We start from the raw sequence: 124,142 nt of genomic DNA on the forward strand, positions 1-124,142 counted from the left end.
TTTTTCTTAGTCTTCTTAACCCAGATAGGGCACAGAAAGCTCTTAGATTTTGATGTCAAGTTAACAAAGAACTTAAGCATGTATGAAAAAGATTAGGCTGAGTATAAAATGACCACGTGAACAGTAACATAAATGTCTTTGTATAAATAAAATGTTATGCACTAGAAAAAAATCTAAAAGTGAAAATGTTATTTCAATAAGGATAAAAACCACAGTGACTGGAACATTCAGGGAAGCATTCAAATTAAAATAATAACTTAGAAAAGACTGAAAATAGTCTCATAATTATTGTCTTGTTCCTGGCGGGAAACAAGTATATTTAAGATTTATATTTCTCAAACTGTTGCATCATAGAATCAAGGTACTTGATGCTAGATTTTTGCTTGAAAAATATCTCCAGTGTATAGAAGAATAAGGGCTTAAATGCAATTCCAAGTGAATTAGGAAAGCCTTGGCATGCTATTTGTTTGAGGAACACCAGCAGTATAAGCTAGAAGTGGGCAATCAGAGCAATAGCAAAAAGTGATCCAAAGGAGATGCAATGTTTATCTCTCATAGAAAAAGAAAGAGGAAAAAGCAATTTTGATGCACAATAGAGAAAGGAGAGTTTTGAAAAGCTTCCTGAAAAGTAAACTCACTCTTTCATTCCTGTAACTTCATCAACTGGATGAGAGCCTGATACCTGTAGAGGGAGAATGTCCTGCTCCCTCTGGTGCTGCCAAGCGTGGGGAATTTGGTGGCCTCTTACCTTAATATCAGGTCACAGACAAAGGTAATGAAGGCAGTGCAGATATATGTGATGGGAGAAAGTAATGAAGGCAGCAATACATGTTACTGCATCAGGGATGGATACCTGCAAAGCAGCTTTGGAGAAGCCAGAGCAAGCTGGTGCCAGTGGATATTGATTTGGGGATAGGATATCTCAAGGGCAGGGTTTGTTGTGTGGGAACTGCAATGGGATAGAAAATGCATTGTCCAGCCCTGACAAAATGGGCTTAGCTAGAGAGGTCAGCATATTTTAACAAGCTTTTGCTACTTGATATGACTCTCTGTGGTGCTACCTCCTGTAGTCCTTTAATTGTGTGTCATACTAATTTCCCTTTCTAAAATAAATGACGGTCTTACTGAGATGCCCTCTCTAGCTGAGCAGGCCATCTGTTACCCCAGGACTGACATCTCACGCTGTCCACACCTTCCATACTTACACATCCACAGACTCACCTGGACCACAGCGAGTCACACAAGACTTATATGAGAACTTACACAGAAGTGGTCGTTGTCCACAAGACCTTGATTACTTGGGCTCTGTCACAGGGCTCTCAGAACCAGCCACTGCACTGAAGGGAAATTTGTTGAAAGTGCACAAGAGACTCAGACAGCAAAGTCCTCTTTGTTGCAGTTTGTCCTGCTTAGCTGAGTGAAAATTTTCACACTTAGAAAATAAACTGCTTAGGTACCTGGTGTCTTAATGCGAAGCCATGTCTCTAAGGTCCAGAACTTTCAGGTGGCTAACAGGAGTTAAAAATGGACCTGATAAACATATGGAAGACCTGGGCCTTAGTTAGAGAAATGGCTTTCTAAGAAGACAGGTAATTGCTTTTGTATTAACTTGTAAAACTGACAGCACATCATCTCCATCATTGTTACTGAGCTACAGGTAGAGAAAGTTTCTTGAAAATATTGGAGAACTGAGCAATATGATTCAATGAGGTCTTAGGCTTCCACAATCATAGACTTAGTCAAGGCATGGAAAAAACCCTACTTTTGGCCAGTTTGTCCATGTTTCTTAGAACAGAAAGAATGCAACGGCAATGGAACAGAAAACAAAGGCTGGTAACTGTAGGAGAAGGGAATACAGGTGACCTTGCCCCTGATAAGTAACAGCTGTGTTAATTACCCAATTCAGCCTCTCCCCTTATGAGTCACAGCTGTATCCGATAAAGAGAAGTGTGATAAAGGGGAGTGGGTGAGCTGGTGAGGGGAGAATCATGAAAAAGAAGGATCCGAGAGAGACAGAGAGAGAGAGACAGAGAGAGAGAGACAAGAAGTCTTGGCTCAGATGGTACAAGAGAATGTTCATGAGGAGTGCAGCAGATTAATCTCTCTTGGCTTTACAGAGGGGATAAAGTGTCTTAAGATGGGCTTCCAAAGTACAAGCTCACAGTTTTTCCTGCTGTCAGTGTTACAATGCTACAGCCCCCAGAGCATGTGGAGGTTTGGGTGAGGTGTTTCAAAAGCAAGGCTGGATATCCCTGTGCCCCCAGAGCATAGGAGGCACAAAGCTCCTGCTGCAAGAGCTGGATGACTGTGTCAAGGTTTTCTGGCCATCCCCCTGCAGGCAGCTGCTTTGTCTGCTTACAGATATTCAAAAGAAAGTATTTTTATACAAAGTAAACAGGACTGTATTTCTTGATGGGCTCTGAGGGAAAGTGTATTGTTTCTGTTATTGACCAGGAGCTGCAGCTCTGGGGCAGGACTGGGCCGTGCTGGGCTCTACACCTGTTGGGAGGGGAGTTTCTACCCAGCCTGGACAATGAAAAAATGAGTGGCTTCAGGTGGAGGAGGACAAGGAAGCAGCAGACAACTTCATGCATTATAGTCTGACCATATCAGTGATTTTTCTTACACTCCCTATCCAGAGAATAAAAAATGGAGGATTTGGATGACATTTAAACCCGCAGTTAAACCATGCACTCACATACTCAGCCTGTATTTCCTCAGGAGTTGTCACTGTAGCATCCTGATTAATTTAATTTATCATCCTTAAAGTGTAAATAAAGGTAGTACAGCAAGTATAATATAACATGACAGAAGTAGGAAACAGGGCAAAATAGATCATATTAATCCCAGCTCATGTGATCCTTCTGCACCATGAGTCATATGGACAGTAATGATTCATTAATTGTGAGAGAGATGGCCAGCAGACACGTTCTTGTCATGACAGTCCCTTTGTTTGGACAAGGAGTTTTGGGAACAGATATCATTACTGGGTAAAATCACAGTTAGCTAGAAATGTTAATTTTGTAGGAATTGAGGCCTTCTTCCACTAAAATCAATGCAGGAATGTTCCTATTTTCATGGTAGTAATGAGCAATTTAGCAACGTTGTGTTGGAATTAATGTGGTTTTGGTACTCCTTAACAGATGCCCATCCTCTCCTTCTCTGTGTCTGGAGACTTACCTGTAGTGGTGTGGGTTTTTTTCTTTGTTTTATCAGTTTTCTGTATGTATTTGTTCTTTGTTTTATACTGTATTTTATAAGTTATAATGGCTTGTTCCATGTACCTCTATGTTTAACCCTTTATGGTTTACCCTGGTTATTGTTTTTAATCAGTCATCATTTATGTGACACCTGGGTCCAGTCCATCACCTCGAGGCCTCACCCTGGGTCTAGAAGGTTCCAGTGAGGGTGTTGAGTGATTGGGCAGGGTCCCAGTTGTCCCCTCCCTTGCATTATTGATTTGTTATAATATTTGTCATTTATGTACAGGGTCACTCCCTTCACCCCTCGGATTGGTTCCATGCTGTACCCTACCCCCTGCTCCTCCCTGGTTTATAAGGTGCTGTACAGAGAGGATCTCCGCTCTCATGGGCAGTCTCTCTGGGTGTGAAAGTCCTGCCTGGGCTTAATAAACTCCAGCTGAAGTTCCCCATAAGAGTCCTTCCTTTATTCCTCATCACTGTTCATGCTTCTGTGGGGCAAGGACCCACAGGATCGGGGGTGTATCCCAGGATACAGAACTGTACCTTCACTACAGCTCCGGTGTCAGGGCTGGCCAGGACACGGGACACGGGTCCCGAGAGACACACCGGACCACTGCACTTACCCCAGCTCACCCTGTAGTCCAGGTCTCCCTCCAATAGGTCAGCCAAAGGCAACTGTGAGAAGTGAGACTGGTGTGGGAAGGTGTCCTGGGTTGCAGTGTAGGATGTACACAAAGTATTTATTCTATCACCATCTTCATGAACTGTTAAACAAGTGGGGCAGTGCTCTACTGTTCCCAAGCCCCTGTGTCTTCTGGGGTGTCTTCTGCTAATGGCCCATCAATGCCTGGCCCATGAGTCACAGGTAACTCCCCCCAGGAGTTATCTCTGTTTAATGGGCCATCAAGGACCCACTTCACAACTCATTTCATTGTGAGATGCTCTGCCCAGGGGGAGGAGCCAAGCATTCTCACCTGGATATAATCTGGGATTTGGGACAGTGCAAGCAGCCCTTACCTGCTGGATTCCCACAGGACTAGAGCTACCAGACCTTTCTATAGGATCACTGCTTCAGGAAGAGCACCTCACCTGGACTGCTTCCACCATCCTGCTCAGGTTGTATTCTGACTCTGTCAGTGATCCTTTGTGTTATTGCATTTATTTTATTTTATTTTTACCTTTTTACCTTTCTTCTTATTAAATTGTATTTCTGACTTGGAGCCTCTCATTTGTTTTGCTTTCAAACCACGACAGAAGGTTAAGTTTGTCTGACTGGAAACCATAACCAAACCACTGGGCACATAGAAGCACCTTGCAAATCAAACCAGATTGATCACTGCTGCTGCAAATTGAAATAACCACTCAGGCAGGCACAGGAGCAAATGTTAACCACAGCTGTCAGTGGTGATTTGATGCTGCCAAGGCTCTGTTGATCAGATTTTGGCCTCCTGTGATATCTGTGGGTTGGCTTCACTTGCTTGAATCTGCAAATATTGTGAAATGGAGCCTATTGTGCTTCCTTCCTCCTTTTTCTCTGCCTTTTCTTCAGTGCCTTTTCCTGGCATGGCTACCTATGTGAAGGTAATTGTTTTATAAAATAGTTATTTTATAAAGTATGTTATAAAATAAACAAGCACTTTATGTATTATGTATATATACATAAATATGAACTCTATAAATATATATTCCAGTACAGTCCTGTGGCAGCCTTCCATTACTTACAGAGGACCTAAAAGAAATATGTGGAGGTAGGTACTCTTTATCAGGGAGTGCAGTGACAGGACAAAGGAGAACAGCATAGATAGTAGCAGGAAACTCTTTACTGTGAGGTTGGTGAGGCACTGGCACTGCCCAGAGGAGTTGTAGCTGCCACATCCCTGGTGGTGTTCAAGACCAGGCTGGATGGGGCTCTGAGCAACCTGGTCTAGTGAAAGGTGTCCCTCCCCATGCAGAGGGGTTGGAACTGGATGAATTTTAGGGTCCCTTCCAACCCTAACCATTCTGTGATTCTACAGAAATTACTATGGACTTGGCAAATTTAACCCCTTGTTTCCCAGCCCCTACCTCTCCTCCTTGCCCAGTGCTGTTTGTGGGGTCTCTATTGTGTTTTTTTCCTGGCTATTGTTAATGTAGTTGTCCAGGTTTCTTCTATCCATGGCAAGATGTAAACCTGTCAAAATGTAAGTGCTTTGAATCAGTATGAAAATACACTATATATGGATTTTAAGGCATTTCCTTTGACACATATACATAAATATTGACAATTCAGAGTGGATAAGGTGGTCATCTCACAGAACAGACTGAGACACCACTTCTGTCTTGGAGAAGGAGGTATCATCTTCCTAGAGCTCATTCTTTGGTTAAAAACAAACAAAAAAATCACACCTCAAACCTCACATTTTGTCTTTCTTGTCACTGTGCTTTTTCTTAAACCACTGTCAGGAATATGTTTTGGTTTTACTGGTAAGGATAAGTAATATAATAAATCCTGATGTATGATACAGCAGAGTTTTCTTTATTTTAGATTTACATACAATCAATAACAAATGTTAGTATCTGGTCTAAGTTAGAATTTTCAGGAATGGGTGTTAACCAGCATGTGCTGACATATGACCAGCCCTCTCAGTGTGACTGCATTCACCCCAGCAAAAGAATTTTCCTCTTGGAAATAACAGGCTTTGAAATAAACTAAATAGGAAGCACAGGCCTGAGAATGTGGGCAAAGGTGGTGTGCTCAGGAACCAACTCCAGGAGCTCTGTGCTGTGGAAAGATCTCAAAATGGTCCAAATGAGTGCTTTTGAACATATAAGCAGCAAAATTTACTTTTGGAAGAGGTACCTGTTAGAAAATATGTATGGATCTTTTCCTTTCTCCTCTTTCCCTTTCTCTTATTTTTTGGAAGAAAAAAAAAAAAAAAAAAAAAAAAAAAAAAAAAAAAAAAAAGCAGCCCAAACCAACCCAACACCCGGAGTTTTTTAAAGTATCAGATATGAAGTTTTAAGTTGTACTCCCTGCACACTCTTAAGAAATAGCTTTCAAGTTCTGGAAATTAGAAAACAACTTGACTTCTCATAATGAAGCTTTTATGCCTGCCTTTCAGATTTAGAAATTGCCCTCCATGTGTCTGGGATTTGTGGGTTACAGCTGGATGGCTGCTGTTCGAGAGGACAAACAATCTCTTACAAATCCCCCCCCAAACCCTAGAGAGTGTAGTGCTGCCTGTCAGTCACCTGCAATTTCCTTTGTTGGCAATCTAAAAAGATAACAGCAGAGCAGCCTCAGCCCAGCAACTGTTCCCAAGCAAAGCACCCTGAGAAAGCTGGGCGATGGGAGGAGGTTTGTTGTGACTAATGCAAACTGAGTCCTTGCAAGGGGATGGCAGCGCCTGGGGGCCCTTCGCCTCCTGTTGTTTCACGGGAGGCTGTGGAAAGCAGCCTGGGTCAGGAGGAGCTCTCAGTATTCCCTCTCTGGAAGAGAAAATGTGTGCTGGCACTAATGAGCATGGAAAAATTCTGTGATAGAGTTCCTGCATATTTCAAAGGCATAAATCAGAGTTGAAAATAATGTTTTCTATATTTTTTTAATTTTTTCTTTTTGAAATTAAGGCAGTTAAATAACAAATGTGCAGACAGAAGAGATTTGTATTCAGACATACAGGGAGCTTTAAGTGACAGTGCTTGCTAGAAGGGACTGAAATAGGGGAAACTTCCCTCTTGTTGCATGTGTTGTGTTTTTTAAGGTGGTTATTTATTTATCACCCACTGCCGTATTTCCCTAGATTTTCCTCTGACTCACCCTTGATATCCCTTCTGACACATTTTTTCTCTCTTTATATTGTTTCTCAAAAAGAACCTGTAATGCCATAAGCAGACCATTACCAATTGTATTACCTTCTTCTGAATTAACCACCTCTTCATCAGATGCTGCCCACAGTTTTCAGGCTCTTTGTCCTGCTTTGTTTTGAGAGCCTGAGATTGCCAGCTGGGAAGAGAAGACAGAGCTTTCCCTTTGCTTTCTCCCCTGCCCACTCCTTCTTCTCGGGTTGTCAGATGTGATTATGCTGTCCCAAGGAGGAGGATCCTTGCTCTGGCACTGTGAGAACCCACAGACCGGGAGGTGGGGGGAAGCAGGATCACCAGGACTTGAGCACGAGCAATAAAGTAGCCAGGTTTTACACACCCAGAGCCCTGGCCAGGCTCACAGTTTAATCTGTAAATGATGGTGGTAAAAGGATGATAATAACAATAATATGGCACTGTAGGTGATGCCATTCCTGCTGCGAGTGGTCAGGAAGCTGGCGGCGCTTCTTGAAGGCAAGATGACCTCAGGTTCCCTTCTGCATCAGGATGCTTTGGTGGCAGTGCAAAGCTGACCTTTCATGAGCCTGCCAGCATAACTTAAAGAAAAAAAGGATGTGTGAGCTTAAGGAAGAAGAGGAGGAAGTGGCAGAGAATATTTTACCCTCCTTTTAAAAAAGCTTTGCAGGAATAATTATGAATGAGAACAGTTGATAAAAACATGGTACACAGGTGGTTTTTTTCATCAGTGGGAATACTATAGGGTAATGAAAGGTCTCTGTTGTGTTTCTATAACAGATTGGTAACAAACGTGCAAGTACCTAGAAAAATCTTTTATGACGTCTGTATAGGAAACCCACCATCAATTAAAGTCCCAGAATGAAGGACATCAAATCCTTGTGGAAAAGGGGGAACTGGAGTTCAAACAATTTCCTATTGTGTAGAAAGCAGGTGGATGGGGAAAGGTAAGTGGGCACATCACATTATTGCCAGGTCAGATTTAGTGACTAGATGGAAAATATGATGTCCTGGCTGTAACTGGGGTGTTTGACACTGCCTGGGGCTTGGCATTAATTGGGAGCAGCCTGTGAAAAGGGGCATTGGAGAAGACTGAGATATGAAGCCCCAGGTCCTTGTGCCACTGTTCTGCCAGGGAACTTGGGTTGCTGCTGCTTTTGCATTTGCCACTAGTTCTGCTCAAGAATACACCTGTTAATGACGGGGTCTGGGAGTTCAGGCCATGCCAAAATGGATCTTAAATCAAGAAATATGAATTTAGTAATCTAAATGCATTTATTTGAATGCAAATAAAAAGCCAATATAAACTAAATCTGCAGCCAAAATGGTAGCTGTTTGGAAAATGTTATACAAAACTAACATCAACTACCCAATAAATCAAATCAGCATCTCTTCATAACCACAATTTCTTTAAAAAATAGTCTAGTTTTAAAAAGAGTTTTTTCACAAATGTTGGTAAATTTGGTGAAAGAGGGAGGTATTCAGTGGTTTTGGAGACAGATCTGCATGGATAGAGCAAAATGTAAGTTTAGTGTGTAGTGATGATTTACATCCTTTGTCATGTTCTATCTTTGCTGTTCAGAAGTCTCTGCTGCTTTGCATGAAGTGAGCAACCCCAAACCCCACAGGCCTTAATCTCTGCAAGAGAAACTGAGTTGATGATTTGGAAAGCCTGAAGTGACAGAAAAATGGAATAATAATACATGATTAGAGGTTGGCTAGTCTAGGAGACAAATGTACAGGTGGAACAGCCTAGGTTAGAATGATTTGTGTATGTAAAAAGATGACTTCTTTAGACATCTTAGAAAAATCATTCATCAATTACAATTACTAAACAGGTCTAGCTAATGCTTGTCTTTGTTTTAAAATTACTTACTATGTTGGTTGACCACATTGAAAGCAGGACTTTATAAATCATTGAAATAAAAATTTGTAGATTAAAGGGTTTTGTCTTTAGAGAAAGTATATAGCTGATTAGTTCATTGATTAAAACACAGAAATAGCAATACCTATTTTATGTAGGTGTTTTTAAAAGTCTTTTTCTGTTAAATGGCTGCGGAGACAAGCAGTGCTATTCAGAAACGTGGATCTGAAATTGTCAGTGGGAAAGTTGGTTAGGAGAAAAAAAGAGAGAGAGCCTAAAATCTTCAGATACAGAGAAGATCTGGCAACACTGCCATGGTACTGCTGCTATGGCAGACTCATCATCTCTGTGATGAATCACTAGTTTCCTATATATTCTTTCTAGAAAAATTTCACTGTGTGTTTTTAAATCATATATACTGGAGTTTTTGGTGCTTTTTTAAAAGATATGTAATCTGGAATTTGTTAAAGTATTTAGCAGGTATGTATTAAAACTGTTTTGGTAAGATTGTATACAATTCAAATGCTAAAAATAAAAGTAATTCAAGTTGATCAAATTATAGAATTATTGTTACCATACTGTAAATGTCACTGTGACAGAGCAACAAATTTCAAAATTCTGAGCTGTAGACATCTGTTAGTTTCTCAACTGCTACCATTATTTTGCTGCAGTGAATATGATTCTCCTTTTTCTGTACCATTTTTAGGTTGTTTTTGTGCCATATGGGCATCTTTTGATATTTGGAAAAAACTTAAAATAGAGTTACTTTGCACAGAACTTGATATTGAATGTATTCTTTGTTCTCCCTTTATTTCTAATTTGCATGGAGTGTGATCCATGTATGCAGAAAAGGGGAGAGAAAATGGGCACTGCTTTGTCTATTCTATATAAGGCACTGGCTTCTGTTGTACCTTGTACCCTTATGAAATAGTTTAGGATCTCCCTCCAATTGTTTGAAAACAGCAATTCCAAAAAATAGTTAAGAATTTCTGCAACTCTGGCAGTAGGGTGAGCAGGAATTTATCCAAGCTGTACTGCCCTGAGGAGTGTTCCTCCTGCTCTTGGCATCTCCAGTGCCCAGCAGCACACCAGCACTGGGTTAAATATTACTTCTCTCATGCTGGGAAGTGATGAGTACAAAAAGCTCCTCTTTCCTGACTGATAGAAAATATTAGGACAAGATGCTGCAAGCCAGATCCTGGGCTGGTATTAGTTGCCACATAGACACCAGCTCAGCTCTTCCTTCTTGTCCTCGTCAATTAGCTTTTCTTGCAGAAATATCCTACCATAAGGACAAATGGCTGCTTGATTCTCTGCTGAGAGAATGGGTGAAGGAGAGAAGGGTTTTGACCCCCAAGGTGTTCTCTGTGCACCTACTCAGTTCAGTGTCAGCCCATGTGAATGAGAGGCATCAAATTTTGGGGACCTGCTGGTCCCCCAGCTCTTTTGAGGAGGTCAAGCCAGTGGCCTGGTGGACATGGATGCTGGGGACTTTTCCTGCCAGGGCTGGAGGAGAGGGGTAGACTCTTGCACACAGATGTGCCTGGAACCCGCTCTGGCCTCACATTCCCTGGTCACAGCTTTCCTGCCTGCTCTGTGCCTCTCCCATGTCACACAGGTCAGGCTCATGGCTGGGTTCTTGTGATTGTTGGGCCGAGTCAAACCTTCTGATAACTGTTAAATTACAGTGTTTACTTTTTAAAAGAGTGGTAACATTCAGAAGTGACTGAAAGGCCAATTTTTCTTCTCTTCTAAAGAGGTTTTTAATTTTCTTCTCAACCCTATAGTGTTCAATTCTCAGAAACACATTTTTTCCTATATTCTAAATCTAACTAGAGAGCATTGGCTTATTTTTTCACACAGAAATGTGCTTATTATAATGTTAATTTAACACACTCAGTTCATCAATGATTTCCAGTTCTGTGGTTCATATGATGGAATCAAAACTCCACTGGAGCAAGTGAACTGCAAAGTGTAGCCTGCTTCCTACAACATATATCTCCAGGCATTAGGATTGTCCTCATACTGAAACAAAAATATATGCAAAACCCTACTATGAACAGGGGAGAAGCCAAGCATGTTTTTGCTCAACTGACAAGCTTGGGAAGTCAAGAGACAACTTAATTGATTCATCGACTGGATGAAGTCTTAAGTTACATGAATGACAAAACCATCATTTATTTTTTTATAAAACACATGGCACTTCTTGTGGCAGAGGCAGCATGTAGTAATTAGGGGTTGGGTTTTCTTGCTTTCACAGCTCAAGAGCTCCAATTCCAACTGACACAGCATAAATGAAGTGTACTTTCTCATAATGTAACTTTAGAAATCCTTTGCATCTTACATGTCACTTTATATTTTTCATGGGTTATAAGGAAGGGTTGGTGAAGAATGGCTGTCTTACCTCAGACAAAAAAAAATAAAAATTCTTACTCCTCCTCTCCATCTCAGCTTTTTTCCTTAGAGTTGTTTTTCTTCTTTGCTTGGTTTCCTCTGTGGTTGACAGGCAGGATGCTGGTGAACAGACCAGGTATGTTCCCAGCAGAGGTATCAGGCGGCAGCTGAAGCTCAGGAATGGGTTATTCCAGGAGTGATGCCTCCTGAGCTCCCTTGTGCTGGATTCCTATGTGTTGCCTTGACAAACAAGACTCCCAGGCTGCAGGAAAACCCAGGAAACAAGGGACTGGGAAAGTAGTGAGATGGTGATTGGAGTAGTGATGTCTCCTCTCAGTTCTGTCACTGACCTTCTGGCAGTTGCTGCAGAGTTCTGTCCCTCATGTGGGTTTACTTGTCTCTAGTGCTGCTTCTGACAGCTCAAGCAGTACAACAGCAGAGCTGAGTCTTCAGAGAATGAAACCCACAGGTTTCTCCTTATCTACATTAAACCTATCTGCTCAGTACTATCTCTATTCTAGGGGTGAATAGAAAGCCTAGACCTTTATTCTGCCTGTCTTCTGATTTATTCTCTACAAGGGCCTGTATGTAGGTCTATAGTGTTTAGTTTTGTATCCCTTTGAAATTTCCCAGTGTTGACTTCAGGCTCCATAGAGTAAACACTACTGAAAATAAACCATTCAGACCCCTTGGCAACAGTCTTTGAGCTCTCTGTGGACAGCAAGTTAAAAAACCCACATATGCTCAGTGAGATCTTGGGCTTGGTAATGTTATGAGCCCTGCGGTAAAGGAAATTCCAACGTTTTTCTCTTTAAATCTTGTCATAAATACAGGGAGAGCTGTCTCATGTCTCTGCAAACTCTGTATACTGCTGATAATATCTAAACAGAAGTATTTGCTAGTTCATGCACATAAGTGAGACAGATTAGGAAAGCATTTTTTTTGTGAACAGGAAAAATCCTGAAATTTTGAGCAACACCCCCATCTGCTTTCTGGCCGTATGCTCTTCTCAGTTTCAAAATTTCACCAGTTGTAGTGGGTTGACCATGGCTAGACAGCACGTGCCCACCACAGCCACTCTTTCACTCCCCTCCTCAACTGGGCAGAGGAGAAGAAAATAAAAATGTCAAGATCAGAACAGGGAGAGATCACTCAACAACCACTGAAATGGAAAAAACACTCAACATGTGGAAATTAATTTAATTTATTGCCAATGAAATCAAAGTAGGAAACTGAGAAATAAAACCAAATCTTAAAACACTTTTGACCCCTTCTCACAGGCTTAACTTTTCTCACAAAACCTCTACAGTCTCTGCCCCAGTGTTGCAGGGGGTTGGGGAATGGAGGTTACAGGCACAATTTATCCCACGTTGTCTCTGCCTTTCTTCAAGGAGGACTCCTCATACTCTCCCTCTGCTACGATGTATTGTTCCTCCCAAAGGAGACAGTCCTCCACCAATTTCTGCAGCATGAGTCCTTCCTGAGCAGTGACAAGTCTCACTGGCAAAACTATTTCCGAGTGGACTGCTCTCTTCCTGGGGCCACGGGTCCTGCCAGGAGCCTGCTCCACAGTGGGCTCCCCACAGGGTCACAGCCTCCTCTTGGGCATCCACCTGCTCCAGTGTGGAATGTTTCACAAGCTGCAGGAGGATCTCTGCTCACTGTGGTCCTCCCTGGGCTGCAGGGGCAGGGCTGCTTCACTATGGCCATCACCACTGGCTGCAGAGCAATCCCAGCTCTGGTGCCTGGAGCACCTCCTGCCCCTCCTGCACTGGCCTTGGTGTCTGCAGAGCTGCTGCTCCTCTCACACGTTCTCACTCCTCTCTTCTCTGGCTGCAAATGCTTCTGTGCAATAGCTTTTTCCTCACCTTCAGTTTGTACCCCAGTGGTGCTAACACAGCTGCTGGTGGGCTCAAGCTTGGCTGGCAGCAGATCTGTCCTGGAGCCAGCTGGCCTTGGCTCTGTCAGATACCAGGAAAGCTTCTGGCAGCTTTTTACAGCAGCCACCCCTGTGGCTCCCCCCCCATCAAAACCTTACCATGGAAACCCAATATACCAGTTACCATGGATTTGGGAAATTGATAGGCAGACCAAAGAGAGCACCACGACTTTAGCAGTTTATTTTTAAGGAATTTGTGAGAATTGGGATGCTGAGATTATGTACACAAACAGTTTAAACAGTGAAGGCTACTAACCAGTGGAACATCACTAGGATCTTAGTATACTCTTATATTTACAAGAAAATGGAGACAATAACAGTGATAATTTTTGCAAAAGATACAAAACCATCCAGAATATTCTAAAAGAATTGATTGCAAAGAGCCACAGTGAGATCTCCAGACCTCACAGTAATGTGTCAAGAAAGGCAAATGATATTCAGTGCTGACAAGGGCAAAACATGCACATGGGGAAAAGGAAGTTCAATTATATCCATGCATCAAACTTGCATAATCTACTAGAAAGAGATTTTTGGGACGCTGCTGTGATCTTGCAGAATGTCAGCTCAGGACTCAGTGGTGATGCAAAAGATACAGAGATTATCAAGGCTCTTGGAAGCACTATCCAGAGACAGGTTTGTTTTCATTACTATTATTGCCAAGCCGCAGAACTCTGTTTTATAGTGCTGGGGATGCAAATAAAGTGCAGGACATTCGTGCATTCTGAAGCTCATGAGCTCTGAAGCGAGAAAACCAAAATAAAGTCCTTTGAAATGTTATTAGAAATCTGATTTTGTAAGCATATTGACTCTGAAATCTCCAGATTAAATACAAATTTAGTTCAATGCTTGGGGAAATTGTGTTACAGGAAATAATGTCTCTTTTTGGGATAAAGAAGTAGTGTCTGAACTGCATCATAATCTTTCTCAAGACAGATTGCAGTCCTCTTTAAAAAAAAAAAAAAAAAGGAAAAGGGGGAATTTAAACACTTGAGCCCAGTTGTAAAAAAAAAAAATTTGTTTTTGCTGGTCTTACTGACATCCATGGGAGTTCTACTTCAGTCTCAAAATCAATAAAACAGTGGGATAAAGGAATAAATACAGTATTTGGTATTTTTAGTTATTGGTAAGAAGTTATGAAAAATGAGCATAATGCATAAAGAAGCAAAAGCTGAACTCAGGGTATCCTCCTAGTTGTTTATGTCAGAGTTGGTCTGACAGCAAAATATGAACTGAGACACTGTTCCCACCTTTTTTAAAGAAACCTATTAAGTGTTCCTTAAGCTGATTAAACTGGTTTCCTTTTAGATGTACAGCTTGTGAGCTAAAAGTCTGTATTTACATTATAGAGTTGCCAGCCCTAGACATTAAAAATGCATGAATCAGAACATTTAGATGATGGTATTTTGAAATAGACTACAGTCCTGGTTCTCTTTTTTTTTCTGGATTTTGAACTTAAAAATACCATACTTTCTGTCTTTTTTTTTTTTTTTTTTTTTGTAACCGCAGAAGAGCAACACCTTATTTTTATTTTTAAATTATTATTATTATTATTATAGACATATATATATTTAAGTAAAGTGCAATTAAGGGGCTTCAGGAGTTAAGTCTCATTGCCTGGTCCTAGCAGATATGAATATCTGTGAATATGAAATATCCCAAGACTTGCAGTAGGAAAATGAGATCTGACAGCTGGATGGTTGACATATAGGTAGTGTAAAAAGGAAGCAGGAGTCCAAAGGCTGATGTGGGGTTTGACAGCTGGACTTCTCCAGACATCTCCAGGCAAGGCTCAGGCAGCTCCCAATGACAAGGTGTTCTGCTACAAACTTCTAAAAGTTCATATTTAAGTCCAGAAAAATGTGTCTACAATAGTGATTAAAGATGAGGTTTTGTGTCCTCAAGTACCAATCCCTTCACTATCGTTACCAGTGACAGGGCTTGAGGAAAGGGCATGAAGCTGAGCTGGGGGAGGATTGGATATCAGGAAAAAGGTTTTTCACCAGGGAGTGGTTGGGCACTGGAACAGGCTCCTCAGGAAAGTGGTCAAGCACCAAGCCTGACAGAGTTCAATGAGTGCTTAGACAATGCTCTCAGGAACATGGTCTGACTCTTGAAGTGGTGTCCTCCTGTGCTCCTGTGTGGGGCCTGGAGTTGGACTCCATGATCCTGATGGGTCCCTTCCAACTCAGCATATTTTGTGATTCTGTGATTCTAAATGCTGTAGTTCTTTCAACTTCCGCAGTCAGGAGAAAACCATGGTTTACATTTCACTGAGGATGGACATTTTTAGAGAGATTAGGTTCATATAAGTACAAACGTCCATCCAGAGAATGTTTCACTGCACCCAGAAAAACAGATGGTATGGGGCTGGTTTAGATTTGTGCTGGAAACAGTGTTGATAACAAAAGGATGCTTTTGTTATTGCTGAGCAGAGCTTACACAGAGCCAAGGCCTTTTCTGTTCCTCACCCCATCCCACCAGGAAGGAGGCTTGGAGTGCACAAGGAGCTGGGAGAAGGCACAGCCAGAACAGCTGATCCTAAAGGACCAAAGGGATCTTCCAGACCATATGGCATCATGCTCAGCATATAGAGATGGGGGAAGAAGGAAGGGAAGAGCGATATGGAGAGTGATGGCATTTGTCTTCCCAAGTCACCATTATAAGTGATGGAGCTCTGCTTTCCTGGAGGTGGTTGAACACCTGCCTGCCTGTGGGAAGACATAAATTAATTCCTTGTTTTTCTTTGCTTGTGTGCGAGGCTTTTGCTTGACCTATTAAACTGTCTTCATCTCAGCCCACAAGATGTTTTCTACTTTTACTCTACTGATCCTCTCCCTGATCCCACTGGTGGGGGTGTGAACAAGCGGCAGTGTGAGGTTTAGTTGCTGGCTGGGGTTAAACAACAATGCAACTTTTTAACAACATTTAAACACATTTAAACAACGTGCCATGTTTTGTGGGAAGCACATGCCTATGATTCAGGGGTACAAAAAGTCTCCCCACTGGGCATGCAGCAGTACCCAATTATGAGATGGATTTATTCAGATTTCTGCCTCTGTTTGTCTATCCCTTACATTTACCACTAAAATACACCCACTTCCAGATAGTAATGCATCAACAGATTGAAAGCTCACAGCATCCTACATAACAATCTTTGTCAGAAAGTACCAAATATCACATTAAGTCAAAACTTCTGCAAGAATAACACTACTGTTACGTACAGAAAAATTTTGGCTAACATAACATGTGTATTCTCCATTTTTGGGAGCAGCGTCATGAGATCTATATTGATGACAACTGCCAGACCCCTGCTCGGAGTGATTGAGATTTTTTATTTTCAGCATCTGTTCCCCTTTCTTCCTAAGAAAGTAATTCCTAAGCAGTACTTTCATTCAAAGTAAGACATGCAGATCTGAAATATTTTATTAAGTAGCTTGAATTTTTGCATTATATAGGAGGAATATAGAAAGTTCAGAAATTCAGAAGTTGAACACCTTGGAGGAAAGCGAAATTCTCAAATCACAAGCCCAGAATAAATCTAGATCAATGGTTTGCAAGATTTCTTTAGGAGAGGCTCTGTCACAAGGTACAGAAGAGGTAGGACAAGTGACATTTTAGTAAGAACCTCCTGCTCACTGGATTTGCTGAAAAGCATCATCATAAGACAGAGCTTTAAACCCATCTGTAGCACAGCCCTGCTTAAGAGTATGTATTTAAACAATCATTCATCTTGGACTGGTCATGAGTTTTCTGAAACTTTCTCTGCTTGAGTGCTCATTCCACTGAATTTAAAGCAATCTCATCTGAAATGTGTGAACATTAATGAATTTAGACATTACAAACATTTTTTTTTCCCACGTGGACTCTCTGCACAGCCTGCCAAATGAAGTAGGGGAGTTTCCATCCCTGGGGAGGTTTGGGACCAGGCTGAGCAGACACCCTGGGAGCAGTGTAGGTGCTGCTGGTGCAGTGTGGTTGTAGCTGCAAAAAAAAGGGCATGAACCTCCTGAGCTCACTCCAAGAGATCCTTCACAAACTGGTTTTCTGTGAGGCACCCTGATGGCAGCACTTTGATGAGCTTAGAGATAGTAGCTTTCAGCTGAACCTGTCCTGGGTTCCCAGCACTAATCTCCACGTTTGTAAGTGGGAGCTGAGGGTAAGGCACCTGTGCTGGCTGGAAGTCTAATTATGTTCCAACCTAGAGTGATTTGCAGGAGAGTTCAAACTACAAAACTCATAATTCTTTGTGACAATACCATCTGCCATGGGTGAGCCATATAATCAGGGAGAGTTCACTTAGGACCCAGTTATTTCTATGGCTAGAATTAAAATTTTGTATTTTATTCATATAGCTGCTCTTTTATTTATTTCAGGCCAATACACACAGGTTCTAAAATAGTTAAATGTGTAGAGAGATTATTTTGAGATGATACTGAAGAGCTTTCTACCTGATTGATACCTGACACTCATTTAGGAGGAGATCAAATAGATGGTAACTTAAATGTAAATATATGCTTGATGAAATGGTAAGAAATTTATAAGAGTTTTTAAATTCCTCTGGTCTTAGGGTGTCAATTACTGTCCATACAATCAAGAGGAATGATTTTGTAAGTCTTGAAGGGACTGAAAATGTATGCAGCTGTTGGAAAGTGGTTCTTTGCAATTCTATTGGAAAGTGGTTCTTTGCAATTTTTGCTTTTATGACAAACAATTTGCTAAATATTATATTTAAAATGGGCTGATATCCTTTCTGTCTTCTACTAGCAGCATGAGCTATGTGCTTCCTTCCTGCTGAATACATATATGTAATGGTTTTTGCATATCTCATTTTAAATTGTGTCAGAACCATATAAGTCATAGACACCAGAAAAGAGCCTGTATTTTAACACTTGTAGTTGGCAGGACTACTCAAACTTATTCAGGTATACTTAAAAAATCCAGAATGTAGAAAACATAATTTGGTCTTAGAATGATAAACTTGGCCTTTTTTTTTTTTTTTTTTTTTTTTTTTTTTTTTTTTTTTTTTTTTTTTGTTAATGATAAACCCAGTCCAAGTATTTACAGTGCTAAATAGTCTCTGAAGCTTTTATTGATAATTTGAAGATCTCTTAGGATTCAGTTTTTATAGCTAAATGCAGACTGGCTATGAGAAGAAGAGACCATGTCCAATCACATCATCCAGATCAGCTGATGATCCAATTTCTCATCTCAGTAATGGGGATGCTGCTTCTCTGAAGTCTTTAATAACCTTGAGATGAAAAATTGGCTTAACAAAACTGCCTGTGGTTTGTTCATTTTCCTGAACAGTGCTACACTGTGCCTTACCCTCAGGATGCCTTGAAGTTAACAAAGAGTATCAATGAAGTTATGATAATTGAAATAGTGATTTAAATTCACTAATTATTCCCAGTACTAGTTTGCTGAATATATGCAAGCCAGAATGCAACCAGACAGTGCCAATTATTTTTTTCCTTCCTACTGTAGCTGTCTTGATGCTGATGTAACTCTGTGCAGTGATGACTCTGAACAAGCAGAATCAACAAGGAGTGAGAAGCTATAGCTCTGGTATGGAAATTGTGTCATCCTGCAAGGCCTCAGTTAGAAGATAATCTTCATGTTCCTTCTGTGTCCACAGAAGAGCTGAATTCAAATCAAACAAGTCTTCAAATGGAAGCAGAGTGTTTCTGAGCTGGATGTTCGTGGTACAGCACCCTCACGGGGAACCCAGGAAGCTGCAGGCAGGGGATCCACCTGGATCTGGCCTGGGATTTGGGATCCCTGCAATCCAGGGATCTGGGGCCGTCTGGCTCCAGACAGAAGCTCCTGTAGGGTGTTTTGTGTATGCTAAGTATATTTTTTTCAGACAGATAAATCTAATGGCAAAAATATCCTCCTGACTCCATTATTTCTAACAAGGGAAGCTGTGCTTCCAGATCCCTCAATGGGACCCCTGAGTGCAGTGATTTCAGGACACCAAAGAGCTAGGACACTAATTTCAGTCTGTAATCTTTCCGGTAGAAGAACTTCTTGGGTTTGGGAACAATGGTGCCCATTTGCTGAGCTCACTAGATGTACACCCTGCCCTCTCCCTGTCTCACAGCTCCATCTGTTTCCCTGATTTCCTGCTTGTGTGCTCTTCTGGGCTGGCCCTTAGGCTGCCCCAGCCACCCCACTGGGGACAGCTCCTTCAGATGTGTTTTCTGCAGCTCAAAAGCCTTGCTTTGCAGTCTGGGGCTCTTTCCTGACAGCTGCCCATCCTTCTTGATCTTGAGGCATTTTTACAAGTAGAGTGGACTGGCAGTCTGGTAACAAAATCACAGATCCTTTGTTTCTCATCTGGAAAGCTGAGAGTAAAATTACTAAAGTATTTTTTTTTTTTTTTAATTTAAAGTAAAGTTAAATCTAAAGTAAAATTACACTGGAAAGAAAAAAAAAAACCTGCATCTTCTAATAGATCTTAAGAGGTGACAATGAAGAAACATGTGTTATTTACTTGTCAGCTCTACAAGTGAAATATACACTGTACAAAATAAAAGCATTGAGTCGGTCCCCTCTTGTCCCATCCTAGAGAACTTGCCTCTACTACTACTCTGCACATATGGCTGCTTAACAGGGTCTCCAACAGTGACAAAATTGTCATTGAGGTCTCTCCATTGTCAACTATAAAACCTCCTCAGCACTCTGTACCTGAAAATCCATTGTGTCTGCACCAACTTAGCAAGCACCCAGGTTTTGTTGCTAGTGTTTAATAACTTAATTGTGGTGCTGGTTGTGAGAATGTAGCCTGTCATATTTCAAAGGAACTGCACCCTTTTATAAGTTATACATTTTCTAGCAATCATTAGTTTGCATATGTATTTGTCCTGTTCAAATAAATAAATAAAAGTAACTATAAAACTAAATCAAACTAATAAAACTAACTATACTCCAAAAATATCAATGGGAGTTAGGGTACAAAACAATGTGGATTTCTATATTTCAGTATCCATCCTTCTCTTTTTAAAATTTATTTTAGGGCACAAGGCGAAAAAATTACTGTTGTTTAGCTGGTTGGTAACAGCTGGTGATACTTTATTTCAGTCTTATCATTATTAACATAGTAGATAGTCACCATAATAACATTCATCAATAAATTCATTAAATGTTCCCATCTAATATGCTTCAACTGGAATTTCATTGTAATTTAGCACAACTGAAATGTTCATTTGAGACAAAGTACTGTTAATACCTGAGTTAAACAAAATACTTCTCTTTATGCCTGAGCTCTGGGATATTATTTGCGCTGTTGCTTTAAAGCAGAATGTCCTGAACTAAAGATTCAAAAATGCTGCAGAACTTCAAAGGGTTCATAATGCTCAAGTAATCCAACAAGTATTAACAGTCTCTCCTCCCTAAAAAGAGAATAATTACGTAACTAATTAATTTGCCATAGTAGATAATCTGCTGACATTTACACTAAGCACTCCTATTGGGGTTGAAATAAATATTAAGTTGCACGTAAAACTATAAATAGAAAGAATTCTGATGCCAGGCAGTTTCAAAATACTGTGGAAAATAGATGAGCACTGACTAGATGAAATAAACTTGAAAGTCTCAGTACCATGACCATGGAAGTGCACACTGATGTGTGAATGGAACCATGGAGCAGACACCCCCAGTGCCCTCTGGCCATGCTGGCAGGGAGCTCTGGTCAGGATGTCCCATGAGTGACTAAAGTGAAGAGTCTGAAGTTTGGTGTTGATAGCTTTTTTGAGTCTCAGCTGGAGGGAGTCTCAGCATGAAATCTCCATTTAAAGGCTGAAGCACAGCTGTGTGTGTGATGGGTTCTCCCCTTGACTGCCATGGATGGCAGGGCCAACCCCTCGTAGGATGGAGGCAGAGTAGTTGTGGTGTGAGACCTTTTGGGCAGGGATTTCATGCAGTTTTGGTTGCTGTCACAGCTGCTGATCTTATCTGGCCTCTGACACTGCTGGCTAAAGCTGCCCCTTGAGCCCCCTTTCCTCCATGGAGGTTATGGAACCCTTTGGTTCCATTGCTTGGATGGCCTTGTCCTGTTACTCTGCTCTGAGTGCTGGAAGCACTCAAGGAATCTCTTGGCTCAGCTTCAGGGCAGGTATCAGGGCTCACAAAGTGATTTAAAGTGCCAAGGATGGAAGCTGCAGGCAGAGACTGTTCCTGAGTTTGGGATATGCTGCACAAACTCCAGTGCTTTGAGATGCTGGTGCACTATTGCACCTTGAGTAGCAATTACTGCAGGTCTGGCACAGGGCACCCAAAAGCTCACATCTCCCTCTTTTCAGAGAAGTGCAGGTCCCTTTGCAAATGTGTCTCAAATTTGTTAGCAGAAGGGCTTCAGTTTCTACGCCGAGGATGAACATCCCAAAATTTACCACAGTGTATGGGCTTCTCAGTACAAGAAAGACAAGGAGCTACTGGAGGGGGTCCAGCAGAGACCAAAAGGAAGCTGGAGCATCTCTCATGAGGAGAGACTGCAGGAGCTGGGCCTGCTTAGTCTGGAGAAGACTGAGAGGGGATCTCATCAATACGTAGCTGGGTGAGAAGAGGATGGTGTCAGTCCTTTTCAGGGCTGCCCAGTGACAGACTGAGGAGCAATGGCCATAAAATAAAACACAACAAATTCTACCTCAACATGAGGGAGAATGTCTTTACACTGAGGGTGCCTGGGCACTGGAACAGGCTGCTCAGGGAGGTTATGGAGTCTCCCTGTCTGAAGACATTCAAAACCCACCTGGACAAGTTTCTGTGTTACCTGTTTTAGGTAAGGCTGCCTTGGCAGAGGGGTTGGACTAGAAGACTTCTAGAGATCCTTTCCAACCCTAAAAATTCTGTGAAATGCCCAGTCTTGGGTTCTGCAAAGCTTTACTTAATTTTTGCTGAATGTTTAGAAGGAGATTTATTAAGGATCTATTTTACAAAAGTGGTAAATAAAATTTAAATAAAAGATAGATTAGTTTTATTTCATTGTTTCATCTTGATTGAGAAGAAGCTGAAGATTGTCCTGCAAATGTCCCTTCCTCCTGAAAAGACAGCATTCCTGCATCTGGATGAATGTTTAGTTATTTACTTGTAACAGTAACTCTATAATTAAATGCTAATTACATCCTAAATGCAATTAAATTAATGTAATGAATGATCACCTATCTTTTTATTAGATTCCAAGTAATTATTATGTGCTTGTGATATTCTGATGTTGTTTACATGGTATAAAAGCTGCCTAAATTTCCTATTCTTCCTGGTGAAAACAGTAAATTGTCAGTGAGAGAAGGTAAATCACCCAATGTGTTGGTCTGCCTGAACTTTTCCAGTGGGTGGAAAAGTCATGCAATTTTAAGTCATACAATCCTGACAAGATTTGTGTACAAATGAAGCCAAAGAGAAACAATGTGCAACATCTCTCTGTCCTTAAACAAACAGTAAATAAACAGACATTTAAGTAAATGTCAGAGATTTACTGGTGAGCCAGAGGGAGAAGAAGGAAAGGCTAAGGTTAAGACTACCATTTGTAAATTTTAAATCACAATTTAGACCTTTGAAATCCCCAGGGCTAAATGGTGTGAATGTTCACTATCGAACCCTTCTGCTGCCTCTCTTTGCAGCTGTGACAGCACAGCACAGCACATTTTACACTCATGTCCTGACTGAAATTTGCTTCCCAATATTAAAAAGGGAAATCAGTGTAAACTTTTACATATTTATAATTAAAACAAAGGTAAATCAGCAACCCAAATTGTAACATTTTAAAGACCAAAGGGCTAAATTGTGAGAATCCCTGAGGAGCATGAAAAAATTCAGGTGAGGCAGGCAAACCTTAGCATGTCAGGAGGAAATAGTTAGCTCATGTTTCTGGCCTGGCTTTTCTACTTGCATCATTCATCTAAAGTAGCCAGGCAAAATTCTTTCAAGACCAAGTAATTTTTCTTGTAAGAAAGCAAATCATCTTGTAAGAGCTCCTCCCCAGCTATACAGTAACTTTGCTAATTGTCATTGAATTTTCTACAGTTTATGAAAGATACAGATTAATCACCATTATTACTGAATTAGTATATTAACTTTCTATCTTATGTGACTTGAGTAATACAAGAAAGGCAGGTTAAAATGCTCTCTCTACTGTAGATGTGCCATGAGTAGCACCTGTGGCTTCCAGGAACAGTGTCTTCTTTAAACCACACAGATTACTAAGGATTCAAAGGTTGTTCTGGAGCAACGTGTGACAGACTGCTCTATCAGATCTGATCTGTGCTTGACTTCAATTACCTCTGCTGTGATAAGTATTAAAGTTAGTTGGAGTAGCATTAAAAAAAAAACAACAAAAAAACCCCAAAACACAAAAGGGAAAAATTAAGGGTGGCAGAGAGCAGGGCTTACCCTGTTCCTAGTTAAAGCAGGTCTATAAACAACAGTAGTAGCTCAGGTCTGCAAAATTCATTCAGCTTTTTCATAAATTCTGGAAATAACAGAGTTATTTTCACATTTTCTTACCTTGACTTTTCCCAGATTTTCCCAGTGTCTCCACAGCAAGCATTCCAGATCCATTCCAAGTCTCCACTGCTGTTATTATTTGGAGTAATATCCCATATGCAATCCTACTCTAGTTAAACATCTTAATATATTACAAATATATCTGTACCCATCCCCTTGGAATATCTGATGCCCTCTGAAACAGGTTCCTGTTTAGTCTCTTGATACAATAGAGAGGTCTAGAAGAATAGGAAATAAAACACTGCCTGCAAACGCATGTCATGCCAGCTATTTCATGCCAAATGTTGTTCTCAAGCACCTGGCAAGTACAATTCATTTATTTTCCAAATGTCAGTGGCCAGCCAGCTCCTCAGGACATTCCCTCCCAACACAGGGACACTTGATAGGCACAATCGGGCAGTTTTGGCTGCCAGCCTTATTCCTGAGCCACGTGCACCAACTGTAAGGACGGAAGTGCCTCTTGTTTCTGTTTTTGTCTTGCAAGTGGCAACTTTTTATGCTCTCCTTCCAATTTATTTTACTCTACCACCAGTATTTTCACAGTAGTTCAACAGGGCTTTGACAGAGGCATATCTGGGATACTGAAAATACCCCATAGGTGCCTAGATGCAACAACTGGTTCCTGCTGTGACATTCAAACCATTAATGGCATGCTGCAAGCACCGAGCTCTGGGGGGCTGTAGGAGCCAGGCATGTGCACAGGTCTCCTGTGGCACCATCATTCACCACTGCCCTCTCCAGGACACAGGGAGTGCTCCAGACCCACTGCTGCTGCTGGGGCAGCTTGGGGTGTCAGGAGGCCTCTGCCTCAGCTTATCCAGCTTTCCAGCCCTAGGTCACATCACCAGCCCTCTGCCCTAAGGCTCGTATCTACAGCTGGCTGGCAGCTGGAATGCCGTCCAAGGAGGGAACTGAAAGAAGCCTTGTGCCCACACAGAGGGTGTCCTCAGCGGGGTGTTTGTGTGCAGCCTGTCTCGCCGGCCTTTGAGACGCAGGCTTGGGCCCTGTGTACATAATACCACTGTACACAAATGGGCTTTGAGCTTCTCTGACTCATAAATATGACCAAAAAGCACTTTTCATTTCCATCCAAAGTAAATTCAAGTGATGCTTCTTCCTATGCCTGAAAACAGTGTTTTCAGTCTCTCTCATTTAGTGTGAAGAATGTGAGATGTGTGAACACAGGGTTTTGAAATGTCAGCCAATTAGCTACTAGTCATAAGGTGAATTGAAAATATTTTTCTTTCTGCTTTTTTTCTTCACAAGATGACATCTCACCTATGTGAACACTTAGCAGCCCCTATTTCTGGCAGCCAGTGCCTGTGATTGACGTTTTTTATGCCAATCACTAAAAACCTGTAATTTATGCAACCAAAGAAATTGCCCTGATGCTTAAAATAATTTTAAAAGAAGTTTGTACAAGTGGCCAGAAACATTAATGATAGACTTTACAGCTGTCCATATGCTCTATGCATCCTGTATTTTTTACATATCTTGCAGCAATGGACTACAGAAGTGTTCAGTCTCCAGGGTACAGGATGAAGTTCACAGTTCGCTGCCTTCAGGTTGCTTGACGGGGAGAAATGACCAATTATTGGCAGAGAACAGTAGAACTGCTGTTTCTTGTTGCCTGAGAAGGATGGACACCAGACAACAAGAAGTGCATGTACGTGTGTGTGCAAAAATCCCAACAAACTCCAACCACCTGCCACCTGACCCCACCTTCCATGAAAGAAGTGGGGCTTGGATGAAGCTCTAAATCCTCAAAGGTGTGCAGGTGCTCACACAGCCTTCTGAGGACCTGGCATAAACTGATTAGCCCTCAGGTAAATCAGAGGAGATGGAGTGAAATCTGGCTTACTAGAATGGCTCTGTCGCTAAAAGTTGTCCTTGATCCTACATTTGTTCACCTTTAGGAAAAAGCCCATCTTTCCTCTCAGAGTGGTCGGGCAGCAGACAGGCCAAAAGGTGTGTGGTCAGGAGTCAATGCTGACACTTCAGAGGAATGTTATTTGTTTGGAAGGAGGGCTGCATTACTGATTGTGCCTTTCATTGGTTATGTTCTCACCCTGTTCCTGGTGACATTTGCATGTAGTATGGAATAGCACTCTGGACACAATTAAACCCCAATGCAAGTGCTAGCTCTGTCAAGGAGGAGGGGACAGCAGCACCTGATTACCAGCACATATGGCCACTGGTGTCAATGGTGCATTATAGTTTACTCTCTCACTGAGTCATCCCCCCTTGAGGAAGTTGCATGAAAATAACATTTAACAAGGGTGATAAAGACTGTAGAGATAAAAGAGAGTGAAGAATCTGTTAGCAATATTTCTGTAGCAAGCAGATGACTGAATATATTTCCAAATGTTACGTAATTTGTGTGACTCACAACGCCACAGTCTATAGAGCATATGCAACATTTGGTACAGCAGCGAATCACTGTAAATACCAACAACATTTCTGTAATCTGAGATGTTCAGAGACATGACCTGCAAATTTGCATTAAGGTTCTTTTCAAATAGGGAGCTAGTATGATTATGCAGTAGGGTTAAATTTTTTGTTTGGTCGGTTTATCACATCTTTATGAACAGCAGGAAACTCCCATTATATAAAGTATTCTTCTTGGAGAAATTTTACACAAGGAGTTAATAAAATGCACTGCTACCATGCTACCACTGCTACCAGTCTGCATAACTGACTCTTCTCAGTGGAACTCAAGCCAGCCTGCTGTAACAGCAAGCTGTTGTTTTTTTGCAGATTTTGGACACAGATGTTTCCCTGAACATTTAATTATTAAAAGGAGGCCTCCTGATAACTTCCATTATTCCCACAATTTAAAAATTATATCACAGTCCACTGACTATCTTCAGCTGAGAAAATGACCAAGACAGACACCTGTGGTGCTGCTGAACACCTGATGATTTCTTGGTGTTGCTTTATGTCTTTGTCTCCCAAGCTGTCTTTGCTGTGCTTCAATGTGCTGGACTTGCAGGACTGCCTAAGGCTTCCCAGCCCACTTCTTATCTGTATTCCTTCCTGCATTGCAACCCTGCATTTGTGGGCTTTGCCCATTTATTCTCTTTGCTCTTGTGTGCCTTCTGTCAACCTTGACACTTCTTCACTCTCTATGGCTCACGTTTTCTTGTTCCTCCCATCTGCCTTGTCCAAACATCTGCCTACTTTATTCCTGCAGTACACTTTCATTTAAGTTTCTTCTGTAAGTAAAGAAGAACTCATTCTCTTGTCTCTGAGTTCCTTCCCACCACACCTCTGTCTAATTTTCATATTCCATAATAAATATCATAGAATCACAGAAAATAGGCCATTAATGGACATTCAGCCATCTTTCAATCTGTAATCTTGTTCAGAGTAAACATTAAATATTCTCATTCCTGTGGTAATCTAATTCAAAGATATTCTTACAATTAGAGAATTTTTCTTAATGCCTAACTTGGATCCCAATTTTCATGCAATTTAAGTCCATCTGTTTTTTTCTTAATCCCCGTGGGCTTGGAAAGCAGCTTTCTAGAGCAGCTGTTTGAGCGCTGAGCATGGTGACTTTTCAGTCTTCTATCCCAATCATACTCCTATCTAACAAATGCCACTTTCTTCTGGGTCCAATATTGTCCATCTCCTTAGTATTTCCCCCTATAAGCAATCTCTTCCTCTCCCTTTTAACTCATAAAGGTTAAAGGTTCCTCATAGCTTCTCCTTTCCCTTTTCTTCCTTTCCCCCATGCTTTCCTCTTTCTTCTGCTTTTGATTTTAAAGTGTCTGTACCTCCTTGTCCCTAAAGATTCATTTCCAGTCTTTTTGACAATGCCTGTTCTGCTGTATATCATTGGTGCATGTGGAGGCTTGTTGCAGCCTATGCCAGGAATGTGTTGTCTTGGAATGGCAGGAATGCATGGAAGCCATCCGCTGTGATGTAAACGTCTTTCAAATAACTTCTCTATGCAGAATGTCTTTTTTAATCCTAGCCCTGTGAAATGCTGCTGGTGCTCTTCTGTCTTCACTGTTTCCATGGTAGCCGATCCCATCCTTCAGTGACTTTCTCATCAGTGGCCTAAACAAAATCTAGAACTGAGCTGTCATAATTAAATGGAAGGCAGTTTACAATATTTTTGAAGACTTGGTGGTATTACGTGATAAAAGTATTTTGCAGCTAAAACTGGGTAAGTAATTAAGCACTATTACTTTGAATGATGATACTTTCTGAGGTATTCTGCGGAACATGTCCTGAATATAGAAAAATTGCTATGTTAAATAAAGTTAATGACACTGTTCCAAAAGTACAGAGTGTAATGGTTTAATTAACCCAGAGTTACAGCAGCCTGATTTTAAGTAACTCCATCTCCCTCCAGTCCCTTCCTTAACAGCACTCCTGGTTCAAGTATTTCACTTATATGCCTTTGGAATCAGATCCAGATTTGGATTCTGACTGAAATCCCAAAATCAGAGCCTGTAGCTCCAATGACTGATTCAAAACACAGATCTAAACGCATTCGACCTTTGGCATATTTTGTAGGCCAGATTTAACATTTTCATAGACTGCAATTTTCAATATAATATCTGACTTCCCCCTTATCCCCTTCCCAAAATGTCTCTGAATATTAACCATGTGATGTTCACAAGTTTAGGAAATTTTTAAATTTAGATTGTTAGGTGTAGATAAAGAAATGTAAATAGAGGTAGCCATTCTCAAAACTCTTGGTCAGTACCTGTGTTTTGTGGTCTAATACAGTGTCTCTGTTAAGCTGCTATCCAGTGAACCAGACTGTAAAGTTGAGAAAGACACGTCTCTTTCTTAAATTAATATATGATCTCAAAGGAATTCAGGTACTGTCATGAATTAACACACCTATTATTGTGAAAGATAGCATCTGAAATTCTACTCTTTGACTGTATTCTGTATTTCTTCCAGTTTGGAGAAAACAACATTAAAAAAACAGAATTCAAAGCCCATGGCTTAAAGCCTACGATTCATCTATCATTTATTGCTCTTTACTTAATTAGTACTGAAGGCAATTACGAATGTAAAATCTAGTCCTTGTCTAAATGTATGTGACCCAGCTTCCACAGAGCTGCCTCATTAATCAGTTTAAGACGTTGAGGAAGACATACGTAAGCTCAGGCAGGAGAACAACCCCAGATTTCCAACACAGGATGCATTTTATTCTGGCTAACAATCCACATGTATCTATATTAGGCTCAGAATTCATCTTACTGCACCATCCCAGTAAATCACAATCCTTAAACTCCTTGCTCTTCTGATTTGAGAATCAACTTCAGCTGCATGGCCAATCTTTTTCCCAATCTTAGTGCTGGAATTTGTAGAGGAGTTCCTAACCCAGCTGATATCGGATTTTTTTTCCCTAATAATGTCAGCATTACCTTGGTTTCTAGGAATTCTGAAGAGCCATCAGAAATCTCTTTGTATGGCATCGCTTTCAGTATTTTTCTTTTCAGTTCCCACACACTGTATTTAAATCACTGTCCTGACACTGGAGACAATGAGAGTAGATTTGAAATTATAATACAGTTGCATAAACCAGCATTGATAGTATGTGCAGAGAATGGACCCAATGAAACCTGTGATATGACACATGCAGTTTGCTGTGGGGCAAACTGCAGGAGAGACAGGCTCCACAGCCACAGACAGCTAAAAACACTGAACAAGGGGCCCACAGAAAACACAAGCTTCTGGAGGGAGCACCTGAAGTCTTGGGGTAATGTCCACATGCAGGACAAAACTGATTAAGTTGAATTTGTCAGAACTGGGAGGTGGGTGCATGTTACAGTTCTGGTTGTGAAGGACACAAGATAATTAGAAAAACAGTGATGGTACAGCAAAGGTACCATCAAACCCACTTTTGCCAGCGGTAAGGGAAATTCTGGTTCTTTTTCATTACTGAGAAAAATTCAAAACCCTCTTGCAGAAATGACATTCAACACACTGCCACTTTGCACCTAGAATCTCCTAGATAACCAGTCCCAAGGGATTGTGAAAAGCATTAGTTGAAGCAAGCACGTACTGACAGGATGAAATTTAGATTATCCAGTTAAAAAAAGCTGTTCCTTGTTCTCCCCACCATCCCCTCTTTGTGGCAAATAAAAGGAAGAAGGACAAGAGATTGTTATCAAATTCTCCTACCAGCTTTGTTTTTGCTATTGGTTTTAGGGGGGTGAGGGATTTGTTCTGCTGTTACAGTCATGGTCAAAACATAAACTGTTTGGATAAACTGGCTTCTTTCCTTCTAGTTTATAGCCATAGACATTATAAACCTGGTTTTCTTAAAGATGTTGAGCATGGAAATTCTATTTACCTCCTACAAGGGTGGGAAGTGTAACATCTCTTAGTTTGCAGTTTCTGTGTGGAGTAAAAAAAACGGAGACGGATACTGTAGATGGCTCAGCTATAGCATGCTGGCATACACAGCTTCTTGCTCAGACTTAAAATAATTTCTATTTTTGGCTGTTTCTGTGAATATTAAATGAGAGAATGAGAAGACTACTTCATTTGAAAGGCTTATTTAATCTCCCTCCTCTTAATTTGCTTTGTTTACTGAATTATATTTCCATAGGCGAATGGCCTGTAGAACCTTCTCCTCTGACTAAACAGTTCAAATGAGCTATGAGTAAAACCATTCAGATCCAATTCACAACCATGTTTTATTAATAACAACTAAGAATGTTAGTAAGGCTCAGCATGTGCTGAATTCTCCAGGCTTTTATTCTTCCATCTATGTTATTGTCAGAATCTTTTCATACTGTGTGTCTTAACAGAGAATTTAATAAATATGTAATCACAGAACATCATTAGAAGTTATGTAAATAACTATTTCAAGGTTTTAAATTTAACTCTCATAAAGTGATATTTACTTCTTTTAAAGTTACCACTAGGCTGTATTTATGATTTTTTTAATGTATGTCTGTACCTGAAAGGCAAGTTGTAGCCATATGTCTCAAAATTTCTGCTTTTAAAGTGAACTCCACTTTTGGAAAGTAAATGCTAACAATTCCTTACTCTTCATGTTCCTTATTGCTTTTCTGGTGGAAAGGCAAACTTATATTTATATTTATATTTATATTTATATTTATATTTATATACACACACATGTGTATATATATATATATATATATATATACATACACACTAAGTAAAGAAAGGCCTTAAAAGCTATGACAGATGATTCTCTTTTTCTCTGAAGCCTACGGCACCTCACCTTTGTTCCCGTGCTGCCTGTGCACACTGTACATATGGTTTAACCGGATAAATGGAGCTGTCCAAGAAACCAGGCCTGAGATTCCAGGCTGAGAGAGCTCACTGCTTACTGGCACCTGTGGGCAAACACAAAACTGTGCCAGGAGAAACTACTGTGCCTGAGAAAAGCTTGCCTTGCTGGAAGTGGGGTGAAATTTTTCGTGCTGGAGCAGATCTTGAAGCATTAGGTTGTACTGTGTGTCCATGGGGTTTTTTTCCTTTAGGCACAGCAGACACATGGCCACGTAGCACCATTTGTAATATAAGCCACTGGTAAAAACATCTCAGATGGGAAACAACTTGAAAATTATGAGACTTTTTAAATAAAACTTTTTTATTCAATTTCTGTGCATGTCTTTTTCTTGTTGCTGTTCACGTTTTTATATGCCTGAGTGTATTATCACATCCATACACCCTAAGAAATATTCCATGGACACTTTATTTCATTTCTGAACATATACAAGGTGGATCAAAAATGTCAGAGAAGAATCATCTCACTGAAGTTGACTTTAAAACATTTGGTATTGAAGTTATTTCTGTTGATTTTTCTTGAGAATGCATTTTTCTCTCCTTAAAGAGCCAAAGATTTTCTTTAGGGAGCAGGTATTGTGTAGAAAATAAAAATTCTTAAAGGTAAGCTTCATGCTCATAGAATTATTCTAAAGAACAAGACAGTAATGACTACTTCCTAAAAATATATTTCCATTACACAGGAACTACTAATAAAAATTGCTCTCCTCTTCAAATAAACATTAGGATTTCAGTACAGTTGGCTACTAATATGAACTGGAATCACAGAAAATGAAATTTTCATTTGATTGAATAGTTCAGCAAATATGGTGGTTTTAAGACAGTTGTAATGGCAAATTTTCTCTGTGTAAATATTGGCTCACAAACTTCATGCTAATTTTGAACCTATGAAGATCCCAAGGAGCAGTGAAGCCCAAAAAATTAATTCCCCTACAAGAGCAGCTGTTAATGGACCAGTCACTCACCAATTAAAACAAAATTGATCACACCATCTTGTATTGGGAGTGTAATTTAAGATTCTAAATTTATAAACACACAAAATCCTGTATTGGAAGATAAAAGAAGACACAAAGGAAAGCTTGACTTTTTTTTTTTTTTTTTTTTTTTTTTAATTTATTTTTGTTTCCCAGAATCAATTTTGTTGAAAACAGTAACTCACAATTATTTCAAAGGGACTAGAATTTCACCCGTTTTCCTGCTTCACTCCTGTTTATTTGATTAGTTAGAAAAAACTGCTTCCAAAGAGTGAACAAAGTAATTCATAAACAGGAAAAAGTAGTCTGAAACTCTATTAATAACCAACTTATTTTTATTAGAGCAAATACAGTTGTGAAAACTGTACATTGTACATTTTGGGTCAAGAATTATAAATAGAGGAACTCATAGATAAAGAGTTAATTCTTCGACAGCAAGAAACTTTAAATAGACAAAATGACATTTTAAAGTACATTGGCAGGCTTAATTGTGCTGTCCAAAATGTAGTGTACAGTATAACAACCAATTATAAATAGCCTTTCATGTAAAATACAACTGTGCACATTTTAGAAAAATACCAACAATTTGTTTGAGCTTTGTTTTAAAAAAGCTTATAAATCATACATATTTATAAATGGTACTAACATGCTTACTTAAATTTATAAACATTTTTCATAAGCTTTGTTACCCATTATTTCCAGAGCATAAAGTATTTTAAATAAACATTTAATAGGAATTAAATATGTCAGTTACAAAATTACCTCTCCATGTAAGGAGACAGGGGGTGATTTAACAGTGGGATGGAACATTTCATCCATTAATTCAAGGCTTACACAGTAACTTTTAAAATTTTGTTCTTATTTAAAAATTATTTTCCTAAATTTAAAACACAATTTAAACTTTTTTTTTTTTTCATTTTTAAAAATAAATATACAAGTTTTATTTTCATTTGCTCTCTTTCTGCTTTCTTCTTTATCCACACTGGTCAAAACACAGGATTCTCAACATACTTCTGTAAAAAACACCACGGTGTTACTGCCCTGCTCGGAGCTGCTTCGCTGCACAATATTCAGTCCATACCTACGGTACTTTACTACGCTGCACCAAAAAATAGCTAATGTATTTTGTAAGAATGTTGCCCATTAAACCATGCAAAAACTTAGAAAGTTTACAAACAGGTTCAAAAACTATACTGTATGAAAGGTTTTCTAACAGAGGTAAAATAAACCGTAATACAAGCCCTTTGCTTTTTGCAGCTTTAAATTAAAATGTTTGCTTGCCAAATGATCACACCACATATCTTCAATAAATAAGCATGCATTTGATTAATATAGGGTACAATAATTACAGTATAATGGCACATAAAAAGAAATGTGATCACATCGTTTGAACAAAGGGCTATGAAACTACTTAAGACAAACTTTCCAAATGAAAAATTTTGAGGCTTTTTTAATGCTGAGGTAAAATTATAAATGGACTTTAAAGACACTGAAGGCATCAAATCGATAAACAATCATTCAACATTTTAAAATGCTCTACCTGAATGTATTCAACACAAATCTAGCATTTTAAAGTTATGATTAATTATGAGCATTAGCTAGCTTTACTGTCATTGGCATTAATGTGCACCCAGACAAAACTTTATTTTAATTGCTGTCAAAATACCTCAGTGTTGCAACATAATAATTCAAATCACCAATTACCACAGCACCAGAATTAAGAGAAAAAGAAAAAAAAAGTCAACATGCAAGCCCTGTATCTCACCTTTCTTGGCTTATTTTGATATTCTATCTCCTGTTTAGAATGTGCTTATACCAATGTAAGATTCTCTTTTTTTATTATTATGAAAAATTTTGCTTGGTATTGGTGTAAGTATTTCAGCATTTTAAGGAAGATAGCAGTATCTTTAAGTTTTGCAGTAATGGTGCATTATTTATTGAACCTTAATGCAAAATGACTCTCCAGGTTTAAGAAAATGAATTTAAGAATTTTATCCCTGGACTAGGAAAATCTTTTTGATTTTCTGCTTCTGCTGCTAGGCAGAACTGGTAGCTTTCTTCAGGTTGGACTAAACACTACTTATGGCTATACATCAAATTTCATAAACAACAAATGAACAGAATCATGCACAGGCAAATGAAATTCGATCTCCCAGAACACTGCAGGAGATGTTAAAAGCAGCAGGTAATGGAATAAGACTGGTGACTGATGTTGCTAACTATTTCTTCTAATGAGATAGGAGTGAACGCTGGAATCACTTCCACAGCAACAGAATCCTCTGACCACATTCCTCTGGCAGTCGTTTTCCCATCTCCCCACTAAAAACATCAGACGGTAAAATAGTAAGGCAGCTGTTAACTTCCATCAACAAAAAGTGCAGCTCCGTGCATTTCCAGTTTAGTTACACTCTGCTGGAACAGATGGAGAAGCCAACGCACTTCACTGGCGGGGCTGCTTCAGCAGATTATTTTGTTTGTTTTCCAACATGGCTGCTTGCTTCAGCTTTCAGAGGACCCCAAAGCCACGAGCCACCAGCAGAGAAACTGATCTGGGCCCCTGGCTGAATTTTCCAAGTTTCATCTCTCTTGCGTCCCATCCTAATTCCAAGCCTCCTTCCCTGTGTCTGAGTATGACAGGTGCCATTTAAAAGGCTGATGACACAACTGCAGAGAACTGTGGGCTAACACCACTAGTTGTCATGACTTCACTGAAGGGTCAAAACAGTTACAATATTAAATAACTATGTTGAATCACATTCAGGCATAGCTAAAATTAAAGTGGGGAACATTAAAAGTATGTGAAGAAATTAAATCTTTATCATTTAAGGTGGGGTGGATATGGTGATTTTATATGAAAGCTTTCTTACCTTTCCTAATTCCAATCAAGTTAGAAAATGGACAAAAAGAATGGCTAAACCAATATTCAACAGCATTACCAGGGCGATCATGACTGAGTTAGGGCCCTGAAAATAAAACAAGGATACCAGAATTAATACAACCCCCCACATATGCACAGCAATGAACGAGACCAAACTTCACAATTTCTATAGGTTTTGACCTTGCTCTGAGGGAAACAGACCCTGCTGTTGAAACAAAGCCACTACCCTTGACATTCAGGTGAGATAAGTATCATCTGTGTGAAAATGAGTTGGATAAATACAGGTGAGAGTATATTACTCCACTGTTCTTAATCACACTGAGATTAAGCCACCTGACATATAAAAGTGCATCAACAAATGAAAACAAACACATCAACACAAAAACAATGTCAACTTAAAATAAAGCAAAATAAAGAATGTAAACTACTTTAGGGAAGCCAGGGTGCTGCTCTTCATTCTTACAGTTCCAACCCATTTCAAAACAGACATAACAAAGATGCTTTATGAAAAGAATACACTTTCTGATAACCCAAACAGACAGAAAATTTACTTACCGTTGCACTAACAAACCTGTTTCCACTACAAATTAGAATGCATTTTACAGTTGCAAAATTAAACTTCTTTTGATTTACTCAGACACTTATCTTAAAGACCTATGTACTGAAGAAATGAAACATCAAAAAACTCCTTCCATTCCTAGCTAGAGCTAAAATTGGTTAGAGAATTTAAATCATTACACAATTTCAATATTTCTGTGTAGCCAGAGAACATTTTTTAATTCTTTTTAGCAATTTCTGATATTTTTTTAAAAGATTGATGCTTTCTAATAATTTTTTCAACTTGAAAAAATGTCCAAAGAGATGAAAATTCTCAGTTCTCTTCCCCCCTTAATATATTTGGTTTATTACAACATAATTTTAGAAAAAATTTTATACTCTTTACAGTTGCACTTGTGTAGATCTTCTGATCTACACAAGAATCACTGGCTTGCACAGAAGGTATATATTGAGTGAGAAATGATACCGTGTTTTCACTTTTCACGAGGCATGCCTTGGAGAAGTTCATTATGCTTCATGACAACATAAGGCTAACATCAGCTATGTAATTTCTGGAATGCTAAGGTGTAAGAACTTGTTATTAGTAATTTGCTGCAACACTGTAACTGGGAAGCTACGGAATAGTACTTGTGTCATTATTACAGCACATGCTCTCCTGAAACAGTCTCATTAAACACCTTCATCAGAACACACCTTTACACAGTAATTAAGATGGCAGGCCAGATGTGGGCTGCTAAGTTTTTGACTAAGTCACAAAATACGTTATGCTGGGTATTGTTTAAATCTCTGTTGAGTCTAAACCTCATCAGCACCTCTACCCATAACAGCCATCAAGTTCCCTTTGCACCAACTCAGAGGTGTTCAGGTTCAAACAATGATTATCAGAATGCAAATTAAATGATGCCATGGGGGTAATGGTGTTGGCAGTAGTACCCACATTTTGCTTAAAGGTGGAATGTCTAAAATATTCACTAGGAAATTGAAGACCAAGTTTAATGACACCTTAGTCAAAGTGATTTTGAATACTAAGCTCCCACTTGCCAGTGGTATGTTTCAACCATCAGGTCACAGAACAGAAGCCGAACCATGTTCCTTCCTCCTTAGTGGAAGTGACTCATCATGTGCCAAAGCATACGAGACACTCAGGGACAGAGAACAGGCACAAAAGAGAAGCATAGCTCCAGATATGGTTACCACAGCCCTGTGAGCAGCCTTGCTCTCTGCAGAAGTGTGATTTGATTACACTGTTAACTTCCACTCAGATGTGGGTTCAGCATCTTTCTTTCTGGTGTTAGGCACTGGAACAGGTTGCCTAGAGAAGCTGTGGATGCCCCATGAGTGGACATGTTGGATGGGGTTTTGAGCAACCTGGTCTAGTGGAAGTGCCTCTGCCCATGGCATGGGGGTTGGAACCAGATGGTCTCTAAATGTCCCTTCCAACCCAAACACTCTATGGTTCCATAATCCTATGATTCTAATAGGGACTGCCCATATGATTCTCATCCAGTCAATGGTTCCTTTATAGGCTGGAATCCCACCTGCAGGTTTTACAGTTATACTGCACTGTATATTTATACTGCACCAAGAATTGCAAGGAACTGCGAAGATCATTTCCAAGTACCAATAAAATTTTTCGGGATTTGGCCATCTAATATTTTGCATATTTGAAAAGAACATCTATGAAAATCACACTGATTTATTGCAAGTGAAAAAAATTTGGAACCTAGTGTCTTCAAAGGAGCCAAGAACTTCTTCATTACCTGAAATACATCATTGAACAGCCTCCTGATAGCTGCAAGATAGATTTTTCCTGACTGCCAAATTGTGACTGCAGCTCTAATGGCAGCTTGGTAGCACTGATGCACAGTCTCAGATAATTAAGTTTGTTGGAGGTGAAGGGGACTTCTCTTTGGATGCATCTGTCAGTCAGGTTAGGTATAACAATCTCATCACAGTAACATTAGATAAATCAGGTTAAAAACCCAGGGCCTATGCTCTGAATCAAGAAGTCTCATCTACAAAGACAGAAGCAAGCGACACTTAAGAACTGGGCTGTTGAGTTCACATGAAGATCACAGAGAAATATATTATCTCTTTATGATAATGAAATATCATAAATATCTCTTTATACAAAGAAGTAAATCTCATATTCTCATATTTGCTCATATAAGCTCATATTTGGCCTGCTATGCACATTGTGTTTTACCTTTTGATAACTGTACCTTTCAGCCCACAGCAGGAATTCCTGATACACTAAAAAAATATCAAACAACATTTATGGAGCACACAGTTATTATGCAATGAACTACCACCTGTTTTGTAGACACCTATGAAATAAGCATTTAATGCTTTAAGACAAATACCACAAGTAAGGCTTTAGTGTCCTGCAAGGGCTTAAAATAGCAAAAGCCAAAATTAGTTTGAGCAGTCCTAGAGTGACTAGAACAGGTGCACTAAAGAAGCTGCAGTAGAAAAACTTCAGTCCTGCTTAAATTTACCCTTCTAGCTTCTTGCAAGTTAGACATTTATGTAGTTCAAAATACAGCCATATGATTAGTTTTCACTTGGGGAAGAAAGAAAATTATTTTCCTAAAATGTAGTGCCAGGAAATAGAAGACTAGGCTTGTAATTCCATTGCATTAGGAATGTCTATTAAATTTATCCTGAGGTTCCTGCTCAGAGTTTTTTTTTTTAGGATCCAGCAAATACTGATCTATTTTTCAAACATCATGGTATTTACAGCCCTTACTAAATGGATGTTAGGTGAACAAAAAGATGAGAATTGAACAAAAAGATGGGAGTAGAATCACTGTGCAACATTCAGGTAAAAAACAGGCTAAACACTGTGTGTTTAAAAACTTTTACCTCCCAAGTGAAAAAAAAATAAATTACAATTTAGTAAAACACTTGTGCCTGGGCTTGTTATCTGTCCTAGGGAAGCACATGGATACATATCAGACAAAAAACAGTGTAGTCATGAATGCACATCACAATAGTGTGAAATTCAATCAAATTCAAGAGAATTTCCACTCAAATCCAAGAGAATTTCCAATCAGCTCATATTCAAGGTGGGACAGCAGCATGGAAGCTGAAACTGGGGCTAGAGGCTGCTAATGACCAGTTAGAAACAACGGTAGTGGTTTGTGGTCAAGTGTCCCTGTGAACACTTCACACAGTGATAAATGTAAAGTAATGTGAAGGAGCCGCATTCTCAGTGAAAAAGGGGTGATTTATCTCTCATAAATGACAGGTGACTTTGTCATTGTGCTTTATGCAGGATTTCACCTTGATAAATTTGACTCCTTATGAGTTCTGGAATGATTTCCAACTTTGATTTTTGAACATCAGGGAGTAAGTACACAGAGAAACACACTTGTATGTGTGGCATAAGAAGTATGTGCTGATATTTTTGAAGTATAACGCCAGGAATGGGGATATTTAGAGAATCAAGACTGTTCCTATAATTAACTTATTGCACAGATGATACTCAAAGACATTCTTAAGGATGGAACATTCACAGAAAATATGAAACATGAATTTGATAACTAAAACAGCTGCTACAAGCTTTGCTGCAAATAAAGTAGTTTTAAGTTCTTAATACAAATTAAAGCTGATGTTTCATTCAGGTATGAGAAATGGCTTTGATTTAGACACATAGAAGGAAGAATTGAAAATCTTCCCTTCTGTGTCTGTGTTCTAAATGCATTATCACTGGAAACCTGGAAAAAGCACAACTTTATACAGCACTTTCAGACAATCTAACAAAAGTGCTCAATAAATGTTAATAGATTCATTTTTTTTGCATTCCAAATTCATGTTTTATCATTCTCTTTTCACGAGTGAGAGTTCTTTTCTCTTTATATTCCTTAACAAATATATTTTAGAACTTTTATGGAGGATATAAGGCAAACTTACTTTCAAATCATTACAAAACCATTTCTCAGAATGATTAAAAAGCAATTGCAGTTTCTTATTGAAATAAAATAATTCCCCAATGCAACTCTAGAATGCTGAAGTCTCTCAACATTCAGAAGCATCTGGGATAAGAAGTACACTAATTAGGAAAAAGGAGAATGGATTTAAACTAGAAGAGATTAAGTTTAGATTAAGTATTATGAAGAAATAAAAACCTGGGCACTGGTTCAGGTTGCCCAGAGAAGCTGTGGATGCCTCATTCCTGAAAATGTGCAAGACCAGCCTGGACAGGGCTATGGGCAACCTGGTCTACTGGAAGGTGTCCTCATCAATGGCAAGAGAGTTGAAACTAGATGATTTTTTAAGGTCCCTTCCAACCCAAAATATTCTACTATGATTCTATGAATCTGGCTTCTCCTCAATAACTGTGCTTTCTTAGCTTAGTCACAGCTTAATTGCAACTCATAGCTGAGCTCAGTCCAGGAGCACTGCAGAACAGGCTACTGTTTTTCTGAAGCTGAAAGGTGATCCTGAAAATTAAAAATCTCCAGCAAAGTTAACAGTTATTCTGTACTGTTTCTCCCTCAGACTGCCAGGCCAGTAGGCTTCTATTTTTTGCTTTAACTAGTTTAGCATTTTTACTCTCAGCACTTTGAAGAAATAAGCATGGAGGAAATTTAGTCTATAATGGCAAATTTACAGATACATATAGAAGACTAGAATCTTTGAAAAACACCCACATCCATCTACATACATCTTAAGATAATGTTACAGCAAAAATGAATTCCTAAAATCTACCTTCCTTCCTTCCATATTAGAATGCTGGTACTAAGACTGGAATGCTCCAAATGAACTAGAGGGACCTAGAGTACAGTTCCCAGATATCACAGCAGCATCAGTGAACAAACAGTAACTAATTCACAATAACTCATCATTTTTACACCTTCTGTGATAACAGGTTCATGGTCCTTATCCTGATTATTCTAGAAGGTAAATAAACTGCTGCTCAGGTACCCTACTTGTTAAGATGAAGCCTTCCTCAGCTCCAAAATATTATTTGGAATGAAGGAAAAATAAGGATCATTTCTAGTGACTTATTTTCACCAAAGCTAAAAACCAATTCCAATTCAGCCTAAAATTTGTACATGCTCATTCAACATTTACAAGCCTGTCAGCTTTGTATTACCCTACATAGGAGTAATATCTGTGAGATTTGAAAGGTTAAAGGGCTGATATCAGCTGTAATACAGATTTGCAGATTAGAAAACCTCTGTGAACATCTACTCTGATCTGCACAAAACAGAATAAAAGCTTCCTGCAGTACTAGAGAATATCATCTTGGCAAAATGCTCATTATCAAACTACTCAGTGAGGGCTCCAAAACCCTGGCATCTAAAAACTGATGGCACATTTAATTAAGATCATTATAATCAACTTAAAACAAGACTTTTATCTGAATCTTTCTAGCTGTTGGATCTTCTTACACATTTGCTCGTTAGCCTGGCAAACTGCTCTATAAAGCACACTTACAGAAAGTGATTTCGTACATCAGGGGTTTTATATCTTGAATCTTTCATTGTAAGATATGTTTTAATTATTCTTGCAGCTCTTTGTGTGACTTCCCCTCAAGTTTTTTTTTCATTTTAAATCCCTGATTTAGGGACACTATTTTATCCCAGAAATGGTTGCACCCATGCCAAAAGCAGACAGAACAGATTCCCATGTACTCTTGCTTAATCTTTTCTGTTGATAAATCTAAGGATTATATCAACATTTCTGAACAACAGCAGCAGACTGGGAGCTCATGTTCAGTTGCCTCTCTTGCTCCTGATCCACAACCTTTTCCAGTTCTGATCATGCATGGCCAGACTCTATAAATTTTCAGCATAAACAAAAAGCATGAGCTTATATTTGCCTTTATTATAGACCACTCTCCTGGTCTCTGTGTCTTCTAAAAACCTCATGGACAATATTCTCATGTCCTCTTGTATGTCATTAACAAGAATGTGATTAGAATAACAGAATTCATGTAAGAACGACCTCACCAGAATAATGTCAAATAACTGATGATTTTATAACTACTTTTCGAGAACTATCAGTCAGTTTTAAAAAATTCTTTAAATGTGACATTTAGCCTTTGCTTTACTCTGCTTTCCTTGTCAGAATACATGACCTTGTAAAAGCAAATCAAGTGACCTTCTTGACTGAGATTATGATTCCTCTATCACACCTGAAGATGGTCAAACTTGTTTATAAAGACCCCTTAGAATTCATGTTGGTTGGAAATTACTCCCCTTCTTTATTCCTAAATTCTTTATTAATGAAGTATGGTGTCAATTATTCAAGTGTTTTGCCTGCAATCAGTACTAGGCTATCTCATCTCTTTAAATTGGTCATTCTGTTTATCCTATCAATAATGACACACTGTTTTGTAGAGTACCACCAAAAATGACTCAAAGAAACAATGCTTATAAAAGAGAAACATTATGACAATTATCTAGAACTCTTCATTCACTAAAGGTTAACTTAAGGATGTAAAAACTAATGCTTTCCTGAGTTTCTCTTGGCCCAAAAAATCACAGAATCATCATCAGAGATTTTGAATTTCATACGCTGGCTTTTTCTTCTAACATGAAAATAGAAATGCTACTAGTCATCATTCCTTTTCTGCATACCTATTGATAATTTTATCATTTTTAAATAATAATGAAATTAAGATTCACACTGATCTGAAAGAGTAGTTTTAAAACTCCTTTGCTCATTCCAGACTGGAGTATTTTTTCCTCACTCCAGGTGTAGTGGGTTTTAGCTAACAGACTGTATCCAGATGAAGATTTCACAGAAGTGAGCTTTGCCTGCGCTTAGGTGGCAAAGCTCAGCACTCGGAGGCAAAAGGGCAGTGAAAGTGGAAATGTTTCTTGCAGTACTTACCGAGCCGTTTCCTACTTCTTTCTCCATTGCTGGATGTGACTCATTATTAGCTGGGTTCTTTGGTGCAGCAAATTCTGATTTCTTAATTTTTATGTCAGGCTTGTTTTCTTTGGCATCTGGCTTACCCCCAGATCTAGCAGGACTTGGCTTCTGAGAGGGTGGTATCCGTGCAAGTGTTGATGGTGAAGGGTTGGCATATTCATCTTCTTCCCTGAGCTCCTGTGGAAGCGCTGTTGGATTCATTTTTACATAATAGCCATGGTAGTGACCATGCAGCTCCCCATTCTCTGTGCTGCTGGGATTGTTCTGGGCTGAAAACTTTGACTGCAGTTTCCCAGCTACTTCCTCCTTCACTGGTGCTTTTGAATATAAAGGCTTGTTAGTTGTGGGTGTTATATTCTCAGTGGCTAAAAGCTTTTTTTCTTGACTGAGTCTTGCCCCAGAAGTGGAGCTTTGCCTTTTCAGTTGTTTTGAAGGAGAAGTCTCAGAAGAAAGAGGAGGACTATTTCTTGGGCTTGCTTCTGGGGTTCGAGGGGGTGTAGTACCTTTTCGATAAAAGTGAGGTGACTCTTTTGGGGTGGGTGGTTTATCCTGACCTTTTTCTTCAGATTTTTCTTTTGCATCCATTCCTTCTTGAAATTTTTGTTTGATATAATCAGGGCCTGAAAAACAGTGTAATAGAAATATTAAGATCAAAACCAAGTTCACAGTAAAGCTATTGCATTGGGATGTCAGACTACACTGCCTTGCTAAAATGCAGACATGGGTGTATGTTACCAACAATCCATTGACATCCATACTGCTTTATTACAAATTGCTCAGGCACTAGGAGTTACTGTAGGTTTTTGATAATTGTTGGAACTCCTTATTAACTTGGCTCAGTCACTCTACATCCTCAGCTTTTCAAAAGGGCATGGTATGTAAATTGCTGAGTGAAGTCTGAATGACTGAAGATTGACTAACCTTGCATCACCTATCATTCCTTTTCTGAGAGACATCTTTGAGGTATGTTTTGCTTGATTACTCTAACAGATTTAACTTCCAATGATCAGAGTACCTGTTTGATACATAGATAGTTAACTATCAGAACGAAATGTCTCTTCTGTTCTTATAAGCTACAGGAAAAAGGGCTTCAATCTTTTTTTCTGCTTTGGGTGAATGTCAGCTTGTCTTACATACACATATATATATGCCTTGAACTCTTACATGCTGGCTTTGTCTTCCAGAACCAATTACTCCCATCTGAAGACCCAGGTTAACTATTCCAGTTTCTAATACAATTCTTGCTTAGAAGGCAGGAATAGAAATTCTCTTATATTCACCAGGAAAATACTTACAGAGCAGCATGTGTGAAGAACATCCTCTCCCCAAATTCTAGCTAAACACGCATATGCACATTCACTACTAGGACTCACTTATCAAAGTGCATGTCTATACAGCTGTTAACATGAACAGAAACTGGCTGACGTGCTCTGCTCCAAGTTTTGGTTCTCAGATTTAACTGTTTAATGGCAAGACTTGAGCAAACACTGCTGAAGAAATAAAATTCCTGTAAATCTCTATGCATTGTAGGCAATATTTTCTGTTTTACTTCCTAGAGGTTACATCTCAGATTTCAGGATCAGTTTCCCTAAGAAGTCAAAAGTTGGGGAGTTCCATGAACAAAGAACTGCCAACAACCTTCCTGTATTTTCAAAAATAACTTCTGAAAAATACATTGCATCTGTTTCTCCACTTCTATCCTAGCTAGCACTAGAACTTTCCTCTGAACTTTTTTGCCCCTTCTAAGTGAGGCTTATCTGTGCTTTAAGTCATAGAGATTCTGTGTCCAGAGAAGAATGTCTGCACACATTTTTCTGCTTTTCAGTTTAAAGGAGGCTCTAACTGTGCTAGGCAGATACAGTGTTTCTACAGATGCCAGAAGCATATGCATATCTACGCAGTGCGAAGATGAGAGGAAGGAAGAGCAGCATGAAGCTTTTGGAAGTTACTGAGTCATCTGGTAAGTAAGCATTGCTGAGAAGAAGAATTACGCGGCGTGCAAGGTCTTTTGAGCAGGAAAATCACAACGTTTTTGGCATCTCTGAAAACCAGGGGTGGAAACAGGGAGCTGTTAAGAAAGAAGGCTAGACACAGACAAGCCAGGATTTGTTCTCAAATGACATTGAAGAGGAAGTTTTGAGGAGTTAAGCCTGCGCAGAGGGAGAGAACTAGAGGCTTGATTCACAGCTTTTTATAATCTCCCTGGTAAAAGGGAAAGGCAGTTCAACGCAAATTAAGAGTTTCCATATATAAAGTTACAGGTATGATCGCCATTCAAAAAATTCTCGGTCATGTCGGGGATTTCCTTCCATCTGAGATACATAAGGTAATGCTGAGGGGTTTAACATGCATAAACTTTCTTTTTCATATCTTTTCACATTAGATATAATTAGGGGTGTAAAGAGAAAACGATAGCTAAAAGAGCTCTGACTAATCTTTAAACCCAAGCCATGGAGCTGTCAAATTGCAATGATTATTATGGACAGATCCATATTCACGTTAGCTTGCTCTTTATGACTGCTGTGGTTAAAGCACCCAATTGGAATACTATCTCTTCAGTCTCACAATGCAGCCTAAATTCTGAAAATTCACTTACTGTGACAGCTCTGCACTTCCTCATATATGTAAAGATTTGACTTTCACTAATATCTGACAGCACTTGACAAATTGAAGACACTTTCATAAGGAAAACATCAGAAAATGACATCAGAAATGACCTCAGAAATGTCATCTCTCTCTATCCTTTCCTACAATCAACTAAAAGCCTCCCAAAGTTGGCCAGAGAAAATCCCTCTCATCAAGAGACCTTCAAGCTGTTGGAATTTCTGAAAACAGAATGGAACCCATGGTCTCAGCTGCCCACGTCTCCCCAAGAGACTGGTGGAGTGAAAAGTAAAAAATATGATCTGGAGCTTCTTGAAGAAGCTAAATTTCAACAGGCTAACAATGCCAGAGTTTTACTGGGTATTTGGCAATAATTGATGCTATGTGACACTGAGCTCCACCAGAGAATGCTGCATCCAAGTAACAGCTGAGGGTGTCTGACCAGACTTTCAGCCACTGCCTTAGCACAGCAGCCACCCCTCCCACCCCCAGTACTACACATGGATATCAGAGATACATCCCTTGCCGCCAATCTTGTCAGGCAAGTCTTTCCAACATTGTAATTCTTGGCCCTGTGCTGAAGTTAGCTTTGGAGATTGTTCAAATACTTTTTAAATGTCTGTTCACTGCATCCAATACAATTGGATTATGCACCTATCCAAACCACTGACTCCAGGATGCAAAAATTCAGCTCCCACTCCCTTCTAAGGACTAGGAGCTGTCAGAATTTACCTTGTCCCCTTTCTTAAAGACATTACTCTACAGACATGGTTAAAGGAAGTCTTTCATCATAAAAGCAATCTACAGCACAAATTTAAAGAAACAAGAGCCAAGGGAATTTATAAGGAGAGCCACTGACATCCTTTCTCATAACATTTCTTAGCTGGCTGATCTTAATGAGGAAGAGGATAGAATTTGAGGGTGGGGAGAAGGTAAAGTGGGATTGTCTGACCAGGAAATAAACACAGCACTCTTGTTTTCATTTTGCAGTTCAAGCAAGCAGTAGATATAGACATGATACATGTGAGTGCCTAAGGAGAACCTGGTCTGGAAAGCAGAACCAAGAAATGTTATCTAACCAAGTGAAAGTAAAATAAACCTGCATGTTTTCTTATGGTGACATGCTTGCTGTGCTACCATTGGATCAAGAGTGATGCATCTTTACTTGATAAAGGTCAGCCATGGGGGGTGTTTTGGCTCACAAACCTGTTGAGATGCCAGCAACTGGACGGCACCATGAAAGTGTGAGTTAGCCAGTATTCAGGGAGAATAGCCTCTAAAAGCTAAAGGACTGTGCGGACGTGTGCAAGGTATGCACATCAGAGTCTCATACAGTCTGATGGTCAGCTTGAACAGCATTTCATTGATGGCTGTGGGGTGAGGAAAGCTTTGATTTGGTTGAAGACACACTCATGGTTGGTCTAAACCTAGAATTTCTTGTGAAGTTCTTGTGTAATATGTCCTTTCTCCTGGAAGGGCTCCAGTAAGTGATGTGACAGCATGGCCAGCCCTGTGAATGAGAAGAGAAGGATGCCCTGGTTCTGCCACACCATTTTTAAAGAGGTGACAGCCACATGCTTTCCCCCACAGCCTAATATGAGGCACACCTATTGGCAGCATAGGGCTGTTGCAGGACTGCAGCTCGAGGAGCATCTGAAAACATCATCTTGCAGGACACTGTAAATGCAGCCACTGTTTCCCAAGAAGGTTAAGAAGAGACCTCGTGCCCCATCAGATCAGAATGAAATTTGAAGCTTGAGAGGGATGGCAGAATACATCTAGGATAGTGAGGGAAAAGGCATAGATGCAATTTCTCCAGTGATTTTATAAACATCCTATCATTTTTACAATTCAGGAAAAATAAGTATTTCATATTACAAATTTTTTTGTCTACTGAAAGCAAAGGAAGATTATAACGCCACTAATGCAAGCTCCAGAACATAATCTTTTAAGAATATAATATTTAAAGTACTATTGATGCTGAGTGATGTGATTCAATTTCAAGGTATATTAGAAATACTTATTAGATAAACATATGCTTATTTCTGCTTTTTAAACTAAAGTACACGTTATGATGTAACCTATCTTCAGTGCTACATTGAGAGTTAACAAAACAACAGGGCTATAAAGAGAATCCCAAATAAGAAACAATATTATGATTTTATAATTATGAGGAAATTTATGTTGTGCTTATAGATAAATTCCAAATGTGAAGCACATACTTCACTTCCCAATTTTGTTTACATGTATGAACTATCAGCAGAAGGATGCTCCATTTTTACTGTAATGTTTAACAGTCTCTGGGATAATGGTGACACAATCAAAGTTACTTGCTCAACCAGAACACTGTAGTCTATAGTAAACATTCCAAGATTAGAGGCCTCTTTTTACTGAACTACTCAACACTTCTAGGAAAAAAAAAAAAAAAAGGGAGATTTACTGATCTGAAAAGTTCAGAATCTGTAAGTACAAAACTAAAGCTTATACCAGTAGTCCATTTTAGTGATGGGGAAACTAACCCAAAAGAAAATAATGACCCAAAGCAAATGCTTCATCTGAAGAACTTTTCTGAATTTAGTGCTCAGCTGTGAATAAAGTACCAACATGCTCAAAGCTTTGCTAAATGTTTGACAAACCTAAAGACACAGGGAAAGACTTGGTCAAAACTAGGAATGGAGTGTAAGTCTCCTGAGTATTCAAAACTCCACACAGCACTTTGGCTGCAAGTTTGTTGCCTACCATAAGTATCTTCTTGCAAAAAAAAAGCTGAGAGCTGATCTACCAAATCTAAATTCAAAGAGAGAGGGAAATACTAAATGATAAGTAAGTTTCTTACTGCAGATTATACCCTAATACAAATCCAGAGCATGATACAGTTGAAGCACAAGCTTAAGACTTTTGTATTTAAATGAACTGTACTAAAAAAGAAAATGTATACTTTAGCGTTGGTACTGCAGCTTGATATATATACTGTTCATAAAATAAGCCAGTGAAAACAATTTGGTTTATCTTCTAATGTTTTTGATGGTTTTTCTAATGTGTCACTGTTGGCAACAATATGTATACTCTCACAGTAAGATTTCTTTGCTATTCTGGTGAACTTAATAAAACCTTGAAAAGCCAAGTGATTGATCAGAGGATCAGTTAATATAGGATCTTTTTTCCTTATGTTAGGATTTTTCAGGATAGAACTTCCATTATAGAAGAATTCCTCAGGATGGTAACTGTAGGTGAAGAAATATAAATAATCAATTATCAATCTCTTAAAAGAAGTGATTCAGTGAGTCATTATGGAAGTGCAAATAACTATATTCAGTAATTTCAAAAAGATAGGATTTATTATTTCTTCATTGTGGAGATATGAAGGGAGGGGGAAGAACTATAATTAACATCATTAGTACTTCCTCAGTTTTGTTCTTAATTTTCTGACGGTTATACTGGTAACAGGGAACAAAAAAAAACCTTTTAAGTGCTAGGCTGCTGGCTTGAATTCTGCCCAACTGAATGGAGGGCTGTGCAATGCCATGTGCAAAATGTGTTGATGAACTCACTGGAGCAGAGATATGATTACGGTTTTAGTAATGCTTGGCAGAGTGAACTGGGACTGAATAGGTCTGGAAATTAGGGCTAAAGATCATTGCCGTAGAGAAATTAAAGGATATAAGGTAAGGTGCTTAAAGAGACATAGGGCTCTGAGAGAACACTTCTGCCTGATTTAGGTATGAGTAGGAGTAGTATGAACAGGACATTTCAGTCGGGAGGGACTTAGAACAATCATCTTGTCCAAGTCACTGACTCATTCAGAGCTGAGCAGAAGTTAAAGCCGGTTATTAAGGGCACTGTCCAACTGCCTCTAGAACACTGACAATCCTGAGGCAGCAATCATCTCTCAAGAAAAGCCTGTTCCAGTGTTTGACCACCCTCCTGGTGGAGAAAGACTTCCTAATGGTTAAGTTAGTTTAAGAAAACCTTTAGAGATTATCACCCCAGGTGTCTGCAGTACCTTTCTGATGGATGCATTTTTCCAGCAATAGGGCATGAAAGGGTGCAGCTCCTTCATGGTTGAGTCAATGTGCAGCAACATAAGAAATGTCTTACTCCTAGTGATGCATAGATAAGTTATTTAAGAATTCCTTATTTCAAAAACATGTATGTAGGCCTGGCTGTCCTGCATCTGAAGTTGGTTATGCCACCTGGAATAATGACTTTAACTGCACTTGAGAACACTTTAGAGATTAAAAAACCACATTAACTAAAGCTTAAAAATAAAGCATGCCACAAAAGAGAGAGAAAAAAATAATTGAAATGGAAGGGATTGTTGACACTGTCTTGTGAGATGCAAAAGAAACCCAAGTCTGGATGGCTAATTTAACTTTTAGCCTCTGATGGCAACTGCATTTTGGTGAGGTATGATCAGCACTTTAAACGCTATTAAGCAGCTTCCCTAGCTAAGGGCAGATAAAAAAATCTTTCCTGGATCAATTTTAAAATACCATTTGGCTGCCTTAAAATGCCTTCCCCCCCTCTGTCCCGGATGTAATACCACCAGCATGGAAGTATCATGGCTGCCTACGAAAGCAAACTACAATGTAAACAAGAGGGAGAGGAGTTGTTTTTTGTTTTTTTTTTAAACAATCCCCCAAATACACCAAAAAATAATGTTTATTGTTTAGAATCTTTCTTAATTCACTCTTAATTGCAAATCCTCATTTCCTACTCCTCCCTCTTTGAAGATGTCTTCCCTTTGCAGAAGTTTTCTCCAGCTTACACTTTCAGGGCTTTTCAATCTGTTGTTAGCATTGATGCTTCCTTAAGCAGTATTCTTGGTAGTCTTCTTTCTCATGCTGGACTGGAGGCAAGGCTGAAGTCAGCATGTGCTATTCACTAAAGCCATGAGTGCCATGGAGATTGATGCCCAAATGTGCTTCATTTATGGAACTGTTCTGGTTTGAGCTGGCAGCCTGTTGTCTTTGAAACCACGTACTACCAAGATGACCAAAAAATATAACAAAGAGATAGAATATAATGTGATATTTTACTATTGCCACAACCTGACAAAGCCACATCATCATTCAGCAATGCAAAAGTCAGAATACACATATCTCCTGAAGGAGTCCTAGTCCACCTAGGCCTAACTTTAAAAGGTAGCATCACTGAATACAAGCAGGCTTGAAAGCAACTTGAAATGCAACCTTCCCTTCTTGCTAAGTGAAGATAAGGACCTACAGAAAGGATTCACCGGTAGAAATTGCTCATTAAATGCCTTGTTCAGAAGAACCCTAAACACGTAAATTCTTGCATATCAAGGTTGCTACTTTATACCTCTCAGGAAACAGTTTTGTGCAGTATCCTAAACAACTTCCGCATAGCTTTGCTAGAATTTGCATGGACCATATTTAAAATATCTGTCAATGCTTTATTTTCTTGACCTTGACATCAATGAAAGCGACACAGCCTTCTCAAAACCCCCACCAAATGCTTCCTGATACGAACTCCACTGAGATCAAAAGCCTTGAGTTACTTTTTTACTAACCCCACACACAGACACACACACACACACACAGACACTTTGGCCAAATCCAAGGCTATTTTTTATGCCTCTGTGTTTAATCTGCTGTGATATTTACACAGCACAATACAGTTCTCAGCGCGACCTCACTACTGCTAGTGTCTCTGCATTTCGCACAGGTATTTGTTGAAAAGCATATGACACCATGTTATCTCACAATGCTTTTGGAAAATATCAAAATGTCTACTCAAGCACACTTGAGCTGCCAGTAACAGCAATGGCAACAGAAAAGGAAATGGACTTCAGCCAAACAATTCACATCATAGGTAACATCACCAACTTGTGAGTCTAGCACTACGATGATAGAACAGATTTTAATGCAATTTCTACTGATACAAAAATGAGACTGCCTCTTTTCTCCCTGTCAGTTCCTCCAAATCTGAAATTAATTTGACTTACCCTGCCATTAACACACCTGCATACAGAACCTAAACAGTATTTCTGTAATTTGCATTTTTGTATTATCCAACAACGAAAGAGTCATTAAAGATAAAAGAATCCCTAAAAATAAGATTTTCTTCCTGTAAAGGTTTATAAATGCATCATTAAAGTGCAGACATATACACACCAAATGATCTGAAGTCAGGAAAGACTACACTAATTTCAAAAACTGCCTGAGGTCAGCACCAAGAACAATGAATTTATTCTGACTATGTATCCAATCTCTGCTCCATTCCTGTAGCTGCTTTAGCAGGTGACTGAAGTAGCTGTGGTATTTCCTAACTGTATCTGCATAGCAGTGTGTAAGACTTTATACTTCTGGATTCAATACCATCAGAAAAATCTAACAAATTTATCTTACCTGTTAGAGGACATTATGAGTGCTGGACAACTATCTCTAACACCTCACTGGCACATCAGCTTATGGACATAGAAATTGCTTGTGACGAGCAATCTTAATTATGGCTTGCTTTGCTTACCCTACCTTTCTGTTGATGAATACTGACAGAACTTCAAAATAATATCTGTCAAGATTACATGATGATGCATATGACTTCTGTATCTGGGACAGGCTTCATTTTTCCAGGGTAGATAATGTACACATATTGTATTTAGTGTGAATGATCCCAGCTAAATAACACATGCAATATAATCTACTTGAATGCTTCTAAGCCTGCAGGCTGCTTAACAGGCGATAATTGAGAAGGTGAATTTTTGGCTTTTTCACAGAAAACCTAGAGACTACTTTACTTCATCTGAACTGTACTGAGGCAGCTGTTAACTGCAAAAGTAGTGTTTTTTAAGCTCCTAAAGGAGGGGCAGAAGTGAAAGGCTGTAATCCTATTCCCATTGCAACTGCAATATTCTCTGAGAAGATGAATTTTAAATATAGAGAGAGACTGTTAATGTGGCATAATAGCTGTCTTTACTCATTAGAATTCACACTCCTTTACATTTCCCCCAGCATGTCCAGATCTCTCTGACGTGATGATCCCCAAAGTTCTACAGAGTATTTCAGACTCAGTGTCACTGGGATCATGCAGAGAAGGGACCATTCTCCATGATGTGCTTCTGTATATACAGCCTGGAAGGGTATTAGCTACTTCTCTTACTTCTCTTATCACATTTCAAGTGCATGGCTATCATCCTGCTCCACGGGAGTTTGGCAACTGACCTCCAGAGGAGCAGGTTCATATCTGCTCTCCAACTGACCAAGTCTGTCAGCCTGTCTTAAGAACTGTTTTTTAGTAAATTTGATAACCAAGTAAATTTTTTGCCAAAGCCCTTCTAAATTTTGCCTCTTTTAAAATCCCTATTACATAAAGAGACAGTGCCTGTTTTTCTGAGGGCACCCTTCTGTTCTTCCACTACAGAAAAAAGCAGAGCCTAGGATATGCACTCAGGGCTTGGGTTGCAGATGTCAGCACTTCTTATGCCTGTGGAATATGTTCCAAAAAGGCTCAAAACCAGGAAGACAGTAAATACATGTATGTCACCAAAAAACCAACATTCTATGCCTACATATGAATATATAGGCATAGAAATAAATAGGCATGGAAATAACTAGATAGTTTCAGACTCCACTGATTCTACAGATCTAGAGATGCATTACTGCCTTTAATTAAAACTCCAGATATTTCTAATGGATTCATGATTATGTGATATGATGTCAGACAATTTTTTAGACGTCTCCTTTATCCCCTTGTGTTTATAGAAAATACACTTGAAATTATGAACTTGAAATATGCAAACTCAGGAGTGAAATAAAGAGACTTAAAATTTACTGCTGTTGAAATATATGGCTTTATGAATTTTCTCGGAAGTAATCCAGTATTTTTCAAAAACAGTACTCATTAAGCTGTACCACACTTCCAGCAAAATTAAATTAATTTGAAATTAATTATAAAGTGTAAGAGCCTGAAGTGACTGCTGCACTACAAATTCCAGAACAGGAGAAATACAACAATCAATTTAATTCTGGTAAAACTAGGGTATGTGAGCTGCTTAGTCTTGCATCAAAATCTGGCTTCTTTCCAAGATGTTCTTGCTCTTTTGTATTTTAAGAGAAACCCCACTCACCATGCCACGCACCATTCTGACCTCACAGTGTCATTTCTTCCCTTTCACATTAGTGCTCTAAGTTTTCATTTCTAGAGTCAAAGTTTGCAATATCCACTTACTGCTCTTCTCCTCCAAATCTATCCCATAGTCTTCAGTTTGGCAACTGCCTCTGACAAAATACTTTCTGCTCTTCATCTGACACTTTTTGAGGAGCCTCTGTGATTTTCTTAGTCACGTTTCAGTACCAGCACTTCTCTCTTACCCTCCTCTGACACAGGCGACCATTCTCCTCTTCTGAAACAATTCTTGTCTGTTAACATCTATGATTTATCCTTTTAATTTACCCATGTTTTTCTTTCATTTTTATACCATGCCTTCAAGGAAAATAAAATTTTCAATTTCAATAATCTCTGATTATTCTGTTCTTGGACTCTCTACCTTTCTTTTCCAATCTTCATCCTGTTTAATTTCACCATACAAAAACTACCAATTTCATGCTAGTTGTGTTTTAGTTCCAGGTTTTACTACTGCTCAGAAAATGATCTGAATGAATAACTATTACTGAATTAACAGGCAGAAATCTTCATCTTCTCCAAATTCTCAACACGATCTTCCACATCATACTGAACATTACTCTACATTACTCAGGTCTATAATATGATATAGATTTTTATTTTTCGGGTATTTCCCTAGAGTCTCTCTAATTTTATGTAAATCTTAAATTTTGCACACTTTCTTGGAATAAGAGATCATGTAGATCAGCCATCTATTTCTGTGGCCTTGACAAACACAGAATGCAGCTGCAAAGATTACTTTTCTCTAATGGTCCACATCACATGTTAAAAGTGTAACAGAAGAAACCTAACCTTTTAAACATAATTTAAATCTCCACTAGTATAATAAAATCCTTTCAAAATAGATCACCACACTCGACTGAAAATTAGCACTGTAAGGAAAGTTCTCAGTTCTTTGTTAGCTGAATTTCAACATGGAACAAATATTTATGATGTGGTTATAAATAGGATTTATAATGGAAATTTTGACACTGTGATAATACTCCCATGTGATAGACCCTACTTCATCTTGTCCTTGGCTGGACACCATGACAGACCAATATAGAAATTCACTTGAGCAGGCCAACAGTGTCCTGGAAGGAATGGTTCTTTTTCAGAGCAAATGAATGTTTTTTAATAGGAGAAAGGAAGCATTGACCTCTTTCTCTCAGACTATACCTGTAATTAACACTCCCATAGTGACAGATTAGATATATACACCTGAAATTTGAAAAGTTACTTCAAGATAGCAACACAGCTGAGATAGCACTGAAGTTAGTCCAGGCTTCTAACTACTTTCATGGTCAGATCCTATAGCCTTTACTAAGCAACCACAAATTTCATCTGGATGCAAATTAACTAGCTCACTACTTATGCAAGTCTGTGAAAATTACAGTGATTGCAACAGCTTTATCTCTCTACAGGAAACTTGTTCTCTGTTATTAGTTTTAAAAGTTAATTTGCTCAAAACTAATTAGGCATATTTTTTCCTAAGCAAATAATTTGATTATGTGACTCAAAAGTATGTTGGAGAGATTGAGAAAGAATCCTGAAGAATTTCGGCTACGCCTTTGCAAACTCTCTTTGCTTTGCCTTCTCCCAAGCATGTTCTCCTGTCCCAGATGCACTGCAGGAACACTGAGGAGTGGGCTGAGCCGGCAGGTGTGTTAGGCAGTGCAGCAGACTCCCAGCAAGCTGGATGCCCTCACACTGGGTGAGAGGAAAGATGGGGAAAGGTGGAGGCATCTGTAACCTAGGGCTTGGTGAGATAGTGATAAATCTGGAAGTCATGTTGTGAAGACTGGTATGACATGACTTATAAAAAGAAAGGGAAGAACAAGAATAAAGCTTGTAATGGGCACCTTTTCTTTTAGTGCACCTTCTTTCTTTGATTACTGGGTACAACAGAAGTGCATTAGGATACATCTACAGGCTCTGGCTTCTCCAGAGTTCTGCAGAAAGAGGATAGAAGCAATAAATTACAGAGAAAAAATGGCATAGCAAGAAACCCAGTAACAGATTTGTGAGGATAATGAAGTCATATGTAGAATAAATTCAGAAAATGAACACGCCTCTTGTATGACTAAGAATAAGGAGCAAGCTTCCGCATGCTTTAAGGCACAAACTGATGGCATGGCTGGTAACTTTAATCAGGCAAAATGCTCATTGTAATTGGCTTTTAAAATAAAACTATCTGGTCTGGCCCACATGCATTTAGCCAGGACATTCCAGTTAATTAGCATCAACCAGAAATCTCTTTTTCCTGTCCATATGGAGTTTGCATTTTGAGAACTCGAGGAGGTGGTGATGGCAGAGAAGAGGAAGATGGGAAGGATGTTTTTTTTTCCTTAAGCTACAGACATCTACCACTGGTCAAAAAAGAATGTAAACCACAGTTCCTCTTTAAGTCAATAGAGGCTAGTACAAATTGCCATGTAATAAACTTAAAATGCTTATTTCTGAAACTAGTAATGTTCAGCATGTTTATACTAAAGCTTTAACAGTAACCAAATCTTATAGTAAAACATACTAGTAAACCCTGCCAAGTTCTTATTCTTATCATTAGAAAGTCTTTGCTCATATATTTCACCTAAAGAAATTTTGTCCATCTCTAAATTTGAACAGCTTTAATTTATAAACTGCTCCTTGATTTCTCTCTTGCCTTGTTTAGGTCAAAGGCTGGATGAATTGTTTTGGTGATCCATACACATTCATCTGGCAGCTGGTTGGCCTGACAAATAATCTGCCAGAAAACAATTCAGATCTGAATTTCCAGACCTTTACTGCTCTATGGTAAAGTGCCTAGACTGCTCTTACCCTGCAGCAATGTAGTTGTACTTTTTCATTTAATCAAATGTTATTCATTCAAACTGAATGAAAGAGCAGTATCCATTTGCTGCAGGATATATATGCACACAGACAATTATGGCTTAGCTGTTCAGTCTGTGCAAGTCCATACTTCAATTTACCTCCTGACAGTGTGTTTACATGATCACATCCTAAAGATGGTCTGTGAATTTAGAATTAATGTGTCAGCCTTCACTAACCTTGTGAAAGACTAGAACAGTATTCCTCCTTTCTACTGAGTGTCAAAAACCTTTCTTTTCTGTTACACCTTTGGTACAATATTCCCATCAGTCATTTGCTCTTCTCTAGGTTTCAACAACAGACACCAAACAGCACATATTTTTTTTTCTCTAAGTAAATCTCAAACTGTCCCTGGATGACTCCCTTGAATGAGGCTATGACTCAGGTTTCATTTGTTTCCTGGCCTGGTGTGCTCTCTTTTGACACATCCACAAGTTTAGTGATGCCTGGAGGAAACAAACAGGTCAGAGCTGGGATTTCTCAGAATTTGTTTTATTTGTTGATAAAAAGGCCAGTAAAGTATGGTTTCTATAAAGAGTACAACATTTGTTAAATCTACAAAATAGAGAGCCTTGTGGGTAGAGCTCTGCAAAGACACACATCCTCATAATTATTAATCACCAGCCAAATACCTGCTACAGCAAAAGTAGAATCAGGGTCTGGCCTGAGAACAGCATGAACAAACTCAGGGAAAACAGCTCTCTGCAACCTTGTAAGTCCTTACACTATGGCTCTGATCTTTTCAATCACACTTGGCTTTCCTTATATGCAAATACTAAGGCAATCAATCACTGGGAAACCTGAATCTCTAGACTTCTTTGGTACGTCATTTTTATTCTTACCTGCTGGATGCTACTTTACTTCCTACTGCTTTGTTCTCCTTTTAGTCTCCTTTTAAACTACATTACAAAGGCAGAACCTCTTGGCAGCTTCTCGTGAATGCCTTAATGAACGTAAAGGTGAAACATGAGAGAAAGTATTTGGGATATGAACTGCCATGGTACAATGAATGATGAATATTCACTGTAATTATAATTTGTGTGTAATACCAGGCTATATGGCCCAGAAAGTTGCTTTTTAGGAACCTGAAATTTAAGAGCTTTATCAAAATGTTTTCAAATATTGAAATGGTTTTAGGCTACAAGTAATTCAGAGATCACTCATTAAGACAGAATAGAATGCTTCTAAAATTTAAAGGTATTTGTATTTTACTTCTTTTTGTCTCTGTTTCAAGAGGCTTGTTGATATGCTAAATACATTTACTGCTGACAGCATGCTGGCCTACCATACTAAGCAGTTAAGGAAATAAGAGAAAAATTGCACTTTCTCATCATAACCTATTTTCAAGACAATTTAGTACAATGGAAAGCTTTCACTTAACTACAGTTTAGGAGAATGAGATAGAACACTTACTGGTACCTTTTAGCAGCACTTAAAGATACTGTAAAAATAAAAAGCTCAAGCAACTGAAGAAAACCAAGAATTTGCTATTAGGAAGCAGTAACAGTTACCTTCTTTTCATTCAAATACATGAAAAAAGCTACCTGAAAAGCAGGTATTCACTTCTGTTTGTGTGAGTTAATGTAAATACTTAGAAATATTGATCTCTTTTATTACCATAAATGATAAAAGCTAACAGTAACACTGTCCAGTTACTCTTCGGAAATGCTTAAACAAACAAGTACGTGTACAAGTGAGTGGGTTAACTGGTTCCACCAAAAAAAGTGTACCTGAAAAAGGCATCATGTACACGGAGCCTGGAAAAGATCTTAGACATGATAGTACTTGAAATCATCACAATGAGGTGTTAACCTGGTGGTTTGCAGGAGTTTATTTGGGAAAACTGAGATTTAGTTAACATCTTTGCATTTAAAAGTTGTTTATGTAATGGGAAAAGATTTTTTTTTCCAAATGTATATAAATATGCTGTATTTGACTATCTTGAAAACAATCAAAATTTAGAGTCCAGAAAAGGTATTTATCTATTACTAGGAGATAGCTAACAGAGAAAAGAGTAAGCAAACTTTGTGAAATGCTTTGCTGTGTCATTCCACACATATCCAGCTGCACTTGGGGAAGGGATACAAACTTTCCTCTTCAGTAATTAGAAATAAACGTTTCAAATGAGAGGATTATAAGATCCCACACCTTCTCTCCCATGTCTCAGCTGATTTGTCAGCAATGCCACTTCAATTCCTGTGGCAGGGAGCAAGAAGATACCTGAGAAATTCTTGATCTGGGTGATTTCTTTGTGTCAAATATCACACTGTCAGATGCTGGAATTTTCACTCTAGTACCCTAGCAATTTCTTTATTTGAAGGGTTTGGCAGCTTTCAAATAATTTCTTTCCAAATGCTGTAACTCTTTGAATGGCTAAGGTTATCACTTGTTAATGACAAGATGGCCTGCTGCTGTAAACTGGGATTTCTTTGGCTGGTGGAGAATGAAATAATGAAAAGTGAAAAAGACTTGAGTACAATAGCAGTAAGTATGGGCCAATAATATAAATCCAGAGGACAGGTTGTACTGAGGTAATTCCCAACAGTGAAAAGTACATATTTATACTGTTTTAAAGCTAGTATAGTCTTACTACTGGAAATAGTTCTGTTGACTGCCATGTTCAAAAAGGATGAATTTATATCAGGATGTGTACAAAGAAAGTCTGCAAGACTGGCAAAGGGAATGAAAACTCCAGTCAGGTGAACAATCCTTGACTTAGGCACTAAATGAATACAAAACGAGGTCCCCAACTTCCTTAATCTCAAAACACATTCTCTCTCTACATCCAAATACTTAGGAATAAAGAAAAAAAACAAGCATTCCAGAAGGTAACTGACAGTAAAGATTTAGTAACAAGTTACATACAGTGACCACTTGAACTAAAAATTGAAGCAAATAGTTGTGTTTTTAGAAAATGTTCCAGAATGTTGTTCTTTGCTTTTGTGGGTCATTATAGCCGGGATGCATTTAAATAATAAGTTTGTGTCTGAAACAAGGACGAGCAGAAAGTGACAGTAAGTAAAATGAATCTCAGAGCTATAATCTGTATTAGCATGCAAGTACAGGCAGATCCTTGAAAAGTAATAACAAGATATGACTCAACTCAATTTGACAGGTGAAAGAAAGGGCAGACACGAAAAGACATTAAACTGGCAAATGGAGTTCCATTTTACCTATCCAATTTTAAGGTAAAAAAAACAGTACACAGAAATATGAACCTCATGGAAAGACAGCAGAAAAACAAAGCAAAACCAACTTTGCTTCTTCCTATAGCAACTTTACAAACCCTGTGACAGACGAAAATGGGCTGCAATGCTGATGTGAGACAGACTTAATTCTATGCCACTGTGAATATGGGATTAATGTTCTACAGAGGAAGATTCCCTTAGAGGTTATGTATGTCTAATGGTAAAGTATTCTCCAAAATTCAGACCTTATCTAACCAAGACTGTCAGGAATTCCACTGGACAGTAAAAAAGCTATAAATCTTCCCTCTAATAAACATGTTATAGAATTAATCCAAATTTCTGTTGATTTATGATTGCTGAAGTCTTTGATACTGTCCTGAATAAACTATTAATCTGAGGCAAAGTTATATGCTTGATACTGACTTTTCAACACTCAACTGTTTTCATACAAAGAAATAGTCACCAAATGATTAAAAATGGAAAATGAAATCTCCTTGAGCAATGTACACTCTTCATGACATATACACAACTGACTTCTGTATAAAAGACAACATTCAAGATGGAATCAACCCTTTAACTTAACACAAAATCTTTTCACTGCAATAAAAAAACCAGCCACATAAAACCCCAATCTGCAATTACCTGGTTGGTAGAAATTTGGTGAAAGTTCTCTGGCAACTGCTCTTGCAATATCACATTCCTGGCGAGCAGCCTGAGCGGCCTGATCCGCAGCATCAGCTTTAGCTCTTGCATGTGCGGTTCTGTGCAAAGCAGAAAACAGTTTATATGCAGAGGAGTCTTTTATCAGTTGCATCAAGCATGTGAGAGCAAAGGACCTCAGCTATCATACACCATCCTGTACAGTGCACTCTTAGGATAAATTGTGAGGAACTGCAAATCAGTGAAGTATTTCAGGATTGAATCACTATTCCTCTCAGCTCCTCAGTCCTGTTCGGCCTTGGATCATATTTAATTGCAGGAACACAATTTACAGCCCAAGCTTGTAATTAAAATTTCTAAACAGAAGGAAAGAATTTTATCTGACAGAAACATGGGATTAGGATTTATTTACATGTTACTGGAATGTGTACAGAAGTGTACAGAAGGTCAGACTGGACCACCACACTGACTCCTAAACAGGGTTCTGGGATTTCAACACACATGGTGTTCAAAGGGAGTACCTTTACCACATTTCAAAGTTAATGCTGGGTCAATGATGGGTGCTATGTAAAATTTATGATGGGCAAAATTCAAGTATATTGGCCCAAAAAATAGGAAATGTCTTCCACAGTCAGATCATGTCGGTAAGGAAAAGCCTGGAAAATGTGTTTAACACTTCAATAGGCATTTGTAGAAATGGCAACTTAACTGTCCTAAATTACTGTAACTCACTGAATTTCAAATCAAAAACATCTGAAAAGACAACTTTTCTGAAGTCAAGACAAAAATACTTTGGTAAAGTAATCTGTACTCTGCTTCCACTTTTTTCCCCTTGCTATTTCTCAAAACCCCCCAAGAACAGCTTGTGCAAAGGCCTCTGATTCCAGACTGCAAACTGATAGTTGTGTCACTGCAGGTTTGCATCACTGCTTGTCCCATCTTCCCTCACCACTTCATTTTCCAAACAGTCATCTGTTTGAAAATTCCTGATGGCAGTGATCTCTCTGTGCCTCTACAGCATTAGCACATAGCCTAAAGCTATGAAATGGCTCGTTAGAACAGAGGGGAAGTTAAACATGGCAAACCAGCAGAATATTTTGAGACTCTAAAGATGTTACTAACATTTCTAAACCAAATACAGTAAATTTTGTGATCTCATCACTTTTCTCATAACATTCTAGTGGAACACTGACACAGAAGTAAGAAAAGAACTAGTTAACAGGACAACAATGCACCAAATTTTATGCCATGTGCCTGGTAATAGCAATTAAATAAATGAAAATTTCTAGCAACTTCACTGTAAAAATTCAGTTTTATTTTCAAGACATAAAGAAGGGTTCTATGTGTTTTAGACAAAAGAAGAATTAAATGTTAGCATTAACCAGAATGAGCATCAAGAGATTAACAGTATGGCAAACTTTGCATTTCTAAAAGGATGTTTAATCCCGTAGGGTACTAGTATAAACACAGACATAAAAAAACCCACATAGACAGTTTCATCTGTGGTGCCTGGAGAAGATTTATTTAAGTTACATCCTCCCTAAAATGTGTGTGGGGATAAATGTTGAATGTTCTTTCAAAGCTTAGCTTGTCATAATTTACTGGATAAATATTAGCTTATGCTGCCTTCTTGCAGGTCCCCCTAGGTCTGTGAGAAAAAAGATAATGAGCAAATGAGTTGTAACACCTTCAGTCAGGATGGGGGAAAGAAACTGTTAATAAAAACAAATACACCATATAATCCCATATGTGTTCTGTGCAGTTCATGAATGAGTGTATGATGTACTTGCTTAGTAACAGTAATCAAACTCGTTCTTTCTCTAGAATCATTATTTTCAATTAGATGAGCTATTCTTAGCTCCTGCATAATTATGTCTATGTAGCATAAACCTAATGAAGCAATCTTAGCACTGGGACATTGTTTTGTGAAACAACAATGTAGTCTGCTCATAGACAAACGAGACACTGGTCATCTTTCTGTGATAAAAAAAACAACCAGACTACTCTCATATAAAAAGACTCTAATACTATTGCTACTGCTAAGACAGACATTTTAAAAGCTAATACACTAAATAACCAGCACCAGGAAAACATACTACCAGGATAATATATTTATTCATTGATGCCTATGAATTTTCTATATTATTAAATACAGGAAGCAAAACAGACATTCTGTTGAAAAGTACACTATCAATTACTTAAGGAATTAAATGGTGACATGAGTAAAAAGCCAATGTAACTTTGTCATATGAAGCTGGGCAGAGCAGGTCACAACAGGAAGAAGCCAAAGGAACAGAAGGTAAATGAGCACAGCTTTCCTTGGCTGCCTTATCTCACACCTCTTTTTTCAACTCACACTTCCTGCTATTCTGCCCCTTTTGTACTCTCAGTGAGGAGTTCCAGCAGAGCAGAACAGGAGCGAGCTGTGCCAAGGCATGTCCTAGCAGTGACACACAGGAGCAGAGCCTCAGCGCTGAGAGGCGATGCAGCAGGAGGAACTAACCAGCCCTGCAGGGCCAGGCACAAGAACCTGTTTACGCTCCTGAGCAGGCCTTCCACAGCCAGACTGAGGCGTGCACATGCCTGTGCTGAGACACTTTCCTGACAGCCTCCTCACCACTGATGAGCAATGACAAAAGTGACAAGAACGGGAGAAAGTGGCAGAGCTGATCCTTCTGTACAGAACAGCAGCTCTGTGCCCTGCCTGGGAACGCAGGCTCTCCGCAATGTGCAATTGTTGGCTATTTATCACCTTGGCATTTGGATGCTTCACTGGTTAACTTCAGCAACATGTATTTTATCATCTCCATGTGCAACTGCATAACTAGATAATTTTTTAACTTCTTGCACACTTAATTCTAAGCATTAGACTCAAATAATTTTTCTGTTGCTATTTATTTTCCTTTTTTTTTTATTCTGACTTCAACATTTGATCTGCCTGTCTGTTTTCCAGATGATTTGCTTACAATTACTGCTGCTTGATACTACATTTTGTCTGCACTTGTTTTATTCTGCCTTGAACTGACCCACACATTATCCAACCAGTATTATCAGAAACTATGGAGAAATATTTTAGTTTTGAATGGCAATGTTTGTAAAGGAGAACTATCCAAGCAGAAATAGAATCCATTTGCTCCATTTATGCTTCACACAGTTTTGGAAAGCTTTCTTTACCTTTCATTTCAGGGGTAAATTTGTCACCGTAATGTCTCCAAGTTTTGTTTGCTATCAGCAAGTGTTCATAGAAATTTAAGTCTATGATATATCATGTCAAAATGACCCACATCTGAATGACCACCATCTACTTAAGAGCTGGTTTTTTTCTCCAGGGAACTTTATGTCCTTTGCTATGACGAGAGATCTTTATGAGAACTCTTGAAAGCAAAACTCAAAAAAACCCTCTCCTTTCCTCTCCCCAGCCAAGAAAAAGACTGCGGTAGGTTTTTTCCCAGGAAGGACTGAGCTCATGTTTCAGCAGCAAATAGAAATTATACGGGAAAGAAAGCAATCCACAGATTGCAAAACAGTACAGAAAGATAAGTAACCTGCTTTGCAATGCTGCCTTCAGGTTCTAATCCACAGCAAAGGACTTTAATGACTTTTTTTTTTTTTTAGGTGAATAGATGTTTCTGTGTAAAAATCATTTCTCAGCAACTGTAATATCTAATACACACTAGTAACTTCTGAATTACTATGTGGTTATATATGTATTTCTCCTGGAAAGTATCAGGTTATCATTAATATTCCACATGATGTGTCAAACACACCCTTGAAAGCTTTCAGATGAATATAAAAATTAAAGTATTTACCAAAATCAATTCATATTTAGAGGGACAATCTACCACTTCACTAATGAATGCACAGAGGTGGTAAATTCAATGAAGACAGGGGCTTCAGATCAAGTTGTATCTGTGGCAGGAATCAAACTGTACTTATATTAAAAAGGAATTTGTAGCTGTAGCTCATGGGGAGCCCTGGTAGCACATGGCAGCATGCAGAGTCCCTATAGATATCTGGTAGAGATCAGTCTCCAGAAGTGTCTGACCAGAGAGTGAGGGCTGGGGGACCAATGCCTGACTGAAAACCTGAGAAACTGCATACTGGATAGGTAAACAGGAACACATCATATTAACTACACAGAAATTATAAACACAGAGCCAGAGGCTTCTTACAAGCAGCTCCTCCTTCTTTCAGCAATATTACGGTCAGATTTCTATCTATTTATGTATGAAAAATAACTTGAAGGAGGAGTGCTGAGGCTTGAAGAGCTTAAACAATATTATCTCTCTTTCTGCAGCAACAATGCTTATATATAATGCCATGTGCCTGGAATGCATTATGTAACATTTATCTAAATTTAAAACCCATTTAGAACTATCCATTACCCTCCAGATTATTTTGTATTTCCATGGTATATCCTTCAACACACTTGTAATGCTGCCTCACTCAGAGTCAACTAAAAATGTAAGCAGCATATGTTTACTTTGTTTCATTTTTCAGATTTTATTAAACACAGTGAATCCAGCATAAAGCTTTCCAGGGAGCTTGCTTTCTATTTCTTAAAATTATAAAAATAATTTTGCTTTCTATTTGCCAAGTATATGACACAGAATTATGCTCCTATCGCATTATCCTAAACGAATAATATTTACAATGTTCAATTAATAGATTTCTGTATTGTAAGAAGAAAAATATCAGTAATGGCCAAACCTACATGAAGTTCTCAAGACGTATTTTTTATTAATGATAGCTATCAGGTTTATCTGTGTAACAATTACATATTGTGTATCTAATGTTACCCATTACCATCCTTCTTGAAACTGGAATTGTCTAAAAACAAACCTTCCTTCCTAAATTCTAAAATCCAGTGATTGTTCTAGGAAGCAGACAGTATTGTGTTGAGGTTTTTTTTCCAGGTATAAAACTTTCCAACATTTTCACATTTGTTCCTATCTGTCAGAGAAAAACTTTGCAATCTGCAAAACTAAGTTCTGCTAAAATTGGTACAGAGACCCATAGCATTCCTTGATAAAATGAGCTGGAGAGAAAAGACTTTAAGGGAAGTTCTTTGGTAGACAATTTTTTTCCTTGCCCCCATTTTACTCCTATATTCTCCTGATATTATATATCAGTAATGAAAGCTTAATCTATATAGAACATCTACGCATTTTTTACCACTGCAAGTGACAGACTGGCATTTCTCAAGCGTGCTAGTCATTCTTCTCAGCTTCCTTCAGTGGTAATACTGGGTGAGTATTCTGCTATGGTAGAATTAAGAATAAATACTTGCATGACTGTGTACAGCTACCTAAGAACTCTTGGCTTCATCTCTGAGCAACTCATTGCTGTAATAGCTTAGAAGTGAGGGTAGGTCACTGAAAACCTTCAAGAAATGGGGGTCTCTGAGAGAAACAGAAAGAGGAAAAAGACTAACAGATAATGCAATACAAGAGCTTCATGTCAGTAAGAAACTTAAAGCGATCCTAAACTCCAGTTTGAATAAACAAAATGAGACATATGCCCTAAGCTAAACTTTACTTTATCATTCTCCTTTGTGCTTTACTAAATTTTAATCTCAACCAGCCACTCCTTCTTTATGAACTGACTTCACCCAGTAACTGGAGTAGTTTGGTACTAGCAGTGAAGTCTGATGTAGTAGGGAATGAGCAGGTCTATTATGCAAACACTGCTGGCACATCAATCTCTATCATCTTAACTAATGCATTTTGCTTCTGAAAACTCCTCCTTCCCAGTCAAAATTAATTTCTCATATTTTTCAGTCCTTACTCATATGAGAGGAACTTAAAAAATACTTTAGTATTAACCTTTAGTTAATAACACCTGAAAAGCTCAGGAAATTTCTTACACTTGGAAAACAGCCAATCTGGTTTTGGTACTTGAAAAGATAACCTGGGGCTAATGACTGGTAAACCAGATGTCAGTTTTAGGCATAAATAACAGCATAAATAAATTTGGTCTACTTCCACAGAGATTTATAGGCTAATAGTGTATTGTGCCAGACATCGTACTTTAACAAAGTATTTTGCCAAACACTTCACACACATGTAAAGATTATGGGTCCTGTACCTTATCTTGTTTGCCTTGATTTAACACACTTGGACTACTTTTTTTAAGGTTTCTGATTTTGTACCCTACAGCAATGTATTTAAACAATAGCATAAATTACATGGAATTAATAAAGTACATAAAAATGGATTAAAAGATAACTGTGACATATTTCAAAGCTTAATGCAAAAGACATCAAAGAAAACGGCTGACATGTGCATTTTACCTTAGGAGTTAGCTTTTTGTTAGAGAATTGTCTAATATTTCGCTTTTAGAATGTCTCAATACAAGGTAAATATACTGTGGTGGAGCTGGCAAGTTATACAAATTCTGAATTCTCAAAAACCCCAAGGACAATTTACTGTAACCTAAAGCTGCTGTAATCTACAGTTTACTGCCACATGAAGTTCAATCATAGCAACTCCAAACACCACTGTGTTTAAGTGTACCAAAACAAAACACTGGGAAACAAAAATCCAGTCAGTACTGGAGATGGTCATGGAAAGCAGCACAAAGGCAGATGACACCCTGCTGGCTAATCCCACACACTGCCACAAAAGGAAGGGTTAATGTGCTCTTGATACACTTAGAGACAAAAATCCAGAATAAACTGAGGAATTTGTTTTTGCTGTACTATATAATCCAGCATCCACAGAACCACTAAGGGAACAACACCCAAAGGTGAATAAGTTCACATCCCAAGAAGGATAAAGTAATTACTTTTCGCACAATTACATTATTTCACATAATAACTGTGGATCTAAAAATACAAGCTTTTTGACTTACATTTCTTGAGCCTTCTATCTACTCAAATTGAAAAAAAACCACTGAGAAGCCACTTACCAAGGTGTACACACAGGTATCTGACATTGGAATATGGGGAAGACATAAAAGGGAAAAGAAGTGTTTCAGAAAAAGACATAACAGTTCCAATGATTAGAAGCTGTACTTAGGCACAGTCAACCTTGAAATCTGATGGGTTTACCTTAGAGAGAAAAAGATAGATATTTATACGCCTTTGCAATGATATTAGGCACTGTAATAAAAGTGCTCTTTAATCCATTTTCTGAGAAAAGAATTACATAGTCTTTTGTTTACAGGAAGCAAGATTGGTTGATTTTGGGACTGTTTACATTAGGTATTTCAGACAGATGACATAAGGGCTCTGATCATCTCATTGGAGACACCCATCTTACTCCACTAAAATATGAAACTTTTTTCAGTTTGGAGCTCTGAACTGTACAAATGCAGACTCCTGCAGTTGTCAGCATGAACGTGCCCTGCTGTGCCTACAAATATGGCAAACACCAATCTATGTGCTTGAAGAATCAGCTGCCTTCTTATGCAGAGATTTAGAATATGTTTGTATTCTCCTTTAGATCTCTAGGGTCCATATCAATAAACCCAGAACAGCTCAGCAACTCAGGAGTGCCAAGGTACTCAGTTCTGTAATACACAGCAGTTCAGAAAGATTTTAGGTGAATGAAGGACAGCATCCTCAAAAGACTGTATTTCTGAAAATCCACTTCCAACAATTGACATAAATTAGTTCAATCTCCCTAGTCTGACTTTCAGGCCCTCACTCTTGCTCACCTGTTTGGAAAAACACTCACATGCAGATGTCTGAATTTTAAAAGTTCTTTTGAATTGCTGTTAGCATCACTATAGAGGCTGCTTTACATGGCACTCTCCTTAACTTTAGGTGTCCCCCTAGTCTAGCATTACCTCTATGCATACCAGATACTCTATCCCTGTATAAAGGAGCTGGCCCTTCATGTGACGGTACTCAGTTTTGACTACCACTCTGTCAGTAGTTTGAATGAATGAGTTTTGCTTTTGTATTGGTTTACTTAATTATAGCACTGGCACAGAAATCATAGAATCATTTAGGCTGGAAAAGACATTAAGATCATCAACTCCAACCATTGACCAAGGACTTCCAACTCTGCCACTAAAACACATCTCTGAGTGCCACACATCCACTAGTCTTTTACATACCACCAAGGGATGGTGACTCAACCACTTCCCTGAGCAGCCTGTTCCAACCTTTAGGCAAGGGAATTTTTCCTAATATCCAATCTGATCCCTCCCTTCACATCCAGAGGTTGTTTCCTCTTGTCTTACTGTTTATTACCTGTGAGAAAAGATTGCACCCACCTTGCTCTATGTTAAAGATGGCACAGTCTTCAATTTCATCAAGATCAGTACCATCACTTCAAGCAGAATGCAAGTTTTCCTGTGAGAAAACTTAAGCTTTGGACAAAATATACTTTTGTATACTATGCTCATTGGCGGTTTTCCCCCATTTTTGCCAATGGTGAGTCATTGACAGTATTTTTTCTGTCCCTTAAATTTTGCTGTGTATTTCTCTATCCAACTTTATAGGACAGGTTGTAGTCTATTCTATTTTATTACCAAGCCTCCTTAGTGAGCAGTATTTTCTTCCAGTTCTCTGACCCCATAATATTAATTCCTGCAGACAGCAAGGGACTTTTTTTGAAAGGGATAAGGGAATAGCTGGAAACAATTTGTTGTTTCCAATCACTAAAGCAAATTATATTGTTTGGCTGAAGAGAGCTTCCGAATCTAGCTGGAAGCATGAAAAAAGATACATACTTGAGCTTCAGCTGCTCCTGATGACATAGCTAAATGAAGAAAAACAAAATGGAGATAAATATATTTCTCCTCCCTTCATCATAGCATACAAGCTTCACAAAAAGAAGAACTTATTGTAATAATGATTCTGCACAGTGAAGGCAAACCTACTCAAGGAAATAGGAATGCATGGACCACTGTGATCATTTGCTTAGATAATTTGTAAGGTATGTTTAGTGCATTGCACTCCCCCTCACCACAGATTTTTTAAAAAAACTGTTCTCCATCTGGGAGAAATAAAATAAAATGCTAGGTATGATGACTGCTATCATCAGCACCAATATCTGGAAGCTATTCTACACTCATTAGTACAAGAAAGCCGCAATATTGTTCCAGGGATACAGCTGGATGAAAAATAAGAAAAGCTTACAAGAAGAGATTAGGAATTTTATTTTATTTTTCTATCCGAATGGACTGTTTATTCCATTCAAAACATTATCTTTTTAGTATTGTACTGATTTTTATCACTTTTAAAATAATAGAAAATATTATATCAAATGCCATTATTTAGAATTTCTTTTTTTTATGTCATCCATAACAATGTCGGTATTCCTTCATCTCTCCCTTATACAAGTTGATGTGGTTTAACATTTTTTTTTTAATTTCAAGAAAAAAGAGATCGCCAGAGGTAAGAGATATTTTAGCAAAGAATACCAAAGCTTTTGGAGAGTAATATGTGAAATATAAGACCAACATCTGATCTCTCTGAACATCAAAGTATATGTAACTTTCAACACACTTGTTGCATGAAAACTACATTTTCAGAAACGAGAAGGAAAATGTGAAAAATTACTTAAAATTCTGTGGATTTTTCTGGCTTCAAAAAGTGCAAGATAAACACCCCAGTCATGAGTACTTCCAGGAGCATACTTCATGCTTTTTCTGATTTTGGCAGTCAGTATTTATTATACTGCAGTTTTAATACATGCTTAGTATCTTGGTTCTTATTTTGTTTTCTCTGTTACAAAAGCTTTAGCACACATATTTGCTTACATTTTCTCAAAATAAAGTAGTATTATGTAATTAAAATTTTCATAACAAATGACAACAGAAAGGATACACTGACCCCAGAATAAACACAAAAGAGCTTTGTGCATTGCACAAAATTGTCTAGAAAATAATAAAAAATTAAAATAATGCCTAGAACATAGTGATGAAAAAATTAAATTTTTATGAGATATTATAGAGGCATTTATGCACTTGTAACTAAAAGAAAAAGTGGTGTAAATAAACTAATTAAATGAGAAACATACTGCCATGAACTCAAATAATCTGTGGCAATGTTACAGGGTTTTTTTAACAGCCTTTTAAAATCTTTGGGCATTAAAATCTAGTGCAATACTCTCAGCCTTTTAAAGGCATTAACTGTGTTTAAATTTACTTTTTGTGTCCTAAGAGCCAAAACTAAATTGTGCTTATCTTTCTTCGCATGGTTCGTTTCTGTTCCCTGATTAGGCGCCAGATGTCCAGAAAAAAAGTATTGATAGAAAAATGTCTAGCAAACCACTCCGGAATAAGTTCTTCCTTTTTCGGTTATTTAAAGATAACTGTTAGAAAATTCACAGGAATATGTGAATAACAGAAAACACTCATATATTAGAATTGAGCAGCTTAATTAAAAAGGTCCTAAGCTCTCCTGAAAGACAAGTACTTAAGTGTAGGGATGGTTGTAAGTAATTTGCCTTTTCTCCAGGCTAACAGATATGAATCAGGCTGTTCATATTATATATTAAACATCAAGAAATCAAACAGGTTAAACAAGCAGAGAAAAGACTTTGACGATCCTTCCATCTGTAAACACGTAACTCCTCTTAACTAAAGAGCTCTGCAGATTGAAAATAACACCAGATAATTTCAGACATAGGGTAGCTGACAGCTATTTCACAGGTTTTGCTATCTCCAGCATGAGGGAAATGCAAAACCTGAGTTTATGACAAATGAAGTTAACAGCTTTAAAATAACCTTCTCATATACATACCCCCCCTCCAATAAACATCTATGCATATGTTTACCCTCTGTAGCTATCTATAATGCTGCCAATATAGCTTTGAATATACATCTACCATGTCCTATCAGCTACCAGAAAAAATGAAAACCCAGGAATGTTGCTTTGTTCTGGTTCACACAGGACTGATGATCTTGCCTAGATGCCCAGAAGGCTTTTGTGGCATCCAGAGACTGCTGAGAGAGAGTTCACAGCAGCTTATTTGTTCCTGCTTAGAGCAGCCCTTGACTGCTTTGTTCAGCTGAAGTCATGCAGATCTGCACAGTAAAGTTGAGGATTTGTTCTTGTATGACATATTTAGCAGTAACCATTCAAGAGAACAACTTACTGCAGACTCATGAAAGCCTACTGTTTTGGACCCTATGAACAGAGCTGGTCATGGTCTATTTGCTCTTTTTTTTTTTTCTTTTCTTTCTACAGCCCTTGTCTAGAGCCCTGACATTCTCTCCCAGTCTCCTCTAAAAAGCAAGTGCTTTCTTTTCTGAGTCACTAATAGCAGAATTTTAGTGTAAACACTACCGCATGCCATGAAAAAGAAAGCAAATCCCCAAATAATCAGTCCTAATGTCTCCTTGCCCTCTCTTCACACAAACACAGATTTATCAGACTTTCCAAGACTATCTAATGGTTGATGGGTTTTACTGACACAACTGTGGAACAGCTGGTAAGACAAGAATTATCTATTAGGTGATACCATGTGCTCCTTCTCTCACCAACAAGCTGTTCTTCTGAGGCCCAGTCTTGAGATCTGGTGCTTGAGATCAGGATTGGCAAGCAACTCCTGAGTCTCCTAGTAAAGATACCTTTCTAAACTGCAGGTATTTGAGCTTTTAAGAGTATCAGAGAAGGGCCACATGTTGCTCCCTTTTGCATAGCAAGTCTACCAATGCTTGCCAGAAGCACTGGACCTGCTCTATCTGTACTAAATGGTGCTGCACACACATGGCAGTGTTTTCCAGAGGTGCTAGGCATGACTACACACCCATCTAAGTCCTGCACTCGTCGTGGCTTCAATAAATAACACTACAGGAGTAAGTGCTACTGCTACAGCAATTCATGTTGCTGACAGCCACTGGTAACTGCAAGGGTCTGAACACCAGGGAGTGACAGGAAAATATTTGCACCTGCTACTTTTCTTGAGGACATTAAAGGAGCCTCACCATGTCAAGGGCATGCATCTTGGCAGGGAAAGGGCTGATAAACCCTGGGAAACCAGTGTCCTGGAATAACCCTGTGGGCTGGATGAATTATCCTACGATCACAGAATCATAGAGTGGTTTGCATTGGAAGAGACCTTAAAAATCATCCAGCTACAACCCCCTGCCATGGCCAGGGTCACCTTCCACCAGACCAGGTTGCTCAAAGCCCCATCCAGCCTGGCCTTGGACACTTCCAGGGATATGGGGCATCCATAACTTCTCTGAGCCACCTGTTCCATCATGTGACCACCCTCACAGTAAAGAATTTCTTTTTAATCCAAATCTACCCTAAAAATACCCTACATCAATGTTCCGTTAGAAACCCTCTGCCTTATCACTATACTCACTGATAAAAGAGTTCCTCCCCACACTGCCTGTAGGCCCCTTCTGGGTACTGGAAAGCTGCTTTAAGATTTTCCTGGACCCTTGCTTTTCCTGGGCTAAATCACTCAAACAACAACTTATTTGTCAGGTTGTATACCAAGACGGTCCTTCCTAGAGTCTGTACTGATCCACCTTCACCTAAATATGTATCTTATTTTATGAATTACATGGGGAAATATGAAGGTCATCAACTGGGAAGGCTTCACTCATGCCTCAGTTCTTCTGCTGAAGCCTGCATTGCTGGGGCCTTAAAGGAGGAATGGAGGACATACTTGAAGAGCCACTAGAAGGCCAGAGAAAATGAACACATGCATTCTTGGAGAGTTTGATAATTCAATATGATCAGTGCAAAGATTAACCCATTTTATGCAATTAGCAAAATATTAACAGTAATAAAAATCTCTCCCTCAACAAATGACAGAATTCCAGCTAGATCTATTGATGCAGTGCATGTCTACTGAACTGGAATACAACCTCATATTATACTTAGCTATCACTATTTAACAAAATGTGAGGGTCTGTACCATGTAGCAGTCTTGCTGCTCTGGCATGAGTGTGCTCCAGCAGCAATTGGGTGTACATGGAATATGATTTCTCATTGGAAAGGTGAAATAATTTCGTAACAAGTAGAGACTTACTCTGCACTCTTATCAAATAACATTTATTCTTATCAAATAACTCTCTGTGAGATAGACGTGCAGGAAAAGTCCTCCTGAAATGAACCAAACTTTTTCTAGAAACTACAGTGCTTAGAAGACTTGCTGAACTACTGAAGTGGGTTAGTTTGCCAGCAATTATGAAGACATCCTTTAGCAGAGGTTGGAATTTACTTTTGGCAGTTTCTTTTTCTACCTCTTATGCAAGTGAGTCCAGCTACAAAATCCTGAAAATTAATTTTGCTTTAATGATTGACCTTTTTGGTAGCAAAGCCCTATTTTGAGTATTCAAATACTGAGAAAATAAGATACAAATGACCTCTTTTTGAAGGGTCAGTATGGGAGCTGGATTTATACCTGACAATCAAGCCTGGCATTCCACAGAATGGGCAGACATACAAAGAAAACTTTTAGGAATTCTTAGGTGTAGGATCTTCATGTACTTTGATCAGAGTTTGTATGTGCAGAAACTCAAGCTCTCTGTAAGTTTGTTAGGAAAGTCCTCACTGCAGAAAAAACCCCAGTATCTTTTATTCATGTTGAATAGATTTGAATAACAATTCCACTGGCAGTGCTGTTCAACTCTGTAATATCTGGACAGAAAGCATACAGGTCACATTGTACCATATACCACTGCACTATATTTCTCTTATCACCTAGCTGACTGGGCAAAACCAGATGTGAGTTCCTTATTTTAAACACATCAGATGTTTTATAGAGAGTGAGAGCATCATGAAAAAGTTTCAGATGCAGCATTCTTTACTGATAATTTCAGATATATCCTGCAATATCTCTGTAAAAATGCCAGGAACAATGCATGAATCTTACACTTTAAACATGGTATGATAAAATTAAGTATTACCAGCATACAAGTGAGACAGCATGGGGAGAACTTTGGGGTGGTTTTTTTGGAGAGAAGAAAAATTGCCTTTCTTATCTACCTTGGGAAAGTACACAGATTCCAGTGCCAAGAAAGCAGGACCCTCATCTAAATATCTTATATGAAACAAGAGGGTCAATTCTGTTTGAAAAAGACTTCACAGAGAAAAAAAAAAGTCTTTGGTGAAGGAAAAGATATAAAACTATCTCTGGCATGGAAAATTGAAACTGAATGGACTAATCAGGAAAAATGGCATTTAAAGACCCAGACATCTGAGATCCTAACAATTAGTCTTGAGGGAACAGGGCAAGATGGGGTCTGAGAGACTGTATTTCCTAGAGTCAGTTAAAGAGTCACCTGATTTTTTATTAAATCTATCAGGTTACCCCAGAAACAAGAACAGTGCCAAAGAACAAGGAAGGATGACTCCCACAGGAGCAACACAGAAACATTTGTAATAAGACTCTGTTTGCAATGCTGGGACAATTGTTTTGGTAATTATACAGTCTATGTTAGGGAGCATGTATATTGCTCCCCCACTGCCCAGGGTAAGAGATCCCAGTTCTTTTAGTGGAGTCTATGTTACCAAATCTCCATGCTCTAAAAAGGTCCCACTTCCTCCAGAGCACCTGAAGCTACACAGTTATATGATAAATGTTCAGCATATCCAATGTGTCCATTTCTTCCTGCAAAGCTACTTGGCTAATGCTGGACCCATTTGTTACACCAAAACTGAGCTCTTTGCTGCCATGTGAACTAGGTGTCTTCCCACCCTACATGAAATGATTTCTTGCCTGCAAGACTTAGCAGTCAGCCAAAGAGCAAAGCTGAACTACAGTTTCTACACAGAAAGGTCAAGTTATTTGGGGTCCTTGTCCTTAGATGCTTCTGCTTGTCAGAATGCCTCCAACACCACCTAGGAGGCTCAACTGGAGTGACTCTAAAAGTATTCAAGCTTTTTTTTTATTGCCTTGCTCTACAAATCTCATCTCTTTGGCTCATGCTTACTACACTATTTTTGCTGAATCTAGCAGTCACCCATTAACACAGAAGATAATCGTGCATGAATAAGAAATTAACATGGCTTCCCTGATGTTAACCACGTGTGCCTCAGACTTCTGAATCTCCACACTCATTCATGATGTGTCATAAGACCCAATTCTTCTACATACACATTCCTCAATGGTAAAGCCCTCGGAGGATGACAGGGTGAGACTATTGTCTCTCATTGATGCAGACCAATTCTCAAAAGACAGTGCCTGAAAAAAGTGAAACAGCAGTCGACAGCTGAATTGCCCACTTTCAATCAATCTTGGAAACACTCTCCAAGACACTCTCACAAGATCTCAAATAAGCTGGGGTTGGGTAGAAAACTCAGCACAGGGGAACAGCTCCCTGTTCAGTGGGGAGGGCAAAGACCAGAGAACCAAACCTCTTCCCACGAACATTATATAAAGTGCACTTGGTACTACAATTTTTATTTGGGCTAGCTGCTATCTCAAATTCAGTGATGGACCAGATTAAGTGGATCTATCTCCCTGTAACTGGGATCAATGATGAGGCCCATGCTGCAGTAACTATGGCTACTGATGTCCATGTTGGGAGCATCAGTGGTGCTGACATTCTGAAATTTTTATACCTCAGCAGGGTGTAAGAGCATCAGTATGTTGCTAACTCTTTATTATTCTGTGACATTTTGCTCTGGCAGTTGGGTATTAGTCCTCTCAGCGGTGTACTTAATGGACAGTAATTGCTTGCAATCGAAATGCTGGAGCTTGCTTAAGGTTTGATGAGGCCATGAGCTGCTGCAGAAGACAGCTTCAGCCATCAACCTCACATTCTGTGAATTACAGCTGTTAAGGGCAGACTTACAGAACATCTGAACATGCAGTTTCCCTAGGAGAAGAACTGTTGACTTTTTAATCTTGTGCAGGAAGCGTATGTTAATTGAAAAGTGGACTAAATCTAAAGTTTATGATTATCTAGCTGAGGGCATCTGAACCAGGGATCAGGGCAGAGTCATGATTCTATATGTTCTGGAAGGTTTTGGGACAGTTTTGGTTGATAACAAGTATTTCCAATATCCAACACATGCTCTCACAGTGAGAGGGAAATAAGGCCCCTTCTATGCTATCCTTCTACTTGGAAGCTTTACACATCTTGTACTTTGCTATTCTACATGGAAGTATAAAAGCGCTAAGCAGGGTGTAGGTCCAGAAAATGTGCTGCTATTAAAACCAAACTGAACAGCTCCCATTGTCTAACCTGTCTGAGGTGTATATTTGCCCACAATGACACACACCTGAAGAAGTGCCATCTGGTGAGACTCGAGCATGATGTACTCAGTGTTGCTGCTGTGTGAATGAGATTTTTGCCAGCGTATGTCAGAGCTGAATTTAGCCCTGTTGGAGATGGGATAATTAAGCAAAGAAGAGTCCACCTCCAGCTAATTCTTTTCCTCCTACAATATATCTGAATTAAAGAGTATGAATTACATCTAACACAAGCTTTAGAAACTTTGAAAAAGCGAACTTTGGAATCCTGATACTTAAATATCTTTACTTCTTTTTTTTTAAAGACATATTTGGTATCTATCTGTCCTTGAATTAAACTGAAGTAAAAAGGTATGTTATTTGGGTCAATTAACATGGCATAATGCCTAATAATCAGTACTAATGCTATCCTTCTATTCTCTTCAGTGGTCTTCTTTCTGAAAATTATTTCAGAACAGGGTTTGTTTTCATTGTAAAAAGCAAACATTAGTTTGAGTAAATCATGAAGCCAACTGCATCAAGCATCATCTCTGCATCAAGCACTTTCAAAACACACTAGGAAAAGACACTGTTATTCTGAAAGTGCATGAATGAACTATATAGTTAATCCAGAATATTTTATATATAGGACATTTTACACAGCTTAAAAATAATTTAGCTAAGGAAAAAAAAAAATCTCTGCATTGGTGTTGTCTGTTGATTTACCTACTCCAAATCACATTTTTTAAAAAACCCTTTTCTTCTTTCCTTTATTATAATGCTTTTTTTACAGAGAAAATCATGTTTATCTCTCATATTTTGCTGTGATAAAAGGCTGTGGAACACAGAAGTAGTACCACTCATTTCAGACAAAAAATATTTATGAAAGATCTGACAATTTTTCTCTCTGTTATCCTTCAGTTGACATTTTTTTTAGAGTGCTCAAAAAGAACAAAGCATATGTTGTTTAAGCAAGTTCCCTGAACAATGGTATTGCCTCTTAACAGTGTCAGGCTTGTGTCAGAGATCAGAAATGTTAAAAGGCAAGAAGACAAACAGGTTAGTAAGGAAACAAAACATGCTCAGCAACAATTAAACTGTGAAAGCAGCCAACTGCTACTCATGGGGACAAACAGCAGAAATTAAAGTATTTGAGAGTGAAACTGAATCAACATGAAGCAAATAAAAACTTTAAATCAGAAAAACATAGCCTTTAGATAAATTTTACCCATAAATCTAAAAAACAAACAATAGAGCTTAGAAAATTCCTTGGTACTCATATGATCATTGATATGGGCCATTTTTGTCTTTATCCTTGTGAACTATGGAGGCAAGAAAAGCATTAAGAACAGTCTCTGAATTCTGGAGCTGAGCTACATCCACTCAAACAGAACACTGCATCCTTGACATTTAGGGCAGAAAGAGGTTTCTGGGGTATATGTTTGGGGTTTTTCGGGTGGTAGTGGTGGGTTTTTTTGTGTTGGTGTTCGTCTTTTTAATTAAACACCAAAATTTCTAGCTTAAACTGTTTGAAGCCATACATTTCAACCTATAGAAACAGATTTTTTTGTCCAGTATCAACAGCTTCTCTGTCTTTGCTTACATGAGTGGCAATGAGAGAACACTATCTCCTTGTGAGCACATTTATCCGTAAGATGATCAAATTGGTAATTTTTAAAATTTGTACCTTTTTTTTACATGCATACTAAATTAATATATGGATTATATTTATTATATGATTTTGCAGATAATTGATATGGAACTTATTTACTATAGTAGCTGTATTCTCTAATCAATCTATTTCAATATGGCTAAGAAAAGGGTTAGAAATCATCTTTACATATCATAGCCACAAAGTTTATTTACCACTATATCCATGAGAATCTGAATTTGAATGAATGAATAGCAAAATAAACAGAATACTGGCTACAGAAAACAAATAGAATTTATCAAGATTAAACAGGGCAACCTGTGCTCACTCACACAATTCGAGTTGAATGATGTACAGTTATCTTATGGCCTTTGATGTGGCAAATATGAGTTTGTTTTGATTTAAAATTATATTTGTCTTTTATTGAACAAATCTTACACTATAAAAACCTGTACATGGTTTCAGAATCAATAGCAACTGAAGCATTAAAATACCCCCTGCTATTACTTTAAAGGGAAATAATATAGAAAGAAATACTAGGTCCCATGTGCACGGTCCTACTGTTCAGAGGATTCTCTTCTCTGGCTGGCATTTTGCCTGAATACATTTTTTCCAGGTCATCAAATTCCAGATTACACTCATACAACAAAGGAACACACTAGATCCCTTTAAGGGACTGTGTAGGAAAAAAAAAAGGGTAAAACAAGGCTATAGTTTGCATGTATGCTTAAATCTAAGGAAAAGCACAGCTGAAAGGAACCATCTTCTCTTCCCCGAGTCTCAGACAGTCACTCCTGAACTTGGATCACTCTGTGTCTCACGTTTGCAGCTGATTCCTCGTACTGGTTCCTGACACTGCAGGCTAAAACATACTTGAAACCACAGGCTTCAAGAAAGAAATAAGGAAGTGAGAAGCTTAAGCAAATAAAAGGGCTTAGTATAAAGAATTCTCGATCTTTTTTTTTGGCTCTGGGGGCTACTGAGTCTTGGGTCATTCAGCTCCTTTTCAAAGAATTATTTCTGGTTTTGTAGGAAACACTATCCTGGAAAACGAAACAACAAAACATGAAGCAGCTGTTTCTATTTCACCAGCTTTTGCTCCAAATGCTGGAATTGTTTGTATCTCTCTGTCAACAACAAAAAAAGGATCAGTACATGACAACAAAGTCTTTCTCTGGTCTATCTGTGTGATTGTGAAATATGTGAAAGGACTCTGTACCTCACACTGTATATTCTTTTGCAGGTGTTCAGTTTCCTCTGTTACACAGATTGGGAGGGGGGAAATAAAGGAATGAGGTAGCTCATGAAGTGAAGATAAACAGATTCACAAACTAAAATATGATACTACTTAATAAAATCAGGCAAAGCAAAACAATAACTGCAAGAACCCTGTAATGGCTGTTTTGGCTCAGGCAACTGTACAATATGGTCTCTCAGTAAGTTCTCATCCTCTGCAGCTGGAAGGAAATATGGCATTCCTCACTTCCATGGCACACTTTCTCTCAGGCTACTTAGTGAACCGTGTTCTGGCCAAAAGGATTAATACTTTGGGAGTCATGCAGAAAATACTTCCAAAAGAGCTAAGCGATGCAGTAATTCAGGACACCGTCCTCTAGACTTAGAGTGTGCACAGACACCCTGCTTATTTGAAATATTAATCCAGATCCTAGTTTCCCTCCACAGGTAATGCATTTATGTTTATACTGTAACTCTCACCATATCCTTTAAGAGACTGATCTACTGAGAGATGATCTTTGACATTATTTAGCAAAACATCCCTCACTGCAAGTATAGGTCGGGAACATCTAATAAAAGTTTGCCTATGGCAGCACAATATTTTGAGACATGAAAAACACTCTTACAGAGAATCCAAAAAAGACCGCTAGGAGAGAAACCAAGATTCTACTTGCGTTTTCATATAAGATAATTAAGAATCATTTTACATGATATTACATACTCAAATACTTCTCTGTTGTTCAGGTCCTCTTGTGGAGGATCTCAAACCCAGTAACAAATCTCCTCAAATCCAGTAACAAATGTAAAATTTCATTTGAGACAAAATATGATCTTGCTGCTTTATTGATCATGACAACTTAAAACAGCACAAGTGATGCAGATGAAAAGGAGAGGAAGAAGTTTGCACCAACCCCCCCCCACCCCCCCCCCACCCCAAAACCCTGAACACGAGTAAAATCAGGAAGACAAGAGTTGTTCATATGCTGTCTAGCAATGCAGGACACAACATGGTTACATTTTTAAGAGCGTGACATCTTAGAATAAAAGTAAAGACTGACTGTAATGAACAATAAATGAATAAGTTTAGACAAACAGTCTTTTAAAAGCATTAACCTAAGTTCAAAGAGGTTATTCTAAAATCCACATTTATCATTCTATACACCAGTGCCCTACTTATGCCCTCAAAGCTTGCCATAATATAAAGCTTGCCCATTTCCCAAAAAAAACTGGTACTGGTGACAAGGGAAGGGACATCTGACTCCAAGGCAATATTGTGTGCGATGGCCCACATACTCATTCTGCCCTTTCTCTTGACACAAATCTGTTGTGTATATGCATAGGACCCCATACAGACCACATTAATCCATTTTTACCTTTTGTGACTCTGCAACAGGTCACCTGGCTTACTCTCACTACAGTGCAGGCATCTCTCCATTTAACCCATATGTACCAATTCTCATTGCAAGAAAATAAAACTGCTATGTGAATTTTTACCACAATTATGCTGTTTCTATCACTTTGGATAACTATCAATTTATTGCTTAACTGAGACATTATTCAGAGATTTAACAAATTTTCCACATATTTACTACAGAAGCCTATAAACTCTGAAATAATGAAAGGAAAATAATCAACTGTACACATCAAAAATAAGCTTCCTTTAATAAATCTACTTAAAAGTTCTTGGCAGCTACACGAAGATTGTTTTAAACAGTACACAGATTTATATACAACAAAATTAGAACTATCTTGTATTCACTGTATCTTGATGCTGACGGTAAGTCCCAAGACAATAACTATGTAGCAAAACAATATTAACTGATATATATAAAAAAAAATAAAGATCATGCGTTGCTTGAAGCTATTCAGTTGATGTAGAAAACCAGGTTATAGCTGATGAGATGGAAAGAATGATCACCATAGCAACAATTTACCACTTAACAATGAAGGGGGAAGGGTGCATCATCTCTTCCTACTTCCACATACAAACAGGATTGGTTCGAAATTCTCAAGTTCAGTGACTTATTCTGTTCTTTCAGTAAAAAATGCAGTGAAAATTGTATTGTATAGTACTACAGCATTACATTCAACATCATATGTCAGTCCTATTGGGAAAGACAAGAAATTCAGTACCAGTAAAAAATATTTTGATGATTTAAATTAAAAATTCTCCTTAGTAACATAAGCTGTCATGGAAAAGCTTGTTTCACTGAGGAATAAAACATTCCAGTGAAGTAGCAAATAAAAAATATAAACTGCTTGGTTTTTGCAATGTCATTCACGTATTAAAAGAAAATCCGAATTACATTAACTTATTTTAAAACAAATCTTTTGGGAAAAATAAATACAGAATGCGTATGTACCAACATATGACAGTATATGTTATAATATTATAATAATATTATCTATTACTGCTCTGGATAATTTAAAAAAGATGATTTAAATGTGCTTTCCTACCCCTATTTGGAGTTATTTGTCATGTGATATAGAAAGAATGTGTATAAATGAAATACACTTTAACTGTTTTTCCTGTGTCTGCTCCACCACTCCTCTCCACACACACAAGAATCCCTCAACACCTGTAACTTGCATCGCCTTGGAGTTTACCTCAGTCATCTTCAGTATTGTCCATATTGCTCAGATATATTAAGATTAAAACAGCACAGCGAGAAATGAAATTTTCAGCAGCCACTGAAGCAAACTGAATGACACTGGAGTCTTCATTAGCTGTGTTGGGTACTCAGCCTTCGAGGCAGGCACTAAATTCATTCACACCCCCATTATTTTATCTGGGTATTTCACCCCATCTCTGCAGCATGCACACTTTATCTATCCTCAAAGTGCCTTGGTAAAACAGATTATTTCAGCTGCTCTCATTTTACACTGCACAGGGATAAGAAGCAAAGCATTATGAAGCTCAACAATGCTGTGTTTAGATACGAGGAGTAAAAATCCTAATGCTTAGAAATAATACTTATATCCTCTCACAGTGAATGGAGGAGAATCCAACGTACAGATTAAGTACTGGGCAGCACTTTAAACACTAGGAAAATTCAGCTTGCCTAAAGGAAATTCTCAGAGATGTTTTCAAAATACATTCTCTCATCTGTACTTATGCAGCTCTGTGATAATGAGTTTCAGGCCATAAAAATTTTCAAGAATTTAAGCTCTAAATTCATGCATTTAAATACAGATGAGTGGTTTATGGTCAGCATTCAGAAAACATTGCCATAGGCAGAGTTTGTAGTCCCCACATCCTTTGTGTCTCTGCTGATAATGAGGACACCAACTCAGGAAGTGTGAAACATTAATTGTGGGTGCCTGCTTCCAGTTTGAATCTGCATTACCTACATACCAGAGGGTGTGCTCAGAACAGTAAAGCTTTTGACAGAAAAAGCTTTTACCTAGCAATGATCCAAAAGTAGAAAAACAAGTCTTTAAACTTTACCTACATCACACAGGATGTAAAAGTCTAAATTCAGTTACAGGAGAATGAAAATCTGTGCAGAGTCAATTAATTACTCTGACGATAGCTCAGAGGAATCAGGAATGATGCAGCCAAGAACAGCAAAAATTGTAAAGGATTTCTTACAGCACTCTCCCTACAAGGAGGAGGTGCCAGACTAGTCCTGATGATCAAAGTGCCTTCAGTAAAAGCAGAAAAAAAAAAGCTAGCTAGCAGTACTATGTCAGAAACATAAAGGAGATATTAATGTACAAAGGATTTAATCACTTTCAAAAGCTAAAGAAAACACTACAAAAAACACTACATGGAGCACTCATGAGTGTCAGTAGCACGGCTGCATAAAAGCACCCCCAGGGAAAAGGGATAACAGTGCTCACACTGTCACACAAAAACTGCATGCAAATAACTCATTATCTGCCACAGCACTCAAATATCCAGAACTGTAGACATAGATATGGCTGCAGCATAATAGCTGAGATCTTCCAGAATAAACACAGCCACATTACTTATACGTGAAGCCCATTCTTGGTTTTGGGTAGATCAGCACAGGCACAGTTCAGGCATGATATGGCACTGGCCTAAGGACACAGCAGGGCTTCCTCTGTGTGTGCAGATGCAAGCTCCCTCCTGCTTGGCAACGACCTGCTGCCCACCACTTGATACTCAGGAAATCAGAAAATGGAAAAGCGGAGAAAAATGCTTTCCCTGCTCTCCTACTGCCGCTGAATAACTGTGTCTGCCATGGAATAACAGCATGCCCCACCATGGCAGGGCAGGGGCCATGTCACCAAGGCACCTGGCAGTCGTGGTTCCTCACTTTACTACGCTGCTGGATAGACAGAGAGAGTCACTGCAAAATGTATGTATCACCCAGTCTGATGGTTCCTATCCACATTATTTCCACCCAGTAAATCCCTACCCACTCTCAGCTGTGTTTGAGAACCCTTGGAAGTTAGGAGTGGGCTGCTATCAGCAAGACAATCCCTTCAGCCTACTCCTAAGCCCTCTTGTTCAAGGACACTGAGGAGGCAGCTGCAGACAGGCTGAATGGTCACCCCCACTCCCAAGTATATTCTTAACAACTTTGAGCTTTTGCATCGCCAAGACTTCGGCACATGATCTTACAGCGACAAAGGTAAAAACTTGAAAGTGAAATACAACACTGAAAGAGAAATTCCTTTGGCAGATCTCCTTTCCCTCACCTCTTCTCACCCTGCATTTTCAAGAAAGGACAAGATGCAAAAGAGGAGAAAGATTTAGAGGAACAGGTGCACATTGCAGTACCCATCTTACCAAGGTCTACAAATAAGCTAACAGAAATAGTGACAGAAACATAGAATAACAATGCAACGAATCTCTAAAAATTAAAAAATTCAGGAAAACAAAAGCAAGCGTCTCCCCAGTTACTCTGGTTATTTAAAACCTCTACAACTGATTTAGCTTGCAAAATAGCCAGCCACCACACACCAAGACTGGAAGGGACTACAAAAGACAGGTAAGGCAGTAAGGCTCCATAAAGGAAAGGTCATTCTCAAACATGCTATATTATAGAAAAAAGCATTGGATTAAACCATGGCAAAGAAATAATTATAAATAAACTTTTGCATTTGTGGGAAATGCCAGGGCAGAGAAGCAAAAAACCCTACAATAATTTGTTATATGATTACAACAAATCAGAAACTAACACAGCCACAAGTCACTTGGTCTGTTCATCCTGGTAAAGAGGAAAATGAGGAGAGACCTCACTGCAGTCTACAAGTTCCTTGTGAAAGAGTAGGGGCAGACACTGATCTCTTCTCTAAAGTGACCAGTGACAGGACCCAAGGGAATGGCCTGAAGCTGTGTAAGGAGAGTTTTAGGTTGGATGTTAGAAAAACGTTCTTCCCCTAGAGGGAGGCTGGCCACTGGAACAGGCTTCTCAGGGAAGTGGTCAAGCACTGAGCTTGACAAGAGTTAAAAAACTGTTGGGAAATGCTGTCAGGACTCTTGGGGCTGTACAGTGCAGGGCCAGGCATTGGACTCGATGATCTTTCTGGATCCCTTCCAATCCGGTAGGTTCTGTGAAGCCTAACTGCAAGATGGTGCTGTGGCTGCTTAAGTGCTGAAAAAAAAATTCCCGGAGACACAGGGAAAGAATTAGAGACAAGGAGCAGATCATAAATATCAGTATCTATAATTACAGTTTATTTGTTGTAAGTGAAAGCAAAGAGCTAATGTATGGTGTTAGGATACAATGAGGCAACTAAGGTGGTATTTGTGAGAGAGGCAGGAAGCAACTAAGCTTCCTAGTTACCCAGGATGTGCAGTTGCTGACATTGCACAGCCTCTGAAAGGTCTGTTAATAAATATTTGCTTAGCATATTGTAATTTGAGCATAGGAAAGAAAAAGCTCATATTAGCACACTACAGACAACCTTTACAAATATCACATACTTTTCATTGCAAAGGAGAAGATTGCTCTTTCTCTTAGGAGGAATAGGTTCTTCACAGAGATTACCTGTCCCACATACATTTCAAAGAACTACTCAAGTTTCTTAATAATCTTCCTCTGAAGTCCTTACAGAAAATACTGGAATGTTCACACCTCAGTATAAACTATACCAAGGAAGACAAATAATTACAAAAGTTTGATATTTTTATCACAAAAGCAATGGGGTTTTTTCTGGTCATTTCAGCTTCAGCAGAAACAGACAAAATATTTCAAATTAAGCCAATTTGCAGGAGAAAACAGTAACAAGTCATCATGCATTGGGAGTAATTTCATGTTTAGAAAAGTACACATTTACACAGAAAAAACAGACCTCAACCTATTTATTACACAGACCATACACTCAGGACCTGGCCCTCTCCTTTACTATAGCTTTCAATACATGCAGCAGGATATGTCAGGTCCCAGGTCTAGTTAGACAAAGTAGCACTTGGGCACCTATGAGAAATCCTTTGGTGCCCCAAACCAGAATTTGTGCTTACAACCTGAAAACTGCATCCATCAAAAGCTTAGAAGTTTTATTAGAGACAATAATGGTCCACAAAGACCATCAGAGGGCTGGAGCACCTTTCCTACAGAGACAGGCTGAGAGAGCTGCGGCTGTTCAACCTGGAAAAGGTTTTGAGGAGGCATCATTGTGGCCTCCCAGTACCTTTAAGGAGGCTTATAACAAGGATGAAGAGCGACTTTATATACTGGCAGAGAGTGATAGGACACGGAAAATGGCTTTAAATTGAAAGAGCGCAGATTTAGATTAGATATCAAGACAAAATTCTCTACTCAGAGAATTTAATGCTCAGTGAAGCACTTGGAACAGGCTACCTGGGGAAGTTGTGGATGCCCCATCCCTCAAAGTGTTCAAGCCCAGGCTGAAGGGAGCTCTGAGTAACCTGGTCCAGTGGAAGGTCTCCCTGCCCAGGGCAGGTGGGTTGGAACTGCATGATCTTTAAGGTCCATTCCAACACAAACCATTCTATGATTCCAATATTGTCCATGAGCAGCTGGTAAAGTGTATTGAAAGAGATTTATTTCCCATAAAACTTCTTTATTTGTTCTATCCAAAACCATAAAGGAATGTGAACTAATGTTTCAAAAATATAAATCAATTTTTAAAAACAGATTTCAAAACTAGAGGCTTCAAAACACTCATTTTAAGAAGATGAAGTTACATCTACATATCACAGACTCTCTGCTTCTGGAGTTGCAGGATGAGCAGTAAACACTGCAATGTAATGAAGTAAATTCTGAATAGATTATCTATTACACATGTAGGACTTCACTTTGTTAATGTATAATGTGATCCAAAAGATAAATCAGTTAATGAACAATAAAGTTAGCATCTCCTAAGAAAAGCTGAACATTATAGCTCACTGGAAGTTAGACAGTTATACAGTAACCATATAAAAGTAGAGAGTTAACTTTAATGAGATATGAAAGTATAGCTTAATCAGAGCAAAGTTAAGCGTTTCATCTCAGCATAAAAATGTCTTTCCACAGTTAGAAACTGTAATTTTATGGGCATCCTTCTCTGCTGTTAACTTTCAAATTCTAAACTTCTCAGCAAAAGGCCTGAAAGTTAGGGGTTTTGTGTTTTTTAAGGTTAAATAATTAATGGATATTTCCCAATGTATGCATTTGGCTTTTTAGTCAAAATATTTAAATTTAAACCTAAAGTAATTATTACAAAGAAAATATGATAGTGTGGGTAGGGTCTGGCTGACCATCTCTGATGACTAAACTCCCTTCCCAGGGGCACTTATTTTTTGAGTTGCTGTTCAGCATAAAACTAGAGAGAATATATCCCTAAAAATACACTAAATTTAAATTCTTATAAAGAGTTCTTGATGTATGCCAAACACACTGGAATTTGACACAGGCTAAAAATTTGTGACCAGCCCATAGCCTAAGCTGATGCATTTCTTAACTTCGGTGTAGACGTTAACTAAACTTCTACAAAGGCTGATCATGTTGTCTCATTTAGCAATTTAAAAGCCTGCTATTGAATGAATTATTCCTTAAAAGTTCAAGTTCATTACTTATCAATGTGTATTTCCCTCAATAATGTATAATTAATAATACATAATATAGTAGTATAGCTTGCCAAACACTTGCTGTTACATATTAAGGCGCTACAAGGCCCATTTTGTAGAGCCCTGGACTGCTTCAAGCTTTTTTTAACTGATAACTCCATTAAATTTGTGTGCTATGAAAACATAATAAAACATTTAAAAATAGTAGAGTATGTTTAAAAGAACTAGAAAACATGACATTTTAAGTCTACATAGTTAGTATGATGACAACAATTAAAATGCATTTTCAGAAATTAAGAAGATGAATGTAATTAATAAAATTCCTCAAAATGAAGTAGCCCTGAATGACTAAAGAATTTTAATAGCTTTATTATGCTTGTTTGCATAGTCACTGCACTTAAAATCAGGGCTGTACAGCTTCTCTATTTCTCTGGACACATCTTATTTCTTTCCATACAGATCACACAGGTGTATGATAGACACACTCCAGAAAACTAATGGAGTATTTTGGGCACAGCAGGGAAGTGTCAAAAAGGCAGCCTGAAAGTGTCCTTACTTGCACTGTAGAAGTACTCTTATTTTGGAAGGGAGCTATTACACACACAGCAAACAGTCCATTACACAGTGCATCTCCTGTGAACCCTCCCAACATGCTCTAATGGCAAACATCCCAGTGAACTGCTTATTCTCGCAGGACCATTATCAGAGATGGACTCAGAGCACAGAGTGACATCTCTGATACATATATTGCACACAACAATGCTACTGATGTGTGAACTCACATTAGGGCATTTAAGCCAGCTTACTGAACTGAAGAAGATGGATCTCAGCTAGAGTTGCAGGGTTTGGTTTTTTAAAACATTGCACTGGGCAAGAAGAAAAGACACTTTGAAAACAACCAACTTTGGAAGAGTGCTCGCTGTGCCAATAGGATTTACAAGCAAAGCTCATGATTAGGAAATGGCATATTGCATTTTTGTGACACTAAGTGGTGTGCAAGAAATGAATACTTTGAGCACATAGCCTGCTATAGAGTATGAAAGGTAAGCATTCTCCCTGTGTCAGAGTTACAAGTCCTTTCTCTGTCCTGACTGGAAAGTGAATTTTGAAGGAAAGAAACCTGATTCTTCATTCCAAGCTTAGGGAAGAGATAGCAGGAAGAACAAACCAAAACAAAAAGCCTCACTGTCTTTCTCTTCAGATTTATCTGTTATGCTTTCCCAGGACTGTTAGCAGAAAACTCTTCCCCCTAAACTGTTACGGGAATTTTAGTCTTTCTCTGATCATTTTTCATACAGTATGTTGAGCATTTAAACAGAATGTGAGGTTCCCACAAAACAAACCTGGAACCTTCAGAATGCTCTCAGAATGATGCAAAGCATTGTCCATTCCTCAGCAAGCTTCCTGTACAGAGGACAAAGAGGGGGTGAATACTGATGATGCTGCTGTGAAAACAGGAAAACAGTCATGGAGGAATATGGAAGAACAAATAAGCAAGATACTGAGTTGCAAAAGTAGAGTACTGAGTGGCAGAAAGTACATACAAATATATGGTAAGAAGGCAGAAGTACACTGGATCTGATTTTATATGGAGAAATGTATAAATCCTCTTTTGCATTTACAGAAAAATCAGAATAACTATAATTTATCAAGACTACTTTTAGGTGACTGTGCAAAAAGCAATTTGGAGTACACATTTGATAAGCAGGTATAAAAGGATTAATGTGAGAAGACTCAAATCAGTGCCACAAATAAAGATGATAGTCCGTCCATCCATGCATCCATCCATCCATCCCTTTCTGCCTTTTTGCTTGATTTGAGAAGATAGAATAGAATGACAGTCAGTAAGAACACAAAATTTAAAAAGTGTGCTGTAGAGAAACCAAAAGGGTTTTTCACTATTGTGTTAAATTCATGCTTGATAAAAAAAGTATTGATCACCTTTTTAACAGAAACTTTTGCCATAAATTCAACAGCTTTGGCCTTGCAGTTTAAGGACTTGAATTTGCAAGAAAAGGAGGAACTCTCAAATCACTGACTTGTCTTCATAGTAGGGACTAAGAATTTAATGTCTGATATTTTTCAGAAATCCTTTAGAAAAAGGCCACACTTGCAAACATATTTACATCCACTCCCAGTATCAAAACACATTTGCAGGTCACCAGTTTGACTGTTCTGGGACATTCTGTAGCAGGCCAGGTGCTAACAAATCTTAAAATGTATTTATTGGCCTAGTAACTTTATGGATAAAATTGCCAGATCCCAAACTCTTGCACAACACAGGGACAACATCTGACAACCAAGCTCAGCATAACAGAAAAAATGAAACAGTCTTAAGGGTATTTTACTGTGGATATTTTTTAACATGAACCTATGACCATTCAAGGTGCAATACTATTCCCAGAAAGGTCACTGGGAGCTTAGACACTCATTTGAAAAGTATCAGACCCTCAGAATGAAGAAGGCACCATCAAGACTTGCTTTCATGAAGTTATGGATACTTCATACGAGCATTGCTTAGTGCATGGCAGCACTGTAAGGGCACAAAAATGCATGAATTTTTTATTTATATTATCAAACAATACTCACAATACTCACAATACACTATCTGGTGGGAGAAGAAGCAGAAGGCATGGTGCACTTCTCAAATTTGAAAGCTGACAGCTTCATGTACGTTTTTATGGAAATAAAAAATATTTGGCTTTCTAAGGGTTTCAGCTCACTTGTATTACTTTGAGCATACACTAAAAAAGAAAAGGTGGAGGGCTGTTTGGAGCACTATCAGCAACCCAGCAGATGATAAATGTACATCTGGGGGCCATGTAGAAAGACGATGATAGCACAGAAAAAAGATGGGCTACTGTATCAGCTGTTAGTGGACTATATTCCTGTCAAACGCTGATAAGCTCTACTCATGCATTGCCTTATTTAGTCAGACTTCTCTGCTGACACATCAATGCACAGTAACAAGTGCATATGATGATTCCAGTACAGACTTCAGCTCCTTCTTTTACTGAGATCAAATACTAAATTGCTTAGTGTCATTTTCTAAGGCCTACTGGAAATGTCTTATTTTCTCATTTGAGAATACAGGCCAGTAACAAAACTCCAACCTTAATAGAACTTAAGTGGAACACAATATAGACTGCAATAGAACGGTCAGAAAAAAATTGCAGACTTTTTCACAATGGAGACAGTTACTCTGTATTTTGAAGACTAAGAAATTTACTGGAACATATGTGACGTTCCATGAGCCTGTCGTTTGGGAATTACTATTTTAAGAATGAGCATAGGCTAGCACAGGCTTAGGTCTCTAGAAATAATTTAACCTGAAGATAAAATTTTTATGAACTTTTTAGTTACATATATACCTGTATACTATTACTGTGATAGGATAACTCTTTTCCCAAGTAACTCTAGCTACATTTATTCTAAATGACATGACACATATGAGGAGAGAAGATTTTTATTAATATTAAAAGCCAACATTTGTTACTTTCAGAACTATTTCAGTGGCCTCACACTTGCAGAACTAGTAGATTCATCATGTTTCACTGAAACTATTTAATAATAGGCTGCTGTACTGCAGTGTCATTTCAGGAAATCATCACTGCTTTAACTAATGGTACTACAGTCCATTAATATATCTATTGCAAATATATTTACAGCATAACTGTTACTATAGAGGTAAATTAGCAGAGGACATACTGTTAAAGTGTGCATCCCTGAAGTTTTGTCATCATGTTTCACCTACTTGCTAAGTTGTAAAATCAAGTAATCTGTGATGGGTCTTTTAAGTCATTAGCATGAATTAACAAGATTCTGCTGTATATTATTTCACTGCTACTACCAAAAGGTCAGCTATTGAATACAGGAGATCCAGTCAATATCACATATTTATCTTCCTTTGGAACAATGACAATATATTCTATTAAAACTCACTCTGCATTGTACAATGCCATTAACTGTGTTGGCTAAAGCACTCAGTTAATACCCTACTTTTTTCAGAGAAGGCTTTCAATGCTGCAGATGAACACCAGTCTTCATCAGATTTTATCCTTAGAGCAGGTCATTTACACTAGGCTGCACTTTTCGTGGTACACACAGAGAGTTGGTGCACAGGCTTGACATACAACAAAAACCTGTGCTTATACACTCACCACAACCCTCTGGCTTCTCTTTCATACAAGCCTAAAGGAGTACTGCTCCCAGGTCAGGTATTTCTAACATGGCACGCCACTGTAACTCTTGCTGAAAGGTCACACTGAAGTTTATGCCATGCTTGGAAAGCAAATCCACATAACCAAGTTCTGTCATGCATCAGATCCATTGGATGAACACCCTCCTGGGAACATAGGCAGCTCACTTGGCCAATTCACCAAACCCAGGGCTGGCTTTTGACGGGACAAACACCTGAGGAGCAGCATAGGTAACTAAATTAGTCTGGAAGTAATAGCAGCCCACTCCTGATCATCATCCTTCCCAGAGCTGCTGCCTCTACCACAAGGCTGTCTGGCTGCCTCTACCAGAATTTCACAGCACATTCCACACCTGCTTCTAAAGATCCTTTGGGGAAAAGCACAGCCGGGAGCCAGCTGTCTGTATGGCTTCAACACCCTCTTCTCCTTGGAAGCCTCTGATGTACTGCATATGCAATCAGCCACCTAGCCTTCCCTGCCACAAGGTGAATGACACATGCATCCAGCCAGGGAAGTATGGCATCACTGCCTAAATGACCTTCTAGAAAAGGGGGTGAACAAGTAAAGCTGAAGAAAGCAAATCATGATTAAAACTCACTAACATAAGATGGTTTTACCTGCTTAGATGGTACACTGAGGATCTTTGCAACACACAAGAAGCTATACTGCAAAAAGAATAAAGAAGCAGTAACCCCTATAATCAGCTATTTCCACTGCAAATCATGTAATCTGTTAGCAGTATTTCTTACATGTATGTAAATGCAGAAATCAGATTCATTAGTAGATCAATAAAGCTATATTCCCAGATACTTTTCAGAGCAAACCCTTACCAGATTTCCAGAAATATGGACTTCCTCAGCAAGTGAGCTGACATGTCTTTCTAGAATAAAATCTGTCACCCCTATTCATATTGAGCTGTACCATACTCTAATCTCAGGTTTTGAGGACAGTATGCATAACAGCAGACAGAATGTGTGTGACATATGGATTCATCACAGAAGCTTCATGATTTGGAAAGAGAAAAGACTGAATCTCAGAAGGTACCATTAGTTCCTCTTTAATTCATAAAGGAATTGAAATTTTAGTTTTTCTGGAAATTAGGAGAAGTGGACAGCATACTGAGAACCTAAGTTTCCTTCAGTGGTAACTGAACTGTCTCTGTATTTGATTATCCCTTCCTGATCCAGCTGGGAACTTCTAGTATCTTGACTTAGGCCTTTCAACTGCCTGTGACTCCCACAAAACATGCAGCTCACAAAGAGCACTGTTCCATCAGTGATATCCTGCTATCACTACAACCAGTGGGAGTTCTGCTGTTGATGTCAGCATGGCCAACCTTTCCTATTTCACCAGCAGCCTATGTAAAGGATAAATTAAAAGCCACGATCAGCTCACACTTTTATCCTCCAAAGCAACAGGAGGAAGTTAAGTAACAGGAGTAAGTAAAGTCCAAAGCAAATGGACTATAAGCCATTTGTCTGCTCTTTGATTAGAAAGGCATGTTTTCTCTGTTCCTAAAGAAAGTAACATCACAGGAAGTATTTTAGTAGTAAGGTGAATGTTTTCAAGTTTTGACCAATTTTCTCCCTCTATCTACTGAGCAGCAAGCTGCACGCTGCTTTCCAGCTTCTCTTCATTTCAGAATTTGCCAAGGAACAGCTATGAGGAGTTGCTGATCAGAGCATGAAATGTCACCTCATTCCTTCAGAATGACAGGCACAATAAACAGCAAACACCTTACACTACTACTACTATAGTCTCACTAGAATTTTATTTTGTAACTACCCTCTGTGATTAATAAAGTACACTTTAAAGTATCCTTCGGGGTCAGGAAAGGGTAGATGAGTTCCAATTATAATATGAAAGCATTTGCATATTTTCATATTAAAATCCCACAATATTATCACCCTTCTGGTTGTCTATTTCAGATCAATTTAATAAGAAAACAATTTTCTCATATTAATGTTATGAATACACTCCTACGTTTACAAGGATCACCCTATTAAAACCCTCCTGTGCTTTCACTCAGAAATACCATAATCTGAATCATGTCAGTCTTTCTGTGTTTGTGCAATTGAAAATGTAGGCCTTCACTGTAATATGCTCACTCTTGAAGTCCCTCCTTTATTCATTAGATTCAACATAATGCTCTCATCTAAATTTGGGGGATTTTGTTATAAAACTTGTGCCCATTTTCTTTGGCGTAAGTATTAAGCCATATTTCAGCAGCAGAGAGACAGAAGAGACCAAAACAATGCCTCCACACCGTTTTCCCTCTCTAGTGACTAGAAGCAACTGCATACATCACAACATCCATGGGCCATGGCTAATTATTTTCTTTTGAGAAGAAACTAGAGACCTGAAGACTAGAAATCTGTAATTTCTTTCCTGGTAAGTCGTGGGGAGAAGTGGGAGAAAAAATTTGTTTATTCTTACCAGCACTATGCTTATAAAGACAGTATTACTGAAGTAAAATAAAACAACAGTGTTCCAAAAAACCTCTACAAGAAATCATCTTTTCATTGATCCTCTTATTATTAGTTATTATCATAATTGCATGATCACAAGTAGACTAAGTTCCACCATTTTAGTGATTTAAAACATGTATGATGAAAAGACCCTAGAGTCTATGCAACTTAAAAGATGAGATGGAACAGATGCTCCATGTGGAGACAAATATTCCAGACAGAATGGAGTAAAAACAGATAGAAGAGTAATATGGAGTTGTCCCATCAGAAACAACTGGTACCATTTTCAGGTCTCTAGTCATACTCTACAAGAAAAATTACTGCAGGTATGAAGTCATTCAGAGAAGGATCTGAAAAAGCAATACATTTATCCTACTCACTTGTAAAGAACATCACGGGTGAGAGCACAAAAAACAGGTCAAGAAGAAGTTTGAACCCGTTGTGTACATACTCTTCCAGAAGCAATATCTGAACAGTACCAGCTTTAAGATGATGCTGTACACTGTAATAACTGCAGCTTTTGGCATTGAATAAAGGCCCAGTAATGTGCCTCTGTCTAAAGGCATTGTTTCTGAGCAACACTGAAAAAGTTAATGGGATATATCAGAGTATTTGAACAAAAGGTGCCCAATTGCCTTTCAGGATGTTCTCATGCCCTTTAGCCAGCTGATTATATGAGGAGTCTTTTCCCTTAGATCCAAAGTGATTGCTGTGATGGCATCACTTCCTTTTTTCATGCATTCAAGTTTTTTTTCTTTTCAATTAAAGCTACACAATAGAAAAACAAACAGCAGGAAAGGATGTAACTGCAGACCAAGGTGACACTTGGTTGACCTTAGGATACAAGCGGACTTGTCTTGTCACATTCACAAGGAACAAAAATCTTTCAGCCCTTTTGCAGGGAACGTGACCACAAGCAACAGCTCCACTGCAATACAACATGATCTTTTGGACACAGAGAAATAAAATACTGCCATCAAACAAAGTTATCTCATCACCAACATTTCTAATGAGCATTTCAGTCAGTTATCTACACGCTTAAATTGAGCCTCTTTTTTCTTCATTCACTGCTGCAAACTGAATTACAGCATCGACTTACTACTACTCCTACTTGTAGTCAAATACTGCAAGAGTAAACTAGAAGATAAATCACTTTATATCTTCAGAGTAAATTTAGAGGAAAATACTGGATATATTACAAAAATTTAAATCATGTAAAAGAAGATTAATAATTTCAGTCTTGTTCTCTCCTTACAGGGGTCTCTGGGATAGATTAGCTCTGGAAAACCTTTTATTACACACGATACAGCAAGTGCAGAACAAGGTGACATTTAGTTTTAAACTGGGTCATGGTGATCAATCTTCTCTCACAAACATAAAGAACTTTCCAGAAAAGTTACTCATCCTATTTCAGAGTACCATGGCCCTCAGAAGGGCATCTGATCTGAATTACTATTCATTTAAAAATATCCCTCTGCCAAAACAAGCAACAGACCCAAAGCAAATATCAGACATACCACCCCGGAGTGGGTGGTATGGTATATAGTATAAAAGGAACATCATTGTCAAATTTTAAAGTGAGCAGAGTTATCAAAAGCTTTCAGTAAACTCTACTTTTAGCCTTTTGAATAAAGACTGATGTCTAAAAAGAAGATATATTTGATGGTCTGAAAGAAGATTTGATGCTAATCAAAAACTTTTTTCACTTGATGTAGGTTGTAAAATGTAGATTTCTAAACTGCACCACAGCATGAGACCAGCAGACAACAGAAATCGGATGGTTATATAATTTGGTGGTTAAGCAAAGATATTTTTAGTGCTTTGCTAATCCATCTAATGCATTTCTTTCCGAGAGAAGAAAATGCATTACACTGATAGCAATAACAGGGTCAAAACATGAGGATATTGACAAGGAATTTATATCTTCAAGAAAATAAAAAATTATCTCAAATTATTTTTAACAGGATCCATTCCTAAGGAAAGTTTATCAGGGATTGGAAATGGGTGACACTTATACCTAAGTAATTGAAGAGAAGAACCAAAACAAAGAAGGAAAACTTTCACAGAAACACTTCAAATAAGAATCTCATAATGCAAAACAAGCTGGTGACACCTCAAGAGAATCAAACAAATAGAAAATTAGGTGTTTGGCAATTTCTGAGTGTCACATAGCTTATGCTATCTGGGAAGCCTGAAGTAACTTCTACTTTTTCTGAAAGAGTATTTTTTTCAAAAATGACAGTAAAGAAACAATTTCCCCTTGCACTCTATTTCATATTAACCTTGAGAGGAACCAAGCATATTTAAACTGAAAGTATGGGAATAGGACCAGCAAATGACAACAAAAGTATTTTTATGAACAGTAAATATTTTTGAAAAAAGATGAGTTAAACCACTCTGTGTAATCTGAAACAAACTACAGTGGACTTAATTTTAAAAGGTATCAATCTACTTTAAAGTTTCATTTATTAATAGATGGAAGTGTCAATGTTGTGCACAAAATGTTTCCTCAGCTGACTTGCACCTCAGCAGGCTCAATTTCTGCCTCCCTTGAAACTTCTACCTGCAAAATGAGACAACTCAGTGTCAAAAAACAGAAAAAAAGATTCAAAGGTCTGAATTAGTTTTACTAATGAAAAGACAATAAATGGTTTCAGAGTCAGACAGAGAGGAAATGGTTTTAAGTTTTACAGTGAGCACATAAAAGCAGAAAATCCAAGAGGAAACTGTCATCCTAATTCTGCAAAGTGAATTTCTATGCAAAACCAGAACTATTTTCTTGAATAGATTAAGCAGTGCTAGGTTTTACATCTGCCCAAAACCACATTTTCATGTACCAGCAGATTCCAGGGAAATTAGTAACGTTTTTAAAGAAAAGTATCTTTTAAAGTATCACATTAGATACATTAAAAGCAGAACAGCATTTCTTCAATTTTCAGGGACCTTGAACAAGCAGGGTTTCTGAAGACAGTTTAAGATGAGTTTTCTCAGACTGACCTATGAAGACACAGTCAGTATGTTTTCTCAACCATCAACCAAAAATGCCTTCATTATTACACTATTATTACAAGAGCTGATTAAATATGTTGTGAAATAGCAAATAAACGGGAGAACTTTCGCTATGAGGAAATGAGCTCACACATTTCACAGACCCAAGCCTTGTGCAACACTTACCCAAATACCAGGGCACACACTTCAACATTTCTGAGGACTTTTAATAATGTTCCAAAAGGTAACAGCATTCTTGTACTGAAGGATTCCAGTCTGGAATCAGCAGACTGGAAACAGCAAAAATCTAGGTGTGGAAACAAGTGTGTGAGACCTCTGATGGTCTATCTGTACTGTATGGAGACCTTCCTGAACGAGACACCAATTCCTTCATATCGTTCACTCACCATGAAGGTCCACAGCCAAAGCTCATCATGTTCTATATGCAGCATGTCATCTCTCAGCAGGTAACTCACAACTTAACTGCTATACAGACTTCATGATCACTTTTATAATGATCTAACCACAAGTGTAAGGAGCAAGTGAAGTCAAATCAGGTATATGTTACATTACAAAGGTGGAACTAACAGGTGAACTGCTAAAAGCCACTTAAAGCATATGCTAATCACCTAAAATTTCAAGAAAACATCAAATCAGATTTAGCCCTAACTCCTTGGCAAATTTATTCAGAACTGCGATTTTGACTAATTGCTCTCTGCATTTATTGTTCACCAACCCAGCAAAGCTAAAAGCTAAATCCTATGTACTTTAATTCTTCTGCTAAAAAAGGTTCAACCTCAGAGCTCCATCAACAATTTTTCCATCAGAAATGCATCGCATCTGTGCATGTCACAGACACAGACTTTGAGGTGAAAACCTTTAGTGTCTTTTCCTGATAACAAGTACTTGTACAAAGCTCAACTATGAGCAAGTAATATAACTACATATCTTGCAGGTGGTCTAAATTTTAAGCATACAAAATACATACTAATTTTTATCTGTCCCATTTCTGTCTTAAAATAAATTTTTGGATCAGGTATAAACTCTGCATTAGGAAATAAAACAACACTCTTCATTGATATGGCAAATACTATTGATCAGTGCTTGGAATTGTAACACATCATTATGATATTTTGTCATATTTCATTATCCACTGAGAATATAAAACAATATTTATACCTGTACATTGCACCATTAAGAAATTGTGAATGCTGGGCAACATTAGACCTCCCAAGATGAATTAAGTTTTGCAAAAGGAATCTAGTCACCACTGGAAGAAAGAGAAAGCCTCTTCACCACTGACAAATACCTCAACAGATCTGCACAAATTAAACATTTCTGAATATCACAATAAGTCACCAACTTATCTGTTCTGTTGATTTTTATCGAAATTATAAATGCCATTCCCACCTTTACTGCTAATCTGTGATTTCCAAACTGGAACTCTTATCTGAAGCAGAAAATGATGTTATGAATAGTAATAAATTTAGAAATATTTCAAATATGAAAAAACATTATTTTCAATAAAACTGAAAATAAGCCCTTCATCAAGATACATGAAGGTAAATGTAGGACAGCCTACACAGACATATAGACATATAAGCATAGAAAAGACACTCCTCTTTTCACCACTGCATCTTTACAAAGCATTCTGACAACTGGCACCTGTCTGGTTAGTCTTAACTTTTGCTTACAGAACCACAGATTTGTTTAGGTGACAAAAGACCTTTAACATCATCAATTCCAACAGTTAATCCACCCCTGCCAAGTCCACCACTAAACCAAGTCCCTAAGTACCACATCTACAAATCTTTTAGCACCTTCAGGGATGGTTCCCTTATTTTTCCTGAAATACATTTTGTATCTCAGTGCTTGGCAGTATATTATCTGTTTTTTGGATATTCCTAAGTGCTTATACAACTGATGTAACAAATTCCAGAAAGTGAAAGAGCTCAGAAAGGGAACTTGGGCTGAACACACACACGTGTGCACACACACAGAGCCAGATCCTATGAAGTCACTTCAGTTCAGTCATCACCAAGATTCCTTGGTCTTCTTTTTTTCCCTATGGAAGTCAAGTTTTTAACCAGCAACAGGTATGAAATCCTAGCTCCAGGTAAGAACATGCTAGGGCTGTGATGCATGCCTGCATCTGCCCACAGGCCACCTCAACAGTGAGACTTTTGAGTCTTGCTTCTTTCCACATTTGGATTTTAAGTTCTTTCGCAAAACTAAGAGTGACATGATCTGATACCTTTATTTATGAAGTAGTCTAAAAATTCAGAGAAGAAATATTTTTGAAATTATTCACCCCAAAGCCAGAAAAGAAAGCTAAAGCAGCAGCAAAATGACCTCTACCTCTTCTTATATATGCCAGTAACATCTGAGGCAAGCACAAAGTGGAAATGCTGCATTATAGCAGTAAGGTAACTGAACAAGCCTTACCCACCTGATTCAGGCTGGTAAGAGAAAAGAGATGTAGATACCTGTCTTCTTAACCTCCTAGAACAGACAACCTGAAAATTCATATTTAACTGATTTCATTTTAGCCATATATAGAAAGAAATTTCTGGCTTTTAACAATACCATAATTTCTCATCAATCCCTACTTTTCATGTAGTAGGACCAAAGCACAGCATTCGTCACCGAAAAGTCTGGAAATAAAGATTTAAAACAAAAAAGAGAAAGAAGAAGTGCTTAAGTGAATAAAAAATTAACTCAGAAACAGAACATAATGGGACAGACGAAATGACTGGTTCTCCCAGCTGCGGTTCAATGCTGGATACCCACAGGGCTCAGGGCTGAGAAGCCATGTCATTCTTAAATGCCGAGGAAATGCTTGAACAGCTAAGTGACTGAATTCGTGAACGGCAGTGTCAGAGAAGTCTGAGGCACAACTGCAATGAAGGGCTGCACAAAAATCACTGATAACTCTTAATGGCAAATACAGTTCAATTTAAGTGTAAGAGTGATGTGCAAAGCAGAGTAATCCTAACTTTACTTATAAGTGGCTTTAACGTCACCTTGGGAATGAGCTCTTGGGGAGACAACCTCTATTCCGCAGATCTGGGAATACTACATCTCAAGAGGACAACAGGAATAATCAATAGGTTGTTTCAGATGTCAAACACTTACATGGTCTTGAGGGAGGCAAACTTGTATGGAGAAATTTGTTCCTGGACACTAGCCACAAAGAGATTGTGCCTCTACCTCCACAGACAATGAGAGTAAAGAACTACAGATGAATGAAAAAGCAGATAACAAAGTGCAAATAGAGGAGTACTGAAAGAGGAAGATCATAGTGAGATAGGCAAGAGAATGCAGGTCAGTGTATGCAAGTATGCACCAAAATCTGTTAAATACATAAAGCAGAAAAATATATTATTCACCAGAAACATGAAGTCACAATACATATCACTGATCCATTAATATTCAAACAGTACTACTCATGGAACTACACCAGTTTTGAGAAAATGAATCAATTATTATTTGGGAAATATAGAATTAGATCAACGTAGGGGGCATGAATTAATAATTTTAATGGTTATTTTTCTGCTGTAGTTGTTCAGTGAGAAACATCTTACTCTATAGAATACTGACTGACAATGTCACAGTTAGATGATAGCAGGTTTTCTTATCTCTGAAGAAACAATCTGGGAATGTTCTATATCAGTTGATTTAGTCTTTGAGAAAAAAATTGAGTAAATTACTCAAGCTTCAGCTAGTACTACTGGACATATGCATGCAGTTGTACTAGATACAGTGAAAATACAAAATCTTTTTGTTTTCCGAGTATTTTTATAGCAAACAATAACATAAATCGAATGACTTAACTCTATAGTTCATACATGACTAACCAGTACAAACGATCCAGATTTTGTTTTTTAAATGGGTATTTATTTCCATCACAGAAACTCTTCTCCAAGTCAGTAGAGACAGATGCTATTTGCAGTTTAGCTTCTGAACAATTGTTGTAATACAGATCAAAACTGACATGCTGTGTAAAAACTAAGAGGAGAATCTGCATAACAGCTCATCTTCTGTGGCTACAAAAAAATATTAGTCCCTTTGTGTATCCCAGTATCATTAAAAAAAAAAAAAAAGCCTTCATGTTGTCACATATATCTGCTGGGCCACTACTGCAAAAATCCTCTCTACTTCTGTATTAAGTGTTCTGGAAATTGGGGGGAAAATTCCTATCTTCTGAATAAAGAAATATTTCAAGAACATTTGTACAGCAGAAACAGGCTTTATTTGAAGGTTATTTCAGAAGCAGTGGTGCAGCATTGTTTCATTTACATTCTGAAAGCACTGAATATTTCCCACCTTGTCCTAGCAATCTCTTGATTTTAAACTATTTAGAAAGGCAACTCTCAAGTAACAATTCTGTGTCTAATACAAACACATGGTAAAACTGGATCCACACCAGAATTGCTTTAAAAAAACCCATAATCCCTATCAAGCTTATGGCTGTAGGTAGGCATATTTGGATATAGGTAATATGATATTACTTGAGGCTTTTTAAAATTTCAAGCTGAGGGATGGCATAGGACTAATTTTGCATATTTTCAGCCACATAATCTTGGCGCATTACAAACTAAGAAAGTAAAAAACTCTGTGTAGTGATGTTTATATGACTTGTGTATTTCAAACAGGTGTATTATTCATTCCCCAGCAAAAAAACTGAAGAAGATTATATTCTTTTACCAACGAGTTGTTTGTAAAATGAGAGAATACGTGCCCCAACTCCCACAGGATTCAAATAACCCATGGTTTTCTATAAAGAATGCAGAATTAACTTCAAAATTACTATCTATAGTAGCTCAAGACCTATTTTAAGTTTTACCTCAGCATTTAATTTGTTATCTTCAAAAAAACTATGTAGCAAAATGATTAAAAGTGATTTTGTTTTGAACCTCAGGCAGCTTTCTGTACTGAAGCAAGCAATCTTAGATAAATACCTTTGGTATTTGTTGGATCCTATTCCTAAACACAATGTTCATATTTCAGCTATAATAAGTAAAGCATCTCGAAGGCGTGTGAGGCACCAGGCTTGCAAGTGTCCAGTTTAGTTTCTTGAGTAAAGTGAGAGTGGCAGAGTCAGCTAAATCCATCATGGAAAGCTGTGTGTGGCACAAATAATTCAATGCTGTTTGGAATGACTGGCAGCTGCCTTCTAGTGTGGACACAAACTGTACTATCACATGCATGTAACTTCAGCTCTCCCTAGAAATTATAGTTTGTTCAGGTCAGGCTGAGCACACCCATTACACCAGGCAATGAACACAACAAAGGGGCTGCCTAATAAACCATCTAGTGCTGCTTCCCGGGACTTCCACATGCTTCATATGACCCCATCAAGCAGCACAACATACTGAAGCTTACTCTGAATCAACGGTATGAAAAAGATAAGCAGTGAGCTCTTAAGTAACTGCTTTACTGTGGACATGGGGGTGGACAACTGAGCTAAAGGAGCTGCACAGCAACTTGAAGCCAATGCTAAGTGCCCAAGCCCAGGCTGGGGCAGCACCAGGCCAGGACTCAGGGTAAACTGGAGTTCTCTGACTCGTCCTCAGCACTGAACATTACACAAGTCAGCTTCTGGCACCAGGCCATGATGACTCCAAGGGAGAGCAGGGACCCAAGAAAGTCCATTTTGTGAAGTTGGGTTCACTTCCAAACAAAACTGTTATTCTGGGTCTCCACTACCAAGTCAATCCTGCTGCACCGTCCTCCTATATCCATTTCTAACAACCCAAGACTCCTTTGAACCACGCAGAACAAATCAATCTACTTGTGAGACAGGATCACAACCAGAGTTTCAGTAGTTTCTATTAAAAAATAAAAGCTGAAATTTAGTTCTAGCATCTGTGGACTTAGGCACAAACATGTTAAAAATAAAATAGAGCTGTCTAAAAAAGCTGCTCTGAAAAAGAAATCACTGCAGAAGATGCCAGTTAATCCCCCTTCAGTACTCCACTTAAAGGGTCTTCCTGACTGAAGGCTTGCTAGTCACTGCTGTCTGAGCACAGACAGCTAATTAACAAGGAGGAACTGCTCCATATTATTAGCAGCAAGATATTGATTTTACTGTTATCTTGTTCTCCGATCCAGTCTTTTGCCAGCTTCTTTTCATCTGTTGGGCACTGCCATTTTCCCAGACTGCAAGGTCTCCAGACAGCATAATTTGTTTGTGCAGTGCCTAACACAAAGGAACCATTATGCTTCACCAAATCTCAGGTGATCATGTAATGAGAGCCCATTACAATATTGCTTTTAAGGTGGTCACAAGTTCTCATGGCATATTATGACTACACATATACTTCACTTAAAACTCACTCAAAACTTTAACGTAATTAAAAGTATTTATATTCTGTGAAAAAGAAAATAAAAAAGAAGTTTAAATTCTTTAATCTGCTTGTTTTATGACCTGAAAGATCAATGAAATGTTAGGAAAGTGTCAACAAGGAGATACTTTTCTCTTTTGATTTCTTTCTCCAGTTTCTTTCATACACTATCTTCTGTTCATATTTCTTACTGTATTTTTATCATGTCCCTCTGTGACCTTGCAAAGTTTGTTTTTCCTCAGAGAATCGACACTTAAAAGACCTTTTTATGGGGAGAATTACCTAGAAAATATTTGAAGGGAGAAAAAAAAACCAAAAAGGCCTGGCTCTGAACACTCAATTCTGAATGCATAAAATTTACTTTTCTGAAAGAATATGGACATGAAGGGTTGTTAGTAAACAAGCATCACTCCTGCTTCCACTGCTTCATGTTTACTTACAGGACTGATGTATTCTAAACACTCAGTGTCACTGAGTGTTGTAAGGTAAATTTATGTTCAAACTCTGAAAATGAATTCCAGAAACATTACGATTTTACACTGTACATAAGTATTGATGAAGGCAAAGTTAATATAATACAGTATAATGAGAACTTAAGTGATTTTCATACTAGGAAAGAAGTGCTCTAATGTAATTCCAGTTTATATTGAACTGCAGAGGGATATCTCCTTTGAATGAGACATATGACAGTGATGAAAAGGAAGTTCAAAATCCATACAGTGAGACTTACGTGATATCCTCAAAATGAGTTTCCACTTCACTCTTGGCTGAGTCAATTTGGGGCTTTTTAATATCTCCCAAAAGTACATCTTCCAGCATTTAAAGCACTTCACATGTATAGAAAAGAATCAAACATTTCTGGAAAGTAGCTTCTCCTTTCAGACAGGAGGACCCCAAATAAGCCATATAAACCTGACTGCTTTTAGCACAACGCATTAAAGATGAATTTGCATTAATTACTCCCCATAATAATGGTATTTTTAGAAAGGCACCTTATAAAGTTTTGAAAAGGGAAGTATTGAACATATTTTTGAAGTTTCTCAAATTCCGGGATTTTTATATTTATGCCAAAATATTTTTCCTTAAATACAGCTAGTAAAACTTTACTACACAATGAAATCTATTAAGCTGCACTGTAATTTTAAAAGAATTTTTATTCATTGCTAATTTCTAATCTGTTTTGAATACACATCTGTGTAGCAAAAGCTAGTAATTACTTCCCTGATACAGCAGCTTTTTATACATCACACAATGTTGCAATCTGCTATCTTTTGAGAAATTCTGCTGTCATTTTCCAAACACCTTATTGCAAATGCCTCAAAAACATAAAAGCTAAGTCAGGAGAGCCAATGTAAATTCAGGTTCAGAGAAGCACTATTTATCCCAATTTTAATATTTTTCTGTGTCTACAAAACTGCCACAAAGGAAGATTACACAGATTACTAAAGAGGACTTTTAGACATAAAAAGACATCAGTAATATAAAACAAAACAGTGGTTGGTCTCATTGAAGACTGTTTGGACATCTGTCACAGGTCAAACTACCAGCCAAACCTGTCATGACCAGCAGGGAGCTATGATGAGGAGTAAGGTCTGTTTCCATTTGGATGAACAAACATTTTGGGAATAAACAATGCAGGAAGAATAGCATACAACTCCAAGCTGCATTGAAAAGGAAGGTATCTGGATGAGAGTAAGGATTTCTAGCTCTTTGCTTTGATGGTTTCTGGGGTGAGAAAAGGTCTATCTAGTGAGTTCTTCAACTAATGGAATGGAAATCTACAGCAAGCACACAGTGCTGGTGACATCTGTCCAGTCTGAAACACAGAAGGCCCTTGTGCAGGGAGGTTATGCCATATGGGCAGAACCACCTTTGTATTAAACATTAGAGGAATTATAGAAGGCACTACTCCTAGACTTTTTTGTGCACTAGTAATTGTTGGGAAACAGACAAGACTACCATCTTCATATTCATCTAGGCAGACATTGCAAGAATGCTACTGTCTAAAGAATCATTATATTATTAATATATCAGTTTGGTAAAAAATACAGTCACAAACCAACACCAGTCGTCAGGCTTCAGTGAGACAGAAGTACTTCCATCTTGAAATCACAACCAATCTGGTCAGCCTAGATTTTAACAACTATTTGAAATGGAAGTTTTTTTACTCAATGCTGCTCTAGAATCTATTCCAGATGATATGGCTACTGACCCTACCAGTATGACAGTTCCTTAGTTCACCAGTGCCCATTGCCTTGCTCCTACAAGTGGATACTCAAACAATCCCTGAAAACTTGAGAGATAGGAAAGGTTTTGGCATTCTTACTAGGGGAGTCCAACATGCCCTCAGAAGTGAAGTTAATATTATCTTCCTGCCTGATGTTGTCCAGCCTGGTGTCAGGTCTCTCGGCCTTTGAATCAGTGCCAGTACAGTTGGTGCAGTGGCTACTAAAAAGAGAGAAGACCTGAATCTGCCATCTTGCTGTCGATCCTGGTAGTCATGGAAGTGTTTCAGAGAGATTTTTAGCTGAGAAACCAAAGGGAGAGATTGCCCCTGGTCACAGCTGCACTATAACTGAGTCCTTCTGCTGCACTTTCAAAAACATATTTTCAAGAAATAAACATTGTTTTGATGAGTTGTTCCAAAAGAAGCAATTTGAACTCTGTCCTCCACCTAAAAATCCAAGGGAAGGAAAAGCAAACAAAACACTTCAGAGACACTTCTTGAAGAGGAAGTGCATACACCATGCCTTGGAACATAATGGTTTCAGACGACAGCTTTTTAATAGCTTTGTATAGACTCAAAGTGATGACTCCCCCTTTCCATACATCCCACTGCCCCATTTTCTAAAAAAAACTAGGGTTTATTATGTACTGATAGAACATGAATGGGATCCAGTACTTTCTTAAAGTTAGGTATTACTGATCTGCTTTACTAATATGGTATCCTGTCATACAATGCCTTACATGTATTTCTAGAAGTAACCAAGTATATGCTACCCTTTAGTTACTTACGTGACCAGTTCTCAGAAAGGTCCTTTAACAGTATGCTACACTCTTCATCTTAGTGTCTCAACTATTTCTTGCAATGAGCATTTTATATATTCAAGCTCTCCCACTTATGCAGTTTTTGGTGTTTTCTGTATTTCTTAGTACTGTCAGGAAAAGGGTGGTCACTGGGGACACACTAGTGACCACACTAAATTAGGAATCAGTCGCTCAGCTCTGACAGTAATGTGACATCCTCCTTCTAAAATAGCACAAAGATTTTCTTTCATGCACATTCTGTATTCTTTTTTTTATTCAAAGCGTATTTCAAGAAAAGCCTGCCTGAGGAAACAAACTAAAGCCATCAATAGAGAAACCGCCACAGAAACTTATTGGAAGGCAGTAAAAATGAAATAGCTTTTTAAAGAGCTCTCAAACTTAAAACAAAACCAGTTAAAATTGTCTATACTGATTTAATTTGTAATTAAATCAGTAATTCCACTTCAAGAAACTTTGCTTGGTTGTTCACTAGGAGTTCAAAGTGAAAATGACACTTTTCTCCACTACCAATACCCATACACTTCTCCCATCTCAAACACTTGGCAGAAGGCACAGGGAGAAGCTGACCACCACTACTTAATGTGGTGGCCCTATGATCACACAAGTTGAGGAGAAGCATGCTCCAAAATGGAAGAGTCCTCCTACAGAACTCTTTCGGCAAATACTGCCCTGGCAACCAAATCAACAGCCTCCAAGCACAACGTTCTCGACCATTATTCTTAACCTGTTCATACCACAGTTTCTCAGAAAAAGAGATGCATCTTGAGATGTCTATTGTCAAATTGGCAACTTCAGTAAGTTTCAGATGCTACCAAAAAAAATCAGCAATACAATAAGTATGGGACAAACACAAACTCTTTACTCAAATGAGTTGAAGTTCTAAGTTTCTCACGTGTAATGCCATTAAAGTCAATGGAGCTAGATACATGAAACTGAAAGGTGAGCAAGTGCTCACTAACACAAAGGTTTACAACCTTCCATTTGACAACTTACCTTGAGGTTGCAATTTCCACTTTGGTTCTTGCCATGGCAGCTGCTCGCTGTGCACCCTCTATTGCTCTATCCACCTTTTCTCTAGTTTTTGTGTTTCGTATTGGTATAAGTTGCTTTCTTATTCCACGGACCAAAATGTTATTTTTGTACTTTCCCTCTTCTTTGGTGCCATCTGGAAACATGGTACATCCATATCCGTGCCTCCTGTTATTCAGCCACTCTCCTTCATATTTCATACCATTCGAACGCTCACTGATACCAAAACCGCTGCGCTTGTCATTCTTCCATTCACCCATGTAGGCTTCTGTCGTGGTAGCATCAACATGGTCTTCCAGAGGGCTATAATCACAGTCACCATCTCCAAAACTAATTGTAGAGTTGGCGTCACTAGAACTAATTCTGCTCATAGCAGCATCGCTCCTGACAGAGCTCCGTTTGCTAGATATCGATGACCTAGATTCCGATTTTCTAAGTTTTATACTACCAAGAAGGGATCCTCTTCTGAATAAGCCTCCTTTTTTCTTAATGCTCATGGCTTCTGCATCACTGTGAAAATTGAGCACAAATCCTCCTCTTGTTCCAGCTGGACTGTCTGAAGTGACGTCATGCAGAACAGTGCCATTGCTCTGCTCACTTCGAAGTGACGCCAGAGATGTTCGGAGAGGTGAACGGATCACAGTGGCCATGCCATAGGGTACACTCTGACGTACACCATATCCATGTCTCATCCCTCCTGTCCACTGCCCCTGGTAGGTACCTTTCAAAGTAATAAGAAATTAAATTTAGGAAGCTGTAGAAGACCTGGCCCTCTCCATCCAATATGCTACAGACAACACTACATTGTCAGCTCTGATTTTGGTGAGATGCACATGACACAAATAGATAAAACTACTTTTGTTACTTGTTTTTCTTAAAAAAATATTTTTCCACTTAGCAATATTTCACTTTCACAGCTGATTTATTTCGGCATCTACGACACAGTAACTATAATCACAGAAACATTTTTTAATTGATCTCTCCAGGGAAAAAAAACCAAAAAACTTCAGAGACATTTCTAAAGCAGGACTCCCTCAACACTTTTTAAGGTGGACTGATAGAAAGGTGGCCAGCAGAAACAGAGACACATTATATGCAGTCAGCTGAGGAGGGAGAGAGGGCTGGAGAGAAGGGAGAGAGCAGGATACTTACAGCTCCTGTGCCCAGCTGCTCACAGAAAGACCAAGTAGGAGATATAACCATTCTGTTACTGTAGGTTTAAGCTGACTACAGACCTCTGCTCGTCAGAAGCTATTTGACAATGCACTAGATTGCCTTCAGATGGGCTTTTGGATCCACTGTCTTAAACCTCTATTGCAAAATTAAATCTTTTAGAATTTTTGTGTGGATTTGAATGAAAGAACAAGACCTTAGGACTCCTTTCTCTTTATGAACTCTTCATACCAACACTTTCTAGTATCTCTAATACATAAACATGCACTGCATTCTACATTATGTTGTGACAGAGGGATCAAAAGCATGAATTCTTTAGCTCTTTTTTTGCCTTTCATTTATTCTGTGGCACATAAGAAAGGCAAGGCAGTAACACAATATTGCACAACATTCTAGCAAATATTTAATCGTAACTACTCTTGTAAAAAATTTTAAGCAGCAATGTAAGGAGGGAGTATCGTATATGATACGATGAGTCATGGATGTCCATGGAAAATTGCACTGGAGCCAAACTCCACCTTTATCAGATTACTACAGCAATTTTTTTTCTTGTATTCTCAAAAGGCATTTTCATTTTGACATTTGCCAGTGCCTGCTCTCTGGAGGCCATTTCTACCAGAGGCTCCAAAGGAAGGTGGCATGAATGCCATAACTAGCAAATAGAAGATATCCTGTTTTCTGATGTAATTTCACTAAAATTCCCATTAAACTACCTTAAGCTCCTCAAAATGAAGTCGCTCACCCACTTGGTGCCGTTTTTTATCTTTTTCTCTTAAAGCTACTTTGAGTATTTTCACAGAGGGATGAATAAGCAATCTTTAAAATGTTTTTTAAATTTTCATCTACTTCAATTGGAACACCTATTAACTATGCAGAGAACTACATATCAAATGTCAAAAACAGTGATTGATAAATTTTTTGTGAAAATATTTGTGAAGTATCTGCAGTTGAAGATGTGGCTCCAAGATTCATTTGTTTTGAGATTCAAGCACTTCCACATATACATTCTGTTTTGGTTGTGTACGTGTCCATCATCTATCAAGTGCTGCCTTACTCTTTGCCTCTTCTGCTAACTTATATTTCAGTGTTAATACACAATTAAATTTGCTAAGTCTGTTTTCTTTATTATATAATACTAGACAGGTTCCAAAACTTAGCTGTTTTGTGTTGGTAGAAAATTCTACCAAGTGGAAGGTTTTAACAGATGGCTGCTGACACAAACAAACAACTTTCTTAGTTTCTTTCTCATTCTCTGTATCCTGGATACCTACTGCTGTACTGGTTGTAAGGGTGCTGAATCTAGGAACATGATTATTTTAAAAAACTCAGCATATGGGGAAGAGCAAATAGAAGCATGAGCACAGAGCACTGGTATGACATGTTCTGTAAATACTGCAAATACACAGCCACATTCTATTTTTTTTCTTTTATTAAACAGAAAATTCCCAGAAATACATTAATATTTTATGAGCATAAATTACTCCATTTTGTCCCTAATTATTTCTGAGATATGTAATGATATGCTGGAACTAAGAATCTGGCTACATACACTTACTGCTACGTATTATAACCACTTTAATGTTCTCCACTAGTTAATTTAATTTTGAAATAATAAATCTAAGTCTAATTTTGATTATACCACAATATTGCATTAGAGCAGCACCCAATAATTATGGCTCTGGAGGCTGCTTACAATGTCAGACTTCAAGCACAATCAACTTATTTCAATACAGAATTTTAAAGAAGTATAAAAGGCCAGCCTGTTTTACTTACTAATACTTTAGTTATTAAACATGAATTTAATGGAAAGCTCAAAAATACTTAACTAATTTAGGACTTGTATTTTTCACTACTCTAGAAAGAAGGGAAGTGGTTGCTGCTGCCCATAAGGGCATTAAAACAACAACAATTAATACGCTGCTATCCACTTGGCCAATTTTCATTTCTATTGGGGAAATAAATGCAATGCCAGCTTCTTCTAAAGAGAAAATAGTAAAAAAGAAAACAGAAGATTCAAATTTATTTCATCCTTAAAAAGTACAAGATATTTAGGTTGAATTTTATGCAATGTAGCAGGTTAACTATTATCATTTCTATCATTACAAATCCATCAACGGAAAAGTTTCTGATACTAATGCTAAAAAGCCAACTCATTTTCCTCGGTTTCTCAACTCACATTTTAAAGGAAAACTATTTTAATGACATATAGCAGTGTCCAGAATGTAGATACAAGAACCTTGTACAGTAATTTGACTGACTATATCAGACTTTACCTGCATCACCTTATTCAATAAATTTTAGAAACCTTTAAACAAGCGAGACAAGGTATTTAAATATCGCACTATAATTAAATATAACAATGTATAAGACATGATGAAAAAGCTATTCCCATATATGAAGATGAAAATATACGCAGCGCTTATGTATCTCCCGAGATAGAGATAAATATGAATGACATATCAATAAACACATCATATTCTGTTTCACCTTATACCATAGTTGACTGTTCAAAGCAGTTCCTCTAAAGGTCAATTATTAAAATTTGAATTAACACTGTAATTACCAACATAATTTAAAATTGTATTTGACCATAAAATAGTAACATTGTTTAGCACTATTTTTTCAATAGCTAGGCTCGCTATCCTTTGTAACTGAAGAAACATTCAGCCACAACTCCTGACCATCCTCTGGTGTTTAACTAGTTCTCTTGAAAAGGTGTTCATATTTTGAGCCTGAGAGCTATTAGAAAGTATATTTTTTTCCTTTTCTTTTTGTTGGCAAGTTGCTGTAAGATATAATTTCATAATCTGTTTCCTTAGTTACAGTGTGCCATCCCTTCTGAAACACGCTTGGTGCATCTTACAGCTGCAAATGTCATTGCACACTTGCAGCTAAAATTTAAAACTACACTGTGAAAAAAACGGAGCGGCGAAGGACTCATTTAACTACTTGCTCTTATCCTTTACTTAGATATTCTGTGATTTAAAAATTTTGTTGTTACATCAAATTTTTGCATGCTTTTCTCAAATGTTAAATTAGCGTAGACCTAGAAAGAAGACCTCCCAGAAATCAATGAACGTATGTGACCTTTGCTTAGGGTGCTTTTGCCCCTGATCTCCCTCTTTGGAATGACAACATGCAATTGGTTTTTGCTGTTGTTGGAAGGGCCATAAATAACCAGTTTAGATACACTGAAGTTTCAGATTAGGCCATAGTCCCTCCTCCGGGAGGTTTTGCATCTTCACACAGATTAATAAAACCTGAAGAGTTTAAAGGAGGCACAAAAATCCAGATTGCTGCAGGGGACAGACTGATGGGCCACTTGAAGTCCCACTGTAATCACATGCAATATACGAAGTATCATGGTCTATAATTCACACTGTTTTCTTCAGAGATCTGACTGAGTGCTGATTTTAAGCATCTAAACACAGCATGACATATATTACTCATATCACAAAAAGTTTTGTGTGCAAAAACTTTTGAACACCGTCAATGGTCATTTTCCTTTTCTCTCCTTCAATGATACCTCGTAATACCACCAACACACTTTAAAGCAACTTATTGAGGATACTTATAAAAATAAAAAAAAAACAACCAAAAAGCTAGCAGCAAAGAGGCCTTGATTACAATGAGTTTGAAAATAAACTAGCAATTGGCATAGTCTAAAGTGTTATTTCTCTACACTGGTACTCTGGTATTCATGGAGAGCTTTCCTGCAACTGTTTTAAATTATGTTAAAGATACATCTGTAAATCTGGTTTCCTTATAAACCCATTTCAGATGTTGTTCTGGTGTGCGAATACATCTATTGTTCCCAGAGCATGAAAACAAAAACACATCTGCAAGCATCTATGACGTACTGCTCTGCTTCATTCATGAGTACTTTCATTAAAATCAATGGAACTTCCCACCCTCTGTTCCTATGAACTGCAACATACAGAAGATTGGAGTCATGACAACAGATTTCAGCTAACAGTGTGAACTGGATCCTTCATATGTTGTTCCAAGTCTAAATATTGAGAGAATTTACCTCCAATAACCAGTACAATATAAAGATTTTTTTAAAAGCCACAAGAAGCCTAAAGAAAAAAGGATAAAAAACAACTTTGAGAAAATAATTTCTAGAACATTTACTGGAATGGCAATTTACTTTCCCAGAAGGGGAAAGAGGGAAAAAAACCACCCAACAAAAAAAAAAAAAAAAAAAAAAAAAAAAAAAAAAAAAAAAAAAAAAAGCCACTGCTTGTAATCAGCCAAAACAAGTATCATAAAAATGGAAAAGTATACCGTGTGGTGAAAGTGAAATTGAAATTCTGTTCTCTTTGATTTTGGTAGTTTTTGGTTTTGTTTTAATCCTCAAACACATAGCTGCCTTCGAATATCAGAACTTTCCACACCAGGAAACAATTCTTGGACAGCTACAAATATCTCTAAACAAGGGGATAGAAAGGTACAAGACCCACTGCATATTTCATTGTCTGAAGGAACTCAATCCTACCAACTCGCTACATTTTGTATTTCAGAAAAGAAAAAAAACAGGAGCCCAACTGCAAACATCTCATCTTCTGCTTCATACAAAAAGAGCCACTCTCCTAAAAGTTTGACCAGAGATGATCTGACAAAATTCCTGGAAGAAACCAGCAAAAGTATCAGTTGAGAGCTGATACACTGGGGTTAGTCCTTTAGTCACATCATCTGATTTCCGTAAATTCTATCACTTGCCTGTCCACTGAACACGTTGCTGAACGCTGAAGCAAGCAGCATTTCTGTAAAAAAACCCCAGCAACTCTCTAGTCCTAAAAGTGAGACCCGTTTTTCTTTCTGCTACAAGAGAACAAACCTGTTCCCCTGCTCCTGGCTGACACACAACTCCGCACAAGTTGCAGGTGGCACTTCCACCGACGCCAAGGACATTACAGCAGCCAAGGCTGAATTAAAGCGTGCCAGCCTTATTTATCGTGCGGAGCGTGAAGAGACAGAGGTACAAAAACTGTGAGTGAGCACTCCAGTAAGCCCAGGTCCTCCCTGACCTCAATGAACCCTGACTTATTGACCGCCCCCGAGTTGGGCCGAGGGCGGATCGCCCCGGGCCCCTCCACAGCTCAGCGCTGGACACGGGGCGGGGTGTGAGGGGAGCTCTGTGTGACTGCACCGCACTCCTCCTGCCCTGAGCAGGGTGCTCCAAACTAGCCCGTGTTCTGGTAAAACCAGGAGTTATTAAACGAGGGTAGACCCAAGTTTCATTGATTTTACAGTGCAAGCTGCATCCCCACTCTGTTAGCCCCGGCCCCTTGTTTACAAGCCGAGCGCACGGAGCGGACACAAGGGCTCCATTATAACCCGTCCCTGCCGCTCCCGCACCAACGCGGGGCCGAGGGGCCGGGGCCCGCTCCCCGAGCCAGGGACAGGGAGCCCACGAGCCGCCTCGGCGGAGAGAAAGGAAAGCCGTCCGCAGGCGGCCGTAATGCGGATTTCTACCAGCTGGCCGGGAGAAAGCGCCGAGCCCGGAGAGCTCAGCGCGCTGCCAGCGCAGCCGGGGCCAGGCGGCTCCTCACAGAGCGGGGCGGGGCGGGCGCCAGGCACCTGTGGCGCTCCCCGCCGCCAGCGGGGCCTCGGGCCGGGAGGGGAAGCAGAAGGGAAGGAGCGGAGGGAAGGGAAGGGAAGGGAAGGAGCGGAGACCCCGGTGTGAGGGCGGCGGAAGGAGAGCCCCCCCGCCCCGAGCGCGCCCACGCAGGCGCGCCCCCCGCCCCGCTCCCGTTCCCGCCCGCCGCGCTCAGGGCGCCCCCCGGCGGCGCCCACCTCCGTCCCCGTAGGTCTCCACGCCGTATCCGTCCTGCAGCCCGTTGCTCCAGGTGCCCTCGTAGCGGGCCGGCGTGCTGAGGCTCTGCCGCACCCCGTAGCGCCCCTTGAAGCCGTGGGACCACTCGCCGCGGTACATCCACCTGCCCTTGGTCTCCACGCCCAGCCCGTGGCGCTTGCCCTGCGCCCAGTAGCCCAGGTAGGTGTTGCCGCTGGGCCAGGTGTAGCCGCCCGCCACCTCGAAGCCGTGGGACCAGGAGCCGGCGTACTCGCCCTGCCCCTTGGGCCCGGTGCAAATGCCGTGCCCGTGGGCTTTCCCGTCCTCCCAGCCGCCGCAGTAGGTGCCGCCATCGTCGAAGTCGAACCGGCCGCCCGTCATCCAGGGCAGCGGGGCGAGCCTCCCGCCCGCCTTCCGCTCCCTTCCCCGCTCCGCCTGCCTCGCCTGCCCTGCCCTTCCCTTCCTTTCCCGCCCGGCGCTCCCCGCGACTGCGAGCGCTCCGCCGGCCGGCAGCCCGCGCCCAGCCCCGCCGCAGCCCCGCGGCGCCCGGCGGCGCCCGCCCCCCGCTCCTCCCCGCCCGCCCCCGGGCCCGCCCGGGCCCGCCCCCGGAGCCGCCGCCGCCGCCGGGCAGGTGCGCGCCCCTGGGCCGGGATCGTCCCTCAGGGACCGCCGCCTTCGCCCGCTCGCTCCCGGGCAGGTCTCCGTGAGCCTTTTGCTCCGGGAAAAGGAGCCCCACGCTGGTCGGGGGCGCGCAGGCCGGGGGCGCGCAGGCCGGGGCGGGGCGGGGGCGCGCAAACCGGGCCGGGGTCCCCGCCATTCCCGGGGGGCGGATCTGTGCCCTGCCCTGCCGTGCCCTGCCCTGCTCTCCCCGGCCCTGCCCTGCCCTGTGCCCTGCCCTGCCCCGCCCGGCCCCGCCTGCCCCTCGGCCCCCGAGCAGGTTGCTGCTACACCTGCTAGCACCTGCAACAAGTAGGCAAAAAGAGAAGGCTTCCGAGTGCTACTTGTGGTTCTTAGTTTTGGTTTTGGTTTTTTGTGGGTTTTTTTTAATTTTTTTTTTTTATTTTTATTTTTCTTAATTTCTTACTTTCCCTGAGGAAGACCATGGTTAAGCTGAAATGGTGCATGAAGAGCACCGCCGAGTTGCGTTTTCCAAATCACGTGTGGAGCCCACCGAGTCCCATGGGTGGAGAAATATGGGGCAAAAAGTGAGTGGTGTGGAGGTTTTTCAGGGCCAGCGCTGCTGGGAACTCCATTAGGAGGCTCTCGTTTTGCCATCAGCTCCGCGGTCATCAGGCGACTGAAGAGCTCTAAATCCTGCCAAGTACTTCTTTGCCAGATATTTGATAATCAGATAAAAAATTGTAAGGGCAAACGATAGGAGAAACACGTAAGCGTAGAAACTGCAGAGAGAATAGCAGGGAAGGCATTGAAATCTGCTGTCATGGTATCCTAGCTTTTAGTTCTTTCACAGTTACAGACCAGGACTGGGAAAAATATGAAAGAAAATGTTTCTCTTCAATGGGGATTTTGTTAGAAGCATGAATCATATTTGTTAATAGTGAGTTGTGGTACTATCTGGACACAGATGATTTGGAAAAGTGCAGAAATAACAGTGGCTGTGTTAGTAGTGATGAATAAAAGCAGAAATATAATTGCAAGTGGAAGGTTTGAATTCAAAACATTAGAAATTGAAACAGTTAAGCTTCAGAAATCTGTCAAATTCAGCCCAAATGTAAGCAGTTTTGATTTAAACCTAAATGAAATTAAAGTATTACGCATACTAAACATACCCATGTAACTTGAATGAATTTTCAAACTTTGTACTTCACAACCCACTCTTCTGTGTACATTTCTATGCCACATTTATACAGTTTAGTGCCAAAGTACTTCTGCTCTTTCTAGGAGAGAGCTGGGTGCCATAACTGATACTGTTGTCTCCTGTCATCATAAGAAATGTGTGCTTCAAAGCCTTCTTTCTGTGCCAGTAAGAGGATTTCTAGTTCTGCTTGAACATGTGGAGGTAGAAGTCAGCACACACATTTGGACACATACATACAAAGAAAAAAAGACAGAAAAAGACACAGTCAAAAACTTGTGTCTTTTCATGAGATGATGGAGAAACTTTCAATGCCTCTTTGAACCCAGAAAATTTTGTTCCATAGCTTTGGAGTGTAGAAAACCAGACAAAAATGCTGTTTCTGTAGCGCAGACATGCGGTCTTTCATGTATCATTGGACAAGGCTACGAAGTGTGCTGAAGTTGAAGGACTGAGACCTTCACTACAAAATGATATTTTTGGAAAGCTGTTACAGAGAATGGAGGGCATGTCTGAAAATTTGCAGTGGGTAGGTTTGCTGAAGAAGACACAGTGCAGTATTCTCTGAGTATTGCTCAAGCTTACTGGGTTTTATGCCTACATGGCTTGCATTTATTCCTCAAGAAAAAGATTGGAAACAATTGTGGTGACAACACATGTGCTTTGAGGAGTTTACTATTTTCACTCTTTAATTTTTTTCCTGTTTTCTTTCTTCTGACAGAAGCGAAAGCTCTGTCATGTTTGAACAGAGTTACAGAAGAAACACTTTATATGGTTATGGGGAAGACCTGTTGGAAGACAGCATGGATAATAGCTGATACTGGTGTACAATTAACTAGTCATTGACGTTGCCTGCTCATAACTGCATGCTATTACATCAGCAGACTTTTTTGAAGTTGTCACGATTGAACTTGGAGCTGCTGAGCATTGGGTGTGTCTGTTACGGGGCTACTGTTGCTTTGCACTGTGTTTCTGGGCACTGTGTGCAGAAATGAGGTGTAAAGCCAGAATTGCCTTGGACAACAGTTCTGTGCCCTGAGCACAGCCAGAACACAACCAGCACGGAGAGGAGCAGAGGTGGGGTGTGAAAACAGATTAGCAAATCCAGACACTGCTGCTGTGACTCAGCAGAGGAAGAGGTGGGTCTGATGAGGGAATGGGAGATTTGCCCAGCTCCTCTGTGGATCTGAGCTGTTTCTTTGAAGGACCAGCTGTGTCCCGCTGCCCGATGGCCTAGCCCATTATCACGGTTGTTCAAGTCCTTTGCCAAGCTGGGTATCACTTTTGGCTTGGTATTGGTGAATAACTGGATTTACTGTTGTAAAGGCTTGGGTAATTGCACCCCTGATGTGTTACCGTACTGTCACTTAGCAATGAATGGTTTATCCCTAAAGCTGTTGTTGTACTGTCTCTTACAGTATCCCAAACCTACAGCTAATTGGGGCTGCCTGAAGTTCTTACATCTGTACAGTAGATGTTGTACCATTGCAAAAATTAAATAGGCATCTGGCTATTAGTCCTGTGTTTTACCCCCTTGATTTAAATTTTCCAGGTTTTAATACTAGATTAGCTGAACCAGTAAGATCAGGTGGGCCAGAAATGAACAGTGAAAATTTCAGGAAGGAATAATTTTATTTTTCTTTTGTTATCACATGTGTGTCAGTGGATCCTTCTTTTGTGACGTGCAAATGATGCTAAAATCAGTGGTAATTTTGCATGTGGTTGATATTTCCAGGTGTACTCATTTAAATGAGGAAATCAATTTAAATTAACTTGATGCTTGATGACAAGATGAATTCATCACTGCCAGCCTTCTCTTATTATATTTTCAGCAGGGGATAAATTTTAATAGATGTGAGAATAGAGGTGCATTGCAGAGAATGCTCAGCATCACTTAGCCAAGTCTTGATGTAAGAAGCCACAGGTGTCTCATTGCTGATGAGGCTCTAGATTTATTATTTGGATTTTTGGTTGCGTTTTCTTTTTTTGCTGACAGATTTCGTATTGAAAAGTCTCAACCTCAGTTCAAGCCACATCATATTTGCTTCTGACTATGCTGTAAGTAATGCTCGTATTTAACCTTTAGCATGTATATGTTAAATACCTTAGATGCACAGATTTTTTTTTCCTTTCCTTCTTCCCACAATTAAGTTAAAAATTATTCTACAACTCCATAGATGCAGGAAGTAAGCAGTTACAGGTATATAAATGAGTTTCTCTTTTATCCAAAGTAAATGGAATTAGTTTCACTATTTTTTTAATCTACATTACAAGAGTTCTTTTCTGAAATCTTTCATGCATGTAACACTCAAAAGATACAAGGGCCAGGTGCAGTTTATTATTTACAAAAAAGTAATCACAGCACTAGGTCTGATGGCACTATATGTATGCAAAACATGATGACACAGTATGTATGCAAAAACTGTGCTGCAGGGTTATATTTAAAAAGGTCCTTGCTATAGGGATGGTCGATGCAGCAGGTGAAGATACACTAACTCCAGACATTTAATATTAACTGGATAAAAAACTGCTGAGTTTAAACTATTAGTCTATAGATATCTGATGCATGAATACAAATTAGGCACATTTATTCTTACTCTAAAAAGCCTGATTCAGCAGGGAATTACTTTAAGTACTTTAGTAATCCCATTTACTTCAGTGGGACTACACATGAGCTTTAAATTAAACATCTGCAAGATATCTGTGCTCAAATACAGCAAAGCTCTGAAGACTGTTCTCAAACGTTTTGCAGAATGAAGGCAGGATGTTTCACTGATGGGCTCCACATCACATGTTGTATTGAAGGAGTTCACACAGGACTGCTGTGTGGGAGGCAGAAATACAGAAGTAAAGGTAGTACAAAACACACAGTGTAGAAATTTCAAAGGCAAGTAGGTGTTTTCTGGCTCCATATGAACAGCTGCAACTTTTATGCCAATTTTTGTGTCTAGAGTCTATGTTAAAGTTTTTAAACATAGTTCTTTATAACTTTAACACAAATAATTTTGTCTGACTCCTAGAACAGGAACATAACACTTGTTCTTTATACACTGTAAATCCATGTAAGTTAGTATAAATACTGAAGCAGTAATTCTAGAGGATTTTTTTTTTCAAAAAATCTGCTATAATATTTGAGTAATATTGTGTTATGAATCTGCTCTCCTAGATGTGTCAGTGTCAGTTCTACCTTGCAGTTGAAGCTGGGATCTAGCCAGTAAGACAGTATATTTAATTCCAGAGATACTGTGCTTACTCAGTGAATACAGTTATTATTTTCTTTGCAAAAGTGCTGATAAAGCTTATAAAAAACAAAAATACAGATCCTCTTCTAACTTGAAAACAAGATGAGTATGTTCTGTACCCAGACTTCTATTTTCAGCATTGTTCCAAGCAACTGAATTAGATTTGAAATAAAAATGCAGTTTATTTTTTTTAAGGAAATGCAGCATTTATGTTGAACACCTTTGTCTCTGAAGAGATTTTAACAGTAAAAGAACTCTCTATACAAATAAGTTGTGTATTTGTATATATCCAGTGTGTTTGAATGATTTTTTTAAATGCATAAAGATATTACAATATTTTATAATAGTGGAAAAAATATGATAAATTGTTCCTGGATCTCATCAACATTTGGAGTTGTATCATTGGTTGTTTGGGGGTTTTTTATATATATCTACAGAACAAAACTGAGTGGATCACTATACCTTAATCCACGTACAAAGAAAAAAGAACTAACTCCAAATGTGTTTCATTTTATAATACTTGATTTGAAGAAAAGTGTTATATCCGTGATTACCCCAAATTAGCACTCAGATTATATAGGTGAAAGAGATCTAGAAATTCAGATTTATCCCCAGTAAATTTTTCCTAAATGGTGATAGAAATTGTGCAATTGCTGTAGTTCAAATCTTGTTTCCTTGGGCAAGATGGGAAAGGTTTGTGGATTTCCTCTTTGGAGGAAAATCCCACTTCTGAGGATGGCTTGCATGGTTTTGCTTGAGCATTTTTCTTTAGCTTAAGGAAGCTCTGTGGTGCGTTATTTTCTTGTAGATCTCATGATTGTCACAGTTGCTGTTGTTTGGACTTTATCTGATTATGTTATATTATTGGTTGCTAAAGTTTGATTTCAAATACAAACCACCCTATTTGGCTAATATTGTGTCATATTAAAGTAGCATAATTCTCTGTGAGTCCCAAATGACATTATGTTTTTTACATTTGTGCCAGGAATCGGAAGTGTGGTGATTCTGTTCTCTTCCACTCAACAAGATGATGTGTAAAAACTCATCTTCTGTTTGTAATTTGCTGTTGTCCTAATCCTTTCTCATAGAACACTGTTTAGATAGTTGCTTCCCACCTTGTTTTAGTGAAGCTGAGTTTCCCTTAGCAGGCTTTCACTAGCACACACTTTTTCCCCTCCGCTTTGGCATTACACTCCCAAGTTAAATTAATTTTCAGTTTTAATTCCACATTGCAGTTCCTCACAGGTTTTTAACAGTTTCCACATTTGCATGTGCAATAACTGAACTCTTTCAAGATCAGAGTTATTAATGAAAGTATTGCATATTAAAGCATTTGGTACAGATTTAGCATTTCATACATCTTTCAGGCTTGGGATTTAATAATTAATAATCATTACTTAATAACTATATATAGTGTGTAGTCTTTTACAGCTTTACTTAGATCACATTTAACAAATGTCAGCAGCTTTGCTGAAGTCAAAATACATAATATCTCTTTTAGGCTGAAGGCTGAAATAGAAAAGCTTTTAGCACTTTGGTTTATCTCACTGGTGTGGCTGAAAGCTTTTTCTCCCCACTGAGCAGCGGCACAGCCCTTCCCTTTGCCATCCTCCTCCACCTCTAGGGCTGTCTCAGTTTCCTTTTCTGTTCCTAACTAAGACTCATTCTGTGACTTGGCCTTTCTGATTTTGCCCCTACATACTTGCACTCTTCCCTAAAATTCATCCTTTAGTAATCTGACCTACTTTGTCCTTGCGTATGCTTCCTTCTAGTGTTTCAGGATCCTTGAAGAGCTCTCAATTTAGTCAAGTTTATCTCATGGTACTCATCTTTTTTTCCCCTTTTCATCGAGGTAGTTTGTTTATGCCCTTCACACTGTTTTCACATTATATTAACATTATATTTACAGATTTCTCTCTTTGGACTTTATAATAAAATAAAACCTAGTAGAGAGCAAATCTTAAGTTTATGGTTTTTACAGGACAGTCTTGGCAGACACTGGCTTGAGATATTCTCATGCCCCCAACCCTCTGTGCTGCCAGCACAACTGTTTCTTCAGTGAGCTGTGATTTGGATCAGGAAACCAATCCAGCTTAAAAATAATCCAGCGAAAAGATTTATTTTTATTTTGCTCTTAAAGCCGAATCCTTTGCTCTGTTTGCAGAACATTTATGCAAACAATTGCCCTAATGCAATTGAAAGCATACAGGAAAGCTGTCAGCTTTACTGTTCACCTTGTTTATTTGTTTTTAATTCCATTCTCTTTTTCTAGGAATTACAAATAACATTTTCCCCATAATCTTGCACCCCAGTTGCCCTCAGTCTTGCACTTTCAGTCAGTTTTCTCACTCTTGATTTAAAAAAGAAGAGATATTCCAGATTTGATGTAGTCACTTACCTGCTCAGTAACAAAACTTTTCCCTGTACACTGGCCTTCCAGTACTTGAGGGAAGACTACAAGAAACATGGAGATTCTAAAAGAGTATGTAGTGACAGGACAAGGGGGAATGGCTTCAAACTGAAAGAAAGTAGGTTTAGGTTATATATAGGAAGAAATTCTTTACTGTGAGGTTGGTGAGGCACTGGAACAGGTTGCCCAGAGGAGCTTTGGACTCCCCATCCTGAGAAATGTTCAAGGCCAGGTTGGAAGTAGCTCTGAGCAACCTGGTCTAGTGGAAGGTGTCCCTACCCATGGCAGGGAGGTTGGAAGTGGATGGTCTTTAAGGACCCTTCCAACCCAAGCCATTCAATGATTCTGTACTGAAATTATGCCTTCCCAACAGGTCCCTTGGTTGTTGAAGTCCCCCATGTTCAACCTGTTCTGTGCTTTGAAGAACTAACAGCAGCACCCAATGCTCTTGAGTCCTGCATTGCTGTGTCCTGCAGATTTTCCAGGTGCCTGAGTAGGACCAAAACCCGACTGAAGCTTTTCTAATTGTTTGTAGGATTCATATTAACTCTCACATCAGGTAAGAATTGGGGTTGTTTAATATTTATTTGTTAGTGATGTGCAAAGCATCTCTCTTCTACCTGGATGTGTATTTTGTGGCTTTGCTATTTTTAAGTTGTAGAAATGACATTCTCCTGAGATCTTAACTTCTCTGGTAATTTTCATGTAAATTAGCTAATGAATTAAATAACTTTCATACATGCTGCTTTAATACCGTAGGAGAAAAATTTCAGTGGCCTTCCTGTTCACCATGGTGCTATTTTTCAGAATACCTCTATTGAGAGTTATATACCGCTTTTATCTTCCCAGAAATCTAGGCTTTTTGCCATGCTTTAGGCCACTTATTAATTGAAAATTCTCCTTTATTAGTTAGCATTTTCATCACCGGTGATTACAGACCTGCACAGAGCTCTAGTAAAGAGAATTCCTTCATCAGACAGACAACTCTGCAGTGTTTCTGTCTCATGTGACTCCAGTGAAGGAGACCAGAGCTCTGCAGGTCACACCACGAGACCTTTGCAATGGTGAGTGCACCTCAAAGAAGGCACCCATCCCAACTTCTGTAGGGATCACAGTTCTTCAGCTGCTCCCTGGAGCTTGTAGTTCCTTATGATCGGCCTTGATTTTATCAGGCAGAATTTATCATAGGGATGAGGCTGTGTGTCTGTCTGCATTCATACCTTACTTTGTCTTAACATGGGATGTCTTGTGTATTACTTTGGGTTTTTTCTTGTAAAAATGGAAATGTATATATTTTTTTTTAACTTGAGTTGTGATAAATTAATGTTAAAATAGCAATTAGATATGATATTTCTAATTTTAAAATACATTTTGAGGGCCTTGGCTGATGTCACACTCCTGCTTTGCTGTACTAGATCAGAACAAACAACTGTTGCATTTCACCAAGGAATTAGTGTCAATGCTTCTTATACCTCAGATAATTGTTTTTTCTGAGTGAATCCATTTGTGAAATTAATTGAAAATCACTGTCATTCTAAATATGACAGCATTTGGGTTTTTTTGGTGGTTTTTTTTTTTTTTTAGTTTATGATGGAGAAAACAAGGCAAATGCTACCAGAGATGCAAAAGTTGAGGATTTTCCTGTTTGATACTGAATGTGATATGCATATAATATGCACAGTATAGTCACTTTTGAGATATGTTTCCATGAACAAAGTCTGCAATAGAGGAATTGAGCTTTAGAGGACATTACCATAGGGCTAAGCAGGCTGTGCTGCAAAGACCATTAATAGACAGCCACTCCCTCAATCTGCTTAAACTTTGGTGAGGATAATGCGGCTTACTCTAACTGATTTTTGATAAAACAGTAAAAGACAAACAGATGCTTTTTATGCCTGAGTTGAGATGTGCACCCTATTGATAAATTTCTTCTGCTTCTTCAGGAATATTTGTCCTGGGGAAGAAAATTTTTCTCACCACAGCTAACATGCAAGTCAAACATCTTAATGTATTTTGATATTTAAGTTCATATTAAAAAATATAGCAAGGGTTAGTGCATCATAATCAGCCTAACCAATGAATTAAACCTCCCAGCTGGTATGAGATTTCATTTATTCTTCATTTGCTTCTCTTCTGTTGGCCTTTTCAATGCTCTTAACATAATATCATGATGTTTTTATATGTTGAAGAAACTCATTCACAGTGTGGATTACAGTATCAGCCCCCTCTGCATCTTGAAAACTGGCTTTCTTAGCAAATGCACTTACTGCAATGCCACATTGGTTTTCTATTTGTCCACTGGAATTTCACTTAAAGATTAGATTCTGCACTTTGGAAGACACAACCAACAATGCAGAATTTTGAATGCCTGTCTGTGTTGTGCATGTGCAGAACAGCTTTTTATGCTCTTGTTTTGGTGAATTGACATGAATTTGTGTTTGCAGCTCTGCATGTGAATAAGTTATGTATATCTATGTCAAGTGTTTCTGGAAGTACAAGATAGACATTGGATAAATTAGTATTTGCAGTATTTTTTTCCTAAAAACAAACTGTATGATTTGGAGAGTTTTAAGCCTTTTATTTAAAAGTAATATTTTCTTCTTTTTTTCCCTCTAGTTGTAGAGTCTAAAGCAGGTTTTCTAGTGCTTTTTATCAAAGTATCTTCCTCTAGAAACTGCAGTTGTCATAGGAAATAAAATTCTTTTATGTAGGAGTTTATGATCTTGTACAAAAGGTCCTTTATTAAAACTTATCAATTATTTTGAGTTTTTCTAAACCACCTATACTTTGTATTAAGTATGTAATGAGGGAATTTAAGATTTCTGCAGAATATAAAAATATTTCTTCTTTGACAGTGTCTGCTCTAATCATAGAATGTTTGTCTTCCTAATAACACAGTGTATTTG

At 38.7% G+C, this 124,142-nt stretch overlaps 1 protein-coding gene across 3 annotated transcripts; it reads right to left on the reverse strand.

Moving 5' to 3' along the window:
- Positions 1 to 31,964: 31,964 nt before the first annotated feature.
- Positions 31,965 to 114,208, reverse strand: JPH1 (junctophilin 1). Of its 3 annotated transcripts, none has more exons than XM_083858935.1 (6): positions 113,771 to 114,208; positions 106,763 to 107,519; positions 59,734 to 59,852; positions 42,266 to 42,927; positions 34,851 to 34,946; positions 31,965 to 32,996 (listed from the first exon to the last, which is right to left on the reverse strand). In XM_083858935.1, the coding sequence occupies exons 1-5, from the start codon at positions 114,147 to 114,149 to the stop codon at positions 34,866 to 34,868; spliced, it is 1,998 nt and encodes a 665-aa protein (XP_083715061.1). In that variant the 5' UTR covers positions 114,150 to 114,208; the 3' UTR covers positions 31,965 to 32,996; positions 34,851 to 34,865. The 3 variants fall into 3 exon arrangements, with proteins under 3 accessions (XP_083715061.1, XP_083715060.1, XP_083715059.1); XM_083858934.1 differs by having other exon boundaries at positions 31,965 to 34,302; XM_083858933.1 differs by having other exon boundaries at positions 31,965 to 34,691.
- Between the last annotated feature and the right edge of the window lie 9,934 nt (positions 114,209 to 124,142).

This window comes from Zosterops lateralis (assembly GCF_965231275.1).
Source record: "Zosterops lateralis genome assembly, chromosome: 1".
Taxonomy (NCBI): domain Eukaryota; kingdom Metazoa; phylum Chordata; class Aves; order Passeriformes; family Zosteropidae; genus Zosterops; species Zosterops lateralis.

Coding starts and splice junctions, on each gene's coding strand:
- JPH1 (XM_083858935.1), bottom strand. CDS start 114,149: ATGACGGGCGGCCGGTTCGACTTCGACGATGGCGGCACCTACTGCGGC. Junction 59,853..106,762: donor GTGGAAATTGCAACCTCAAG/GTAAGTTGTCAA, acceptor TGCTTTGCACAG/AACCGCACATGCAAGAGCTA. Junction 34,947..42,265: donor AAGAAGTAGGAAACGGCTCG/GTAAGTACTGCA, acceptor TTTTATTTTCAG/GGCCCTAACTCAGTCATGAT.